Raw genomic sequence first — 144,179 nt, 5'->3', positions numbered from 1 at the left:
TCTTTCTCTTCGCTTTGTGTACGCCCCACTGAGAACCCAACAGAAGGTTTATTTTTCATGAAGCTTCTAATACAGCACTTGACCTCTGGTTCGGCCCCAACACGCACTCCCTCTGCTTGTGTGGTAAACAAAGATACATGTGTAAGATATTGATTCCAACTCTTTCATCTCACCTCTTCCAGCTGAAGTCTCTCCAACAGTTTAAATATATCTAATTCTCTTTCACTGGTAGCCAGAGATATTAACTCCATCTCTCTTCTAAAGGATCTCCCACTTAGGTTGAAAATCAATAAGGACCAGCGAGGCCGGGCGGGTATACAGGATTAGGCAGCTGATCTTGCTCGCACAAATAGCTTGCGAACACACGAATAGCTGTTCATTTGTCCGTCCTGATGACAACATCACATGCTCCATTAGTTACGTCTAAGCAGGTGTGTGTGTTGAGGTACCTGTAGTGCGTCGCATGCACTGTTAAAGCCTTAAAAAATGTGCCCTTGAAGGTTGAAAAAGTGTGAGGAAGTGTAAGCGGAGAGAGAAAATGAGGAAATAATCAGATTGGGAACAAAAGAGTGGATTATTTGGCCCTCGTGGTTCATCAGGATAAGCCCACAGGCTTCTGGTGAATATTGCATGAGAGTGTTAGATTAGAGCAAATGAAGGGAACGCAAAAGTTGTGCATGAAGATGCTGCAGATTTAATAGCATTTTTATAGAGCTGCAGCTTGAATTGGAATATACAGATAGAGGAAGGTTTGTTTTTAGGAAGCACCGTGCACATGCATGCGGGATTAGGCAGGTGGAAGTACAGGCAGTGCCGCTCCTCTTTCATTATCATCAACCTCCATCAGGTCACGCTTTCTGCTGAATCAGGATATTTGGGTGTGGTAAGTTGAGCTTGCGGGGAGGGGTGGGGGGGGGGAGACAGCATGACGAGGCCTGAGCTCATCTGCATGACAATACAGGATTCAATTTCCAAGTCGCCGCTTTACACGTGCTGTGCGAGAGCATCTCTTCATAAAGCGCTCCATCTCCACTGCAGCGTGACAGCATGGGAACATGGCTGGAATGCAGGATGACGAGGCGGTGTGGTGGAAACAGTCAGCTGTCATTAGTATGCAGCGCGGACCCGTCTTGTCTAGCTGGACCTTTGCAGAAAGTCTGTCCCCCAGAAACAGCAGATGAATTGTCTGTGGTGAAACGAGCGGCTGAGGGTAATGTGCGCCCTTTTCTTCACAAGGGGATTTCGCTCGTGTCATTGGATTTGCTCCACGCGCGGCAGACACAACAGTCTATGAGGAAGCAGTCGTGTGAGAAAGGGGTCAAAGTTTAACTCCCCTGTAATGTTGCCATGTGAAAAAGCAGAGACAGAGCGAGAACCTTATTAGACCCGTGCTCTGGCGGATTAGCTCTCAACTCCTGAGTGAGTTTTATCAGAGCGGGCCCTTCGAGCATGACCACAGTAATGAACCTATTAGCCATGAAATTGACTTTTCGGATAAATAAGGAACAGATGAGAGTTTAGGGGACCAATTTTGCATTTTGCAACCCTTTTGTTTGAAATTTATAATTACTTTTGAGCATTAGCACTTTTTTTGTCGTCGTCAAGTTTTCTACTTCGCTTCTGCTCACAAAAAACGCTGCGGAACATTAATTGGACCCATTTTCTGTGCGAAAGCGTCAACCTCACACTATGACCAGTGTTTAGCCCAAACTTAGTAAATAATAGACGTCTCATATTCAGGGCGGTGTATCGGCAAATGACTCAATCAGCAGCCGCAAACTTCCCTGAGTCCTGAAATAACACTTTAATCAACCGCTGTGATGACACTCTGAAAACTTTAGGACCTCAGGGTGCAAATGTCTGCCTTTAATTACTGCTCCAAGATGAACGGGATTCGTCTTCCTGCTGATGCACATGACTAACTCGGGCTGTATACGTTTGAGTCAGACAAGGAGAGAAAATGAGCCTCCTGCTCGAACCACTTGTAGGAAGATTTGGTATTATGTAGCACAGACAAATGATCCTCAAATTTCCAATTCAATTTTCTTTTCATCGCATTACCATTATCCTAGGTTGACATTTTACAGAGAGGTTCTGCCCCCGAGTCTGTATATCCTCTGTGTAACCCAACAGTGTGACATCACCTGGTGTACGACATATTCTCTCCCATCTCTGTGACCTCCCCTCGTCCACCTGTGCACTAACTGAATATAACACGAGCTGTAGTCAGACAGAATCAGTTTGATTGCTACTTTTTTTATTGGAGTGTCCTGACTGATACCTTTTTTTTTTAGCTCCCTGTTCCTATTTCTTCCAGACACTTGTGTTTCTGTGTACGTCTATCTGTCTGCCTCTCCCTCTTTCCCACATGACCATGAGTCAGGTTTTTCTCAGGGTTTTCTGTCTGTTAAAAGGAAGGGTTTCCTTGTTGCTGGTGCCAAGTGCTTGCTCATGGTGGATTAATATTGGGTCTCTTTTTTTTATTTATTTGGCTTTTTGCCTTTATTGAGTAGGACAGTCGATAGAGTCAGAAATAAGGGGAGAGAAAGTGGGGACAACATGCAGCGACGGGCTGAGGGTCAGAGTTGAACCCGAGGTCGCAATGTTGAGGGCTGTGCCTCAATACATGGGGTGTGCACTTTAACCACTGACCAAATCCAGACTTAATATTGGGTCTCTTTAAATTACATATCGAGTATGGTCTAGACCGGTGGTTCTCAACTGGTCTACCCTCGAAACCCACCACGACCTCCTTAATGACAAATCGCGACCCGAGTTTTTCAACCACTTATATTTTTTTAATGAAAAATGGTGCAGTTTGGACCTGAGATGGAACAAAACCATCACAGTATAATAGTCAAGCAAAATGAGCAGCAGGTTGCAGTGCATAAGAGGAAAATATTTCCTCTTCAAATCATTCAGTTAACATCCTATTTTCAATAGAATAAACTCAAAGTGCACAAGAGATGCTACTACTGTCGGGCTCATCAAGTTTCAAGAATGTAAATGTAACTGTAGCTGGGAATACGCAATCAGTGGATACATAGTGTGAATAAACTACACTACTGCACCCACATCATAGGAAACCCATGTCCTTCAAAATAAAAGCGCAGTCTTTTTGCCACAACTTTTTTTTTTTCCAAGCACACATCTGCGACTCACAGAAAACAGCTCCGCGACCCGCTTTTGGGTCCCGACCCACCAGTTGAGAACCACGAGTCTAGACTTCTCTTTATGTAAAGTGTCCTGAGTTAACTTTTGTTGATTTGGCTTTTTAAAAATACAAATTGATTGTGAGCGTGATAGGTTGTCTGTCTCTATGTGTCAGCCCTGTGATTGACTGGCGATCACTCCAGGTTGTACCCCGCCTCTCGCCCAGTGACAGCTGGGATTGGCTCCAGCCCCCTCCCGACCCTGAACAGGATCAGCAGTATAGATGGATCGAAGGTTGGATGGATCGATGATTGATTGAAGGATGCTAATAACACACTTGCTGTTCATTTCCAGTTTCAATATCACAGTAGAAAATGTTAGTTTCCTGTTCAGAAAAGGCAAAGGTAGGGAGATAGCTGTCTCACCCATCTGTTACTTGATTTGTTACGTCTCCAGACTCGAGCGCACAGCTGATAGGTTCATGTTTTCTTTACCTGACCTAACAGAAGTGCAAATTTCAAGCATCCAGTGAGGTCAAAGAGAGAACACTGTTCACCCCATGTTATGCAATCGTCTGATGCTTGCTTGCTGTCGGGACACGTCTCTGCTTTAGCGAGACATTTTTTAGCATCTGACTTTACATAAAGTTTTTATTCTGTCACAGTTCAGTGCTGCTCTGATGACACGTCATTAATGCTCTCTAGAGGAAACTTGAAAGTGTCATCTCTGCTAATGAGCACATCACAAAAACGTGTAACTACTCATGAACCCATGGAATTCATCCAGTTGAAATAAGCAACTTAAATTGAATTCTTTTTGGAGCACTAATACGAGCAAACGAATGTTAAGGATGAAACTTGTTTTTGCATGCCACCCGTCGACTGTTTAGCATTTAGATCAATATGATTAATACTGTTGCTTCCTTTCACATCTATGCACCTCATAGAAATTCCTACAATGAAGAGCATCAGGTCTTTCCTGAAACAGGTGTGTTGGGTGTTTCATTGGCTAAGGAGAAGAATACCAATGAACTTTCTCTGGTGTGAAAAGGGTCCAGACAATCTCAGTGTTTACAGAATCACCCACAACACTTCCCTATTTGCATGGATATCCTGTGACATCCAATCAACATATCCCATTGTGCTGGGTGTCAGACCCTGGTTGATTGATTGTAGTTCTGCTTTGCAGCCCTCTGCTCAGAGCTCAGCTCTGCAATGACAGAAAGGACACACAGATGAATAATGCATGTCTCTATCAACCCATCTTACAAGCACAATGCTGGGAGAGAAAGAGATGGAGAGATAGAGAGCAGGGGCAGATGGACAGGGGAAGTGAGAGAGATATTCCAGAGCTGATAAAAGGATGGGTCCTGTATGTAAAATTTAACGTCATGATGACACAATCTCACAAAGAAATGTGCAATAAAATCAGAGCAACCATTGACTTTCATTAAGTTACTACACTAATATATAATGAGTGCTCTTTTACGAAATTCCCTGTGAGACTGACATTAAAAAGCCTTTAATTCCATTCGTGACTGAGGTGACTCTAACCTGTAAAGGTGTCTTTTATTCTGGAAAGGTCTTCCTGTTGCTCTCAGAATGTACAAATTATAGGCCAGAGCCTTTACCTGCCATTTGCTCCTTCGGAAGGGGAACTGAATAACTCACCACCTGTTACGACAAAGTGTTAACACATTGAACAGAACTCAATGCCTCAGAGTACTCTACAAAGTGTCTAATAGATACTGAGGAATAATATCTTGTTAACCTGGCGAGGAGCCATGCATGGCTAAAGGTGGGAGGCCAACATATTGAATTTGTATCAGTAGCTCAGCTGCTCTTTATTTGGAAGGCGCTTAATCACACTGCAGCTCAATTATTACCCTTAAATAGACTAGGAAAAGAAGAATATACATATCTGTTACACTCTACGAGACTGTACTGTTTTTTATGTTTGTTTTAGGACAGCGGTTCACATTACAGAACATAAGGACCAAAAAAGCTTCATCTCCCCTGCAGTCCTCAGGTTAAGATTTTAGAACTAAATATATCTTGGGAGAGAAAATGTGCAAACAAGAAAAATGATGAGAAAAAACCCCCTCAATTTATAAGGTTTGCTAAGATAAGACGTCATCACAGGGCCCTTTGTTCGTTAGAGCACAGCAAACTCTGGCTGTAGGCGCCTTAAACAACACACTTTGCCGAGAGAGGTGCAAACAAAGCGTGATCCTTTCCAGAACATATAATCATTTCCTTTTTTTTTTGGCTTTTTATACCTCTATTGAGAGAGGGAGAGAGAGGACAGTGGATAGTGTCGGAAAGAGGGGAAGAGAAAGTGGCAAAGGGCCGAGGTATGGAGTTGAACCCGTGGTCGCTGGATCAATAGCCTCTGTATATGGGATGTGCGTTTGAACTGTTGGGCAAATCATGAGTGCTTTTTTTACAGGCAGAAATCAAATGCCAGACATGTATTTATCAGTATGTCTTGCTTATTTATTTGGTTTGTTGGGGAAGGTTATAAATACCACTTCAAAACTAACAGGGTACAGTTTCCAACGGACCCTGCTGTACATCTTTGAAATGATGACTCTCACTGTTCCCTTAGGGACAAAACACACAAAGTCTGGCTGGCAAATGCTCGTGAACGGAGGTCGGATCGATCATTTCTGATGCATTCGAGGAAGTCAGGAAATCTGAACGCTGAGCAGCTTTCGTGACACAGCGTCAGGGAATTTATCTCAAGTTGAATTTTAGATCCAGAACAGATTGTTAGCAGTTAGCATGCAGATGTCTGTTTATAGAGATTAATAAGAAGCTACATCATCGTCAGATGAAGCTGATGGGAGCCAGGATGTCATTACGACGGATTCCCTTCCGCCTGCTTTTGCTCTCCACACGGACTGTTTTTTCTGCATACGCCGCAGCATGCTGACACATGATTGGTCAATATTACTCGGACTTCAAGCGTAGTACAAACGGAAACCCTTACCATCCCTAAAATCCACGTCCCTGCCTACTCTTTATTTGTAAATTAGATTACTTAAAACTGGCAGCCTGTTGTCTTGTCTATATTGTGTTGATATCAACAATAAAAAATCTACATTTACTAAAAAAGTGTGGTAAATTCCATAGAATTTTACTCTGACGCTAAATCTGATGCAAAGGTGGTTTCATGTAAAATGGATAAGAGGGAAAAAGAGAATAATTCAGAGAGAGGACGGAAAACCGTGTGATCCGTCTTGTGCGTGTGTTCTTAATAATTAAGACATATTAAGATGCATGACTAGGAATATCAATACAATCAATGTTAGAGCAGGCATGCATATTCACAAGCTGACTGATGATTAACAATTTAGCATTTAACGTTTGCTTCAAATAACCAATTAGATTTTGTTGTCAAGAGGGAGCTGATGCTTTTTAAACACATCGTGAAACATTGAGAGGAAGAGTTTGTCTTGTTAATGTGCTTTTAAGGTCTGTTATTCATAATGCAGAGCGTATTTTCCTCTACCAGCATCTAAAGAAACCCTTTACATTGTGTAAATACACAGAATGACTCCTTTATTTAGCTGAAACACACTGACTACCCTGTGAAAGCCCAGACAATAATTACTCCTTTACAGGCTATTATGGGCCAGTTGCAGAGAAAGATTTGAATATGACCCAGTTTGAGGAGATTACTTGCGTTTTGCTGACGTCACTGTCTAAAACGCTGGGGGCCTGACAGCTTCAGCATGAAGGCAAGACGTCTGTTAAGATTTTAGGAGCCCGGTGCAGAATGCAGAGTTGTGGGAACATGCTGTTTGAAGTTTAAATCCTCCTCAGCCTCAGCTGCATATTAAATTAGAAGCTGCTGATTTTAATGGCCTGTTAATGCGTCCTTGTCAACTTTAACGCACCTGCAGTCTCATCCAGTGTGTAACTGTGACGGAGCAAACATCTAAATAGGGCATTAAAGTATCAACAGATCTAGTGACAACTGTTTCAGTAGCGCAGTAATATGCTGTATTAGACCTAATGTCCTGTTTATGCTCACAAGCCGTTAACTCGTTTTATTTCATTACACTGGTGATTTTATCTGCGTGTATACAAATAATGTAATAACCCTCTGTTGTAATAACTGTGGAAAACAATGGCTGAATTTAAAGTGGTTTTTTAAAACAAGTCACAGAGATTGTTAATATGATTTATTGCCCGGGGACAAACTCGGCCTGAGAAGACTCCCGGGAAAGCAAGCGGTTACAAGGCGGAAGTTGAACTGTTGAAATCAAAGCAAGAGTTTTATTAACTTTGTCTCGGGGTGGGCAGTTCATTTTTACTTACAGTTATGGCTACCGACCTTTGTGAGCACAGGATAATCAAGTTTGAATATTTTGCTACATCTAAATTCTTGTATCTCATGTAATTATTGCAAAGGTTGGCTAACTTAGCATAAATTTAGCTGTGGCGAAGTTTGTGTATTCAGGATTCATTATTGTCCTTAGAGGTGAACTTCTTTGGGATTACTGCTGTGTATGTGCGTGCAATTGTGGCCTGGGGGAGCTGTGTGAAGTCGAGTCCATAGACTGTATAAAAAGATGGACGACATGACAGCTCCCTGAAAGTGAAGCCATAACATATACAGCGCTCCCTGCTCACTGGCTGCAGGTCATAAAGCCCGCCTCCTCCATGTTAACAGATGGGACATGAGTCAAACTATAAAATCAAAATACACGGCAAATAAGTGTTTCTCAAACATGGTTTCTGTCATTATAGGTAGTTCTTATCATGCTGATTTGCGTCCATATGTTCATTTTTCTGAGTTATTTGATGCTGTAAAAAGGATGATTGACAGCTCTGTTGACAAATCCGGCATCTGCAGCCGATCTGTTCTGGATCAGCAGAGTGGAGGAGGAACGGCGAGAGGAGACGTAACTAAAACAATCACTACAGTCATTGAAGTGTCCATATCTGTGAACGTCTACTTCAGACCGACACAAGAAGCTGTTCTGCTGTTAACCGCAGTTGGGGTTCTGTGTTCTTTGCCCCTTTTTTCCCTGTAAGTTGAGCGTGTGTTTTGGTTAGCGGAAGTGGCTACAGCTGCTCCACCCGCCGATCTCTACTGACGTCACCATCGCAAGATGGCAGCGCCTATCACAGGGGCTATTTTGGCATCAATTTCATACAATGAGAGCAGATGGAGACGCGTCATCCATCAATATATTCAGTCATTTGTCTGGAGCAAGAATGATGTGAGCAGCCTGCTTCTCGTCTCTGCTGGAGGCTACTCCACTCGAGGCTACATTAGCCGCTCTTAGCATACTGCGCCTGAGTCCGAGCTGTTGGCGGGGGAGCTGCATAGAAAGCTTTGTTTCAATCAGGAGGGACCTCATTATGAGTGAAGAAGTATTTATCTTAAGTTTAGAGAAGAATGTGCAATGTGTTTGGCGATTAGACCCCAGTCTTCATGTGTTAAAGAGGGGCAGAGAGCAGTATAAACACAGATGGCATCTAGGCGGATGCAGATGGATGCAGGACCTCAAGAGGGTGGACATCTGAAGAACTCAACCCGGACACTGAAGAATTGGATTGGAGGTGACTGGAGTGGAGGAGGGTCGCAACAATCCCCTCTGCAGAGAGGAGAACAGATTTAAAGTTTGGCAGCAGCAGGATGATTAGAGGATTAAGTTTGTGGTAAAATCTGGTTGGCTTAATGCTACTTAATGCTGATCAGAGAAGAGAGAGAGAGAGAGAGAGAGAGACCGTTTTTGATTTCTTTCAGATTTTTCAAGGGTCCATCATGAGTCTGACAATGTTTGTAGAAGGACTGTGATAAACAGGTTTTAAATTGCCCATCTGTTGGACCAGCTTTCTTGGCTCAGAGCATGGAGGACATTAGTAGTGATTGTATTGATTCTACATTTCCGCTGCACATGAACATTCACAACATCCTCACATGCCATTGCCATCATCGTATTCAAGCCTCGCCCATAGCTCTGTGATGTGGCTGATTTTAATCTCTAATTATAAGATGATTACATTCATTTGATTCAGCTCAGTTTGCCTCCATGCCGCTCTTGTCAGAGAACGTGTCCGCTACAGTAACGGTGGTCTGCGCGCTGAGATATAAGACGGCTGTCCTTGTAAAGCACGTAGCTTGTTGATGGATTTCACGGCGTGTTCTTGTCCTTGCCCACTGAATCCTCCCGTTTCTGAATTCCCCTGAGGCGGCAATTAGCCCTCAGTCTGTCAGCGGCTAATGGCTTTCTAATTGAGTCTCCACAGGTACTGTACCTGTTTGTGGAGGTTAAATTGGAGCGAAATGGGCAGGACACAGAACTCGACCATGCTGTTGTTGTTGTTTTTTTCTCTTTGTCACCTCACAGCGAGCAGCAGGAACCGATGTCCTCAGTCAATAAGTGTCACCCTTCGCCTGGATCTGCTCTTCACCCCGCTGCTTCTCATCCAGCGGGCTGTTGTGTCATGCTGCTCAGCTCTGACCTCCACTTGACTGGAATTGGCTGCAAAGAGCGTAAAAGATTCATCATCACAACCGATAATACACCTACTATTGTACATTGTTTTCATCCTAACTTCCACGCCCTATTCACCAACAATAAAACGGTTTGTAGGGCACATAGTGTAGAAATAAAGTACACCACTCTGGATAGCTCATTTGCATTTGATTGCATCTCGCTGGATAGCCTGAATTTCTTTTTCCACAACCGCATTAAAACTTTCATTTCTATATTTCGCCAACATCCGTCCTTCTTTAATTTTCCTCCGAGCCTCTCGCTCCTCCACACAACACATTTCTCTGCACCCTGCATTTTGCCGAGCCTCTTACCAGCTCCAATCTTCTTTCCAATATCCCACTCTAAGGTCCATTTTCTACTTTCCATTATCATTCCCTCGCAGTGCCCTCTTTTTAGAGCGCGCTCGTCGTCTCCATCTATTCGTGGCCTTTTAAAAGCCTTTCTGACCAGACTGAAGGACACGGCAAACATCACCACCTGTAAGAGTTTCCCATTGATTCTTTTATTTTTGTTGTCTAAATCTGTCAGCCAAAACATTTATAGCCATCATATCTCATTTCATCAATAACGTCTCTTATTCAAATCAGCAGCTCTGCATTGATCAGAGTGTGGAGTGCATTAGTGCCTAAACATGGACTCTCAGTCGCACTCTGGTAAAGCAATAAAGGGCTATTGATCATGCTGCTCAGCTGCCTGTTATGGATGTGTGGCTTGTAGTTTCACAGTATAGGGTGACGTGTTGCTTCAGTAAGGTCATCAACGCCTGTTGCTGGTGCACTTTATTGCTTAGTGTGTTAAAATGTAAGAATAAACTAATCAATCTTTTCATTACAACTGAATTCTGTTTGCTTGAGTTGCATTGTTGGGGTCCATCATTCAACCATGCTCTGCTAAAAGCAAAACCTGGGACCGCCTGTTGAACTTGTTTTTCTTGCAGCCATTTGTAAGTGTGATTATGAGTGTAACAGCCAGAGGAATCTCAGATTCTACATAAAAATATAGTAACTGTAGGGGCTGTGTTGGATTTTAGTACAGGAAGTGTGCTGGTGTTCTGAGTAGTATTGACCAATCAGGTATCGGCAGGCTTTGGTTGCATGCATGAAAAACAGTCCCTGTGGAGAGCAAAAGCTGTGATGCTATCCTGCCTCTCAGCAGCGGTCATCTGAGGACCATTTCTATAACCAGATATTTGCCTGCAAGATCAGCTAACAATCCGTTCTGGATCAAAAAATTGTACTTGAGCAACAAACTCCCTTGACGCTGTGTCACGAAAGCCAAATCAGCATTTAGATTTCCCCGACTTCCTTGAATGCATCAGAAATCGATCGGACCTTCATTTAACAAACGAGCATTTTGTTTTCTTCTCCTCTTGAGGACGGACCTGACAAAGCTTCATTTTTATTTTTACCAAGAAATTCTGCTTCTTTTCCGAGTTCATACCGCTTCAGTAAGCTCACCGGGAACAGATGAACACACTGAACACGCTGTCGCATTTCAGATTGCTAGCTGGACTGTAAACAATGCTTTAAGTCCTTAATCGATAAATGAAGTTAATGCTTTAACTTCAGTTCAGGAGCAGGACCGTGCCTAAAACCACACCTACAATCATCTGACAAGCCTACTTATACCCAGTCATCCCACTCAACTCTGTTTGTCTCAGAGTCTTCGACCCACCGTCCCTGCCCTGCCTCTCATCCATTCAAACTCCTTCCACATCCCCTCCTATTCAACTTAGCGTATGCCTCTCTTATGTCTCTGTCCAATCCTAGGTACAGTCTGCGCCAAATCAGGGTGCATGCGTGAGACGGAGCCCCCGCTGTGAGTCTCCCCTTGCCCGGTCTTCAGTGCATCCTCCCCGACCAGCCTTACAGAAGACATCCCCAGCACTTTCAGGCCGCCCCTCAACATACAGAAAATTGTTGTGCTCCTCTGGCTAAACAAGGATGCCCGAAAAGCTCGCTGTCACTCCCAGAGACTATATTGTCTTCAGAGAGTGCTTGTTTCTAGCGTAGGAGGAACAAAATGTACAGCTTTTGATGTTCAAATAACATATACTAATATTTGATTATCAGCAGATGCAGAGTTGATCAGATGCATGTATTTACAAAGCAGTAGTACTCATGCTTTTTTGGTTAAATATGTATCTGGCACATTAAACATGAATCCTGGCTGCGTACAGACACCAGCTTGAACAGAACATAAAAAAGAAACAACAGCCAAGTTTATTTTTTGACTTCAAGTTACTCGTGGAATTATTTTTAATTTTAGCGAAAGCTGATTTGATCTGCAGAGTGCAGCTTTAGTTATTTACCGATGAAAGCAGTGAGCTTTAGCTAAAAATGAGACGCGACTCCTTTGTTGTTTGTACACTGTTAGAGTCTGAGCTTCGTCTTAGCAAATCCAAGTAGTTTGTCAACCTGGACGTCAGAGTTCAGCTTCATCTGCATCACTTTGCCCCAGTATTCTTTCATATTCACACTCATTTATGAGCAAAGTGCTTGCAGGCTTTTGTAAATGAGGTGGACAAACTAAGTGCAGCACGTTGTAGAAAGGTTGCGTGTTTGGTCGGCTGATCTTTTTGTTTTAGATTATTTTTGGGGGCTTTTTCCTTTATTTATAGGACAGCTGAAGAGAGACAGGAAATGTGGGGAGGAGAGAGAGGGGGATGACATGCACCAAATGACCGAATGGTCGAGCCTGCGATCAGTGCACTGAGGACTGTAGCTTCTGTACCTGCTCTACCAACTGAGCTAAACCAGCGCCCCGCAGATTGATCTTTTATAATACGCCTGCATCTGTCCTGATATGATCCTCTGGTTTAACTCAGGACGTCCCTAATAATTCATGAGCCTCATGGACTCTTCACATTTCTGCTCTCGGCCTCTTATCAGAGGTCATTCTGTACAAGTTTCTAAGGATGGGACAAAGTATGATTCAGGTGTTTTTGCTCCAGTGTTGCGCACTCGCCGTCCTCGTGCTGACATTTGATGTCCGGGTTAACGCGGCTAATTGCCCACTCGCTTGTCTGGCACGGGGCTATTTGTCTCCTTCTGTAACATCTATTAATTATGAATAAAATGAGATCTCGTAGTGTCACCGCTCATATTTCACCTCCTACTCGCAGCATTCTGTCTGCTGCGCCGCTGCCTCCTTTCTATTACATCGTGTGAAACTCATGCAGAACCTGCTCCCCTGTACAAAGACGACGCTTTGACTATCTGAAACAGTTTGAAACACAGTGTTTCCTGCGCAGCTCTTCGGCCATTATGCACATGTGATCATTCTGTATCCCTTGAAGAGGTTTTTGAAATGAAATTCACAAATACAACCGCCTGCTTCTGTATCTCTGTCCCACTCATTTTGCTCTGAGCGGTGGAGCAGAAAATAAGAGTGCACTGTATTGTACTGCGTGTGTGCGTGTGTGTGTGTGCGGGGGTGTATGTACTTGTGCGAGCTCGGAGTGGGTGTTGTTTAAGAGATATGTGAGATTATGTGCATGTGAATTATGCAGCGTTTTGGTTCAGAGACATCCAGTTTACTAATCAGTCGTGGACAATGTAATTACACTGATTAGAAACTGGGCTGCTTTTCAGGTTAAGTGACATTTTTCTTTCTTGTTTTTAATGATGTTGCACAAAGTGTGTGTGTGTGTTTTCTGTGTGTGTGTTAACGGGGATGCAGAGGTGCCTGAGTGCGTTTGTTTGGCGCGAGGTGAGAGTGAAGGAGGAGGATGTGAATCCATGATTAATGCAGCGTTGCCCTTGTATCTTTCAGAGAGGAGAGAGGACGGAGGTGAGCCTAACAGCATTAGCATTCTGCCTGTGCTCCTGCAGGAGTCTGCTTTGCCCCTTTACAGATGCTCTGCTGCCTTTCAGATTACTGAATAGACACTTCACAGACTCTCCAGTCTGGATGCACAACCAACCAGCTGTTTTCCAAACTGTTTGAGGTCCAGTGCGTACTTGTCAATCCACTTAAATATGCTTATGCAGTCTTTCTGGTGTTAAAGCTGTACCTCTAAGCTGTGGCAGCTGTCATTCCGATGCTGTCAGTGAAAACACGCTTCTCCTTCGCAGCCTTAATGTGGCGTGTTGACTTTTAGAGGAAGTAAAACAGTGTTTCCTTCAAGTGGCTGATTTTGAGCTGACTTCAAACTCATCACATATTTAAATCCTTTATGCCGTGCTGCGCTGCCAGAACCATTCAGGGTGTTATTGGGAGAAGTGACAGAAGGCACTGTAGGAAAACTGGTATGCAGAGGAAGGAGCTCCAGCACATAGAAGAGCTGCTGCTGGCCTGACGATGCAACTTTTGACATTTCTGGTTCTGTGCTGCATTATAATTTAGAATATGAGCACAGCTTCCCCAACAACAAACTTCATCCCAAACTTTATTTCTGTGCATCTCTGAGCGGGGTAACTATAAATGTTCCCTGCAGATGAAGGTGTCCTAATTTACTTTATTTTGCCCTCACAAGTGACACAGATCTGATTGTGAGCAGCAAAAACCTAAAAGCAGCTTCTTTATGAGACGACAGATTTTCTTATGACCTCAAACACAGAGGCAGTAAGTCTTTAAATTCATTAAAAAAATAGTATAACCCCATTTAAAGCCTCTCAGGACAAACAGACAGAGGAGTTTATTGGAGGTTAAAGCTCCTGTGAGGGACTAATTTAGTGTCTATCTTGGTGACCCCTGTAGACAAAGCCATACCTCTTAACTCTTTGGCGCTCCTGTGCTTTCAGACTAAAAGCCTTGTCCTGTATTAAACTGTTTAAAATGTGAACAAAGGCACTTCAGTTCAGCGTGTTGTATATCAGGTCGTCTGACACCGAGCCGTTAGCAGCGCTGACGGGGATAAATATAATGATATAAATTAAACTTCTCGCTGATGGGCTCGTCTGCATTTGTAGGTCATATACAGGCATTAGCATTATATTCAGTCTGTTTGATAACCAGCTAAAAATTCCTCACAGGAGCCTTAAGTGTGTTTTCCTTCATACCAGGCTAAAGGATCGACATCACTTGATTTAGATCAAGTTCATACAGAAAATGACAATTGTGAGGAAGTAAAGTTTATTTGTTATAGCACCTTATCACAGAGCGATGTTACAAAAAATAACAACAATAATGATCAAAAAATGAACAAAAAACACAGAATAGAAAATACAATTGTACAAACTTATGTTACACGGTTTTTAAAAGCATCATTTGAAATCACAAATCCTAAATGAGACAGAAGAGCGTTCCACAGTGTCGGAGCGAGAGATCCGAAGGCACGGTCACCTTTTGTCCTCAGTGACACACGGGGAACAACAAGTAGAACCTTGTCAGAGGACCTGAGGGATCTATCGGGTGTATACAGATGCAGCAGGCCGGTAATGTATTTGTGTGCTTGGTTGTGCAGGGCTTTGTAGACAAACACCCAGTCTGCAATACTGCAAATGCAAAGGCTTTCATCAGTGGGCCATAGGCTCAATCACCATTGTGTTACCTCATTCGCCGATAGATAGTGACTTAACAGACATTTATTAACATGAAAATCTTTAACATTATAACTTATTTTCCTTCCAGGCAAAAAGGTCAACATCAGTTTGACTGATTGGTGTACATCCCAGTAAATTCACAATGCTACCTAACTGATCACATAACATGTGCAGGTGAGAGGCTGCTTCTTAAACCTGAAAAATGAGAGTGGGCAGCTGATCAGCATCACATTCATTAGAGCTGCATGTTAAACCCAAAAGACCCAAAATAAACAGACACGTGAGAAATATTAATTTCTCCGCTCCCCCCACAAATGAAAAATCGAACTCTGTGTGTTTTGAATCAATAAGTTATCTTCATGAATCAAACTAATTTGATAAAAGCTTGTACTTACAAGTTACGTAGTTGACTTGAGTTGTTCTTCTTGTCTGAAAGACTTTGGTGTACATTCACTAATAAGAAAGCAAAGTGTCGGTATAATGTAATGGATTTTATGTCTCATATTACAGAGTCTTATAATGGCGCCGTGTGAGCGTCTCCCACAAGCAACATTTGTGTCAGAAGAAGTGATTGTTTGTCGTGCTGGTGTTAGTGTAGCAGTTTAAGCATGTCTGATCCACAGTGCTCCGATGATCACAGCCGGGTTGTAACGATCGATCCTTTGCTCGTCGGCCTCCTCCACCGGGCCGAGGAGATGTTTGCACACACAGCTTGTTTGGGTAGTTATTTCTGCTCCGCCTCAGGCCGCTTATTGAACTGAACCTACAGTAATAACTTTTCCTCTGTGTCTCAGACAGGAGCTGCTGATGGTCCCTGGCTCCCTTTTTGTGCCACAGGCTGTTTTTTGCACTTTATAGTAGCCATCATTCATGAATGAAAATGAGTCAATGTAACTTGTTTCATGTATTTTTATTACAAGTGAAATAAAGGTTTACCTGAGATAACACATGCACTGGTGACTATTACCAGACTATTTAAAGACGTCTGCCCGTGAAACTTTCACATGTCCCTCACAGCTGTAGATTTCCTGTGTGTCATGAGGTAGGACATGCAGGTATAAAAAGTATGCTGCGGTCTCCACAACTGGCAAACAGTTTCGCCGTTGGCCCTCACAGCCAGAAGCTCCAGAATCTCTTCATCTTTCCAATTTGCAGACATCTTTGTTATTGTCTTTTTGTAAATGATTTTTCCTCAACCTTGGATCTTTTTATTCATCCTATTATGCGCCGCTCTCCTGGTTACGCACAGGTCACATGATACAAACGTCATCACTCTGCCCACTCGATCACGGTGAGTGTTCTTGCGGACATTTTACCAGGAGGCTAGCAGGAAAAAGTCTGCTTAAAGTCAGGGTGAAAAATTTGGCATGCAACCCACCCGGACAAAGTGTGAAAGAGGCTTTACTTTGTTAAACCAAGTCCTGACAGATCAATCAGGCTGATATTATCTGATATTGGCTTACTACAAATATCAGTGTTGGTATATGTATGTCAATAATAAACAAAAAACTTGCGGTACAGAAACAGTCACCACTGCAAAGTAAGTCATCCACAGGCACTGTATCTAAAGCGATGTCATCATTAGTGGTGTCATGATTTCAAATCATAAATCAAGAATCGAAGTCTAAGAGCTTTATCTGTGATTGTTCATAACAAAAACAGAAATAGTGGTTTTCTTATCATTAGTTTTTCTCTTTAACCCCGCCTCTTTGGGTTCATTCAAACGACAAAAAAACTCTTTAGAGACGACACAGTTTAGCCCTCTGGAAGCAGCTGCACTTTTGGAGACGCCCTGGTCACTGGTGGAACTTGAGAGTCCTGCTGCTTCCCTGATTTCATCGCTGTGGAAACATTTTGCCTTCACTGTCTTATAGTCACGTTATAATGACAAATTATTCCAGTTTTGGTCCTTAAAAAGATGATATTCCCACTTAGGTATTTACATGCCTCATGAAAATGAAGTCCTCTAATATTCCCGTTTAGATGCAGCTGTAAAGATTAACCACAGCTAGGGATGCAGGATATTATCGGCATCGGCATCATTTTTCTGTCGATATTTTCCACCGATAAAACAACGCTTTAATTCTGCCTAGATGCTCGATGATCCCCTAACAAAGAAAAGAAAATGTTACAAACAAATAAATCTGGCATTTTGTACATAACCTAAGTTTAAGTACTTTTCTTATATTGCCCGGTGAATGTGCACATTTTAAAAAGCACAGTATCATGTTATTTCTGCATCTGCCAGTGGGCCACTACAATAAGAGTAGGCATGATATCAATTCCACTACAGGGGAGGCTTGATGTTCTTTGCAAATAGGTGGGAAAAAACGTGCCTAATATATCGGTATCGCAATCAGCTAAAAGGGTTGGAAAATATCGCATATCTGCAAAAAATCCAATATCGTGCATCCCTAACAACAGCCTTGAACAGAACTGAATGTTGCAAACTGTGGCAAAAACCCAAAGTGAGACTTTTATTTCCTATGCACCGTACATGTCCAGAAAATGCTTTAAAAACCTGAAAAATATCAACATATTCCCCTACACTTAGGCCTCATTTAAGATGCTCAAACAGGATTTTTCAGCTCTCAGTTTGCATCTCTGTTTTAGCTTATTGTAATTGACATGATTACTGTTATAAACGTGTTCATTTCTAGCTTGGCAGGGTACTACAGGATACCCAAACACCCTGCAGTCAAAAGAGTCAAACAAATTAAAACAAACAGCTGGCGTCGACAGAACCTCCCCCAACAACTCCACCTTCTTTGCTGTAGATCTGCTCGAGCCTCCGTAGAGCGTAACTGCTGGAGTCACAATTTCAGCATTAAAGGAACTTTTGTAGCTCACAAGTGCACTGAACATATTATTAAACTATCATCAGTTGCATTTTAAGATTAGAGATGTTTTTCTGTGAATATCAGTAAAACTATTTTTTTTAAAAAGCCACTTTTATGACAGTTGGAAATAAAATTATCTGAAGTTCAAATCAGTATCCCCCGCTGGCTGCTGACCCAAAGCATCCTGCGTACCTCTGATAGTGACTCACTATAGTTATTAATGCAGGACTCTTGTGTTCAGCCACATGTAAATCGGTGTGCGCACACTTCTCAACCCACACTCATCTGTTTACATCTCCTACCTCTGACACCATCATCCATATTTATCTCATGTTTTATATCTGCATAATGCTGCGGATGCTTTGTGCCTCTATTGTGGGATTTATAAACATTGTTAGTCAAAACAATGTGACAGCCAGCTTAAGACAAAACCATATGTTAAGCTAGGTAATCTTCATAAGTTATCATATATTACCATGTTATTATCTGAAGCCTCAGAGCAGCAGAGATGTAAGGAAATTTAAAGTCAAATGTCTGCGATTAAAGGCCTTGAATTTCAGCCTGTTCTTGAAAGTTGGTCTGTCTGAGCAGAATTTGTGCTTCTGCCTCTTTTGCACGCAGACCGAGTATTTCTGTTGCCCTCTGCTTCAGTGCTCTGTGGAAGTGTGTGACAGTGTCTCTGTAAACAACGCTGTGGAGTTATGCACCACAGACTCGCAGACTCTTTTCCTTTTTTTGCAAAGCTTTGACTTGTGCTAAAAATACCTTTGTGCAGAGCTTCACCAATAAGGCTCTCTGATTACAATATATATTGCCTTTGCTTTCTCTTATTGCTCGTATAGAAAAACACAACAGAATTTAATTATATATTTTTAAATGTAATTGAAACAATCTCTCAAAAGAAGCAGGTATGTGTTTTATTATTGTTGCTAGGAGAAGCGGGCCTCTGCGCATCCATCATATGTTATAGCAGGCAGGAGTTAGTCATGGTAGTGAGTGTAAGGACATCTTTAAGCGAAGTGGCAGTGGAGTTAAAAATACAAGCAAGTGGAGAGGTCACACGGGTCAGCCATTAGTGAATGAGCTTCTCCTGTTATTGGTCCTTGCTGTGCCTCTCATGACTCAGAGCTCTTCCAGCACCTGCACACCAAAGCGAGCTGTGTGTTTGATGCAGGTATTTGATGCTCCTGTGTTCGATTGCGGCTTTAATCGTGTTACCGATGGTCCACAAGTCAGGTCCTCCACCCGTCTTTGGTGCCTGACACGCTGCTCTTTAGATAATGTTTCCCTTCTAAAGAGGCTTTAAGTGATCGTTTGTTAAATGTCCCTGTCACCTTCACACACAGGGCTGGTGCATGCCTTACACACCTGCGCCTTTACTCATCCAGCTGTTCTGCTGTACTGAATTCTCTGCAGCCATTTGACATGAATTATGATTATTTGTGGTGATAAAATATGTGCAAAAAACGGTAACAATGATTAATCCTTAATAAGGTACAACATTAATCATAAGGGCAATAATACCAATCCTCTCAAAAATTGGATCATTTTTCTTGCAGAGTGAGAGCAAGAGCCAGACAGATTGGCAATCTTCAGGCTCATACAGATAGCGATGTTTGGAAGTAGGGTGCCAAGGCGTGGAAATATTCCCACCAGTTAATAAACTCTATTCTGCAAGAGAAGATATTTACCAACCAAATTCATCATCTGTGGAGCTTTAACGTAAAATCCTCAGCCAGACTTAGTAGTGAGAACATGCTTAGTATTTTGTATTTTAGAGCTGGTGCGCATAATGGGTTTTATTTCTATATAAAAATATTCACTATGGTGGAGGACAGTAGACAAGTGTGTGCCGTGTCATAACTAGATTCCAAACTCCCAAACAAGACGGTTGTAGGAGCTGTGTCTTGTTTTGGGGTAATAGGTCACATGATAGGTCAGGGTAGGTGTTTTTATAGGTCATGGGAAATGGGACGTTAGTTGGGCATAGGTGGAGGGAACAAACAGTCCTTACCTTAATTTACCATAGATCTTAAGCTCTTTATTTAATGGTTAGCATCATCTATCAAGGCAACATCAGCCAAAGTCATTTTTCATTCTGGGCATTTCTTATTGGATACACTTTAAAGACCTTCTCATACACCTATGCAAGTGACTAATGTTTAATTATTGGAACTTTGAATAGTCACTACAACGGTGTAACCATATCGGTTTGGGAATTTAATTTAATAATTAAAATTGAACATGTCAGCAGAATGTGTTTTTTTGGTGTTATATTAAAGAGTCCATACAGTAGATGGCAGACAGCACGGCCCCTGCAGCATTGAAACTGAGCTCTGCTGCAACAAGGTTATAGCTTAACGTATTTTGGCCACTTATAAAGAGGCCTTCCTAATTATCCCTTTAAAGGAGTCATATCATCTCATATTTTGAATTAGTTTCACATTTTTTGGGTGTTTATTGTTCACAGTGAAAACGTGAAAACTGCATAATTTCCGTGTTTTTCCGGAGGGACATGTTTAAAAAGGTCACCTCTGAAATGGGCCGTTCAGAACAGCTGCAGGTTTCTACCCTTGCTCATTCACCTCAGGCTGCCTTCTTGCACTATCTTGTAGTCAAGTCGTCCTCAAGTTTTCAACTTACCATTCTGATACCTCCTGGGTATTCTGGCTCGTACATATAAGGCCGGATATCCGATCCTAGAGCAGCCATGTTTTCTACAACTTTGGAGTGCAGTGCGGCTGCTCCCCAACATGGGATCGCACACATGGGGGAGGGGCTATGCCAATATATATAAATGTGTCCACTTTAAAATTAAGTTAGCAAAAGAATAGTTTCTTAAAGACGTGTTTGTATGGTTTGTTGGATCATCAGAAATTGTATATTTATCACATTGATTCTTCATGGCACATTTCAGACTCCTCATGTTCTCTCAGACTGTGTTGTGCTTTGAAAATGTCACTGTGTTTCTACTTCCAGGGTCCACAGTTGTTGTTGGCCAGAGTTAAGCTCGGGGTATCGTTCTTTGCTCCTACATCCTGGACTCTAAATGATTTCCCCTCCTGTCAGGGTGTGAAATGATTGTGTTACAGATGATTCATTATCAGCCTGTGTAAGGACAGGGCACATAAAATGATGTTTGTAGTGCTCCATCCATCCTTATATGTGTTACTGTGTACACAGATTCTATGGATAACTACAGCTACTGTGTAAGTTGTACTCAGCTCATAACGTGCTTCTTCTTCTGTGAATATTTGCTGGTGTTCCCTCTTCAGGGCGTCACACGGCACCTCCTAGTTACCTGATTAACCCCGGCCATTTGTGCATCTCTCTGCACGCTGCCTGAACTCACCTAATCAGGGCCATTGGGGTTCTCAATGATATCTATATTTCCTTGAGCTCAGAGCTATAAAACTGCCATCCACTGTAATGTAAGTACATTACAGTCCCCAATCTTCCCAATGCGATTTCATTTCTCCAGGATGCACGGTGTGTAAGTCCTGTAGGACCCAGATCTACCTTATTTTTCACGGAGCAAACAGTGCATTACTGGTCCTTCTACTGTGCCCCAGGTTTGAGTCTGCTGTCGTCATTAATTCTGGGCTGAGCGGAGTGTCGCTACGACCCATTACAAACCCACACCTCCATCTTGGCCCTGTGGTGATGCATTACTCCACAGGTCTCATTAATAACCTCGCTGCATATAGCTTTGTGGAGGAAGAGACCAGGAAAGTGGGCCACAGCAGACGACGGAGCCTACAGTTGCTGGTCCATATAGGCACAGAGCAGCAACAGCCATTAGCTCGTTAGACCGCCTGCTTAGAGTAATCACCGGGATGATCCCATAGATGGGTAAAATAACATCCGTTTTATACCAGCGTTTTGCACCGATGCTTGCTCGTATTTAATGGAGTGTAAAAAGGTTCTGAGGTACTGCTCTACATTACCTTTTAGGAGAGAAACTGGTGCAAGAGAAGTTGGGAGTCTGTAGTATAAATAACACTGCATCAAGGAGTTTGCAGGAGCAGAAACAAATGCTGTGTAACTATTTTGTAGAGAAAGTGTCCAATTGTTTTTTTTTTTTAGAAAGTAGATAGTGTTCTTCTCCTGGTTGTTTCTTGGATCATTTGTATTTTTTTTTACCATTAAAGAAATATTTACATCTTACTGTATTTTGTTTCCAATGAAGAGCAAAACCCAGAGGATGAAATAAGTAATGAAGTTGGCGACATTTGAGGAACATTTAACGTTTTATTTTAGAGTAATAGACCCATAGCCTGCTGCAAGACTGTAGCAATACTACAGTCATTCAAAACATTCAGTTATACTTCTGTCAGACACCCACTGAAGGATATAGAAGCATATTGCATTCATTCTTGAACTAAAAAGTAGGCTCTGAACGTTGAAGGTATTCCCCAACACCTGCCTTGATATTCGGGTGACATTGCCTTTTATCTTTGGCTGTCATAGCTTGATCCATGACATGACATGATGGTAAATGGTAAATGGACTGTACTTATATGGTGCTTTTCTAGTTTTCTGACCAATCAAAGCAATTTTACACATGTCACATTCACACTCACATTCACACACGGATGGCAAAGGCCTAAGTCCCAATCTCCAATCACGAGATCTATGCCCATTCATACCTGATGGCTTTGCCTTCTGGAGCCATTTGGGGTTCAGTGTCTTGCTCAAGGACACTTCGACATGTGACTGTAGCAGTCAGGGATCGAACCACCAACGATTGAGAGACGACCGACTCTACCACTGAGCCACAGCCACACCCAATCTGGTTCATGATATAGTTCTGCATATATTATGTAATATGTAGATCAATAATAATTCCGTAAGGGTTTTTATACATCCCCAATTATCTACAACCGATCTAGTTCATTAGTAACTCACAATTTAACTATTACGCATTTCTCACCAAATGTTCTCATTTTTATTTATATATTAATATCAATAACATAACTTGAAAGTACTTAGTGTGTCCCAATATACTGTCCAACATGTCACCTAAAAGAAACTCCTCCTCTAAGAGTATTTCTAATCCAATGAACACATGATTTTAATCTCAATTTAAAGTAAATATTTCCTTTGAGTATTTTCCCAGTCGTGTTTCATTTTGACTCATTTTGACAAGAAGCATCTGACAGTGTTTCTCAGCAGCACAGTCTCCCTCACAGGTCATGTCATCCTGTCTGCTGGCTGCTATTTTTAGGCTGCTGTGTAGCTCTACAAAGCTGTTCGCATGTGCAGTTATTAACATTTATATTGTGATTAATTTCCTGTAGTGGCTGAGATGATTGTTGTTGGCACAAACACAAAGCTGTTCATGCTGTAGATGTAATTATGATATTCTTTGTATCGTAATTAGATCTTAACAGCTGAGCTGGGTCATTTCCAAGATCCAAATACCAAAACAGTACCTGCTCTGGAGTGTTATTATTCCTGTTGTGATGCTCCACTCACACATAATATATTCCGCTCGCTGTCACATCCTGTGCAGTCAGAAAGTAGGACAGTAATATGATTTCCATTGGTTTGGCTGCACTCCAGCACATTGGATTTCCATCCACTGTTAATAGAGATAAAACCTTTTTATATTTCACCATTTGGCTCTAATAGATAACAAATCCATCTATCCTGTAACTTATTTAATTACTTTTCCAAGAACAAAAATATGATGTACATGTCCTGAAAACGTTCTGAAAATACGCCAACCTGTGTGGGCATCCACCATTCAAACTGAAGAGCTTCATCAAATCCTACCGTCCAAAATTTAGTCTGCAGCAAATTATTCCAAATCCAACCCAAACAATTTTGTCCTTGGCAGTGATTTTCAATGCTGTTTAAATTAGCAGTGAATAAACACTGCTTTTGGTTCAACATAATCTGTTACACTCACACACATCAGTGATTCTGTGGTTGACAAAGGAGGTTTGTAATCAGTTTTGTCTATTTCTTTTGAGTTTTTCAAGGTCAGAGAAACAGCATGCAGCTCTGTGTTTTATATAAAAATAAAGCATTAAACTTCCCTTCACATCGTATTTGTTTTGGCTGGCGGTCTCTCCACAATTTTGTTTCCCATTTCCTTTTCTCATTACCTTTATCGCTGCCTGCATCACTTGGAAACTTTTACTTGTTTCAACTCAGTCTGTATTTGTTCAGATGAATCCTGTCAGTTGTTCTAAATGATGCTGAGAGTTTTCTTTGTGCTAATCACCAGCATGTGTCATTGCCATCAGAGTGACTGGGAACCTCCATAGCAAAGCAATTTGGCACCACAACCCCCAGAATGAACAGCGTGTTGATGGGCATTGCCAGGAGTCCTCATGGCTTCATCACACTGTCACTTAGAGCGATGCAAAAAAAGGCTTCCTCATTAATTCTAATTATTGTGACAGGGACAGCTTGTATCACTTTATTTTGATGCTCTCAACATCTTTAGTATTTACATATGAAGTTTACCACTAGAAATTCTTAATAGTTTTATATAATGAGTTATTGATTCCATACATACAGGTATAGGACAGCAAGCTTCCTGTTTATCCTGAGAGCTGAAATAATAACTGTCACTGTCAGAGTAAAGCTACAGCTAGCGAAGTAATTAAGCTAACATTAGCTCCATGACTTTACGTTTTTTTCCAGCTAACTGTTTTAAAACACAAACATGTTAATAATGACCTGAAAGCACTTGTAAGCTTGTAAATATGATATTATGCTAAAAGACTAAAGCTAATGCTACATGTTGTAGGCCAAAAGGCAGCATCCTTTCAAGCTAATCAACCGTAGCTAGAAGACGTGGACAAAAATAAGCAGGATGGGGCGCTGGTTTGGCTCGGTCGGTAGAGCAGGCACCCCATGTACAGAGGCTACAGTCCTCGTCGCACTGATCGCAGGTTCGACTCCCGGTCTGCCGATCATTTGTGCATGTCAGCCCTCACGCTCTGCTCCCCACATTTCCTGTCTCTCTTCAGCTTTCCTATCGAATAAAGGCAAAAAGCCAAAAAAATAATCTTAAAAAAAAATAAGCAGGATTGTATTTCAGTGTAAAGACCAAAATGTATTTTAAATATGATTGGAAAAAATGTCGAACTCTTCCAGTATTGTATAGTAACATGGCTACATTTGACGGTTAGCTTACATTTCGTCATATTTTAAAAAAAAATGTACTTTTATAAGAGAAAAGGGCTTTGATGGTGTGGTTGGGCAAATGTAATGCTACCATGGGTACGTTTTTTGGGGGGATTAACTTCCCAAAATGTTATAAAGAACAGCTCAGCTGTTAAACTTTAATATCCATAAGAAGTTAGCTAGTTTGGGGCTGAATTCCGAGTCCCACATACAAAGGCTCAGTCGGTCCTCGAAGTGGTCCTTTGCTGCGTGTCTTCCCCACTCTCTTCCCCTGTTTTTGACTCTATCCACTATCTCCTCTCAATAAAGGCATAAAAGGCCAAAAAAATAATCTAAAATAAATGAAGTTAGCTAGTTTGCCCGACAAGCTAACATTTGCGGCTAACATAAGCGAAAATAAACAAGGTTGTATTGATTTCAAACACTTTTGGAAAAGCTAAAATTAGACACTAATCCCCAAAACCTTTAAAAATATGTGGCTCAGATCAGATTTGTTCACACTACTTTGGCGTGTAGAAAAATCCATGTCTTGACAGGACTGTGTGCTAGTTTCGGTTGTCAAACTACAGTGCTGTAAATAAGTGTTCTATACCTTTAAGGTAGCTGAAATCTCAGCAGTGTTTTCAGTTAAATGCTTATTTCTAAATAACATGAAGATGATTTGTTTTAAGAACGATGGTTAGAGAAGAGCAGGCACAGAAATACTCTTTCCAGCTGATCGTGGTGGTTTTCAGAAAATTTCCCACTGTGCTTTTTTTTTGTGGACTTTTAAGTGAGTTGTTGCAGTTTGAGAGGATCTTCAGTCCCTGGTGAAGAAACTGCAGCCTGACATTAAAGCATTAACCGAGGTGACAAATGTGTGAGTTATTTGCTTGGGAGACTTAAAGAGTGTGGATTTAAACTTATGACTTGCAGACATGGGAGTTTACTTTTTGCCCTCCTTTTTACCCCTAACTGTCACATTCAAAACTCAGAGGACACTCCACCAGTCGGCTCTGTTGCTCAAGTTTAACTTCTGAAGTACAGACATCTGGGGAGACTTCCTCAGCTATTCTGATGTGAGCTTTTGCCTCTGCCAGTCTCTGAAGTGCCACCACTTATAGCTGATAGTTGGATCATCACCTATTGTAAGTGTGAAAGTCCAGACATGCCGCTCCATCTGTTGGGAGGGAACAGTGATTATATGATGGTGCGAGGGTTTTTATCACTGCTTAAGCTTGCCAAATATCCTTGTGTTCAAAGACGAACCGTCAGGCTGGAAGGATAATGTGCCCGTATGAGATGAGTATTGTATTTGCCTTTCACAAAAAGGACTCATATCATCACGCTCCTCCAAAACAAAGCAAAACGTGACCACTTAAAAACCAATTTCTAGAAGTAATAGTGGCCTGTTTGTTTGATGTTCATATGTCATTGGTAAGAATCAGATATCAAGCGAGGGCGCCGAAACAGTCTCCTCTTCTGTCACTGATCCCTCCAACTTTTCCCGTCTCTCTCTTCCCCAGAGTGTAACTGTCATCCGTGGACCCAGCTTAGTATCATAGCTGAGACGATCTTTTTTCCCAGGAGCGAGTCAGGCTGCTGTTTCATCTTTCACCCTCCTCCTGCACAGCCCTGAACTGGACAACCTTTAGGACGATTGGTAGCAGGGGAGAGGTAATCACATTTCACATTTCTAAGTGTCCTGTGTCTTGCTAAGTGAGTACAATTGTGAGTTGTTTTCTCTTTGATCAGCCATTAGTTATTGTAGCATTGCATTTCATTGTTCTTTATTGTGTGTGAATTGGAACATCAAAAGGAACAAGGTATTCAGTATTTATGAGAACAAATCAGTATAAGAATAGACGCAATAACAATGTTTCAAAATCATTCAACCTTTAAGGTCTTGATGCTTTTATTTTCATAGTTGCAATCTTTTCAAAGAGATCACAGATTACTGCACTACTGATTATTGCACTGCTTAAATGTGCTGTTGGTTATTTTTTGGTCATTTTTTTATTTATAAGAAGAAGCTGGACCGACTCTGACATGTTATAAGTTTGAAACAGACTGTATCAAAAGATGGACGACATGAGAGCTCCCTGAAAGTGACGCCAAAACATCTCTAGCGCCCCCTGCTGACTTGCTGCAGTATGGGTCATAAAGCCCGCCTCCTCCATGTTAACAGATGTGACATGAGTCAAACTCTAAAATCAAAATACATGCCAAAAAATGTTTCTCAAACAAGGTTTCTGTCCATTTAATTACTTATTTGATGCTGTAAAAAGGATGCTTGACAGCTCTGGTGACAAATTCGGCTCCTGCAGCCGGTCTGTTCTGGATTAGCGGAGTGAAGGAGGAATGGAGAGAAGAGACGTAACTAAAACAATTACTACAGTCATTGACGTCTGCTTCAGAACAACACAAGAAGCTGTTCTGCTGTTAAACATGCCGACGTGTGTTTTGGTTAGCAGAAGTGGCTCCAGTGGCCTATCTCTACTGCCCAACTCTGGCCCTAAATGACGTCACCATCGCAAGATGGAAGCGCCTATCACGGGGGCTATTTTGGCTTCAATTTCGTACAATGAGAGCAGATGGAGATGTGTTGTCCATCTATTTATACAGTCATCGGTTGGAAACAGGTGCCTTGCGTAGATTTGGTTTGTAGTCAAAGTGTAAGAAAATTCATTTACAATGTTTAATAGAGCAAATGGTTTAAGAAATGCTTTTTCTTCAGTGTTGTATAAAGACTCTACCTTCTGGTGTTTCCTGACCTTGATAAAAGAAGCAGCACATTCAGTTGCACATTGATAAAAGCGTGGAAATCCCTCTTTAAGATGAATGTGGCTTGCAGCCGCTGGTCATGCTCCAGCCTTGAACAAGAAAAGAAGAACTTTTAATTTTCTCACGCTTAGCACCATGACGTTACTAACTGTGTAACAGTGTATCATAAAGACAGTGCACAGTGGCAGAGAGATGTCTTGCAATGTATGCGATCCACAGGCTGCCTCTGACTGGGCCTGAGAGTGAAATAAATATATAAATCACAGAATCAATTTCCTTCAGAAGTCACAACATTCATCACACTCCATCTCTGACCTCGGACGCCGAAGTGAGTGAGCTCACTTTCATGATCGTGACAGGTGTGTGCGACCTGTCCTTATTCATCCCCTGTCTTTTGAGACTGTATTATACTGTGTGCGATCAGTTGTGAGTCTGTCACCCTGTGCACTCTCAGTGATATAAAGGTGGTTTTTGAAGCATTGTGCACAGGGAGGTGTTAGGAACAACAGAGCTGAATGAGATAAGGACATTGTGGTTTAAGAGGAGGCAGAAGTTCTCTTGGATTTTGCTGCCCTAAGACATAACAGTGGCCAAAGTAGATGTACGTTTAATTTCACGGACATTTAGTCTGATTGCTTTGTGCAGTGTATAGTGGAGAAGATGTTAAATCCTTGCTGTTCTGCAGAGCAAAAACCTGATCCTACTGGGGGTTTTTTTTCGGTGCAGTTGCTTTGTCTGCATTTTGCACGCTTTAGGTCACTTCAAGGAGTGGCGTCAATTCCACTTTTATCCCGGGTGTTGAAATGACACCAGAGCACTCAATCACCTTTGATGAACTTGCAGTTTGTTTGCAAGAAATCAATCTGAAAAAACTGATCTGGCAAATGGCTTAGTGCCTCTGTAAGTGCATCACGTCACACCTGCTTCGAAACAACATAGTAACACAGCAGCAGAGCGTTAATGACATACATGTGGCGGTGAATAATGCCGCAATTCGCACATACTATTAAATTAGCAAGGATGTCATCTTCACCACTTTATGACATCGGAAAGGTCTTTAGGGGAAGACTGAAATATCCAGCGTGTGCAGCTTCACCTCCCAGATAGTACAAGCAGCAGCCTCTAAATGGGCTCTGGTAGAATCCTGCAGAGACCACATGTCAAGCTGCATCTTTGACACAATCCAGCAGCAGATCTCTTGGTATTTCCCTCACACTTTCACATTTTCACAAAGCTGCAGGAAAAAAAAATGCGGTGCTAGTCTCCCGGCACACGGTGCTCCAGAAATACCTGCAGGTGATAACTAGCTGAGATTTTGTAGCAGGTGTCCTGTCACCCTTACCATTATGTATGCATCATACCTGTGGGTGGAGGTGGTAATTAACTGTTGCTTTGCCATTTTTAGATGGTTGCCATGACAGCTCTCTGTGTGTCTCTTTCTTCTCACCTTTATTTTCTGTCACCTTCTTCCTGTGTCTCTTCTGTTTCTTTCCCCCTCCGGCTATGTGTTATCGCACTTTCTGTTGTCTTTATTTATTATATTAAGCGTGCAGTTTTTTCATAACGTGTAGTAGGAATGCAGACACAGAGCCCTTTCACCTAACACACCTGCTGCATGTGTGTGTTTGTGCTCATGAGGGTGGTCCTGGCAGGCTGACAGTGCCATCCATCATGGTCAGATCAGGTCACACACTCTGCCCGGTGCGCTGTGGCCTGCAGGTACCAGCAGCTGCAGCTCAGCGTCTCAGCTGTCATCCATCTACAGAGCGCCCGGGTGACGCGTGCTGTCCACTTCAGTCTGCTGCAGTTTACACGACGTATCTGCGACTAAAAGGACTGGTGTGTTTGTGCGGTGAGCCTGCAAGTAAATTCAATTTTGCTGCTTTATTGACGCTGATATCCACTTCTGTGGCGGGTGATTTACAGCCCTGTCAGTCAGCATTTTTTACTGAGTTTGTGCCTCAGTCTGAATTCACCAGGTTTTGACACAGTTATTCTTTAAGGCTTCAAACCAGTTGCAGTTATCGTGTTCACCTGGTTTAACTTTATGTTCCCGTCTCTTGTAAACAATTTGTAAATTAATCACTTAGTTCATTAACAGAAACTTAAGTAGCATCTATTATAATTCTTATCATACAGACGTGTTAAACATTCTCTCGTCCCAGCTTCTTCAGTGTGTGCTGCTCTTCTCTGTTTAATATCACTGTTTATTTTGTGGCTGAAGACAAAAAAGGGTTTTGAACATGTTATTTTTCTCTTAATTTTCTTACTTTTTTATTAAATAAAAGCCCCTGTTTATTAGAGATGCACGATAATATCGACACGTTATCGGTATCGGCCGATATTGGCTTAAATTGGCGTGTTGGCCGATATCCGCCGATATGATTAACTGATAAAATAATGGGCTGCTGCATACTTGATTAAATGCCCGACCTCGGCGCAATGTCCCCGGAGCGAAGAAGAGCCACAGCGTGATGACATCACGTGTGTCTACCTGCAGCATGATAGAGTTAGAAGCTAAATGTCCGTGGTGTGGAAGTTTTTCAAAGTGTCCGAAATAGACAGCAAAACTGCTGTTTGCAATGACTGCTCAGCTTCGGTGATGCGAGGAGGAGCCAAGGCAAAGTCTTTCAACACTACAAACTTGATTAACCATCTCAAGACCCGTCACCCCGACCGTTGTAACAAATGTGATAAGAGTATCACCATTATACTGTACACTAATTCCAATACAGAAGAGAGTTGATGATCTCTGCAATTAGGTGTGCGGGAAAAAAATATCGGTATCGGTAATCGGCTAAATGAGTTGTAAGATATCGGCATATCGGATATTGGCAAAAAATCCAATATCGTGCATCCCTACTATTTATGTATTATTTGATTAAATAATCAGCCAATGATGTCATAAAAGCAATAGTTAATGGCAGCACAAATATCAATTTCACATCTGTCATAAGTCATGTTCTTTATTTGCACAGCTTATGTGGGAAACACTATGAAAGTTAAACTGTTAAGATATAAATTAACAACAAGTTGCATTACTATAAATAATAGTTTTTGTAACACTGACTGAAAAGAAGGAAATACTCAAATGCACAACTCAGAAAAGGAGGGAGAGCGGGGTTCTGTACGAGATCAGGCAAACAAATCCGACAGGGGAAAATCCCAGCAGAGTCAGGACCACTATCTGATGTCAAAAAACAAACAAACTAGAGAACACTAGACATAACTGCTGGAACGCTTGTCACAAGGAGAAAAGGTGAAGTAGGACTGAAAGGGGGAAAGCACACTTCATACAGTAGAGCAGGCAATGTCATAAGAAACAGGTGGAACTCATCGAGGGAGAGGACAATAAAAACAGGCAGGAAGTGATGCTTCTAAACAAGAGGACAAGATAAGTGTTAAAAACCTGGGCTTTTGTCATTTCTCGATTTTATGCCTCCGTGTTTCCTCTCTCCTTCGATCTCCCTCCTGTGACCCAGCAAGCAATCTCAGCCGTCTTGAAATGCTTCTCAAGGAGAGAGAAGCGAGGAGAGGGAAGGCTTGCAGAAGAATAAAGTGTAGCCTTTGCTAAAGTCAATTGCACATCCATGACATGTAAAAGAGCCGTAACGCAGTATGAATTTACAAAGCACATGTATACAAAACTATTAGTTGTTCTGAACACTGATTTGCTAACTGACAGAGATTATAAAATATGCAGTAGTTTGCCTATAACTAAAAAAGACGGCGGATGATGCAGCTGGGCCACATGAAGCATTTAAATTAAACGTCACATATAGGATCTCTCATTTGGTTAAACGCATGTGTCCTCGACTCCTCTGTCCGTGCATCCCCTCAGCGCCTCCTGGCAGATGTACAAACTGACAAATGAAAAGATGCTTTAGAATTAAAGTTGTAATCTCGAAGATCCCAGTTTTGTTCTCTTTGGCGGCACCTGTGGCGATAAACGGTAAATGCAGGAGCACACTTCCCAGATATCCAGACAGTGTCACATGTGTGACGTCCACGGTTGGCTCCGGTTGTAACTCTTGATTTTCCTCGCTGACGGTCGCTTTTCTTTTTAGACTGTTTGCTTCATCTGAGCGTTGAATTTGTTTCTTTTTCTTTGGATTTTCACTTATTTTTGAAGTTGTATCTGTAGTCATCCATCTTTTCTTTGTTTGTTCAGCCATAGTAGATTACTGTTTACTCGCAACACTTGCAGAGACTGGAAAAGCAGCCGCTTAGCTCCGCCTACCCTCTCTGGCAGACCAACCACTGCTGGCTGATGGAAAACGCGTCACTAACTGGGCGCCGCTTGGGATTTTTTCCGTGAAAGTCGCCCCAGACACCCAGTCTGTAAAAGTGCAAATGCGTCAGTGGGCCATCGGCTCAATCACCATTGTGTTACCTCATTCGGCGATAGATAGCGACTAAACAGACATTTATTTACATGAAAACCATCAAGATTATCACCTTAGAAAGTCATAAACTAAAGAATCAGGGTGGGATATGTGTCTTTGGGGAGATGGTTATTGGTCATGTCCACACTGCTCATATTTCAGTTTGTGGTTTTGTTGTCGTGCACAGTAAAGTGTACTAAGCTGCTGTCGTTTGACCTGACAGCAACAAGCATCAAGTGCGTACTCACAAACAGCTCCTCCTGCTAATGGCTGAAAAAGTTCAGAACTGTAGTGCATGTGTGAAAGCTACTCAACAGAATCTATAACAAACACACACAATAGCTTTTGCACTTTGCTGTTACATTGTAAAGGTGGTGCTCGTAATTTGTCCGTCCCCTGTATGTAACGAGTACAATTTGTCACATTAAATGATGATACCCCCTCCCTGCTCCACCGCCACTGTTCCCTGACAAATGGAGATATAATATGAAGCGGCTGCCCGGTGAAATATTCAATAACCTAGACAGCAAATATTAATGTTGGAAGTGTAAGTGTGTTATCATCAGAAGGTGAGCGTAAGTTTAAGAGGGAGATGGCGTTTGAGTGATGATATCTGAGGTCTGTAAAATCTCTTCTTTGAGTGTGTTAGTGCTGGAGATGGAGAGCAGACATGCCAACGTTAACATGCTACAGTATATCAGTCACGATTCACCCTTCCTCCTCAGTCCAGCTCGATGTCAGAGGATAATGTAACAGCGGACTGATTGTATGGCTGCACAGGACATAAGCCTGTGGTGTTATAAATCTATAGGACCATTACACAGATGGAGCTACAGCCGGTCTTAATGTGACCGGGCTTTGAGGGCATGAATGTCTCTGAGGTGATCGACTTGGTCATCATGAATGTTTTACTGCATTTGGCACGCAGCACCTCTAGAGCTCCACAAAAAGCCACCTCACAACACGAAGACTATCAATTCTGCTCCTAAAAAGCTATATGCAGTATTTTTAGTTCTAGGGCTGACAAAGTAACACAGGCCTGAGAAGCATATTAAAGTTGTTTGTGAGTTAACACTTCAATAAGTACAAACAGGGTGATGCAGACAAAGTAAGTCTACCTGTGATGCAATGCTTCTCACGAAATCATTGATATCTGCGATTAATTAACCACAAAGCCTGTGATTCCATCCATTCATTATCTATACCGCTGATCTTGTTCAGGGTCACATGGGGGCTGGAGACGATCCCAGCTGTCATTGGGCGAGAGACGTTGTACACCCTGGACTGATCGCCAGCCAATCACAGGGCTGACGCATAGAGACAGACGACCTTTCACACTCGCACCTTTTTTTGTTCAGTAGCTGCCATGTCATGTGACCCGGTGTGCTCAAATCAATGTCAGATGTTAATACTCACCTGGACAAATAAGACACACCTCATTACATTGGATTTAATCGCTGCTAATATTTTATATAAATATGGGGTTTCTTTTCAGTAGCTTCCATGTCATGTTACCCAGTGTCCACAATGTCAGCTGTTAATACTAACCTGGTTTTATTGGCAATTCAGAGTCACCAATGAACCTAACGAGCATGTCCTTGGACTGTGGGAGGAACCCAAGGGAACCCAAGCATGCACAGAGAGAACATGCAAACTCCACACATAAAGGCCTCCTATATCAGAACCGCGATTCAAACCAGGAACCTTCTAGCTGTGAGGAGACAGCGCTAACCACTGTAATACCGAGCAGCCCAGGCTTGTTATTATTTAAATAGATTTTTTTAATCGCTTCACTAATGTTAACAATTTCTTACATTTTCTATAAGAAAATAGACAATAATCTGACGGTAGCAAAAAAAACATTCCCTTCAGTAGCTACAGTTTCTCATTCAGGAAGATGTCCTGCCTTTCTTTTATTATAACTGAAAGTATTTGAATTATGAACAATTGTGATTCTATTTTCCATTAATAAACTTAATTTCATGAGAAAACAATCCTCAGTCCTAGTTTATCAGTAACCTAGAAACAAAACAATGTGGATTGAAACAACAATCAGTTTCCATTTATACGTATCGTTATTATAAATAAACTTAAGTAAAACAAAAAACTACCCAAAAGTGAAAACCTCTTTATCAAAGTCTTTAAGACTGGGTCTGTTAAATCACTGCATTTACTTTTTTTTGTACGTTTTAAAGTCTAAAATTACAAATTGAAAACACTTAATAGTGAACAGACTGCAGCCGTTGTTCTGGAGGACCCATGTTGGATGTAATAAACTCTCGTGATGGGCAGACCAGATATCAGAGATTTGGTCATAGCACTCACAGGCTCAGAGCAGCAGCCTATTAGGTTTTCATTGATGTCTCCAAAGATTCAATAAACGATAAGGTGCCCAGATCCAAAGCAGCGCTCGCTTACCTTCTTCTGTGTCCTTGGCACTCGTGGTTGCATATTCATGGAGTGAAGCACATGTCGACTGCCAGGTCACAGATTTCAACTTTTACTTTGAAAATGATGTCTGTGATGTGGAGAAAGTTCACACAGCACTAGGATGAACATGGATTGAGTTAGACAGCATAATGTGAGTCCATAACAATAATATATAAGTTATATATAAGTTATTGGAAATTCTGACCTTGTTTTTACTGAGTCATCATTCCCTTTAATATATCTGGGTGTGTTGGGTCATTAAAGGCTAATGTGACAAATCAATGAGACCTGCTTTATGACTGTATTGGATTTTTAGCACAGCTGGCATTTCGGCTCTTTGGAGGGTAACATCAGCCGGCCTGCAACTTTGGCTCAAACTTAAACAACTGAACAACTATTTCAAGTTTTGCACCGATATCGATGGCATCCATTGTGTTTGACGCAGATATCGATGGTACCATCCATGGTGTTTGGCGCAGATATTGACGGTACCATCCATGATGTTTGGAACTGGTATTTATGGTACCATCCATGATGTTTGGAACTGGTATTCGTGGTACCATACATGGTGTTTGATGCAGATATCGATGGTACCATCCATGGTGTTTGGAACTGGTATTCATGGTACCATCCATGGTGTTTGACGCAATTATCGATGGTACTATCCATGGTGTTTGACGCAGATATTGATGGTACCATCCATGATGTTTGGAACTGGTATTCGTGGTACCATACATGGTGTTTGATGCAGATATCGATGGTACCATCCATGGTGTTTGGAACTGGTATTCATGGTACCATCCATGGTGTTTGACGCAGATATCGATGGTTCCATCCATGGTGTTTGACGCAGATATTGATGGTACCATCCATGATGTTTGGAACTGGTATTCGTGGTACCATACATGGTGTTTGATGCAGATATCGATGGTACCATCCATGATGTTTGGAACTGGTATTCGTGGTACCATACATGGTGTTTGATGCAGATATCGATGGTACCATCCATGGTGTTTGGAACTGGTATTCATGGTACCATCCATGGTGTTTGACGCAGATATCGATGGTTCCATCCATGGTGTTTGACGCAGATATTGATGGTACCATCCATGATGTTTGGAACTGGTATTCGTGGTACCATACATGGTGTTTGATGCAGATATCGATGGTACCATCCATGGTGTTTGGAACTGGTATTCATGGTACCATCCATGGTGTTTGACGCAATTATCGATGGTACTATCCATGGTGTTTGACGCAGATATTGATGGTACCATCCATGATGTTTGGAACTGGTATTCGTGGTACCATACATGGTGTTTGATGCAGATATCGATGGTACCATCCATGGTGTTTGGAACTGGTATTCATGGTACCATCCATGGTGTTTGACGCAGATATCGATGGTTCCATCCATGGTGTTTGACGCAGATATTGATGGTACCATCCATGATGTTTGGAACTGGTATTCGTGGTACCATACATGGTGTTTGATGCAGATATCGATGGTACCATCCATGGTGTTTGGAACTGGTATTCATGGTACCATCCATGGTGTTTGACGCAGATATCGATGGTTCCATCCATGGTGTTTGACGCAGATATTGATGGTACCATCCATGATGTTTGGAACTGGTATTCGTGGTACCATACATGGTGTTTGATGCAGATATCGATGGTACCATCCATGGTGTTTGGAACTGGTATTCATGGTACCATCCATGGTGTTTGACGCAATTATCGATGGTACTATCCATGGTGTTTGACGCAGATATTGATGGTACCATCCATGGTGTTTGATGCAGATATTGATGGTACCATCCATGGTGTTTGATGCAGATATCGATGGTACCATCCATGGTGTTTGGAACTGGTATTCATGGTACCATCCATGGTGTTTGGCACTGGTATTCATGGTACCATCCATGGTGTTTGATGCAGATATCGATGGTACCATCCATGGTGTTTGGCACTGGTATTCATGGTACCATCCATGGTGTTTGGCACTGGTATTTATGGTGTTTGGCACTGGTATTTATGGTGTTTGGCACTGGTATTCATGGTACCATCCATGGTGTTTGGCACTGGTATTTATGGTGTTTGGCACTGGTATTCATGGTACCATCCATGGTGTTTAATGCAGATATCGATGGTACCATCCATGGTGTTTGGCACTGGTATTCATGGTACCATCCATGGTGCTTGGCACTGGTATTCATGGTACCATCCATGGTGTTTGATGCATATATACATATATAGATATAAAACTAAGATAGCAAACATTCTAAACATTATATCAGTTAAAATGATACACTCTGCATGACCCATATTATGTTGCTAGTTGTGCTTAACTCTCAAATAAAAGTACGCATGTAAGGATCATACCAGTCGCACCCCAATCAGCTGTTCTTCTGCAGTAGATGTCATGTTAGAACCGGTGGCTTCTCTGTTCAGGTTAATTATTTGGCTTCCTAATTTCGATGTTTTTATTGGTCCCCTGATATCACTGCAGCTCACTTCAGGCAAACAGCTCAGACTCACAGAGGCTCGTGAGCGCATAAGAAGGCAATAACATGAAATAAAAGCTTCAGCTAATGAAAACAATCTAATTATCTTTGATTCAAATTCAAATATGTCAACAATCAATGAATAATTTCCTGTTGAGATAGCCCATGTTTTATGATGCCTTATTGAACAAAATATATTTATGACTTAGATCACTGGAGCATAATGTGAGTGGAGTCAGGTGTCTGTCTCCGCCTGTCTCTCTCTCTGTCTCTCTGTCATGTCTCCATGTCTCATTAGCGGAGCGCTCTCGGGTTATTGATCTCTGCGAGACGTTAATTACGTTATCAAAGCTTGCGTTGTATCTTTGGATATAGTAAACACAGGAAATGAGGATCTGAGGCTGATTCTGTTTACAGTTTTCAGTCATGCACTGGCTCGAGTCTCCGTCTGAACCCTGAGATTATTTCCTCTGAAAATATTTATCGCATCTCATTTTATGACCAATTTGACCGCAGGATTTTGCTTTCTAATATCCTCTCTTTTATTTTAAATGTGTTAAGTATTCAATAAGCTCAATCTCAGAGGCTTATATGGTACCAAACAGTTTTTGTATTCATGCATCATCCTTAGATTTTAAACAATATCCCGCCCTGGAGCAGACATCACATTCAACTTGAACAAACCAAAATATTTTGTAATGAGATATTCAGAAAATCTTTATCTGGATCGATTACTCCTGTCTGACACCCGATCTGCTTAATAAGGTCAGTGCATCCCTCTCAGTTTCCCAGAACCTGAGGTGATGTCTTCAAATAGTTTTTGTCCGACCAGCGGACCAAAACAAAAATATGTTCAATTTATACTCATATGAATGCGACAGAAAAAAGCAAATAACCTTTAGGAGCTGGAAAAAAACAAATGTGTGGCCTTTTGTAATGATGTTAAAAACCATCCAACTTAATGGCTTTGAATTTCTTTTGTCCCCCTTTTTTTAAACTATATTTTATTGGTGGATGTTTATAATGTAGCATACAAGATTAAGTGGTCCAGTATTTCCATTTTTCATTTTAAACAGAACAACAACAAACAACAAACAAAAAAGATAAACAGCAACAACAGGCGAACACAATATAACCCAAAACCCAAATAAACCCACCTGCCCATCCAGCCGAGCAGCCTATATGATCAACTGAGTGAACGTCTACAGTACAGTCTAACTGTAGGACAGATAAGGGCCAGCTTAATGAATGGAATTGACCAGACTGGTATGTCTCACTCAGGAGGTAAGACAGACACATTTTTTCAAAGGAAATAAAATGTTACATCCTCTAAGTGAATACTGTATTTGTTCAAGGCTCAAGATAAACATCAGATCCTTTCGCCAGGCAGACCGCCGAGATGGTGCGGTAGGAGATTTCTGGTGCCACCCACAGAGCCGTCCACATGATGTAAAACAAAACATGACTCATCAGACCAGGCCACCTTCTTTCATTGCTCCGTGGTCCAGTTCTGATGCTCACGCGCCCATTGTAGGCGCTTTCTGCGTTGGGGTCAGCATGGGCACCCTGACCAGTCTGCTGCTACCCAGCCCCATGCACAATAAACTGTGATGCACCGTGTTGTGACACCTTTCTACACCCCACAAGAGCTGCAGTTTTGGAGATGCTCTGACCCAGTCGTCTAGCCATCACAATTTGGCCCTTGTCAAAGTTGCCCATTTTTCCTGCTTCCAACACATCAACTTTGAAGACAAAGGGTTCACTTGCTGCCTGACATATCCCTCCCACTGCTGCCATTGTAAGATAAACCATGTTATTCACTCGACCTGTCAGTGGTCATAAAGTTCTGGCTGATCAGCGTTATCTATTATGGATGGACATCATTAAGTTACAGTTAAAATAGTGAATATTGTAAACACTGAGCCTGCTAAACGTCAGTGTATTAGGACGGTAATGTCGTTGTTTATAACATATAAGAAGATTATCTGAATGTTTGCAGATTTTTTTGTTTTCTTTCTTTTTATGGTCAAATAATTGAACAGTTTGCAAATCCCTTCAGCCCTACTTTAAATGATATTAAAAAGTTACGTCACAGTTATGAAACAACCGGCTCTGTTTGACAATAAAAGCAGTCACCTGGAAGTGACTCAGCCGGACTTATCTGTGTGTCTACATTAAAAACGGTGTAATCCAGCCGCAGCTACAGTCGGAGCACTCGTGTGGATTGCTTTGCCGTGCACCGGTCGCGTCCTCGGCTTCTCTGGAGCTTACAGCTTTGTTTGACTCCACTGTGATTCCTGTTGTTCAGCTGTCAGAGCAAAGTGCAAATTCTATCAGCGGGGGTTTATTCAATTCAGTTCTCCGTCGCCTGAAACCTGTGGACCAAGAAAATGGAATGATTTTCCCCCTTTCACCGTGCTCACACACCATCCAATTAGAGGGCTGAAACACAAGGGAGGGAGCGACTGAAAGGCAGAGATGTTGGCGGTGTGAATGGACAAAAGAAGTTGGTGAAGGAAAGAGACAAAAGAGAAGGGAACATGGTCCCTCTGAATAAGGGCGGCAATTATTATTTTCATTGTTAATTAATTTGCCAGTTGTTCATTAATTAATCACTAGGTCCAGGAAATGTCAGGAAATAGTGAAGTCCAAAAAGGTGTCTTGGTTTTGTCTTTACTGTTTAACAGCTAATTGATTACACGACTAATCATCGCAGCTCTACTTTCACACCATCGTACTGGCTCATATGTCCTCTTTTAAACCGAGTAATGTGTTGCTCATCACTGTTTTTAATCTGAGATTCTGTTCTCGTTTAAGTTTGGAGTCCGAGTAGTTTTGTCCGCTTGTGTTTCAGTCTTTGGTTATATGCGATAGAAAACAGGCTGTTCAAAGAGCTAAAGAGACCATCGCCTGACAACAATTTAATAATCTCTATAAACAGATCTCTGCATATAAGTGCAGGTAACCAAAATCCAGTATTAATGTCATCTCTCCACTCTAAGTCTATTCTGCGTCCTAAGCGAGAATGGAGAGAACACATTGTCAAAAGACCAACAAAGTAGATAGGCTCTGAGATTGACTGTTTTTTGACCCAATCACTTTAAATTCTGTTTCTAATTCAATCAATGTTTTCTATATTATGTTATTTTTTTTAAAATTATTCTCTATATATCGTCTACAGCTAAGTACACATCAGCACATAATACTTTGTTGCAGATCATATCTGTGTATAAGAAGCCAAAAAGTGAAATAATAAGTAAAAAGAAATTCGACTATGTTGCCATATGTCATAAATTTACAAAGAAATAGTTCTGATACATTTTTTAAGACTCTCTAGTATCTACTGCAATCATTGTTACAAGGTCCAATATTGGTCCGGCTATAATCTATACATTTATTACAAACTGTGGTGAAGTACAACCACAACTCGTTGCTGAACGGCACCTTTTTTTGTTTGTTTATTCTTTGTCTTCTTGGTTAGATTTTTAGATGTTTTCTCACTTCACTGTGGCAGATAGCTGTTCACCAGTGAGTCTGGTTCTGCTCGAGGTTTCTACCCGCTTTTCCTTGCCACTGTTCCTATGTTCTTGCTCATGTTGGATTGATCTATATAATACAACAAATATTACGTCTTGTCTAGTCCTGCTCTTTATGTTAAGTGTCACGGGGTAACGTATGTTGTGATTTGGTGCAATATAAATAAAAATGAATAGATTGATTCATAATTTACAGCATCAGATGTCAGATCTTTAGCTGGCACATTTGGGGCGGCTGTGCCTCGGAGGTAAAGTTGTTCATCCTTCAATCGGAAGGTCGGAGGTTCGATCCTCGGTTCCCTCAGTCTATATGTCGAAGTATCGTTGGGCAAGATACTGAACCCCAAATTGCGCCTGGTGGCAATGCTAACGGTTGACATAGTCAACTCATTGACAGTTGGGCACTTTAGGCCATCAGCGTGTGAATGTGTGTGTGAATGGGTGAATGTGACATGTAGGTAAAAAGCAGATTTGAGTGGTCGCAAAGACTAGAAAAGCCCGATATAAGCACAGTCCATTTACCATTTACATCGTGTTTAATGAGCAGCAGAGTTTCCAATGAGTCTATTCTTTCAACTACATGCAGGCTGCACCTTGACGTACTGTATATGCACAGTTCATATACACATATAGCTAAAGTTTCACATTTATGACATGACTAGAGGAAACACATTCAGCTACAGTTAGTATAGTACTGCGTGTGTTGAAGATGTAAAGAGGGTTTTTTTTAGGTCTGAGCTGATTCTGGAAATCAAAGCGTCCTCCTCACTGCACTGCACCAGAATCTGCTTCATCTGTGTGATCCACACTCCACCAACATCCTGTCACTATGAAGAGCACTCTGCATCCACAGCCCACTCCTGAGAGAAGGTTAAATTCAGCGAGCAGAGATTCCTCTCTGATTGTTCAGTATCGCCCTCCTTGCAGCTGAGAGGGGCAGAAACACTGCACCTTTGCGCTCCTGCAGCAGGTTATAAATCACGGGGTGAGCGAGTTTCTACCTGACTGATAGAACGAGACAAGATAAAACTCCCTGCACTTTGCCGCTCTCCTGATGGGCTGAGCAGCAGTGAAAAACTGAGGGAAGTTCTTCAGGTTAAGAGTCGAGCTGTCCGTCATGCTCAACACAGATCTCAGTGTTCAGCAGCAGGATTATGAATCTATAACCACTGAAGCGTTATTGTTGTCCACAAACAAGAGTATATTTCAAAAAAGGAAAGAGAGCAACAAAAGCCGTGGTTACGGACATACAAAGAGTGAAAAATGAACCTTCTGTCTTCCCCTTTGGAACGTTTGACACTCCACTGAACCTGCAGAAGTCAAAGCTCTCTTATAATGTCACAGCTCCGGCGAGCCGCCGCTGACGCTACAGGAGGAGACGTCTCCTATTTAATTTCCCTTTTCCTATAGTGACATAATATCTGCGAGACAAGTGACAAATGAGCATGCGCGTGCAAAGAGAGTCTGTAAGTGCTGGATGCTACAATTCTTCAAGTGAATGATAATATTAAGAATGAAGGCAGGTAGTGAATGAATCACCCTCCAGCTCCGTACAGAAAAGTGTGCAACAAATGTGGTAACCATTGTAAAAGTATCCATAACGAAATTGCTTTGAGAGCCGACTGCCAGACACAAACACAAACACTTTGCTCACACAAAGACAGCGAGAGCCTGCTTTCTCTCCGTGAATTACAGAAGCTAATTGCCCCTAATGAAGAAGCCTTGATTAAGGTGCAGCTTCTGATTTAAGAGGAAGCCAGCAGAGATGATCCCTGTCTCACTTTCTCTCTGTTCTAATTGTTCATTTTAGTATTCATTTCCTCTTTAATTGTTCCTGTCAAAAGACCTTATGCATAAATGCATGCCATTTGTGCAACATTACACCTTGCTCTGCACATTGCAACCCCGGTGACCTTAAATGAATAAGGTGATTATTTGTGCAGCAGTGACGTCGACAATACGCACCCTGGTGCGGCTTACATTTATCATTGTGTTCTTTATTCTCAGTGAAACCTCATCGCAGCATCAATTACACATCAAACGTGAGCAGCTGATTGTTCCCACAGACGTGTTCCTTCAGTGTCCACACTGTAAAGTTAATAAATAGGGAACTCAGCTTCCATATTATGTAACCGGCCCCATGACAGTGACACATTGTTTTAATTTACAAAACTGTGACAAGATTTGAAAAATGCTTTTAATATCTGCCTGCAATAACTGCTCTACTCTTTAGCTCAGCGGTTAAGAGTAAAATAGTGTTTAGCCGGGAGCACAATCAACGTGACTTCCCCTTTCCTCAAACACTCCATAAAGTATTCAACTCGGATCGTTTTGGAGTGGCCTGTTGTGGACATGCTATAATTAGATTCCTGTGCTTGAGAGGTTTGCAGTGTTGATCATTATTATTTCATAAGGCACGCACTGCCTTTCAGACTAACTGTTTTCTATTTTTAGACAAAGAGGGCCCTCAGAGATTTATAATCATGAAATAATGACTCTTAATGTTACCTTCTGAGCGATGATTTCACTATAGTGAGGTAAGATGCTAATCATTGACTCTACAGAAACATGTCATAGTTTCTCAAACCTCAGGTACAGCATCATGAACGCTGTCTCTCTGCCGACCTTATGATATAATCATTTTATCATTTACAAAGAGGATTGAAATGTTTGTATTATAAGGACAGCATCAAGTTTTCTACTGAACAAATGGAGTGACAGCGCCCTCTGGCTCACATGATGAGAATGATGTCTTAAAATATTTTTCATAATTTCTGTATACTCATGCAAGCCTCAGCCTGTAAGTAAACATATACTCTTGTACATATAAGAGGATCCCTGCATGTTTTGTGAGAATGACCCTTGCACACGCCGTCTCCAGTTTATGATAATGTCTTCCTTCATTTTCATTTCCTTTCAGATCCTTTTTCACGTGGGTTTCGGTGAGTATCAAATTCAATTAAAACCTTCATTGTCGTCCTCATTCAGCTCACGTGTAAATAATCCTGCTTCGGCACAATCCCTCCTTGGGAGGCTTTGTGAGCATCCGTGCAAGATGTTTTTGATGTGGCAGAGAAACAGAAGAATAAAAAGCACACTTTACCTGTGTTGTTACCTGGAGACAACAGGCTTTACTAGCTGGGGCGTTTAGATCAGTGGATACAGAGAGCTCTTGAGAGAAAATGTGCCTGGCATAGCGTGTAATTTAGGGACACACACTTGTTTACATGAGGGAGATAAGAATTCAATTCTAAGAAGAGAAGAAAAACACACATACGCACGTACTCAAACACAAAGCCAAACATCCCACAGGTGGTGATTACAGTTTATGAAATAAAGAAGCAAACACTTGGATGAGATGCAAGTTTAAAAAATTATTTATAATATGATACAAGGATATTTTGTGCAAGAGGTTGTTGGGGCTGTGAAACCTGTACATTATGAACAAAGCACTTAAAATTCAGTGGCAACCTGAAAGCAGAACATGGCTACTGGGCCATGATTGTGTCAAACAGATAACTATCAAGATACAAGCAGTATTATACAAAAAGTTTCCATCAGTATACAATGGCTGTATAGGATTAGATTACATATTTATATAAAGTGCATAAGAAACAAACACTTACAGTGAAGGCCTGAAGTGCTGTGTGACTGAGTGTAAACCCACCACCACATGCTGCAGCCGCCTCGTCATATGGCCGGGTGGTCGGGGGAAACATCACTGTAAAGACTTGGCAGGGAAGTATGTCAAACGTTTGGCCATAGTTCATCTGCAGAATATATACTGTATGAAAAATGTATGAAAGGGTTACTCATCTGTGCAATATATTGAATGGTACAAATATAATCTATGTGAACGGTTGTGTGAAAAAGCTCTGAAATTCCCCTTTTTACAATTATAAATAGACACTCGTTGTTTACTGCTCCGTCTACTCTGAAGCATAGCACCACAGGCTCTCATTCTCCAACAGTGAATATGAAATGACCTGAAATAACTGACAAGGTTCGTTCTCATTTCAGGGGAATAAGACATCTTTGACGTTAAAGGTATAAGAAAATATATGCACTGTTAGTGACTAGATTACATGGTTTGTTTATAGTTCATAATTCTGTTTTTTTCCTCTAATAATGTTTCAAGGTTACAAAAAAAAAGCGAGTGAATTCAGCATCACAGTCGAGTCTTGAGAATACAGGAGAGCAAAGAGGCATCAAGCGGTCCATCAGACTCTGTCCGGCACCTCTCCATGCCAAAACACCAACAGCTGAGGATTCTGGGGGATTATCTAGGACTGCTGGGAACCCTGTTAAAAGAGGACATGAGCTGTATGTTATGTATGTATATGTAATGGATATTGTTGTTGTTGTAGCTCAGTGACGTTGGTCCTTACTGAGTTGGTTCTTTTGCGCTTCCAGCAGTCTGGGTTGAGTCGTTTCTGCTCCTCAGCCAGAGCCTTGGCCTCCATGGTGTACATCCTCCTCTCCTCATTCTTCATCTTCTTCCACTTGTCACCCAGGATGACACTGATGGCTCTAGAAGTTAGAGATAAGACCTTTTTGACTCTTTTGTCTTAAGAGGATCTGTCTAAATTTGTTGCTTTTATTTAGTTTTTGAGGAAAATTAGACAAAGTGAAAAAAAATGGTGGTCTTTATAATTAAAACAATTTCATTTTAAAGGTTTTGGCACCGGTCCCTTGAGCTAGGACATGTCTTAAACTACAAACTCTTACATGTCATGCGCTTTGAATCTGTAGCTCTTGGCTTGACACTCTCGCCTGGTCCACTTAATAACATTCAACACAAAAAGTGTTTACACAGGAGCCAATCCAGTAATTACCCGTATTGGAACATTCTCTCTCAGGGCAGACCGTGGAGTAAAAAGGCAGCCAAATGAATGATAGTTTGAATAATAGCACTGGATCTCATTGACTTCTGCGTACCTGTTGTCCTTCCCAGGATACATCTGTGTGTACTCCACTCTGTACTTCTTGGCAAAGAGCATGAAGGCATTCATTGGCCGCTTGCATTTTATGGGCGTGGCACCACTGGCTGTCCCTGAGGTGTGGCTCCTGTTTGATTTATTTGTGGAGGATTGTGGGGAGCTGGAGCGCTCCAGTTTATCACAGTCTGGACTGACGGCACCCCCACTGGACAGGGAGGTCCTGCGCTGACGAGCCATGCTGCTGAGAACGTACACCGCTGAGGAGTCTAGTGGGGTGAAGTCGTAACTGTAGGAGAAAGGCAAGAACGTCAATAGTTTGTTGATCTAATCTGCTGTTTTCTTTCTGCAACTAAGTTCTTTCTAGTGTGTGTCTGACAAATTCACCTTGTCATGTAATACTATGAAATTAAATGTGAGGGGATGCATCTTTGGAGCGTTTGTTCATGCTCAACACAAATGTCATCTGGATGACTCGTACTGAAGATCATGTTTTTTGAAAGTATATGCAAACAATGTATCAAAAGACAACATGAAAGGGGGGCTTCATTATTTCTATTATTACCAAAAATCTGCAGCTCCACTCTGGCGTAAAAATATCTGGCAATGTGAGGCTGAGAAAGTAATAAACAGTGGATTTCTTTACTGAAACAGCTTCCTGTTGATGCTTTAAACAGCATTATGAGAGTGATAAACCAAATTAGAAAAGTTGCAGCCTAGACTGATGAACAATGATGAATAAAACCTCATTGTAATGTTTAATAAACTGCCACTACAACCCAATTTCCCCTCAGGGATTAAGTCCATCTATCTATCTATTGCTTTGAAGCTCCCTGAAGTTGAGACAAGCTGCAGATAGAGGTGATAAGACTCTTTATCACATTGTAATTTGATGCGTTGTTAATAAAATATTGTTAATACCTACTTTTAAGTCTTTTTAATACCCAAAGCAAGATTCCAGTACTTCTACTAATGTACCTTCTGAAAGTGTCAAAGACGACTGAGTCATCGCAGTTAATAGCATCTGGGTGGTTTGGTGGCAGACACACATCGCCCAACTGCATCTCATAGCACGGGATCCCATGGTGCACCACAGTAAGGCTCGGATAAAAGGAAGACCACCCTGAGAAACACAGATGGTAAGTTACAGGTTATTTTGATCAAAACACTTTCTATTTAAACAAAAAACAAACCAGCTGAAAATGAATGATCAAAGAATAGTTTTAAAGATCTTACTATACCTTTATTTTTGACCAAAAATGGGTGATCCAGTCGGCATTCCGCTGTTAAAAGGCCATCATCGGGTGAGCCGGGGTCAAAGGTCAGTTTAAGAACCGCCTTGCCAAAAGATACCGTCTCCTCATGGCTCACCAACTTCAGCCCCTCTGAACCGTATCTCTGTTAATGAAGCAAGAGGCCAATAAAAGGAAGCGTTACTCATCAGCAAGATGTTGAACTCACCACATGGGTGTACAAACAACCTAATGTAATGTAATGCTAAATGGAACTATCACTACAAATCTACAAGGATGTAATGCATTTCAAATCTCATTCATCCACCCAGGTACTCACTTCCTGTATCTCTACTGTTAGCCTGCATGCCCCCTTGTGGACATTATGAGCCATTACATGTCTTTTTACATCACACCAAACTGGACTCATGCACCCATTTAGCCAGCAATGCATCCAACCATAATGTGTACACAGCATTTCAGAGTATAGCTGATTATTTAGAAATATTTAAAAACACACTACACTCAAAAGAATATGTTTTCTACCTTCAGAGAGGAGGAGGACGGCATCATGGTTTCCTCATCTGAGTCATCGTCAGAATCCCCGAGTTCATCGGCCTCTTGCCACTCCACGTTAGGACCTCGATGGAAGCGCAGGCGGGTTCCTGAATGTCAATGAAACACTGTTACATGATGCATGAGCAGATGTGTTGATACTGATCAGAGAATGCTGAAAATTGGATGCAGTACTGCTGTCTTGACACCCGAGGTCAGAATTTCTTTACAAATGTTGTAATTAATGCTCATGATGATAAAGGGAAGAAGCTTCATATCTACAGCTTTTGTCCAAAACAGATGACGTGAGTGTGGATGTGGAAGTGTCTGTTGTGTGTGTACAGCATGTACGCACCTTTAAGGAAGCAATGCCAGGCTGTGGAGGGCCAAGAGTGAGACCAGGCCATGTCTTCATCATCAGAAAACGATGAGGACATCGAGAAAACACCAGACTCAGACTCACTGCTGGCCTGTTGTGATAAAAGACATCTTACATCAGTAAATTAAACCATTTCAGTTAAGATTATTATACAGTTACAGGGAAATATTCACTGGGTTTATATGAATGGATGATTCTTGATATTGGAAGAGAAAGGTTACCCTGACACGCCTGCGCTCCCTGAGGTGGCCTCTGAACGTGGTGGGCGCGCTACTGGCTAACGGGGGCCGAGCGTAGGAATGTAAACTGTTACTGTTGCCAAAGATGTGGACTGGGGATGATCTGGAAAAGATTGAAATGTCATTCACATTATATATACTGTACATCACCGTCATCAGTGCAAATATAGTGATATGTGAATGTCATCCTGATATTTGCCTTTAAAATCTGCCTTTATAATATTTCGGTTCGATTTATTCAGGGGCCTGTGATGAATACAAAATGGTACCATATGCTAATTCAATACAATTGGGACAGGACTGACCCTAACTTTAGTGCCATGGGAATTTCAAAATAAAAGCATCTGTTAGCAATGGGGATATGTTCAATATTTTCACAATGGATCATGGATTATTGAATTAATGCATTATAACATGTCTGTTGGTGTAACTATATACGTTGTCAACTTCTCGTTGCCTTAGTTTCACATGCATTTGTTCTCTTTAGACTAAACTGACTTTCATGCTACTTAATATCTGTACAAACCTCTTATGTGGGGCGTTCTTCAACAGGGGGCTCTGAGGACTGGTGGCAATGTTAGCCAGCTCAGTGAGCCAATTGGTGCGGGGGGAGCAGCTGAGCTCCTGGTGAGAGACTCCTGCTCCGACCTGAAATAACCCCGGAGACCGCTGGTCCTCTTCCACCTCCTGCAACTCTGGCATATCATCTGGGGACAGGTTGACAGTAGCATTCACAATTACTAAATTCAACAAAACTCAGTTTTCTTAAATGTAGGAGATGCTTTCTTGCTGATTTAGCATTTTACCATAATCCATGTGGCACCCAGGTGAGGAAGGGAGGTCCTCGTTACACTTGAGTGGATCAAAAGACTCGTCCATTCTCACAATGTTCTGCTGTTTCCTCTTTCTGTTAACGGGTGAGTTCACTCAGCTTTCATCATCATATTCTGCCACATCATCTGGTTTTAGGCCAAAAAAAAGTATAAAACATTAGCTTTCAAAAACAAGGGTGAAGCTGCTGCATTCAGTTTTTTGCAATAACCATTCAGAATGAATGAAAATTGTTTTTAATGCATACCTATGACTGAATTGTTGTGGTAGACAGAGTGGGAATATGATTTCACTAAGACAATGAAGTTATCCATGGAATACAAAAAAACATAATAATGCACATAAGCTGTGAATTATGTCACACCACAGCAAATAGAAAATACAACATGAGGTATTTAATCATTGCTCGGAGATGTGATGTATTACATAAACATAATGGATAGGGGAGACAGTCTTTCGGGGATCCTTTGTCTCTGAATCGACACATTATACCTCGGTGACTAGTCATGTGACCAGCTGCGTGGAGGCCTTGTTTATAAACTTAATAGGGTTTGGCGCATGCGTACCAGAGCTCATTCATTCATAACTGCGTAGCAAAAGTGTTAAATAGTAGAATTTCGTTTGGAAAAGTGACCTATAGGGGCTCGAAAACACGGTGTTTAAAAATATGTCAAAGAGTATGAATGACAGAATATGATATTTTTACTCATTTGAAAATATGTTCTCATAGGAGGCAAGTAAATTAGAAGAAAAAACGTTGAAAAACATAAATGAAGCACTGAACATCAAATGAACCAGTTAAAAAGGAAGAACTAACGATCGTTTGCGTTCTGACAACCGATCAACGTTCGCTGCGCGCTTTGACAAACCGTTGCTTCGACTTCGTAAACGCGGATATACGAATAACATACCCTTAATAAAACGTTTCGAAAGTACTATCGTGTACAAAAGGACAATTTGAAGGCCAGGCCTACTGTTCTCCCACACCATAAAAGCAGTTGAAGTGTCTTCATTTCAACCCAGAGGCTTTCGGGTCTAACACTGTAAACAAAAGAATGTCAACAAGTTGAGGCATGACGCAACCTCTTTGCCCCTTTTAAAATGAATGACACGAAAACCACTAGAAGCCTTTAAACGACATTTTCATGCGAATCAGCGCAGATTTTACGAGATGAAAGACTTGCTGTGATACACAAAACTGCAGTCGGATGGGTAAGTTATCATCAAAACAACAAGCCTCGCAGTGAAAAAAACACTGTCGAGCAAAATCTGTCTTTTGATATCAAACCAACGCGTGACATCCCAAATAAAACAACAGATTAGAAGCGCAAAGTCACGGATCAAAAAACGCACAAGTTAAAAATTAGTTTAAACTATTGTTTTATTCGAAAAAAAGTATTTAACTTCCCACTTACCAAACCTGTCGCCATCAAGAAACTCTCTGGCATTCACTCGAGGGGTGGGAATGAATCGTTTCTGAGAATGTCTCCTATTGGCGGGAAAGAACGTCAAAAACAAGAATCCGTGCATGCTATTGGTTTATATTGTCGAGAAAAATAAAGAGGGCGGGGCCTAGTTTGTTGATTATCTTATCATTGGATGAAAGTGCATGCCTGTTACTACCCAGTAACAGCTGATTGGCAATAGCAGGAACAATGCATGGTTATTTTTTTTATTAGCAATGTTGCTACTACAGCAAGAAATAGTTACTCACGTAGCTTTGTAGATTATTTAAATTTGTCCGTGTTATTGAAGCATTGCTTTAACCTTCTTATACAAAATCTAGCGGAAGAACAAATGAATGACTGCGAATGAATGGGCAACTGAAAAATGAATGAATAGCTTTGAAAGTGTGCAATTCCTGTTCTGTAAGAAATGTGACAAGTAAATATAAAAAGGTTCTTTATTGACATGAAAAGTGAAACATACAGTACTTTCAGCCAGTTTAAGTGTTTGCCTTCAAAAACGACCAGTACTACTTGCACAAAGGGGGGAAATAAATCCAGAACAGTAAACCAGCTTTATCCAGCTTACAGAAATACAGATTACTTCATTATTATTTTAAACAGAGAAAGAGAAGAGATCGATAGAAGACCCACTTTAGATTCCTGTTGCAAGGGAACATCAGAATATGTGTTTCCAAACAGAATAAGTTGTTGGCAGAGGTAGGCAGCAATAATGGATGTCATAATCATAACATATGTTTCACCGACACAAAAACAATATGACTTAGATTTTACATTAAATCACAGGAAAAGCAATTATCTCAAGACATTGCCAATAATGACTAAAGTCTAGTGGGGTAACTTATCAAATTAAAGGTGGGCCTATATAATAACAGTAAATACTCATTTTGAAATTGTACAGCAATGTGTTGTATATTCTTACAAAACTATCAGCTATCTTTCTGAAGTTTTCTTTTTTCTTTTTTGCAAAAGCATAGTATTAGGCTAACAGCCACAAACACTTACCAACAATGATGTACAGTTTCTGAACATGAACTCATCGGGTTAAATCCTATGATAAACAAAAATATAGTTAGCAAAAATGTTAAAGTACTGCCAAGTCTACATTCTGATGAGATCAAAATCTGAAAGATGTTATTCAAACACAGAATCAAATCGACTTCCTTTGCAAATTGTCTCTCCTCACTCACGTTGGCACTCTTGTAGCAGTGCACCTCAGGGTGAGAGTGTGGGTGCTCTTGCCAAAAAAAGACAAGAGAATGTGAAATATTTGTTCACAATAATCCATCAATAATTAGCTTTGGCATCTGATTTTGACAATTTTTAGAAATTTACAAACAATATAATACTGTAGGTGTTACTATAACACTGCAGAAAAAAGTGAGAGTAAACAAAGGTGTTCAATAGACAAACGATTAATGTTTCAGACACTTAAAAGTAAAACGTACACTTACATTTTTAAAGTGAGAAATCTAATTTTACCAAGCTTTAAAGAACTCTGCTTCGGCTTATAACACGTGGCAAACTCTCCTAAAATGTACCTTGTCTCATAATGGGGCTGACTTATTTATCTGACACACAAATGCTGTAGTGGATATTCACATTTCTTGTTAGAAAAGCTGTTTGAGTGATAAGGGGGAAATTTTGTTTTCATCCATCAATTCATGGTCCATTGGAGCCATCTCATGCACTTTGTTGCTCAATCGGAGTGCTACTTCCAAACAGGGTCACCAGCTGCTCCTCATAGTTAGCAATGTTTCTCTTCATGATGTCCATGCACGGGCCCAGCAATCTCTCGAAGGCTTTTACGTCCAACACTGACAAAAAAAGAGTCAGAGTTCAAGGAGTATAAAATATTAAATGGTATATAGTAGGGAATTTACATGCAGGACGGATATACAATTGATCATAAAATGGCAAAAATTGTACCCAGGCATTTGACGCTCCCCACAGCGTAGGCAGACGCAGCTCTTGGCTTGTTTGTGACGAGCGCCAACTCCCCAAAATATTGGCCCCGAGAGCATGTGGCGATATCCAACTCCTCCTCCTCCTGGTCTTTTTTCGTCTGGGAATAAAGAAAAGCACAATAAGACACGGAAGGTACCGGAAAACACAACAAAACAAGTCAGAAGGCTTAAAAATGAAGAGTAGACTGGGCACACTTACCCTGCTTCTTGTCATGGTGATTCTAACTTGGCCAGACTCAACAATGTAGAAGCAATCTGCTAAATCACCCTGTAATAAAAAGAAATAATGTCATTGTAATTTAAGTGTTGATTTATGCTTAATTCAATAAGAAAATAAAAAGACTAGAAAACAGATTCATCACCTGAGCAATAATCTGCTGTGTATCACCGAACACCTTGGTGGATAGTACATCTACTACCTTCATTCTCTCTGAGAGCTGTGGATGACAGGACATGTGTTTGATTATGGTGTTAAAGCATTCTGCACTTTCTCAGAGATGGAAAGCAAAGCTAATATTAACCTCTAATGACGTAAGCAGTGGTAACGTTTCAATGAACGCCTCATACAGCTTCCTCTTCTTGGCATTGTTCTTCACGATGATCCTCCTGAATGTCAGACGATCCTGAAACAAAGAGTTAAAGAAGAGAGAAACATTCAGGTTTACAGACAGAGTAATCCTGTCCACCTGTATTGTTGTATTAATGTTTATATTAGAGCCTGATAAATATATCTATTGACTGATTTTGGCACTAGAATTGCACTACAATGTATGAAAATGTTACCTTGATAATGTCATACAGATAAAAATTGTTTTTTTCCAGCTCAAAAATTGACAACATTGACTGCAAAATTGTAACTTGAGGTAAAACCCTATATCGGACTCTACTTGTCATATCGGTGACAAACTGTTGCACAATCTATATTTAAAAATGTTTATTTTTGGGGCGCTGGTTTAGCTCAGTTGGTAGAGCAGGTTCCGTATACAGAGGCTACAGCCCTCCATGCACTGATCCCAGGCTTGCATGTCACCCCCACTACTCTCCCCACATTTCCTGTCTCTCTTCAGCTGTCCTATAAATAAAGGCAAAAACAAAAAAAAACGTATCTTAAATAAAAAAAGTCTATTTTCATTTGAGCCAAAAGCCGAAAAATCACACAATTCCAGCCGCTGTATTGCTAATAAGTGAGTTTGAACCCCTAAAACCATAACCCATATTGGTTGAGTGCTAGTATATGTATTTGTAAAAAGTAATGTATGTAAGTCTAACTATATCAAAGCTTTTTACATTTACATACACTTTCCCATAAAGTCTGTTTTCCCTCTTTTAAAGTCAGAAGAATCAGAATCTGGGTTTATTGCCAAGTAGGTTTACACATACAAGGCATTTGTTTTGGTGATTTTGGTGCAGAACAATTAACTTAGAACTAACTAAAATAAAAATAGGTAAAAGACTTCAATATAATAAGAATAAAAATATAAAAAGCAATACATATAATACAAAATATGTACAACAGGTGTCATTAAAAACTGTACAGATGTGCAGGAATTTGGTGAGAGCAAAAAGCTTACAGTACCAAATTAAAGATAGTGCAGTGTACAGACAATATAAAAGTCCAGTGTGCGTTAATGTAATACTTATTACTATTCCTTTACTTTTCCTACAGTCTGGCCCCCTTTCACCGAACATTTCGCAGTAGGGGTCGCTGTAAACCAGATTTTAAGTAACAAATAGTTCCCAGAAAATTGTGACCCTACTCAGAATTCAGAAGTAGCAGCACCCATGTGCTCATGTCATCCTGCGGCCTTCAGTGATAAATCTCTCAGCTGTTTGTCTTTTAGCTGAATGTCGTACAGTTTAGACCAATAAAATAGCCAGCAATATATTAGATAACAACATGGAGAGGTAGATGGTTTCATACTATACTGAAGGAAACGTAGGCAGCTGCTGAGGTCGCTCTCTAGCTGGAGAAGAAATGTTTTCCCACCCATCAAGCAACAAGCAAACATGGCTCCAACCTTGTTATAAAGCTTTTAGCAGAGTCAGCTCCAGCCAAAGAGGTAATTGTAAACAACTTTAATCCTACGCTTAAATCTGACTGTAATCAAAGCTCCTGCTATAGACTACTGTTTTCTCAGAGGCCCTTCAGCAGGGGATAGTTGGTTGAACAGGACCAGCTGCTTGTTCACAAACTCAAACACACACCAGCAGTTCAAGAGGGGATACAGCTGTAACCTGCCCAGTCTGCACACAGATGACATAACAAAGCTGTTACCCACAGTTTAAGGACACGACCCTCACTGAGTCATTAATAAACAAGCTGCTGCACAGACAGAGAAGCAACTGAATATCGCTGCAGCTATTCAAGCTGAAATGTATTAAATAGTTTGATTTTCTTTAACAAAAACACCACTCGTTTTGATAATCTATGAGCGCTGGAGTACTCACCTACTCTAGCTCATCTGAGGTGCACCCTTACAAAAACAGACAACTCTAACCCTGTGTGTCTGAACTGATCTGACAGCTCAGCTCTCTGAAGGGGACACAAGCATTTTCTAATAGGCCTGTTTCTGCTATATTTCTTTCATATTCAGTTTGCACGTTTTGAGCTTCAATATTCTATTTTTGTTTCTATAAAATGTTATCTTAGCCAGACATGATCTCACCTATGCTACCAGGTACCAACACAGCCACACACACACACACACACACCACCTGGATATTTACTGTAAATCATCATAACTGGCAGCACAGCGTGTTGAACAACCTGAGCAGGGAGCCAACTGTGCTCTTACATGAGGCTTTAATGGTTTACTCACTAGGCACCAAAGGGCTCCAGGCGAGGTGGCAATTATTGTGGCTGCCCTGGGGGTGTTGTACATCAATGCCAGTTCTCCAAAGCTGCCTCGGTTGTCATAGCAGCCTACAAGCTTGTCCGCGCCATCAACCTTCACGAAAATGTTAAACATCCCACTGGAGGAAGAATCAGAGAAATCCTTAGTCAACATGACACATTGTTTTTACAGATTATTTTGACTGTATATACATTTCCAAAGGGCTTTTATATGCAGTAACAATGATCTGATCGTTCACATATGTGACAGTGACATGAAATATCACCTTTCAATCACATAAAAGTTGTCCCCATCATCATCTTGATCAATGATGTGCTCCCCTTCGGTGCAGAACTTCTCAAAAATGGCATCCAGCACCTGAGACATCTGTTCCTGTGATGGTGAGAAATATCAAACACATTTATATAAAAACCATATGATAAACACTCACACAGAATTCAGCCAGTGTGTACTAACAAACAAGCATCTTTAAAATCCTGCAGAGTGCACTGAGCTGTGGCAAAAAGCTGCTGGCCTCCAGCCACGTCTTCCTTTGTGTGATTTTAAAGATGGCCGAGCAGAAATCAGACGAGTACAAAGTGCCTGTAGAATAATTCACTCACTGGATCCAAATTCTTGAACAGAAGAATGTCCCTACATGCTTCCTGTAGTCTCTGTCTCTGCTCATCAGTTTTTGGGTGGGTGACCTGCAAATAGAATAACAGCTTTGTTTTAGTACATACAGAAGTGTTTATATTGTTAAAGTTTGATTCATAATCAGAGATAGAATTGATACTGCTTGCAAACATCAACCTCAATAGACAGACAAGATTATTTCTGGTATAAATCACAGTTTACCCATGGCTCTTTTTCCTCCTCATCTTCATCAGGATTGAATGCTTCAGCACACACTGCATGATGGAGATCCAAAAATTAATGAACTTCACACTCACTACCAGACAAGAACTTACCAATCTATCGAATTTCTGCCATACCATGTGTGAAAGACAGAGCCTTTGGAAAGAACTTTGTTTCTCTAATGTTAAAGAATAAAGCTTCATGTTCAATCTAAACAGAAACATAGCCTTCATCCACAACGAAAGCCAAGTCCCAGGGATGCAATAAATCTTTTAATAAACAATCTTTTGTCGTATGTAGTGTAAGGCTTTAGGGAGATGCGAAGAACATGGTGACACTCTAGCAACATTTCATTCCTGTATGTTAAAGGCAAGAAACAGTAGTTATATCTGACTTTTCTTTAATATTGAGTCGCAAAAATGTTTTATATTTTAATTTAAAATGTCGAAAAATTGCTGACATAATAGTGTCCTGTAGTTGATGTAGGTGATATAGGCCTATATTTCCCGCCTGAAGTGATAAAAGGTGACGTATGCTTTAAGTTCCACTTAATTCTTGCTCACACTTTCCATCCAGACAGCCAAACAGGCAGATATCAGTCCTCAAACAGCTGTAATTATTGTGAACATATAACCTTAACATTACAGCTGTGAGGAACTTTAAGTTTGTGTTGATTTTGCGACCCCTGTGGACAAAGTCGTACCTCTTATCTCTGCTGATTTTCTACTGTACGTGCTTAAGTGGTGGTTTTTAACAAAAAAAATCTCATCCTGCTTTCTTTAACAGTCATACAGTATCACTTACTTTACATTTTTACCCTGGAAAATGTAAACAAAGGCAGTTCATCACTTCGTCTGACACCTACCCCCTGTCAGCGGTCTCAGGCCTTAAAAATAACTATATAGAGATAATCAATCTTGTCGCTGATGGTCTTTTTGTTTTTGTAGGTCATATAAAGTCATCAGAATTAATTTCAGTCTGTTTCATAACCAGTGCAAAACTCCTCACTAGAGCTTTAACATTAGGTTATTGTTAGTAGTAGTACTTGATCTTCCACCCACGTCACTTACTGACATTAAACAGGCTCCAGACAGCCTGGAGTGGTTCGACAAACTCAAATAAATCAGTACTGTTAAAATAAGCTGGAGACAGATGAAAAAATGTTTCAATAAAGCGTGTAAAGGTGCTTATTTAATGTGTTGCCTCAGTAAAAGTCTGATATGTTTCCAGCACTGACAGCAGCCAGAGTTTCCTCTTGACAGAACAGGCTTTAACTCACCTGATGCTCGTCTGATGAATCTGTTTATAACCGGGGCTGCAAAAGAAAAACAATATATCATCATATCAACATGTTACATTTCATCACCATAGAGGTAATCTCTCTTACAGTAGGGGTGTCTGAATTATTGCTTCTACATCTATAGTACATGTGTAGCAGCACCCAGCCCTGAGCTCATTAAGGATCCATATTCATTTAGGTGACACCTGAATACGGACAGCTGCTTTGAAGTGCGTTAGCCTCTTTGAATCAAATTTAAATGAGAAACAAAGTAGTGCCAAAGTGCCAAGCGCCAAAACAAAAGCAGGCAATGAAATATACATTAGTCTCATCCATTAAAACGCTGCTAGCTAGTGTTAGCAAAGGGGGTTAATTGGAATATCATAAATGCAAGGCACAAAAATACAACAGCAGTTGGTTTAAAGCTGTGTTTTTCTCTTCATGAGAGCATTGCAGCTAACCCTGCAGACCCAGCACTCATTGGGATGCAGTGTCAGAGCTCTGCTTGCTGCACATGATGGCAAAACTGCACCGGCCATTGTGTAAAAGATGACCACGTCCAGAAGGTACAGGGCGGTATAATCACTATTTTGCACTGCTAACATCACAGCACAGCTTTCTACCTTTAGCTGCTTTGTGATATTTTTGCTACATAATGAGGTTAGGCCCAGCAGGCCTGCACGTGAAACTGAAAATATTCAAATGACCTAGAGGTGGAGAGTATATCTGAAAAACACACAGACCCCCTTTTCCCCCCTGCAGCTGCTGTTTTTCACAAAATGAATATGCACAGATGAAGACGAGGGCGCGTTCATGGACATCATTCAGCCTCGGTGACCATATTTGGCAAATGACAGAGACATGGTGGATGCAAGGTGCAGCTCCGGAGCATCACTGCGCCCAGTGTGCTCCTTATTCTCTCCCACGTTAGCACACAGAGACACACGCTCATATTTCTACATCTTTTCAGACGTACAGTAATCCATACGCCTACCTATGAATTCCTCGTCATCGTCGTCCTCCTCCTCTCCGTTTTCCGAGTCGATCTGCATGGCTTCGTCAATGAAATTGACCGCTTTTCCAGGTCTCGGGGCCGAATTTTGGTCATTGCCAAACGAGGCCTCTTTGCTCTCTCTCTCCTTCAGCTGGGTGAAGTACTGCAACGCAAACTCGAGCAAATCCCTGGGCTGATTCCTCAACACTTCCACGGTAAAGCTCTGTAACAGCTCCGTCAGTCCTTCAGGAATTTCTATACTCATTCCTGATATCAGTCTATGGATGTGGACTAAACCGGTTTGCTGCGAATTTGAAAGAATCAAAAGCTAACAGCTGAGAGTGAGACAAATAAGCCGAAATGAGCAGACGGGTGTGAGAATCCAGGCCACCCAGTCAACAAGCCCTCCACAGCGGATCCTGTCGCTTTTCTTCAATGAAAATGGCTCTGGGTTTTTGGTCCGAGCATCTTCTGCTGCTTCTGCTACAGGAAACCCACGCATGTGACCCAGGAAACCATGGCAACCACCTATCCAGGGATTGCGTATGAGCAGCACAAGCTGCAGTCTGTCGCGAGATACAAACGATGGCAGAGAGACCCTCCGGTGTTTCAGACAGACACAGATTTACACTGAGAGAGATGAGAGGGGGAAACTGATGTCCATGTTATGTCTGCGGTCCACGAGTAAGTGTATAATTTAGTATTTTACAGCCATATTCCTCTTATATCTTTGTTTATTCACAAGGCCTGAAATCACCTAAAAAAAAATTGAAAAAAATAATAATAGAAATTGGCATTTATAGATAATAGAAATATCTTATTAGCATAAAAAGCTATAACAACTCTCAAGATACAAATGGACTATAATAACAAAATGGGAAATATATTTGTGATTATCCATCATTTACAGAAACAAAACAGTGAAAAACTGTTTTTCTTAATTTGAATTATTACTTACATTCATAACCTAATGAATAGCTTTAAGACAAAGACTCATTATAGAGTGACTGTCCCTTTAATAGCAGCAGCAGTTAGACCATATTTCTTCTTCCATAGGGAGTGAAATTATGAATTAAATCAATTAATAAATCTGAAATGTCATGGGACAGTTTGGAACATTATGACTCCAGGTAAATAACTTCAGGACCTGAAGAAAAAACAAAATAAAAAAATCTTGTCCTTATAAGATTTGACAAATGTTGTAATTATTCAGGATATGAAAATACTGAAATATGTTTCTGACATAAATCACAGCAGAAGAAAATATAATTTGTTAGAATCACATGTGCCCTTTAACCTGTCAAAGTGGGAACTTTCACTTTCACTTTGCAGTTCTCAACTTTAAACACAACACAGTCAATAAGGGAGGAAGAGAAAACTGCATGTTCAAAACACACATTTAGCTAGAGAAGAAATACTAGAGTTGATTAGATGAGCTGAGACTGCTGAGACATGTGCAAAAAAAACTCCTTTTTGGTGCCATATTGTGGATATTATCATGTTGGAATTTGATGTTAGAGAGCAAACAGACACTAGGGAATAATTCTACAGGTTAGCAGAAGGGAGTCACTTGAGGTAAAGAAAAAAAACTACCACAAGAGCACAACCGTTATCTGCCATGTTTCCAGACCCCTCCCCCTGCTGTGGCCCACATCTGTCAGTGTTTGTTAAGAAGGAACAACATTTTTTCACCCATGCAAACACTGCTGCTCGCTCTTCAACTGGCCAGTCAAGACTCCGGGCTGGGAGCTGATCACCAAGTGGGGGTTTTATTTGGATGTGCACCATACAACCCCCCATGATGGTGTCTACTGTAAGAGGACAGTTGTTAGCGGAGAAGATGCAGCTCTGCTCTCTGAACCGTAGATCCTGAATATTGTTACAGCTTAGTGCTGCTCAGCACACTACAGGAGCTCACAGCTGTGGTATTAGTACACTACAAGGTGCACGTACTACAAGAGTCAATCTACAGTATTTGAATATAAGATGACAGATATGAATACACACTCAGTTTAGTAGGTAGCTAAAGCTAACGCAATGGTACTGCAAGAAATCCTGAATCACAAATACATGAATAATCAGTTTGTTTCTTCATATGTAGCCAGCCTTTCTTGACATGTATACGTTCTGCCACCTGCAGCTAAAGACAAGCAGTGTGAGGTCAAGCTAAAATGCAACTTAAACTACAGTAACTTTTAAAAGATATTTTAGTGGTGACACTGTCATTTAGTCACCAAAGCCACAGGAAAGCATAAAACGCGTGAGACTAGCCCAGGGTTCTATAAGTGTAATATCTATAATAAGTATCAAAATCCTTTTCGGTAGCAGTGCAACTTCTCCAAATTTATATTTGGTTTTAAAAAATCAGATGTTTGAATCCACTCATCTTGTGTGCCACAGCTCGGCCCATTCTTAATACAGCCAAAGGAAATGTGTTGACAGGGGAACGTACACAGACACATCTACCACATCATCCTTAGTGTTTCCTTATTTTTCAGTAGTTGCTATAAAACAATAAAAATACACATATGACTGCGAAGACAGTGAAGAGGATTGTTCTTCACTAGACCTACAGCCTTTTTATGATTGCCTCTTTAACGAATGTTTGAAGTGCTTTGTTTAAGCTTCTTATGGTTCAAATGTTTGAACTGAGCTGAGTATTTGTGTCACATATTTCCTTCTTGCTACTCACAGTCTTTATGCCCAGGTAAGATAAATAACTAGTGTGGGTTAAAAAAGATTATTTACTCTATTCACCGTCACTGAAAAACAAAAAGTATGTATGATGACTGCTCTAAAGACACAGCATTCTGTCAGATACTTTATGCTTTGTACCGATTTCTTAAAACTAAACTGGTCATGTATTTGGCCTTTTGCTATGTAATGAATGAATGAATAGAAATGTTTTCCAGGCTGTTTTTAAGCTGCGTTACTGTTAGCTAGTTGTCCCTTATAAACTGGGTGTAGTTGCTGCCTTGCATTTACACATCTGACGTGTGCCTTTCATATCCTCAACATGTGGGTGACAATGCCCCCTGCTGGGCATGGATTAGTAATGCATTTTTATTGATGCATTTAAAATAAAATGTGTGAAATAGTTTCGCAAGTATGCGATCTCTGATTTCTTATTGTGTTTTGTAATGGATGCTTTGAAGTGAAATAAACTGTTTCCTGCTGAGGTTCCTAAACGCTGTAGAAATCAGCCCTTATAATAATATTATCAGATCTCACAGTTCTTAACAAACTACAAACACATGTGGCTGATAGCATGTCAAACATGCAGTTGTCACTGAAGCATTACCAACTGATGCTGATATTGATATTATATTAATGTAATCACTTTGTTTTGCGGCACTGATGACAGATGAATGGACTTTGTATTTCTACTATAAAAGCTGATTTTTGGACTTTATGAAGCCTTCTGGTCTGTGATCAGTTTCTTCACAGTGAGTGATTGAGCCCGTATTCCTGCTACTCGATCATGTGGAGGGATTGTCCTTCCAACACATTCATTCTAACCCGTACTTGTATTGGCACACTTATTTGCCTGGCAAACAGTAAAAACAGTCAAACACTGACATCCAACAGTTCTATCAGTTTTTAGTACACAGTGACTCTGACCTGGATTGACTGTCTCTCCATTGAACAAGGTATTGATTTTGTTTCCCTTCCTATAAATAAAAGAAAGAGTACTATTGAACTGTAGCGAGCTCAGTAAAACTGCTCATTGAAGACATACAGTTGCTCTGGCCTTACATGTAGACCTCTGGATGCAGTGAAGACAGCCAATGCTCAGCGTTGTCCTCCTGATAACATGTTTGGTATTTTTCCTTGAGTTTGCAATGCTGAGAAACAGAAAAACACATGATAAAAATGTACTGACAATTCCTTTAAACTAAAATTGCATACATGCTTTTGTCTAAGTGATCATCAGGTGCAGAGCGATTTGTGCCGCAGTGAATCAGCAGGTAGGGGAGACAGTACTAGCATGGTACCATGGGTAATACTGATCAGCATTCACAGTACAAATACATCCAGGCTAAATGTGTTCACAGTTTACACAGTAAATAGAGTAATGGAGGTCCTTAATTATTACTCTATTGCAGTTTGAGGACGTAGTTGTGTCTAAAACTTTGATATGCTAGAAATGTGATGGCATTGGATTCAAGGTTTTACCTCAATGATACATGTGAAACGACTGTCCAAGCTGTGCAGGGCATTGAATCCCATGTATCTGAAGTTCACTTTAAGCCTCAAGGCTGAGGTGGTTTAACAGAAGCTCAAGCTTCTTTTCTCAGTTTTGGCATATTAATTAGTTTTACAGTATTTTTACATTCAGAACATTTTGATTTGGCCTGTTTAAGTTTTTTGGTCGACACTGCTTTGTACCCGTCACGGCTGCCAATGAACCTCACTTGCATTTGCACAAATGCAAATTTTACTTGGTTAAAAGCCTTTTCCATTAAGCATCTATCCCATGTTTTTTGTCATTCAGACACAACACTGCAGGCGGTTGTCTACTTAACCAACACAGCATGAGGCTTTTTTCCTCTTTCAATCTCACTCAGAACAACGTACCTCTGATAGCACCACACAGACACAGTATGTCCATTTTCCAGGAAACATTTATTCGATCGAGAGACAGGATCGCATCTTTCCATAAACAGGTCAGTTAAATATTAACAAATTTACAGTCATGAGGAATGTGATAAAAAAAAACAAAAAACAAAAACAAACAATGCTCGCATTAAAAAACCCCAACCCAGGGACCCCACCCAGGATAACGTCGACCACGGTGGAGCCGGGACGAGACTCGAATCCGTTCCCAGCTCCGTTGTTACACGCTCGTTATTAAGTGCTTCACAGTTCGTCTTTGTCTGTTTTTGTCTGTAAGGGAACAAAATCAAAGTTAGTAAGAGCAAATATCCCAGCATTTGAACGTTTAACTCTACACGTGTAAAGTGTTCTCACCGATTCTTCATCATCATCCTCATCATCTACTACTTCCTCTTTATCTTCAGAGTCGTCCTCCTCCTCCTCTGCCGGCTCTTCTGGCTCCTCCTCTGGCTCTTCTTCAATCTGTTACACAGTCACATCGTTTTTAACATAAGACATCTACAATCTTCAACCATCACTGAAATAACACACTTGAAATAGACCATCTAAAGGGTGCTAAACGTGTTTGCAAAGGCCACACTACAAGAAAGGAAGTGGAACTATTTCTAACACATAAATAGTTTAATGTTAGAGTAACGAATGTGTTCACTGAAACTGAAACATTCTCTATGCAAATGTGTCCTGACTAATAGGTGTGTGGCAGCTGGTGGTGACTCGCCTGCTCGTCCAGAGCTACGTTCATGCTGAGTCGGAGCATGCGCTCTATCCTGTCTCCATAAGCCTTTGTGTCAGCCAGCTGGTAGCCTGAGCGCAGCGTGGCTGTCTCAAACAGAACCACAGCCAGATCTGATGCAGTCTGGTCCTCAGCATCACCCTGAAGGACAAGAAGGAGAAGAAACTGTTTAGTATCTCTTCTGATTGCTTGTATTTAAAAAATATAAATGTATGAAATGACAGGAGTCCGACTTACATTGACTCTGTTCAGCATCTGTTTGATGAGGGGATGTTTGGGGTTGATTTCTAATGTTTTCTTCTGGCTGGCGTAATAACTGAAGAGGAGAGAAAATGGGAAATTGCCATAGAGGATCAGTAAACAGTCAGACAGCCCACAACATGATCTGAATTAGCATTTTACAAACGTGATAAGCGTTATCATTGCTGAAAATGACAGGATCATTACTCACTTTGTGGAAATGTCTTTTCCTGTCTGGTAAGCCTGTGCCTTCATGATTCTCTCCATGTTTCCTGACCAGCCGTACTGACTGGCAACCAGAGCGCAGGGGGAGTTGGTGAGCCTCTGAGAGAGGATGGCCTTCTCAATCTGCGGGAGAGACGGCAGCAAGTCAAATAACGTAACTGACGGAATAGACAACTTAGCAGCCGCAGCATAATTTTATCACTTAAGTGGCTGCTGTTTATTTTCCCATGTCATGCATATTTCAAAAATAATCAGCTCTCTACCTTGTCCTTCAGGGCCTTGTCCTTCAGCCAAGTGGTGAGAGGTTCGTACTCCTTCTCCAGGGTCTCCCTCTTCTCCTTTGCTTTCTCACTCTCGTCAAATTTGACGCCCTCCTTTGCAACGTTCTGGAAGCGTTTTCCATCAAACTCGGGCAGAGCCTGGATGCAGTACTCGTCCACGGGCTCTGTCAGGTAGATCACCTCGTAGCCCTTCTTCAGCAGCTTCTCAACGAAGGGAGAAGACTCAGCCTGCAGAGGGAAAACAGAGCAGATGATTAATGCTAGGCTATAAATGATATATTAAATAGCTTGTATGACAGTTGCTTTAAACATTATTAAACATTTAAAAGACTAAACAAAACATCCACTCACCTCCTTCCTGCTGGTTCCAGCCATGAAGTAGATCTTGTCCTGCTTCTCCTTCATGCGCTCCACATACTCCTCCAGGCTGGCCAGGATTGTTTCGCTGTTGGAGGTCTGGAAGCGGAGCAGTTTGGCCAGACGGGTCCTGTTGGAGTGATCCTCGATGACGCCCAGCTTGATGTTGGTTCCAAACTCCTTCCAGAACTTCTCGTTGTACTGATCCTCTGCGATCTTCTTGATCATGTCCAAAGTCTTACGCACCAGCTTCTTGCGGATAACCTGAGCAGAGGGAATATAGGTATTACATCTTCAGTTCTTTCCCTGTAAGTTTAAAATTCCTTATTCCTACCCTTTAACATATACTTTGTCCTCTCTTCCCTTTCTTTTATGTAAAGCATTTCAGCTCACTCAGATACTTTATAGACTAAATGATGAATAAATGTCAAACTATAAAAACTCATGTGACGGACACAATAACAAATGGTTTGTGTTTTATAAATGCTGGATGTGAAGCCCACCTTGAGCAGTTTGTGCTGCTGCAGAGTCTCTCTGGACACGTTCAGGGGAAGGTCATCAGAGTCAACCTAGCAAAAAAAATAAAAAGGATATTAATCCTAGTGCAGGAAAAGAACGAGCAGTTCATATGAGAACATTAGTCTGTCTCCACTAGAGTTAGAAGAGGTCACTCACCACTCCCCTGATGAAGTTCAGGTACTTGGGCATCATGTCGTTGAAGTCGTCTGTGATGAAAACTCTCCTCACAAACAGCTGTGAATGAAAGTCATTGCTTTAGATCGGGTTGACTCCTTAATATATTTCTAAAAGCACAAAAATCCCCGAAAAAGGCTTCCGAATCCTGCTCGCAGAACTCACCTTGATGAAGTCGTTCTTCTTGGAGCCGTACTCGTCAAACATTCCGCGGGGAGCTGAAGTGGGCACGAACAGGATGGACTTGAAGGTAACCTCACCCTCAGCCATGAAGTGGATGTGGGCCAGAGGGTCGTCTGTGTCCTGTTAAAGACGGACACGTGGTTGGAAATGATGAGATTAAATTCTTCAAGGAAGCAACACAATCTACAAGGCTGTCTGTCAAAGCGTGACTGTCCAGGTGCCTACCTTAGAGAAGGTCTTGTAGAAAGCTGTGTACTCGTCCTCTTCGACCTCCTTAGCTGGTCTCTGCCAGATGGGCTTGATGTCATTCATCAGCTCCCAGTCCCACACGGTCTTCTCAACCTACAACAAATAAGATACAAAAATGTTTAATTATATTCATGTTAAAACAATAACTCCAAATCTAATGAGGTATTTTTAAAAAGCTCAACTTAGTACTGGTATATTTCTTACTCCCCATAAATTGACATTGTTAAATTCTCAGGCTAAACCAAAGTTGAAAGTCCGAATGTTCCAAGTTAATTTTTACCTAAATCTTTAACAGACTGAGCTCTCTAATTAGTGAAAGATTATATATTTATCTGTATATATTTTAGTCTAGGAAAAAAAATGTTTTAAAACAACATTACTTAACTGTTAATTGTTTTATGTTGGTCATTATCTCCCACCTCTGAATGAAGCTCCTACCTTCTTTGTCTTAGGCTTGTCTTTGTCCTCCTCCTCTTCCTCTACCTCCACGTCGTCTTCAGCAGCCTCCTTCTCTGGTTCCTCTGTCGCCTCAGCATCTTCCTCGATTGGCTCTTCAACTGTCTCAGTCTGGAAGAAATGATGCAACAGCCATTTGTTAGTTTCAGTATTCTTCAGTTTCATAGTATACCTGCAGTAGGATCAAGGATGAGTCAAAGTGTGGAAGGGAGCATCTTGAGTTCTCACCTTGCTGGCCCAAACGTAGATGGGGAAGTTGATGAACTGAGAGTATTTCCTGACAAGGTTCTTGATGGTCTCCAGCTCCAGGTAGTCAGAGGCCTCTTCTTTCATGACCAATCTGAGGGGAGAGAAAAGATGGAGAGGATTTTAATTCAAACTCAATACTATTTTAGCAGTAGTTTATCATTAAGAATAATAAGTAGCTAAAATTGCAATCAAGGTGAATAAAAACTAATGTGAACCCACGTGATGGTGGTTCCTCTGCCCAGTGTGTCTCCGCGGGGGTCTTCGATGACAGAGAACTGGTTAGAGTCCGACTCCCAGATGTGCTGGGTGCCATTGTTGTGTTTAGATGTCACGATGACTTTGTCGGCAACAAGGAAAGCAGAGTAGAAACCCACACCGAACTGGCCAATCAGTTCTGAGGTTGACTGGTCCTCAGCCTGCATCTCTGTCATCTTGTTTAAGAACTCGCTGGTGCCGGACTTGGCGATGGTGCCCAAGTTCCTCACCAGCTCGTCTTTGGTCATTCCAACACCGGTGTCAGTGATGTGCAGCATGTTCTTCTCCTTATCAGACTAGAGAGAGACATTACAGTGAAGTTACCAACAGAGCAACAACTATTAACATTACTAATAAAGACTGCCAAATTCTGCATACTTTTATTTTGATGGTCAGCTCTTCATTGGCGGCCATTGCGTCCTCATTGGTCAGAGACAACAAGCGGATCTTGTCCAGAGCATCTGAGGAGTTGGAAATCAGCTCCCTGAGGAAGATCTGAAAGAGAACACACATAAGAATACGATGAGAAGGAAAGACATTAAAATGTCTCAATGCTGACAGCTGAATGATGTATAAGACTCTGCCATGTCCCTGGTAATCATGATGATACTGAAATGTTGAAGTTGCCGCGGGACACAGTCCAAACAGCAGATCCACTGACTCACTCCCTCCCCCAGATCTCAAACAGCAAGTGCTTGGATGACACCCGCACATGTACATGAAGTTACCTAGTTTCTTCAGTAAGAGGCAGCTAATATTTCATGTTCATTATTTAAATACAGAGTGGCTGAATCTTTTTGGAAAACTGGATGACATAACATTTTGCAGCTACTGTTAGATACTTCTATTGTAAGGCATTGCATTAGATGATAATTAGATATAAATGTGCCAGGGGTTGTTTGTTAAAGGAGGGAAAAGCTGTCTGAAGTAATATAAATATACAATATAAAAATTATAATACTTCATTATGACACTTATTTTTATTGCCATTATTTAGCACAGGACTTATGAAAGAATTGTGACCTCTGTGTTCTTTGCTTAAATCTGACCTGCACACCAAACATGTAAATCCAAAGAAATGTATATGATATAACATCTCAATGCTGTAACTCCTGCTCACCTCCTTGTTCTTGTAGAGAGAGTTAATAATCAGCTTCATCATTCTGTTGACTTCAGCCTGGAAAACATGTTTTTCAGACTTTTCTCTGAGTTCCTTGATCTGAGCTGCATTCAATCCATCCAGCTGGATGGCTTCCTCCTCTCTGAGGACAGACATATGCACACGCAGGTGAGGTCAGGCCAGGGGGTGCACAACAACAAATCACAGGTGTTAACAAACATGTAAATCTGTTCTCCTCTCAGGGGATCATCCAAGACACACAGGATTCCCTGCTCGTAATGAGGGAGGTGTGGTAAACCTTGCAAAGCTTTGCCACCACTGCAATTCAAGTGCTGCTATGAGCGTTTGTGTGCATAAGCTCGGTTATGTTGACCTTGTGCAAGGTTTAGTCGACCTCCCCTTATAGTAACAAACAGTGAGCACGACACACAGGCAAATTTAATTATAAGTGACACCCACCTCTGCACCACCTCATCATCTGTTCTGGAGCCATCTCTGCTTTTTCCAAGATCCTCCACTACTGTCCCATCGACGTCAACTTCATCCTCCGCCTTTACAGCAGCTGCCAAGTGACAAAAAGTGGTTCAATGTTAAATAATCGTACTAACCATTTGCTGCAGGAGAATATCAAGAAATCTACATCCTTTAAGACCATTTCATTTAAGAATGGAGCTCAGTAAAGATGTGATCAAATCACGTTAGGTGTAACCTTAGGCAGGCTGCCTTTTTCTTAGCGAGAATAAGGACTTAAATGCATGCAACACAGACGACTTTTCAATTAAGATGTTAGCTAGCACAAGACAGCTTTAACGTGCTGTTGAGTTCTAGCAGAAACTTCATGAAAGGCATACTGGGAAAAAAATGATTTGCTCCAAGAAATGTGCTAACGCCAAATTAACCATATTGTCTATCATTAAGAAATGTCCAAATGAAGCTTTGAAACTGCGAATGTATGAAGGCTGTAGTCATGAATGAGCAGGGACTAAGCACAAACGCTAGCTTACTGGCTAATGTTAGCTTAAATGTTGAGTAATAAAAGAGAAAAGAGATAGCAGCTCTTTCCGTTACTCACCAAAGGCTAAGAGTGCGAAGAGAAGACCTACAAACCAAACTCGTTTCATTTTGAGAAGACGTGTGTCTTTTGCTCCTGAGACAAAAGCCGGGATATCAGTGCAGGCAGCACTGCCTTTACAAGAGAGACTGACAAGCTACCTCTGCCACCAAAAGAGCCCACTCTCTTTAACCCGTGACAACCGACCAATGGCTGCGCACCACGCACAACCTTCGACCAATCACAGCAGAGTCTTCAGTACATGTTGTCCTATCAGATTCTTCAACATAAGTCAATACCCGAAAATCGTGGCCCGACACCATTGGCTAGGAATGAATAATCAGCACATCACTTCCTAAAATTTACCTCTCAATGTGGAAATCTCGGTCATCACTTGAGTTAAAGTTTGATTTTCTTACGCAATATCACGGCCAAGTGACACACTAAAGCTAAGATGCCAGTGGAAAGCTAGCACGTTCTTTTTAATGCTCTAAAATCAATGTCTGTAGCAATAAATCACTGTCAGTGTCAGGCTATGTTAGTCTATGATTTCATGGTTATCTACGTATGTGTGGGGTATAGTATTTTTTACAAACCTGCCCTGACCCTTCCCTAAAGGTTGCATTTATTGTAGTTAGATATCCTGCTGCACACTGGAAGATAAGACATAGTATCTGCGCTACTGATCTTTGCCCACAAGGGGGTCCTGTTCAGTAAGTGAGTTAAAAATGCAAATGAGTAGTTTGTTTGTTTTTTCCAAACAAACAGTCTGATCAACCCGTGAAAAACTGAAGTTCTGGAAACACTTTTATTATTACACAAACTATTATTTAGTATTAATGTGTACATTATTGTGCTGCTTGTTCAGCCTGTCTGATGGGTGTGTATCCAGTCATTTGGGCGTAGGAGAAAGCCACAGGTGTCAAATAACAGTTGTAGTTACAGGCCGTTGTAAAGAGGTGGGGTTTAAGGGAGATATGTCATGTAATAGTACAGGTCATGTAATAATATGAACGTATATATTTAATACACTGAATATTCTTTGGTATCTTAAATTACACTTTTTTTACCAGTGTGTTCACGATGGCTGGCACTCAATTTCAGCTCTAATAAAAACGTTGTAATCATTCATTAACAGAGTATTACATTTCCTCAATACCGGATTTTGGAAGCCATTTCCACAAGAAAAGAAAAAATACAGGGGAAAAAAGAAATGAAAGTAACAGTAATTATGGTAAATAAGAATTGTAAGATTCTGAGTAAAGATTTGATTTACTGAGTCGCAAAAAATATTGATACAGTAAGTCAAAATCTAGATTGAGAATATGATAATGTAAAAAATATCATAAAATTGTAAATAATTTATGACATGATGATTTAGTTTCGCACAATTTCAACCTATAGCAGAAAATGATTGAATGGAAAGTAGGAAGCAGCTGAACTGTGGACGCATCGGCCCCTGATTGGCTGGTTGGCTGGGCCCTTCCCAAACGCGGAAGTGACGTATAAACCGCCCAACCAGGGACTCTCTCGGTATTTACAGAGGAACCTGTCAACTTCATGCAATCGTGTGGGAGCCTGCCGCGACCTACAAACGGGCTGCCACCCAAATACCGGTGTCATGGCGCCCTTGTCTCTGCCCCTGTCGTCTCTTTTGAAGCACAGGGATTGTCTGCAAAAGGCGAATGTATTCTTTAATACAGTAAAGGGCTTACGTCACCGGCCGATCAGATCTCGATTATGGAAACGGAATTTCGGTGCAGTAACACATGGAGTCGATCAACTACTGTCAAACCAGCCCAGAGCCAAAAACTACGCAGCATCTGTTTGTAGGAGCTCTTCAAGCGGCCCGGACATGACAGAGAGGCTGTGGTCTATTTACAATGAGACCAAGAGGCAGACTGAAGGTATGGACAGTGTTAAAACGGCAAAGTAAATGTTCAATCATTGAGATATAGCACTGCGTTAGTACAAAATTGTTGTTGCTTTATGACCCTGTTGTGACAGTAGATAGCAGACAGTACTGCACCATTTCCACAGCCTCGCAAAAGCAGCAACACATATATGGTGGGAATGATGTATCATACTTTGTTTTGAACATAAATGAGGTGGACTAAACAACATAAACACCAGAGAAATGTCAGCTGATCCAATACAGTATCTCTAACAATAAGGCTACCTTTTGTGAATCTCATAACACTCACATTTAGTGACTTTTAGTAGATTCAAATCTATGATTTTGTACAGGTTTCAGTGTTGCTGTGGTGACATTGTATTAAATCTAAGGTCATATCTGGTATTTTGATCTACCCCTAATCATTAGTTCAACACCAATAAATCCACAGGGTTCAACGAACAAGGTTGCACCCAGGTATTTTCAGTATATTTTAAAATAGGGTGAACACAATATAAACACCTGTAAAAAATAATGTATCTCAATGAAAAAGCCCTGCAATCATATTGAGTAAAGCATCCTAATATCCATTATATGTCAACAGTGGGTTGAATAAACTTTGAGGTGGTTGTGTTAAATACCTTAAACAAGTGTCAGTACCTTAAACCATAACACTTCACTACATGACATGTAGGAATTTGTGGATACCAGTTAGTGGGAGTATATTTCTACAAAATAACCACCAGAGAAAAAGTTTTATCTCTGATGTCTGCCAGGGTCTGTACAGATGTAAATGTAAAAAAGACCCCATGTTTTATAGTAGTTATTGTTAGCAGTGGGCAAACACAGGCCTGTTTCCAAAGCAACAGGCCTCTGTTTGCCCTCTGCTACCAGTAACTACATCATGAATACTTCTTTTCATTAAAGAAGTCTTTCTTTCTTCAGAGTCGACAAGAAAACTGCAGAATAACCTCAGATGTTTCTCTCTCCTCAGATTTGATCCCAGTCATTTCCACCAACTCAGTCGACCCCGACACCATTTTTGCCAACAATGAGATGAGCCTGCGGGACATCGAGATCTACGGCTTCGACTACGACTACACCCTGGCCTTCTACTCCCGCCACCTCCACACCCTCATCTTCAACATAGCACGGGACATCCTCATCAACAAGCACAGGGTGGGTGCAGCGTGTGACTCCTTCTGGAGCTTTGAAACATATTTTGTTCCTAATAAAGACAACATTTATGATCTTTGCTGAACAGGACAAAATACAATTATGTGTTGCCTTTTATTTTTGACCTATTAAAATATGCCTTAAAAAAGGTTTGATCCCACTGGAAAAACACTGGCACTGTGCCGTCTAATAAGGCATTTAATACCTCGAACATTCCAGGAGAGATTCCAAAAGATTAGTAGCAGAAACGTGTGTTTTTGACTGAATGTGTTGGTGAGATTTATTAATAATTGATCGTAATCATTTCACATTTATGGTTGAAAAAGGGCTAAAACTGTGTTGTACAATCAAGCATATTTTTTACCCACATAGTTAGCTTTTGGTTAGTTGTATACTTTTCCAAAGAGATCAGTGGTTCAAAGGTTTTTTTGTTGTCCCTTAATAACCCAATCACTATTATTTAATTGTCTTTTATATCAGTATCCAGAGGCTCTGCGAAAGTACGAGTATATTCCTAACTTTGCTGTGAGAGGACTTCACTATGACGTTCAGAAGGTAAGTAGGTCCCTTCTTGTCTCACTCAAAAGCAGCTGCACTTTAGGCTCAGTGTGAAGATCATTTTTGTGTCAATACTGAATGATTTGTAACAGGCACTGCTGATGAAGATAGATGCCTTCCACTACATCCAGTTGGGAACTGTGTACAGGTACCTGCGCACTCTGTTACTACTCCTGCTGACACATTCACACAGCCTAAAAATGTAAAATATATAGTTGGTGCAATCACTGAACATTTCTAGTTAGTTATTATACAGCTTTTCTGTCCATTCTCACCACTGCACGTGCTAAAAACATGGTATGAACTGTCTAATGATTTGACATTTTATGTCTCTTCTTCAGGGGTCTTCATCCAGTTCCCGATGAGGAAGTAATCGCCATGTATGAAGGTTGTCATGTTCCTCTAGAGAACATGAGCGACTTCTACGGGAAGGTGATGATCATTCTCTTTTTTCTCAGACTTTTAGATAGAAGCACAAAATTGAAACAACTGAATATAATGACTTTAATGATTCTGTCCTGCAGAGTTCACATGGCCACACAATGAAACAGTTCATGGACATTTTCTCCCTGCCTGAGATGACCCTCCTGTCCTGTGTCAATGACTTCTTCATGAGGCACAACATCGACTATGAGCCCGTCCATCTCTACAAAGACGTAAAGGTGAGCTAACTTAAATGATTGTACCTTCTTTAATCAGTGTTTTGGGAAATTTAATATAGAATATTTGCATTCTCCTTTCCCCCGTTATTGTCTCTTCCACGTGTGTAAAGATCATAAACATTCATGTATTTACATGTTTGCCGTGTGCTGTGAAACTTTAGCCATTTAGTGCTGTCTTAATTTTAGCTCTGAAAACCGGTGTCTAAATTTAGTCAACAAGCGGGCCTGCAGCCATCTGCGTGTGTTCTCTGGTGGCTCTGCTACTTCAGAGGGAGAGGGGCGGGAAATCAGCGCTGTCTTCTTTCTTTTGAGGGCAGCTGTCATGCTGGTCCCGTCTATTCTGTGTGACACTGCAGCGTTTTTTGACAGATTGCTGTCATTAAAAGCCCTCACACACGCTCACTGTTCCACGAGTGCCTCTCATTTCTTTTCAAGGACATCCTGCTCCATCTTTTTTTTTTACTGCCAAGCCTGATTTGATATTCAGAGCTAACCTTCTCCTTTTATGCTTAATTTTTCTCTAACTTTTTATACATCAAATAATTATGTATATGATAAACCTCCTTTCAATTTGCCCTTAAACGAGCAACTTTGCAAAGGAGAAGCCTATTTGCTCATTCACTGATTCAAAAGCACACGTTCCCCTGTTGGAAATGTGCTGCAAACTTTGTCTCTGTGTCACCAAAGTCGCTGAACTCCAGGGCTTTGCTTTCTTCTTATTGCATTTGTATTCAGACATGTGCTTTCCTTTGTGCTTCCAAGTCAACCGTTTACACACAGAGCAAAGTGTTGCTACTGGAGATGAATGCTAACATTGTGTCAATGATGTGATGACTTCTCGGCTGAGGGCTGTTTATGTTTCCCTCTTCACAGGAGGCCATTAGAGACGTTCACGTTAAGGGTATCATGTACCGCGCTGTGGAGGCAGATATCGGTAATGTTCTCTGATTTATTTTACTTTGTTTCAGCTAATATACAAGATATTATACGGCCACATCTTCAGAAATAATGAGGCTGTGATATACAAATAAAAAAGCAGTTTATCTTTGTGCAAATAATAGCATCACCCCCCTCCCCCCCTTCACCCTCTTTTCTCTCTGTTTTCTCATTTTCCAGAGAAATACATTTGCTACGGTGAGCAGAGCCACGCCGTGCTGAAGAAGCTGTCAGAGCACGGAAAAAAGATGTTCCTCATTACCAACAGCCCGTTTGACTTTGTGTAAGTGCGAGCAAGCTGTTGTTTGCATGATTAATTAAAAACGTCATGTTTTACTGCGCTAATATGTCATCGCTGTTACTGTATAAAGCCCTAACATTTATAGACGGGTAATCAACACAACAAAGGGCTTTGTGTCCACAAGTGTTTGTAATTCATAGTAAATCATTGACAATGAACCTCTATTGAATTCAGGCTCAAAATGACATGAAGCCAACCAACCTCATGAGGCTTCCAAGTTACAGCATAGTGCTTGATTTAGTTAAAGCTCCTGTGAGGAGTTTTTAGCTGGTTATGAAGCAGACTGAAATTAACACTGATGCCTCTATTTGAGCTACAAAAGCAAACAAGACCATCAGCAACAAGATTGATTATGCCTGCCGGGGGGAAAGGTGTCAGGCGAGGCGATTAACTTTGCGCTGCCAAATCAGCCCTTTCTATATCTTCCATGGCAAAGGTTCACAGAGAGTGATATGTTTGAATGTTAAAAGGAAGAAAAATTTGATTTTTTGGTTAAAGAACATTTCTTACACATGTACAGGACAAGACCAGCAAAGAGATAAGAGGTACCGCTTTATCCACAGGGGTCGCCAAAATCAATGCAAACCAAACAGGAGCTTTAAGTCGAGTCAATTCATATATAAAGCACACGTTGGGTTAAGTGCAGGAATGCTCAAATACGGGAACAGACAAAAATAATGAGGAAATAAAACCAGTCTTGCGAAAGTCATGACACAAACAACACCGCGCAAATACATAGATACAAATACAAAGCGGCGTGTGGTGTGGTTTGTCTTTATGGTGACAGTTAAAGTTGTAATCTTGAAGATCTCAGTTTCTCTTTGGCGACACACGGTAAACGGTAATTGTGGGAGCATACTTCCCAGATATCCAGTGTTGCATGTGTGACGTCCACGGTTGGCTCCGGTTGTAACTCTTGATTTTCCTCGCTGAAGGTTGCTTTCCTCTTTAGACAGTTTACCTTCATCTGAGCGTCCAATTTGTTTCTTTTCTTTGGATTCTCACTTATTTTTGAAGTTGTATCTGTAGTCATCGATCTTTTCTTTGTTTGTTCAGCCATAGTCGATTACTGTTTACTCGTAACACTTGCAGAGACCCGAAAAGCAGCCGCTTAGCTCCGCCTACCCTCTCTGGCAGACCAACCACTGCTGGGCGATGGAAAACGCGTCACTAACTGGGCGCCGCTTGTGATTCTTTCTGTGAAAGTTGCCACAGACACCCAGTCTGTAATACTGCAAATGTAGAGGCTTTCATCAGTGGGCCATAGGCTCAGTCACCATTGTGTTACCTCATTCAACGATAGATAGTGACGTAAAAGACATTTATTTAAATGAAAATCTTCCAGATTTTTACTTTAATGTCCACCAGGATTTGTATTCGTCTTTATCTGTAATCTACCTCCTTCCCCCCTCTAATTTTACTCACTTAAAATGTGATATTTTGGTCTATTTTGTAAACATGACATCATTTGCTTGCTGTCTCACCTGGATGAAGGGCTCCTAACGAGATGTCTTGCAGTTTAGCCCTGTTTAAGGTGTACGGGGAGTCTTTATCTGATTTAATAGTCTTTGGAGAGAGAGTGTGTGTGTGTTGAATACATTTTAATACCCCATGAGGCAAATCTGTGACTTGGGATATTAGGCTATATAAATTTGCAGGTCTTTAACACCCTTTAGCTTGAGAGGTTGGGGAGCTTCCACATATTAGGCTGCAGACAGTCTCTCTTTTGCTTTTTTTGTTGCAGTTTTTTATCTTGTACCTGCACCCAACTGGGACTGGATGAACACACTAATCACCTTTGTAATACTAGCATGTATTAGCCAGGTTATAACTAACTAGGTCACAAGTCACAAGAACGTAGGACTTTATGAACGTGTTATCGCCGATGTAGTGATGTGCCCTGAAGATGTTGCTGACTCAGGAATGTTTTCAATCTTTGTCCCTCTCAGAGACCGGGGAATGAGCTACATCGTGGGGAAGGACTGGAGGGACCTGTTTGATGTTGTGATCGTTCAGGCCGACAAACCTGGCTTCTTCAATGACCGGAGGAAGTAAGTGTGTCTGCAGGTCACACTGTCCATGCTGTGCCTCTTTCATTCAGCATGCAGCACTTATAAATAGACCTGTGAGGTTGTTTGTGAGGTGTACATTTGTTTAGGAGCTGACAGTATTATAAGTAGATAAGTTATGTCTTTGTGTATTTTTCCACAGACCTTTCAGGCGGGTGACTGACAAAGGTGCTCTGCTGTGGGACCGCATTCACAGGTTGGAAAAAGGGCAGATCTACAAACAGGTGTTGTGCCAGAGAATCACAATGACATGCCAGATTAAAATTCATGACAGACGTCTCTTGGATAAATCTTACATGATTGATTTATTTAATGTGTGTTGTAGGGAAACCTTTATGAGTTCCTGAGACTCACTGGCTGGAGGGGATCCAAAGTCTTGTACTTCGGTGATCACATCTACAGTGACTTGGCAGTAAGTACCGCCTTGGCATATTGTCAACAAAGAACTCATTATAACTCCTCTGTAATATGAAAGATAATGATTTTATGAACAAAAATAGGAGAACACTGCTTTGACCATGCTCCATTTAAGATAAGAGCGTTTCTCCGAGTTTATCTTTAATGCAACAGCCTCCTGAAGCTCCTGAAATACCTGTGTGTAGGATGCTATTCTTACTGCATGAAACCACAGTTACTGTAGCTCTGCATTGGGGTTGGTTGACAGGTAATTTAATGAGTGTCAGTGTCTCCTGGTAAATCACACCTACAGCAGTGAGTGTCTCTACTTTTATACCTGTAACCTAGAAACAGCTGACCCTTATCGGCTCCAAACAAACTAATGAGAATCTATGTTTTTTTTATCGTGTCACAATGAGTTATAACAACTCTTGATACGTGAGCGTGTTTGATAAGCTGTAAATGATGATAATGAAAGACAGAGTTTACATCTCTGGCATAATGCCTCGCTGGTGGCGGGCAGCCGGCTGTCAAACATGTCGTCTTGCTTATTATTTATAAAGATGGAACATGGCGTGTGTGGTTTAGAGCGACCACGGGCTACAGTCAGCCTCTCTCATTACTGCCAGGAAGACACAGAGCAGAAGTTTTTCTGAGTTGCCAGGGAGTTAGAGGGGAGAGAGGAAGAGAGGGAGGGTGGAGTGGTGTTTATATATTTATGCTTTATGCGGGTTTTATTACAGAATCCAAACACAAAGCATCTAATTCAGCATAGTGGTGCTGTTTGTACTGGTCACCTAATGGGTCAACCAGAGGGGTTATACGGCCTCAGTCTATTTTCTTTTATCTTTATTGTTTAACTGCATTGATTGTGTATTGGCTGTGTGCATTTTCAAAATCATCTGAGGCCTCCTCTTAGTTTGACATTGCAGTTTGTGCTATTGATGTGTTGTGTTTGCAAGTCAGACAAGTTGTTTATGTCCACCATTGAGAGTTCGGTTTATCATCAGCAATGTACTTAAATTATTGGTTTCGGTTTGTACTACGCTTGTAGTCCGAGTAATATTCACCAATCACGTATCAGCAGGCTGCGGCGTATGCAGAAAAAACAGTCCGTGAGGAGAGCAAAAGCAGGCTGAACGTAATGCTCCGTAATGACATCCCTGCTCCCATCAGCGGCTATCTGATGACGATTTAGCTTCTTATTAATCTCTATAAACAGACGTCTGCATGCTAACAGCTAACAATCTGCTCTAGATCTAAAATTCAACTTGAGATGAATTCCCTTGACACTGTGTCACGAAAGCCGTTCAGCGTTCAGATTTCCCAACTTCCTCGAATGCATCAGAAATGATCGATCCGACCTCCGTTCAACAAACGAGCATTTTGAAAGTAGTTTTCTTCTTTTCTTGATGACAGACCTGACAAAGCTTCATTTTTACTTTTTACTAATCTGCATCATGATGACTTAAGACCCGTTAACTTTAGTAAATCACAAGAAAAACGTTTCTTTTTCTGTAAAAATGCAGCACGCGGAAAATGAAGTCTTGACTGCACGTTGTTTATCGGTAACCGCTAGCTACACGCCTGATATGTTAACCGTTGTCCCCAAAGGCTATATCGTCGTCAGACTACAGCCGATGGGATCTGAGATTGGCAGTCACTTAATAATGGTTAAATCCAGCGTGGGAAAAACATGTCACACAAAAACAAAATGAAAGCCCAAAACATTTATTCCAATGTAGTCCCAAGATGTTGGAAGACAAAGAAAAGAACCCAGAGACGTTTAACATACAAACAAACAACACAATCCTGAAGTCCTTAAACATATCAGTATGGAAGAACTCACACATGAAAAACACGAATAAAGTAAAAAAAAAAGTCCATAAAAAAGTCTGAACCAGACTGTGTAGCAGAAGGCTGCTGTACACCATAGCACCAGGATAAAAAGGGATTTTTTTGCTACAGTTTTGGCTCATAACATGAACAAAAACTGGCCCTGTTCTTCTGTATTTGAATCATTGTTATCTGAGAACTCCAGTTTTGAACACTCACACAAACAAGGGAATTCTTGTCTTTTTGCTTTGCAGGATCTGACTCTGAAACATGGCTGGAGGACGGGCGCCATCATCCCCGAGCTGAGGAAGGAGATCAAGATCATGAACACGGAGCAGTACATGCACATGATGGCCTGGTTACAGGCGTTGACTGCACTCATCGAGCAGATGCAGGTCGGGGCAGTTATAAAGTCTATTCCCTTTTTTACCTCCATCATTACAGTTATTGTGCTTAAAATTCTATGCACTGCTGCCTAACAGGTACACAGGGATCCAGCTTCTCAGGCCGTGGTGGATGAGTGGATCAGAGAAAGAGATGCCATGAGGTAACAGAGATAATACTTTAGTAATCATATAATGAGGTTCTTGTAGAATTGATCCACGATTATCTTGATGGTATAAATGTGTTTTCATGGCAGGCCACAGACGAAGGACATCTTCAACGGTCAGTTCGGGAGCCTCTTCCGGACGTACCACAACCCCACTTACTTCTCCCGCCGGCTCTCTCGCTTTGCAGACATCTACATGCCCTCCATCAGCTGCCTGCTCAACTACGACTTCCAGCACATCTTCTTCCCTCGCCGCACCCCCCTGCAGCACGAGTCCCCCTTTTGGCCTGAGCACAGTCCCGCCAGTATCAGCAGCATCGCCTCGCAGCTCCACAGCACCAAAGCAGAGTCCGATTAGAGAGAGAGAGAGGTCAAACATACCAACTAGGGTCTCCATTAGTGGCTTAAATTTAGGTTTATTTTAAAGTTTTGAGACATGGCATTGTAGAAGATTCTTGTCATATTTTAAGAAATGTGTAAATCATGTAAGATGTTATTTATTAAGCTTTAAACTAGTTAGTTAGACTTTAAGATGTAGAGCTTTTCAGGCAATGACTCATGACATAATGAGCATTTTCATTCAAACATGGACATGTTGTATTTTATATTTCTACCACACAGAATTAGGACATTGAATGCACTGATTGTTTACGGTTTGCAAATATGTGTGTGTGCCCAGGAGGGTGTTTTTGTGTGTGTGAGAGAGGAGGGGTAAAGGGAAATGATACACAGATAATGTATTTACACCGTGGAAACAATAGGGGGCAGACACGCATCAAGTCTTTCTTTGATCTCTGTTGTAAGGATTGCACACCATGTTTAAGACTCATTTAATCTTACATCTATTGAACTATGAGACTGTAAGTGAAACAGGGAAACTCAGATGTCACGTTTGCATTTCTTTGTTGCCTTAATCTCGCATTTCTCCAATGTACTGTATATATTTTTGTAACAGGCTAATATAATAATGAAGCTTTTCAATGTTTGCCATGCGGCAGCGTAGCTCATCTCAGTTTCAACTGCACAGTATAACACACTCCACATATTCCTGTCTTTCTATTTGACTGTTTGAACCGTTTCCACACATCGCAGCCTGTACGTCTCGCTCCCGCAGTGAGAAATGTTTAATATTTGTCAGGGAAAAAAATAGAGCATCACAGCTATATTTAGCAGAGAATGTCTGTATTTGATCTGTGAAGGCAGCAGTGGGTTTGGTGGGTTTGACACTTTTTTGCAGAGAGTGTGTGAAATGTTTTCACACATGCCAGAATGAGAGCTGGAAAAGATTATATTTGTCATGAGCTGGATCTTTGAGATTTTCATATAATACGAAGGACATTCTTAAATACTGGTGGCCATAACTAAGGTTTGTTTCTGTTTTAGTTTGAAATGTTTCTTGATGATGTCTCTTTTTATTTCACGGTTTATTAAATGTGAAATGGCTTAAAGACTTGTCAAGTCCTTCTGTCTTTTTAAATTAACTTGATGTGGTTGGATAATTGTTCTGTCATTAGATTTAATTAGCAGATATTTCTCTTTTTGTCTTTCTTATTATAAACCATAAAAGGAAAAATACTGAACAATTTGAAAGTTAATTTTTGGGGACTACTTTCCTCCTTAATATCCCTCCACTTTCCAATTGCCATTATAACAGTAGGCCTCGGTTTATTATAATTAATCCCTCCAAATCGTGTTAGGGACTAATTTCCCATATTGCACTGGGGGCTTTCTCTATCAGGCAGGTGCACGATCTGAGATCTTGGAAAATAAGAAAAGCCCTGTGGTTTATGGAGGATCAGAAATGATAAGATCGATGACGCCGTGTCCTGGGCTGAGCAGCCTGTCTGCGGGTTCAGTATCAGGCCTCACAGTTCTTCACTTGGAGCTGGACTTCATTTTGGCACCATGGACAGAAACAGCACGCCGTGGAGCTCCGGCTCTCACCCTCCGTCCATCCTCGCCGCCGCGGTGGTGGGGACCGTGGCGCCCACCATCTTCCCCCGGGTGGGCTACAGCGTGCTGTCCTTCCTCATGTTCATCAACACGGTGTTAACAGTGTTTAATAACAGCCTGGTCATAACCGTGATGATAAAGAACCCCTCTCTCCTGCAGCCCATGAACGTGTTCATCCTCAGTCTCGCGGTGTCTGACCTCATGATCGGCCTGTGCGGCTCTCTGGTCGTCACCATCACCAACTACCAAGGCTCCTTCTTCATAGGTCACGCGGCCTGCGTCTTTCAAGGATTTGCGGTCAATTATTTTGGTAAGTGAAAAATAATTTTTTCGTCTGTTTTTGGAGGTCAATCCACTGCAAGATTGTTTCTCTTAAAAATGTATGCTAGTTTTTGTTTTTTGTTTTTTATTTAACCTTTTATTTTTTACAAGTAATCAAATTAAGTCACGGGGTCTCGTTCTCAAGAGAGACTTGGTCAAGAAAGCAGCTGCAAAACATCACAAAGTTACACATAGAGAGGACCATCAATACACTCACAAAGTAGAGCGTAACTCATTAATAAAATAAACTATGTACAGGAACAAACCCCCATAGATTCTTTCTTTAGGTTTAGTATAATCAGTCTACATTGACAGCCTAATATGTAAATGTTCAAGGCCTTTGTTTGATGCTTTTTGATAATGTCTTCCTGCTGTTAACCTATCTTTTAAATGTAATATTCCTATCTTGAAAAATGTGTAATTCTAAGTTATTTAGTGAACTTGGAATCAATTTAACTGTAATTCAACGTACACACTGTTGCTTGTTCCAAAGCTTTCAAAAGCATGAGTCATCTCAGCGGATGAATTTTTCTCCCTACACTAAAGACAAGCTCTCTAAATCTCCCCTCCAGGTCTGGTGTCTCTCTGGACTCTGACCCTGCTCGCCTACGAGCGCTACAACGTAGTGTGTAAACCCAGAGCCGGCCTGAAGTTAAGCATGCGGAGAAGCATCATCGGGCTGCTGTTCGTATGGATCTTCTGCTTGTTCTGGGCCGTGGCCCCGTTATTCGGCTGGAGCTCGTACGGACCCGAGGGAGTCCAGACCTCCTGCTCTCTGGCCTGGGAGGAGAGATCGTGGAGCAACTACAGCTACCTCATCCTCTACACCCTCCTCTGCTTCATCTATCCTGTCGCAGTCATCATCTACTGCTACTGCAAAGTGCTGAAGTCCATGAACAGGGTGCGTTTATGATGCCGTCTACACTTTTATTACTCCCATTCAGATTTAATATCCATACCTGCACCCTCATCTGTTTGTATATCATCATCTAAAGGCTATAATAGCTTTTAATGGGCGTCGTATTTGTTTTCCTTTTGCAGCTGAACAGGAGCGTGGAGCTGCAGGGTGGGCGTTCCAGCCAGAAGGAGAACGAACACGCCATCACTATGGTCCTGGCCATGGTCATTGCTTTCTTTGTGTGCTGGCTGCCCTACACAGTGCTGTCCGTGGTGGTGGTCGTGGATCCAGAGCTCTACATCCCACCTATTGTTGCCACCATGCCCATGTACTTCGCCAAGACCAGCCCTGTCTATAACCCCATCATCTACTTTCTCTCCAACAAGCAGGTAAGAGGCTGCTGTGAAATTAAGACGCAAAAGCAGATTGTGCAGGCCCAGATAGTATTCTTTGTAATATTATATGAAGAGACCCAACGTTAATCCACCATAACTAAGCACTTACTTTTAAAGGGCCAGTTCGCTGATTTTCAACCTCAGTCCTATCACGCTATTATGGGGGGCTAATGCCATTGTGGTGCAATGCAATTGCACTCTGTGTCTTTGGAGGACGCTATCTGCTTCTCCATTGGGCCCTGGAAAACCTCCGCCAGATAATAAGTTTATAGCAGCAATGCCAAAAATAATGGAAAAAATATAAATTAAATAAAAATATATATTAACAACTATAGTGATGATATAGGTATGACTAATATGAGTAATACTTGTAGCAGTTGGGGTCAATCAGTACAACAGCAGCAGGCGTTCTGCAGCAACAATCCACAGGAGCCTACGAGACAAGGGAGCTCTCAAACTCCCTGGAAGATAAAGTTAGTGACATGCTCTCATGGGACATGAATGCATACAGATAGAGAGAGAGAGAGAGAGAGAGGAGGGGACAGGAGCGTGTTGTGTCAGATCCCCTGGCAGTCTAAGCCTATAGCAGCATAACTAGGGGCTGGTCCAAGCCTGAGCCAGCCCTAACTATAAGCCTTATCATGGAGGTATGTTTTAAGCCGACTCTTAAAAGTAGAGAGGGTGTCTGCCTCCTGGACCCTAGAGACTTTAGCTAACACAAGCAGGCCTGCAACCTGGGGGGACAATGTTCTAGAGGGTTAAGAGGGCACTATGAGCTCTTAAAAGCTCCTTTCCAACTGGTCAAAAAACCTGCAGTAGACCAGGGTAATTATCGCCTCGGCTCCGATCTGCAATGATGCGAACGCAAAACCCGGATGGACATCTCCGCCCTCTTTCCAGTGCGATGCTATGACGGGCATTGCAGTTCCTGGCGCTGTCTCGTAAATAAAGAAAAACAACTGAATTTGGCAGCGAGGTGAGAGAGCTTCTTCTGATCCGAGGGGAAGAAGAAGTAAGGCGACAGGTTTCTGGCACAGTTACTTTTTCCGGCGTGTTTGTGACGTCACACAACGATGCAGCAGAAAAGAGACTGAAAGGAGTATACTCCACTGGCAATGGGAAAAGAGACAATCAGCTTTTTTTAGCGGGTTTCCCGGGTCTGAAGAACCTGCGTCAATGCCATAATTTTGATGGGAAAGGGGTTTAACATATGATGGTGCCTGACCATTACAAGCCATTAAAATCCCTCTTACTCTGTTGGTAAGAGGGATTTTATGTTGTATTCTATTCTCCTCTAAGTGGGACTCAGTATATAAAGCTAATATAAAAACAAATTTTGAATGACATGTAAAATGTTGTGTTTTTATGCCCTACAGTTCCGTGATGCCGCTCTGGAGGTCCTCTCCTGCGGCAGCTACATTCCCCACGTGCCCACCGCCACCATCAGCATCAACATGCGGCCCTTGAGCAGGAGGAGCCGGCTGACTTCCTTAAGCAGGAGCGTCAACATGCACAGCAAGGTGTTGCCCCTGTGACAAAAACAAGAAGCTGTCATGCACGGCTGTCAGTGTTTATCGGTGCCTCGTCAAGGACACAGACCCGCACGCCTCCAGGTCTCCGAGAGAGACGTGCACTGTAGCCCAGAGAACGCAATTGGCTCAGAGACTGATAGCTGATATTCTGAAGGTGGACACGACAAATGGAAGATCTGTTAATGCAAAACAATCCAATACTGCTGAAAAAGTGTAAAGATTGTGTAAGATGTTCACTCGGCCCATGTGTTTGTTTTGGTATTTTGTTGAATTGCATTATTCTGTTCCTGTAGTTGTTGTTCATCCCATTTTTCTAGAACAATAAAAGTATTCAGTGAGGTGGTTTTATTTATGTGGTTTCTTTAGATCAATAAACTTTTTCACATTGATGTTTGCAGCTGTGTGTACTGACTGAAATGAATGAAGAAATGTACTTTCCACTTGTATACATTTTAAACAACAGCCAGACTGCAGAGAGCCGTCCATGTTTTACAGATGTCAGCAGATGTGACTTCTTTTCTTATCGTTGTTTGCGCACACGTGTCTTTTTTAAACAATTTCCTGCTCACATTGATATCTTACCTGGGCCACATTCTAAAATAGATGACAGTGACCCCAAAACATCAGATATGAGCCCCAAATCGGAGCATGAAGGCCTGCAATGTGAATGCATCCTGCTCATTACTGTATGTTTCACAAATACTGGACAGCTCCTCCATATATGATTTATAAATAAATCAATGTCAACAATAGCCGGCTCCGTCACGTCATCAACACAGACAGTGTGCACAAGTCATTTCATTTCTTATGGATCATGTCTCAGTCCTGTCTTCTGTATCCACTCACACCTCCCAGAATAAAGGACACATAACACTTGATTGCTACAGTGCATGAGGACACGATTTCACTTGTAAGCACCTGTGTGAATGCAGATTTACTCGGTACAATGATTCATCATTATAATCTGCTGTCCCTCGGGGTTGTGCACACATAAGACTGTCATCGTGGCTCAAAAGGAGGTTCTGCAATACCCAGAAAATCATTGGAAATCAGGGTGCACATGTTGAAGCTTTCATTTGTTTTGGCCGGCCTTCTTGATTGTATTATCTTGTTTTTTTTTCATCTCCGCAGACAGTTCGGGGGGGGGGATTAGACAGTTCAGAGAAGGATGACATAATGACAAAGTCGCTCAGCCGAATTCAAACCCCGAGGCCAGACGGGGTCACCAGGAATCAAGATTACTATGCATCAGTGAATAAAGGAGAAGGAAAAGAGAATCTGAATGTTGATGTTTGGTCAGCGCTAGCAGCTGTGATTACGAGATCATGCTGGAGCTTTGATTGGATTTGCTGCTCCAAAGTTTGTGACTGGATCAAAGAGGGAGATTTATTGATTTGAATTACATAACTGTATCTGATTGTCATGTTTTTAAAAAGCAGTATTTTTCTGGGGATTATTGATTTGATTTGATCTGTTTAATGAAAATGAGGGAGTAAGAGGAGGTAGAGCGAGCGCACAGCCTGATCTGGCGAGGGTGAGTGCTCGACCCGGAGAGGTCACCTCACCCTGGCTCTGCCTTCCCCGTCTTCTTTCTAACACACCTCTCTCTACAAACTGTCCTCTCCATTTTTCTCTTTTGTGCTGAACACATTATTGTAGTATCGGCATTGTGAATACCCGGAGCTCGCATGGCGGAGCCTGGGCCTGTTGTAAGTTGGCAATGCTACTTGGGTTGCGGTGACTGCTGAGGTTCATGTGGTGGGTTTGGGTAAGGATTGGGACGAGGGCACAAGGAGGGGTTTCTTCACTGAGCGAACAAACCTTTGCTGTAATGTCTATAAATGGAATTATTTTTATTTTTCAATAAAACTGACAAGAATATTATAATGTCTTATTAGTCAAGATACTCCATGTGTACTTATTCCTCTCTCTTTCTCTCTGTTATTGTTCACTAACCCTCCAAGTGTGATCAGCTGATCCTTCCCTCCAATCCGAACACCCCTGATACGAGGACTATGAACATCAATACAGCTTCTTGACCTTGTTCGAGCACTATTCTATAAAATTATTATTCTGTTATAAATCTGCACTAAAGACCTTAATGTTGTGCCCAAATTCTTCAAAGTGATTTCCATTAGTCTACATGCACCAGGTTAGCAGTGGATCCCCATACTGATGTTTTCGAATGTCGTTTTTATGCGTTTGGATGAGAATTACTGTTTTATTTCTTATGTTGTCTCGTTTCCCTCCTAATTTTTTTGAGATGCTGTTTTTATTTGTAACTACTTTCGTGTCTTTCAGTTCTATTTTTACCAAGTTTTGGCGAGCTCATTTTCTTATTTTATTTTGTCCTGAAACATCTCGAGTTATTTAGGAGACTTTATTAATCCCAGAGGGGAAATTCAATGTTTTCACTCTGTTAGCACAAACATAGGCCCGGAATACACACATGCACAAACGGGAACCAATGGACATGAGTGAGGGGGCTGCACGTGGACACGCGCCACGAGCAGTTGGGGGATTCGACGCGTTGCTCAAAGACACCTCGACAGAACCCAGATAAAGGAAGTGGCACCTCTCCAGCTACCAGCCCCAACGCCACGCTTTGTCTGCAACGAGGCTTGAGTCCCTGCAGACTGAGCTACCGTCTTATTTGTGAGCATAATGATATTTTTTTAATCTTTCAAAATAGTTTCTTCTCCAGAACTTTCTGCTTTGTATTTGGACAGACTTTTGATCAGTCTAATATGTATGATGGTCAGGGGGAAAATGTTTTGTGATGATCTAATCCCAGATTTGGCAGAGTCCATAAGCTTGCACATTTGAGGCAAAGAGCATTTCACACTTTATCTCCAAACAGGATTACACAGTGTCATGCTTTAATCCAGCAGCGCGGCACTCTTTATTTCCTCAGCCAATTCAGAAACTCCTGACTCATCCATCTGGCGCGCTAAATGCAAAGCTTTTAACCTTTGTGGGGTCCTGTATGAGATGAAAAGGACAGCTGTTCACTTTATACACATATGCATCACAGAGCCATACCATCATCATTATTACATTTGGCTTTTTTTTAAACTTCAGATCAGGTTGAGAGAACGGTGATGTAACCACTTTTCAATTAACAGCCGTTCCCTTTCTTCCTGTTCTGTGAATACGCAGCACAGTGTTTAATGAATGTGAACAGCGAGGACTCCCGGGTGACCTGCTGCTGCTGGGGAGTGATAATGAAAAGGGCGGATACTTTGGTACAACTCGTCCGAGCTACAGGTCTAACCATTCAGCGGAGAATCGTGAGCGAAGAAGCTTCCTGAATGTTTGAGAGACTGAAAGTACAGATTTTAACATGCTCACTCTTTGAACCTGGAGATGCCTACACCTGCATGGGACTCTGGGAACAACACCACCTCGGAGGACTACACCGACATCGCCTTTGTCGGGGCAAACTGCCTGATTCTGTTGATCACCTCTCTCGTCGGGGTTGCAGCGAATACCTTTGTCATACTGGCAGTTTACAACCAAAAATCCCTGCAGACTTGGAACAACGCGCTGGTGGTGAATCTTGCAGTTATAGACATCCTGAGGTGTTCGATCGACTGCCCTCTCCTCCTCAGCATCGTCGTCGCCGTGCATCAGAGACGACATGTGGACGAGCTGATCTGTGATGCTCAAGTGGCCTCTTTCTCCTTCAGCTGCTGCATCCAGCTGCTGATGCTGGCCTGCATCAGCGCGGAGAGGCACCAGGCCATCGCGCAGCCCTTCAAAACCAGCCAGAGAAGAAGACGAATCATGGTTCTGATTCCTCTCACATGGGCTTTGGCTATCCTGATGGCTGTCTTTTGTCTGACATTTGTGAAGGACTCACCGGTGCACGTGAGATGCAAAGGCGCGCGCAGAGAAACGCTCACCTCTTATGACACCTTCGGACTCTACGTGGTGTTCCCGCTTTGGGCAGCTTGCTTTGGGGTGATCATTGGATTCTATACTCGCATTTTCTTCCTCGTGAGATCACACAATCGCAAAATATTTGACAAAGGCATCTTTCTTCCGGAAAAAGAGAAAAAGGAAGAGAAGCAGAAGCAGGAAGAAATCACAACGGTGCAAAATGGAAACGGAAACCCCGAGCAGAGTCAGAACCTGAGCAGAAGCGTTGCCGAGATGGAACAAGTGACACAAGCTGAACCAAATTCATCGAAAAGGGATTCAGCAGCTGCTCTGCTGACCTCAACCAAAGCTCCACAGCGCGTCTACGTCCGTTCAGAGACTAAGAAGGAATTAAAAAACACAGTGGCGGTAACTGACTTAGAAACAGAACAACCTCGACCTCCTGATGTTCAGGTGACAGTGTACACGGAGGAGAAACCTTTTAAAACACAGCAGCCCGACTCGGTTAGCACAAAAGCCGAAGCCAACCCATCAAAAGGAGATGCTGTTACTGGTGTTAAGAACTCGACTACAAAACCTCAGAAGTTGTCGAGCAATTTCGACACAGAAAAGCAGACCAAAGAGAGAGGGGAAATTGACAAAGCGACCTCTGAATTGAAAGAAAGCAGCCCTGATTTCCCAAAACCGGCACAGTCAGAGAATCCTGTTTTACTGATTGAACAAAAACAACCAAAGAAAAGCACTGAAGGAGAACAACCTGCTGTCACTACGGTAGATCAAGAGTCCTCATTACCTCCGGTCTCGATTAATGTCCCTGAAACAGAAGCTGCAAAACAAACGATGACGGCAGAAGGTGCTGTTTGCATGATGCCGTCAAGAGCGGGGAAAGAGAGAGCGAACAAGAGGAAGGAAAGCAAAATGGCCAAGCGAGCCGGCTACATCATTATAACCTTCCTCTTGTTCTGGCTGCCATTGATCACAACCATCCTGGTGAATTTTGTGGTTCACAAAAACAAGAAACCGCCGGTAAGTATTTGGAGAGGTGAGGATGCAACGGTTTTTAAAAATGCAATAAATGTGTAACAACATTTTTGTGCATAGCAACGTAGCATGTGGAATAACTTGATTTAATAACGTTGCATAAGAAGTCAACTCACTTCTAGGTCAAAAAATGTTAATGATTCTAAAATATGTGATAATGTATTTTCAAGATGTTTAAATATATATTACAAAGTGAGAACATGCATATGAATAAACATCAAACAATGTATGACCTCATGTGGGTCCCCAAACCCAAGGTTGAAAGCCTCTCTTCCATACACTCATATTTTCTAACTCTTAGTAACTTTCCATCATTTTTCAGACAGTAATCGTCCAGCACGTGGAGGTTCTGTCGGTGTCTGTCGCCTGCATCACGTCCCTGAGTGACCCGATAATCTACGCCGCGGTGAACCCTCAGTTCCGCACAGAGTTCTACAGGATTAAAAACAGAGTTGAATCCATATTCAATAAGAAATGATCAGATCTCCTCTGCTGTCTACCTCTAACTCGCACTGGACCAATTGACCGTATTCTATATTCACTGTGTAACTGAATATTAACAGGGTTAACATTTGTCCAGTCTTTGTTCAAATATTAACTAAAATGATCCCCAGATGTAAAAGAGTGAACTTCTATTTGGGTATATGAGGCCTATTATTTTATACGCTGCTGCGATATGTGAGATTTAATGCTGGCTGACTTCTCAGCAGTGTCTAAACACCGCAGAGCAGAGGCGCTGCATGCTGCGAGAAGCAGCAACGAGCTCAGCAGGGGGGGACGTTCTCTGTCAAACAATCACCGAGGCCTGCTTGTCTGTCGGTCTCCAGAGACCCAGCACTCAGGACCCACCGCTGGGCTGGTCAGGTCCTCACACGTCCTCCAGCAGCACCTCATTATTATCCAATCCTCCTGTTAGTGACCCGGTTATGAAACTCAGCTAATTGTGTTCTAGTGAAAGGGGAATAAAGACAAGACATGGCTCGTTTAATGGATGTTTGAGTAGAGCTACAGTATTTATTCTATCCACTGCACCAAATGCACAATGTGAAATTATTTCTCCCTCTTCCTCGCCCCTTTATATACGTTCTTCATGACAAGAGTTGTATTTTATTAAAAGCAAAGTGTTTACATCATTACATACCAGCCTCCTGTGTCCTTCCAGCAATCTCATTTTCACTGACAAACCTCCATAAAGAAGCAGAGACATACTTTTTTTTAATAAAACAGAAGTCTGCAATGACAGCATGCAAATCCTTAATTCAACCAGGTAACAGACAGAAAGAGTATGCCAACAACTGTCAACTAAATCTAGAAATAAGAGGAGCCAACTTCAAATGCAGCTGAGAAAGTTCTAACCGAGATATTTACAATATGAAAAATGTACAAAATGGCCTTTTAACACAGTGAAATCTACCAAGTCTCGCTTAGGGATATTATAATTCAAGAGGAACGCGATGGAGGTGATGCTTACACTCTGTCATGTGGCTGTCCAGGTCAATATAATGAGTCCACATTAGGGTTAGTATTAGTTAACATTCACTCATATTTCTAACTAATATGTACCCTGTATAGTTCTCAATATCAGGTGTTAATTAATGACAGTGGCTTTCACATCAGAATGTCAAGTATGTATGTAACACAGATTTTGTCATTTTCACTTGCACATTTCACAAACATGTCAGGATGCGGCGTATATTTTACTCATCGAGCGATGACATCAACCAGTTAATGAGTCAGTTTATGAATATTCACAACAGTTATTCATTCCAGCAGACGTACGATCTCTGAATTTACAACAGTGAGGGGGACTATTAGAAACCGGTGAATTCAGGGGTTTCAAAATAATCTGTGGTGGATGTGCAGTGAATGTTTTCAAATGTGTAAGTCGAATGTTTAATATTCACAAAGACGGCCCTCTGTTCATGAATATGTGTGCTTTGTCATCAGAGGCCATCGGGAATGACCTTTGTAACATCTGCCTTTCCTCCTTGGAATCAGAAGACAACAAATACGACTACATTACATATTCAAAAATAAAGTTTTTCTCAGTATTTTTAGGCAACAACGATAACCAATGCAATCCGACACTTCCCTCGCTCTGCTGTGCTTTAAAGGAGCAGGATCTGCTGGTTCGCTCTTTACTTCCAAGGCAGCCGTCCACATCACTCTAATACCATGCAGAGTTTGACATCAGATGAGATCACTACTTCAAAAAACCTCCGACTTCTGCTAATCTTATAATCCCTCTAGATTATGGCAGGTTGATGCTCGGTGGTCCATCTCCTCAGCATCTGGTGCTTTCTTGAGACCAGTTAGCTAATCGGATAGGCGTGACATCTACAAGGCAGATACTCGGACAATGTTGCTCTGAGAGTATGCGGTGGTGGTGGTGGAGCCGTGCCCGTCTGATGAGGTCACCACGGGGGCAGAGAGGCTGACCATGGAGGGGGTGATGTAAGCCTCGTCACATTTCAAGGGCACGGTCTCGTCGAGTTTGGCATTCAGGCTGGAGCGGCTGTAAAAGAAAACAGGGGATGAAAGAGGGCGAGAGGCTTGACCTTGTGGATGTTTTACACAAAGACACAGTTATTCCAAACGTTCTTACACTATAGGGAAGACACTTTTAAGATAAAGCTTCATTCTCTGTAGAGGAAACACTTAAAGGAGCTTTGGCTCTTGATGCTCATTAAGTGACATTTCTATTTTCAGAGTGAACAGAGTCTATAGACGAGGACTGTGTGCCTGTCACCACAGCCTGAGACTGACTGTACTGTGTAAGTTAACTACATGAACACATTACATCCTTCACTGGCTGTTTGGGTACAGTTTGTGCCGTCGTGTTGCATGAGAAATTTCACACGAGAAACTATCATCACATATAATGCATGTACAGCCGTGGAAGAGAATTTGCAATTCTCACTCCTGTGTGAAATTTTTCACACCCAGATTAACAAGATCACCCAGTTTATGAAATAACACTTTCCCCCCTCTTACCCCGTCGTGTTATCAGATAGTTCAGCCTCTACAGCAACACCTCTTCCCAGATGCAGCTTCCTAGTTCCTCTGGATAATCCACAGAACAAGCTGCTCAGCTGTTTTCACAGAGAAGGGACTATTTCTTTTGTAGAAAGTAGTTCCACTGAAAACTGTTTTATCTCGCAGGGAAACTGGAGGCTTATGTTGGTGTTTTTCAATTTTTCTTTGAGCACCAAAAACAAAATCCATTGTATTGATTTGGAAGCAATTATCTGAGAGACATATCTTCAATCCAGTGCAAATAAAAACATCACTATAAGCCGGCAGATAGCAGCCGACGAAGAGGTGAGTGAAATAGGATTTTTCATAAATTGGATAAACCGGCCCAAAAAGATTTTTGCAGGTTGTGTGAGAACAAGCTACACTCACGAAACCAATCAAGTCCAAAAATCACACATGCTCTGAACTTTCATTTTGTTTCTTTCCAATAAAAAACATGCAGCTCAAAAGTTAAAGTGATAAACATTTCAACAAATGTCTCTTAAGTCACTATTTATCGCCGAATGAGGTAACACAATGGTGATTGAGCCTATGGTGCACTTTGCATTTGCAGTATATAGTATTATTACGGACTGGGTGTCTGTGGCAACAGTCACGGAAAAAATCATAAGCGGCGCCCAGTTAGTGACGCGTTTTAACTCGCCCAGCAGTGGTTGGTCTGCCGGAGAGGGTAGGCGGAGCTAAGCGGCTGCTTTTCCGGTCTCTGCAAGTGTTGCGAGTAAACAGTAATCTACTATGGCTGAACAAACAAAGAAAAGATGGATGACTACAGATACAGCTTCAAAAATAAGTGAAAATCCAAAGAAAGAGAAACAAATTTGACTCTCAGATGAAGCAAACAGTCTGAAAAGGAAAGCGACCGTCAGCGAGGAAAATCAAGAGTTACAACCGGAGCCAACCGTGGACGTTAAATTGGAAAGTGTCCTCCAAAAGTTACCGATTATCACCAAAGGTGCTGCCATAGAGAACGCAACTGAAATATTTGAGATTGAATCTTTAAACTTGTCATTAAATAATTGAAACAACTGTTTGAAGCTTCCTGATGATGCATGTTTCGATTATACAATAAACGCAGATTTGGAGATTTGATCGAATCCACACGAGAGCTTTTAGTTTAAAAGCCAAACATGCAGATACATGAACTTCCCATCCATTCATTTCCCACCACAGAATCAATCACCGTTATCTTTTCTTTTCATACAGAAAAAGTTAGTATTGTGGAGAGAGATGTAGGGACAGAACAAAAGAGCAGCACTACCTGTTGGCGACCGGCCTCTCTCTGATCTGTATGGTGCTGAGCTCCTGGTTGTTGGTGCTGGGCAGGCTGAAGCTGCTCTTCTTCCTGTGGCGTCGGGAGCAGCACGAGCTGAGGCCGTGCGGAGACGAGGACAGCGAGGACGCACGCGAGCCCGACTTGTTCATCACGGAGATGTCCATGCAGTTGGCCTGGAACGTCTGCTCGTCCACAAACTCGTGGTTCTGCAGGGGAAGATGGCGGGAACTCAGATTTCAATGGCGCTCGTGAATCACTCTATTACATCAATGATTGGCTCTGCTAAATAATGACTAAAGATGTTTCACAGTAAAGACTAAACAGACTGAACAGAATCAGCAGCAAAATTGTTTAATAATTGGAAGATGAATCATCGAGGGAATAGAAATATATTGGCCCAGATGTCCATATTAAGTGCCATCTGTGAAAACATTCACAACTGTTATCCCTGTGACAAATGAGCAGGACTTGAAGGTCAGATTAAAGTGCGTTTCAGCCTCCGCCAGCAGGTGGCAGCGTCACCCCGCAGGATGTGCTTTGAATCATTGCCTCATCTCTTATACCTTCCTTCTGTCACTCTGCCATCTATAATGCACGCCATGAGCAGCCTAATGTAAACATGTGCGCTGCCATCTGAATGGCATGAAGCCTTTATGGAGCTTTTCCCACACGACATGCGGGGCCCTTTTACTGGGGGGAGGATGATCCATGAGGAGGAACACTGATTTACTGCCTGTGTGTCTCTGTACAGAGCTGTAAGTGTAAAACTCATGTCACAGCAAAGCATTAAAGAGGCTCTCACATCTCTGAATTATAGATTGTTGAAAATTAAGTATGCTGGTTTGTTTGGAGGGAGTAATGTTCCTGGCTGGCGGAGTCATGTTATCTGTAGCATGTTTCTGGACCCATTTACAGCTATTTTTAACCGGGGCTGCATATAAAATGATTGTACAGTTTGTGCACGGATGAAAAAGCTCACTTTGTTTCTATTTGCAGCACACTGTACCCCGGCTGGCACAACCGATGGTACAGCGCAGATGCAATTGCACATGAAAGGAACTATTTTTTCCAGTGAGCTATTTTAATCTGTTACAAAGTAAGAATGAAAGACACCAGAGTGATTGTGAGTCTTCCAGTGGACACAGCTTTCAAGTTTTATGGGGGAAACAAAGGATTTTACCGTGGTCTTCTCCAGGCAGTGCAGCAGGTGATGATGCTGGCTCTCAAAAGGAGGGCTCGGGGCCTTCCCCACCAGGGCCTGTCCTGCCTCCTTGGAGGCCTTGGAACACAAAGTGAAAGAAAACAACAGTGTAGATGAGCAGGCTCAGACTGCGCATGGAAACAGAGTCTCAGGCAAACAGCTAGTGATGTAGGCAAAGCATTGACGGTTTAAATGCTGATCTGTAGCACGGCAGCCAATCTACTGAGAACCTATTAAGATGGGGGTGTTTTAGAGGTGCATAGAGACAGTAGCTGATTACGACATGTTTCACTGATAGAATTGGTTTTGCCATTTCTTTCGCTGATTTAGTGAGAAGGACCAGAAAAGTCAAATTAGAAACTGAGCTCATTTCAGTGCAACAGCAGTGGCACACCTAGACACAGATCGAACAGATTGCACCAAACACAGCACAGATTCTGCACCACAACAACACTACACACTTTGATGAGGCTCTGCACGGCTCTGGGATGGAAGGTATGTTGTGTTAGTCTGCACTACAACCTGGATGCTCGAGAAATAACACACACAGAACACACACACGGCAGATCAGAAACAGAGTTCAGAGGAGATGCAGGCTGTGCAGACAGTCTCCACAGGCGACCTACTGTCCAGTAAGCCTTTGGTTCCCCTCTTCCCCTCCAAACCCTGTTGGACAGACATGCAGAGCTTGGTCATGAGTCAGTGGGACTGTAATGGCCGTGCTCCACCAGAAGGCGAGTGTGCCTGCCTGGCCCCTCCTGCTGTATGGACGGAGATAAAATGTGTCGACGAAGCATGTTAATGCCGGCGCTGAGAGGTGTGATGTAAGAGAGAGGACGATCACACTGAAGCACTGGAATGACAGCAGCCCCTGTGTTACAGCATGAGAAGCCCCCCTCCCTCTTTCCCTCCCCGCCCTCCCCTGAGTGAGGTGGCATGGCCCCCCGAGCAGAGCGGCATGCAAGCGTCAGCGAGGCCCCGGTCAGTCAGCCCCCGGAGCCGCCGCTTGGTCCCCGTTACCTCCTCCAGCGAGTCGATCAGGAGCCCGTTTTGTTTGTAGCGCATATAGGCATTAGTGCCTCGAATCTTCACAGCACGGATTCTAGCAAGTCGAGTTTTCTGTTTGAACAAACAGACCTCTGTTTTAGCCTCTGACGGTTTGTCTGTCACACTAATTGGCTGTGTCTCCCTCTGGCAGCCACAGTATTTAGCAGGGAGAGGCTGTGCTTAAATGTACCATTACAGAAAATTCTGCCTTAGCAAACACTTTCAGGAAGAAATGAACATATTGCTATTGAAAAGCTGCTGACACTAAACTCTGAAGATCATTTGTTCAGTCATTGTCATTTCCTCTCTTATTTCTCCCTCACAGAAATATACTCAAGAGATTTTACCCCGCCCCCCAAATACACAGAAACACAATAAAAGATTAATATTCTGCAGGATAGTGTTGGCCCTGTCATTCTGTTACGTGTGGATAAGAAAAGGACAGATAGGAGCGGAAAAAAAAGACAGAGAGAGAAAGAGGAAGAGAGCGGAAAAAGGGAGGGTGAGTCAGTACCCTCTGGGCTCGTCGTTTCTCTGCCCGCTGGCTTTGGTGGTAGATGCGGCTGAAGTTTGACACTATGACAGGGACAGGCAAGGCAATGACCAGCACCCCACTCAGAGAGCATATGGACCCAAACACCTTCCCCACGATTGTTTTTGGCACCATGTCACCGTACCTGCAACACAGAGAAAACAGACAGCAGTGAGCACACGGCGCGGAAAAAACAAGACAGGAACACATTCCTTTAAAAGAGTCGTTTCATCATGTTAAGCTGTTGTGTGATTAATGTTATTTTTACTCGTCTTGAAATAGTTACAGTGACCTTGGATGATTTCACAACTTGAAACAATAAGTCACACATTTGAGGCGGGTGAGGAATAAATAGAACTTTTGTGAAGTCTCTTCTTGCTGGCCTACTTTCAATATGCCATCATGATGCTCCTCTTTTTAAACCCCGTTTCATATATAATTACACACCTGCTGGCACCGGCTAATGCTTTCACGTCGTGACCAAACGCGCTACATATCCCCTGTGACCTCTGTTAGCCAAACAGCTTGTGAAAGATACAGCGAGTGGTATCACATCGAGTAAAAGCAAAAGGGGACGGGAACAGCGTGACGCCGAACCCTGGAGGAATCGTTAAAGTCTGCGGGCCACTTGTGTGTTTTGTTCTTCTTTTCACATCAGAATGGACCTTAAATATTGCAGATATAAAACAGTGAAACAGCATTACAGCAGACTGTGTTTGGAAATCATGCACGGAGACAGATCTGATCTGTGTATGTAAGCACAGGCATGTAGTTTCTCAACATCTTTAAATGTTGAACAGGCTACATTCAGCGTGAATAGATTAATGGTTGTGCTTGTGTCAGATGGGGACTGAATCATCCCCATTAAAGAGATTAATGCGCCTGTCTTCTATCAGGCAGTCGGACCTGTCGGCGTTCAAGGTAAAGCTGAAATCAAACTGTCTGCAGGATCTCACTTTCTTTACATTAGCCGACACATCCGCAGCCAGTTACCAGAGCTGGAAATGACTTCCTTTAGTTCGGATTCAAAGATTTGTATTAGCACTTGCATTATCATTCAAATGCACTTTATTAAGTCCATCATTCATAGCCACGTGACATTAAGCTTTGTCAACTCTCAGCAGCCAAGTTATCATAGCATGATTGTTTCTGAGGCTTTGTCATCTTGTGAGAAGCTTTTAATGAGAACTGAACAGATAACATACTGATCTGAAACAATCGTTTCAGTTACCAGTTAAAAAGCTACAAGCTAATGAATCTTTCAGTGACAGTGTGATTCACTTTAAAGAGTCAGACTGAGATCACTTCTACCACTTACCAGTCCTTACTACCAAGTAGACCTGCACGAGGTGAGGAAAATCTGCAGCGTGCAATAACATTGTTTTTGGTGTCAAAACGACACGAGATAAACAAATATTGAAGTGTGCGTACAAGCTAGAAAGTTACAGTTCTAATGTCTTTCTGCTGCACAGAAGCTGTGATTGTAGGCTGCCGTAAATTAACACCATAGATGAATATATGAAAAGATGGACGACACGACAGCCAAAACCTCTCTATCGCCCCCTACTGACCGGCTGCAGTATAGCTCATAAAGCCCGCCTCCTCCATGTTAACAGATGGGACATGAGTCAAACTACAAAATCAAAATACAGGTGAAATAAATGTTTCTCAAACATGGTTTCTGTCATTATAGTTAGTTCTTATCATGCTGATTTACGTCCAAGTGTTCATTTTTCTGACAAGTTTATTTTTAATTAGTTATTTGATGCTGTAAAAAGGATGATTGACAGCTCTGTTGACAAATACGGCTCCTGCAGCCGATCTGTTCTGGATTAGCAGAGTAGAGGAGGAACGGCGAGAGGAGACGTAACTAAAACAATCACTACAGTCACTGAAGTTTACATATCTGTGAACGTCTGCTTCAGACCAACACAAAGAAGCTGTTCTGCTGTTAAACACGCCGACATGCGGGATCCTTGCTGTTTTTTTGGTAAGTTAACGGTGTGTTTTGGTTGGCGGAAGTGGCTACGCTGCTGATCTCTACTGCACAGTTCTGTCTCCAATCACAAGATGGCTGCGCCTATCACAGGAGCTATTTTAGCACCAATTTCGTACAATGAGAGCAGTTGGAGACGCGTTGTCCATGTATATATACAGTCATTGGCTGACATCAAATAATCCGATGGTAGCTGACAGTCAGCTGAGGCTTGATCAGATTAGACAAATGGTTTGAATGTATACAGGTCCTGCAGGTAGGTCCAATGTTTGCATGCGGAGGGTGAATGCACGGCATGTGCACACATTTTATTCCTGTTTATGGGGATTCAGGCAGTTGTTCTGGGTGTTTATTGCGCTTAAATTATGATAAAGATAGCAATTTAATTTGCAGCCCTACTGGCAAGGCAAAAGTTTAGTGGTAAACAACACAGAGCCGTTGTGTTGCCACACAGTGAGGTGAATATCATTTAACATCATTAGATAATTAGGGGGGAGGCTCTATTTTCTCCCAGGCAATTAATAGTGCCCGGCCCAAACCTGCAAATTATAACCACAAATCACTTGAACATAACCTGCATGTTTATGAACAGCCCTCTGCAGATACTCGAGGCAACAGGCAGCACTTGGGTTTAACAAGAGGAGCGAAAATGAATGAGTCAGGGCATTTTTGTTTTCCTTGTCTTCTAAACATCCTTCTATGAGCTGCTGAGGAGCAGCTATCCACGGTGTTGCAGGTGGGTGAGATGAATGATCGAGAGCCTAATGCGCAAATGACCTGAGAAGACCATTAGCTCCTGAGAGGAAGATGAATGCAGGTAGGAAAGGACATCAGCATTGCTCAGTGGCTGTGACAGCCGCGCGTCTCTCAAGTGAGGCGGGCTAATGTGAATGTATCGCTACACGGGAGGTTGACTATTTCATAAATGAAGTTGTCTAATGCCCACGGCCGTCTGCTTGAGTCATTAGCCTCAGGTTTCCATCACGTTGGGCCCCAACAGCCGGGCTTCCACAGAGCCTGGGCGGAAAGATGTAAAAGTGGACATTTTAATATCACGCTTGATGGGACTTCATGTACAACAGTTTGCTTTCAAGTTGAGTAATCTCACACAGATGTCATTAGTTTTACAGTTCATTACAGGTCAGTCATTTTCCTCTGTAATCACAGACGCAGCCTGACAGCAGGTGTCAATTATAGATTCCGGATGTTCTGTTGAAAGCCTATTAAGAGATCCACATAAAAAATGCACCGCAGCATAAACGCGACTGCTCACGTGTGTTTTATTCCAACGGGTTGGAGAGTCAAGATGCTGCTGGATGTGAAAATGAGTCCGAACAGATGACTGGGGAATAAAAAGTATTGCAGTTCTTTGAGGGAGCATCGTCTTTTGAAAGCAAAGCATAGTAGTGAGCAGGTAAGGAAAAAGGGAGGGAGCAAGCGCTCTCTGGAGAAAGGCACTAACAGTGATGGATTGTTCATAAGGGGGAGGCTGGGATACACAAAGCTCTGCCTCCTGGATGACGGCAGAGGGAGGAATTAGCAGCAGCCAGAGATTAAAGTAATGTTCCTGCTTTGTTCTTGTTGTCTCCAGCTAACAGGTAGCCAGGTTTGCTACCCCGAGCTGACACGGGTGAGACACGAAGATGGATGGCCAGATCCTTATCCACCCTGCAGAGGAGGAAGAGGAGTGTCGGAATGACTGAGTATCAATTCCCCAGTTCCACCCACCTGAAACCGTACTGCGCTCGCACTCGCAGCGCTCTTAAAAACAGCGCATTGTGTAGAATTGTCCTACAGTGAGATGACAGCATTGCAGATGAAGCCCGGCGTGAAGAGGAAGAAAGAGAGAGAGAGGAACGGGGGTTTTGTCTCAGACGGTGTAGGAGAAATGTCAGGCTTAAAGGAATATTTGAATTCCAGAAGCGGGGGATGAATGTCCCCGCCCGGTTTGGATAATAGACCAATCAAACATTCATGAGTCCCTGTGTCAACCTGTGTGGCAGAGTTTGTGCGCTTGACCTTAAGAGTGGTGCGCTATTCCATCAGGGGGTGCTCGCAGACAGATTTCTGTACATGACCTCATCGCCTCACAGCGAGCGCCGACACCCGAAGACATGGACACGCCTGGACACACAGGACCACACAGACACACATAAGCAGTCACAAGAACATACACTCGTTTGAGTGCGCGTGTGTGTCTGTGAAAAGGCCTTTAATTTGACATCTAGTTAAACCAATCCTCCTTCCTAAAAAAGCAATCTTGTTCCTTGATTGTCTTCCAGAACCCCGCGTCTGAAATCTGACTGCCATCTGGTAAGTGGGAAGCGAGAAGAAAAAAAACAAACAAGATATCTGGATGACTTTACAGACACGTCATTTGTTTATTTCTCTTCTCAGAGAAAGGGCAGCTCTTCCGTAAATGAAAGCAAACAAAATGAAATCTTTCAGCTACAATGAGCCTAAATTGTAGAAATGTGACCTTTTCTGGTCATTTGTGCCGCTGTGTGTGCTCACACAAACAAACCGACATATCAAAGTGTTGGGAGGGAAAAGGCTGCACTTATGTAGAAAAAACCTTCAAGTTTCTGATGTAATCATCAAGGTCTAAAGTAAGACCTGCTGTCCCACAGACTGACACGCCGGTGGAGATCACTGCCAACAGCTTAGCACTGCTGACAATTAGGATCCAAGGAGGATGTGGCAGATCTTTCAGCGCAGAGGGCTTTGTAACAGCGTTCAAATCCAATCATCCACTGGCACCTCTGTCATGCTACTTCCAGCTTCCACTTCCTGTGTTTTTTTTTTTACCGTGAAACTCACTCGCCTCCTGTAGTGAAATACAACAATAAAAGCAGAGGGAATGAAAGGCTCTCAAACGGCCTCAAAGCCTTTAATTCCACTGATGTTAGCGCTCAAGGTCAAGGTGTTAAAATGAAAAATAAAAAGAAGCCGGAGCTTCTTGGCTGTGTGCTGCCGTCTTATTAAACCCGTCATGGTAAAGACACTGAATCTCATCAAACTGCACTTTGATCTACTCCACTTTGATATTTCAATAATAAGCACTGGAATGAAACTAATTTGATTAATACATTAAGCATTTTGATTCATCGTCTGATTAGAATCAAGCACACTGTCCTATCTCATGCACTATCTATCCCCGTTGTTTCACGGCAATAAAAACCGAGGGGTCTGCAATCTGAAGATCTGAATATGAAATTAAATTCACTCTGACCTTCTTCCACGACACTGGTTTAACTTTACATGTCAGCGTTTATCTCTTATTGTTTTCAGGCAGGGCAAATTCTAATCTACATCACTGGCATCTGTTGTGTGTGTTGAGCGAGCAGCAACCTCTGCAGCTGAGAAATTAAGACGTGTGCGCGCCAAGAACTGCAGTTCCTCGAGTGGCCACTTGAGGCTTGCTCCAAAAGCGAGTAAATCTCCATTAGGCCCCATATTAAGATGCCAAACTTTACAGCTGCATTAAACATGTTTACAGCCTGGTACAATGTACAGTTTGGATGTCTATAGATAATTTCACATCTGTACAGGGGGTAAATACTCATCCATTTAAATTAGCGTATTGGTCTGAATACAAGGTATATACAGGTTTTTTTCCCTTGACATACATCTAAAAAAGTGGGGTAGCTTATATTCGGGGTCTAGACTTTTAAAGGCCAATATACTGCATGTTCACAATAGCAGACAGCAGGTGCCACTTATCTGTAAAGTGAGTGTCCCCTCATGACTGAGGCCATCGCTCACAGTGCCAGGGGGATGTAAGATGGAGAGACACAGTGATCGTCCAAAATAAATGGCTTCTGAGGCGGAGTAATGATGTCAATTTTAAGAGAAGTGTTGTCAGAGAGTGTAATGTCCGAAAATAGTGAGCTTACAAAGATCAGGGGCCGACCGTAATGCTGCATAGCCCTCCACACCTTGGTTAAGCTCATGGGATTCCTGCCTTCCCCGGCCTGGAAAAACCTCAAACTGCTGCATCTTAAAAATGCTAACAGTCTTACCTAAAAGATGGTAAGAGAGAAAATTGTACCGTCGTCCTTAAAGTACCAATACGGTATATGAAGACTTAAAGTTCAGCATAGTTTGGGGCGTGGTGCTTTTGAGATGTAGAGAGACAGGAAATGTGGGGAGTAGAGAGTAGGGGATGACGGGCACAGCTCAGCAGACTGGGAGTCCAACCTGCGATCAGTGCGTCGAGGACTGGGGCGCCTGCTCTACCAGCTGAGCTAAACCAGCGCCCCCCTTTGACTGACTCTGGCTGTCTGGTAAGTGTCGCTTCCGCCTCTTCGCTCACTGAACTGAACCTCTCAGATCTGCCTGTGTGTGTGACTTTTCATGCTAATAGACAAATAACATGTCTTCTTGTTTATAAGAGGCCTTTCAAGAGATCTGAGCTCCACTTGTTTTGGTGAGGGAATAACTGCTAATGTTGTGCTGGTATGTTGGCAGTAATCAGCAGGTATCGGTGTCTGCACTCACCGTACCTGGCTTGTTAGCTCGTTCAGTGTTTGTCATACATTGATGTATTGGTGGCAACCCATGAATGAGAGACAGGATAGTTGTTGGCTTTTACTGTGGGCCGTTATGATGAGAAAGCTGGTTGATTTACCTGGTACAAGAAGTTTACTCACCGCTTTACATGATGGTTAATTAAATGAAGATTAATTTGCTCGCTAAGGAATTAGACAGACTGTTTATCTTTGATAACTTGGTGTTTGCCAACCCTTTGCTCCTCGTCAGCGCCACTCTCTCATCCAAATAAGGTCACTTCTGGCTCAGGAATACCAACCAATATGCCGAACGTAACACTTTGAAAAGGCAGTCAAAAAGGCAATGGGTGATGTTACGTTGGCTAAGTATACCGTCTATGGTGTCAAGAGAACTTTTGCTCTTTGAGACGCTTAAACAAGACATTTATTTGATGAGAAAAATACTAAATTGAGGGAAAAACGTCAAGGTCGAGAACCTGTAGTCTGACTGAGCATTACCATTTTTTTATCATTTCAAAAAGATGAGATGGGTGAATTCCAAACATGCTCGCTGCCTCCTCAGCATGTCTTTGATAATTCCTTGAATGCATGATTTCCTGTTTGACCTTCACCAACCGTCCCATTGCACACCGAGCTCCCTATCAGCGCTTCCAGGGGTAATTTCACATGCTCGGTTTCACAGTTCAATGGTTTCTACAGCACAGACGAGCCCTCCAAAGCTGTGAGACCAAAACCTGCCAATTAACCTGGAAGAAGACTCTGTCACCTACTGTACCCATCAAAAGTTTGAAACGACAGAGCGAGGCATTAGAACCGGGCGGGGACGACGGCACAGTGGCAAGGTCGGGAAGTTTCACATTTCCTTAAACTGCTGACATTTCCTGCAGGCGTGATGTGAAATGTAAAGCTGCGGCAGAGGATCAAAGAATGTCAGAGTGGACACAACATTAAAATCTTATCTGAGGATTTGACACAGAAGCGATGAAGCCTTACACTGACCAAACGAGAAAGGCTCCATTTTTTACAAGCCGTGACAAGGAGCAAATGGAGCAATGCTCCACGACAATACGGCTCTCTGTACCTTCTCCGCAAGGCTGAAAGAGCACAATATTCATCCTTGCTGACAGTTAAATAATAGATGTACCAAAAAAAATGCAATTTTCCCTCCTGAACTCCATCATGCTCGTACAACTATGAATTCGGAATCTCAAGAAAATTGATTATACTGCCTGCATGTCATAGAGGCATACTAACATGAGTGACAAGAAGAGATTCATTTTCTGGAGTGTATTTGTGAAGACGGCGAAATTTATGGAGCGCTGCAGCAGAGGTCTTGAGGGTGGTTTTGTCTGAGGCCTCATAAAAAATTTAGTTCGTAAAAACAAGAAAGGAAAGGCTATAGAATCGTTCTCTCTGTGCCAACGGGCATCGTGAATCTGACCGCCGAGCGAGAGAGGAGAAATGAAGCAAACTGAGATTGCAGATAAACAAGTGTAAGACGGCTGTATGAAGGGAAACTGTGCATGTGTACTGTGTGTTTCAAATTTATATTAATGAACCAAATGTAAATCTCTTTTGTATTTTGGTCAGCATGTTCAAATATTAAGCACACTCTGATTTCTCTCCACTGCGAACAGACTGTAAAGTAAAATCTTTGTTATGCTGTGGAGACTGGCAGCATCGCTCGTGGCTAACATCCTGCAAGGATCTTTTCAGTGCAGTGGCACAGCTACAGCTTGCACCACTGCAATGCAATCCTCGGGGAGATATTGCACGAGGTTTCAGGAGTCAGAAGCACAATAAATGAACATGATCTCCAACATGATCCCTAAACTCCACAATCATTCCCGATGTTCTGCGCTGCGTCTCTCTGGCTTCAGCCTTGGAGCACAACATCCAAAACGCTGCCTCTCCTGGGTTTGGACACCAAAGACTGATGGGATTAGGGGTGTGTGGGCTGATAGGACTCTGCTCTGATGCTATCCCTCAGATATACATCATTATAGAGAGGGGGGGGAATCCCACAGGCGCCGGGATTAGCCCGATTTTCACTGCAGGTGATAAGGGAGGGAAGGAGAGGCTGGCAGAACTACACAACATAATGGGGAGATAGGGAAGCAGAGATAGGAGGGAGCCGGAGGACCGCACTGCCTGCTGTAATGCGTGTGGTAGGAGAAACAGAGCACTCGAGTATGAGTAACTGCGAACAATAGCCACAGGGAAGGACAACTTTGAGATAGGTGAACATCTCCGACTCAGCGGGCAAACACGCTCTGACTACATTGCTCCGAAAAGGATGTTGGAAATGCAGTAAAATGAAGTGTGGAACAGATGTGGGAGATTGTTTTGTATGCTTTCCACAATCCAGCAGAGATCCAGTCTCTGCAGAATTGTGTGCAGAGCTGAAGGTTAGCATGTGAAGTTCAAGGAAACAGGCATGGCGCGCGGGGCTACATGCCAGCCGGTGTTAATGCATCGTAAATGAAGACTTTGTGATGAGGCAGTGTCAGTGTAGCTTTGATCCTACAGCTGAACGTTCACCCTGGAGTCTCAGGCGCTACACAGACCCAGTAAAGGCCAGCGAAAGTCGTCCCTCGTCGCCATGCAGACACAGATAAACCATATAGAATAATCCCTCACGTATAGCTCTGGCAAAGGCACCTCGGCTCTCTCGCTCACATATCAAACATGTATTCCCTCAGCCCTCCAAATCCCAGCTTAACCCCAACCCCGCGAAACCAGGCGGCTAGTTATCACCGCCGCTCTGACATTAGCATGCACGCCCTCCCTCATTTGGGAGATCTTCTTAAGAGTCAGGGATGATAAAAAGCTTTCCTCTCTACTGCTCTTCCATTCCTGACTTTGACTCACCCTTCCTCTGCCTGGACCTGCCTGCCTCTAACTAGGAGTCGAAGATGAAATGCTTCATTCTCTTTCTCTTCTCCCTCCTCCTTTTCTATTATCATGCAGTGCTAGCACAGCCCTGCTTGACATTTTTCTTTTCTCCGGCTCTTCTCCAGTCTCTCAGTCTACACCTGCTGACACTTGAGAAACAACTGCTGTCCTATGCAAAAAAGCGGACCGATTTCACTGCTATTATATGCCAAGTCACCTCGATACTCCAGCTCCTCACAGTCATGATTACAACCCACTCCTTGTGGCAATTTCTTTGAATTATTAGATGAATGGCTGTTTTGTATAGAAGCTTTACGAGGGTTTGCCACCACGTGGATCCATAAAACAGCCTGCTATCCTGCAAGCACACATATGGAAGCATATCGTATGTGAGGTCTGGATGTTGCAGGTGTTTGATCAGCCAGGACCCGATGAAACCAATGTAAACAGACTCAAGCTGCTCTGATTGTAACTTGTCATGCTTTGTTTACATTTCTGCCCGTCCTATACGATGCAGAAAGCCTGGGGCTAAAAATATACTCCCTCCACATCACTATTATGCTTTGATAATGCAATTACACTGCTTCCTGGCTGAATGGGGAGGGCAAAGGAACATGAAAGAGGGGCTGGGAGCTCAGCGGGGTGCCACAGCTATGGATTATAAGAGAAATGTGATAATAAAATGAAATCATCAGACACTCAAGCGATTATGCTAATGAGCTCATTCCGTATTCATCACGGGCTAATCGGCATGTGGGCGAGAGAGCGGTGGCATTTTCTTGAACACAGAAACCTTTGATCCAGCAGGCAGCGAGTTCCCTCACCTCTGGTGTTCGTCCTTGACGGGGTTGAAGGTGGATCAAATTAGGAAACGACTGATTAGGGGGAACAAAAGTGGAAATAAAAGTAGTAAAATTAGCATTAGCTGTGTTAATAGTATCAGCTTTATTATGGTTTTAATGTATTCTGCGATGTGAAATCCCCATCTGACATCTGAAACAGCACAATCAGGATTCAGCTCACAACAGACCAAACTGGCCTCTTTCTGGCACAACATCTACATGAGGACGTGTTTAAATAGGCGGCCGGAGATTTCAAAGTGACCCCCGTGACCTTTGTTGCGCGGTCAGGTGATGGAGAAGAGGAACAACGTGAAAGGTCTCGTGGATTAGTGCCTGTGTGTTGGGAAGGGGAACTGGTCCAGGAGCCTCATCACACTGACAGCAGATTAGTGCTCGGCGGCGCCAGAGCAGACGGTGAAAGATTAACTTTGATGTGCGATTCCACACAGAGCAGCCGCTGGATATCAGCTCCCTCCACCAAATGGCCCCTTAACTGGGAGATTGCAGCGTGTGCATTCGCAAGCTAGAGTATCTAAAAATCAGCTTTTTTCCACCAGATTTTTGGTCTGGAGAATTTGTGTTCACACCCACAATAAATGTGCGCCAAAAGGTTGTAAATTAAATGTGCCGGTTCTGGCCCGATGCCATTTGTTTTGTTTGTTTGCTTCAACTTTACATACACTCCGTCAGCCTCGGCAGCTCGACTTGGCTTATAAAATAGAAGTTTGGTGTCTTCAGTGGCTTTGGAGGAACTTTTTAAGTCTAAGAAAATAACCCCTGATGATGTCAGAGTGATGACACAAAGCCTGAGTTACAAACTAGAAGTGGAGTTTCAGAAGTCGGGGTTTACCAGTCAGGGAGGGTTTAACGAAAGACGCTTTTTCAAGTTGTGCTTTGAGATTCGTAAATCCAGTGCTGCCATACGAGGGGCTCAAAGTCAGGATGTCTCGGCCTTTGCACTTTCAATGTTGTCTTTTTGTATTTGTCTCACAACTTTAAGGAAATACATGAATAAATCACTGGAGTATCTCTTGAACCCAGGGAATGAAAGCGGCCAAGAGCTACTTGCGTTACATCACTGGTGGCGCCCCGTGTTGATTCTTTTGTCGACTGAAACGTTGGTACCACGGATGAGGCACACACACTTGTCCTTCGCCACCTCGCTCTCCCACTCCCCATAGAAATAGTGTGTTGTTTTTTCTTGGCGTGGCCACCTTCACTTTCCATCATAAATCTGGCTAAACATGCTAATAGCACTGAACTCCTCACTTTAGCTCAACTAGCATACAGCATTACTGACCAGACCGGTCGATGGAGGTTGCTGCAACATTGCTGTGATTGGTTAGGTTCAGACGTTGACAAACTTGCCAGGAGCAGCAACGTTTTTTATTGATAGCTGATAAGCCTATCCTATTATTTTGTACTGGAGGGGACATCTGTGTATTTGATTGAATTGTGGGAAGTGGGAAGAGGCTTTCAAGGTGCGTTTACTGTCGTCAGATATTTTGTGAACCTCTTGGCGAGCTACTAAAATCCAGGCCGCGAGCTACCTGTTGGAGACCTGCTTTAACCTATTGGCCCTTTGATCTATCGGCTGTTAATGTCATTAAAATAATTGAAAATGCCCATCCCCATCTATCAGACCTGAAGTCTGACATCTTGACCAGCAGTTTTAAACCAAAAGGTCATTTAATTTCCAATTATAGCAGACAAAGATGAGCGCACTTCCCTTCATCAAAATGAATGTTGTGTTGTTAAAACGACGGGGCTTTCATCTCAACAGATCCGTCTCTGTGAAGGCTGAGCCGACTCAGTCTGCTGATGAAGACCTCGTGGACTGAAAGCTACAGAAAAGCTCGTATATGGACCTTATATTGGGATTGTTTAGGCAAAACACCTTTTCCATAGCGCAGGAGAAAACATGATTAAGAGACTGAACTGTTAAAGCCCTACTTCTTTAGTCTCTGAGCATCTCACTGTTAGAACAAAAGCAAAGGCTTAAGACTTAATGCCCAGCAGGCCAAATATATCTCTAGAACTGGAGAGCAGAGGAGAGTGTCTGGATAATACGTATTGGATGGGTAACATCGATTTTTTTCTCCAGCAGAACTTCTAGATTCTGTTTGAGTTGCAACTTTAAATCGTCTATTTCAGCTTTTTACACCAAACAGCTGCAGCCCTTTATCTTCAAGTCTGACTCCTGCACAAACAGAACTACAGTCACATGCAGGGTAGTTAACGCCTCACATGGGATACTGTATGTACACACACATTATTAGTCATTCCAACGAAATAGGCTATTTAAATTCCTTAGCGACTGTCTTTGAAAAAAACATCAAGGTACAAATTCCACCCGTTTATAAAAAACAGCTGCAAGTTCAAAGGAGCTCTTCAGAAATCTCGGAGTGAAACTGAGGGGAATAGCGGAGGTTGGGATGAGACAGAAAGAGCGGTGAAGCGTAAAAATGTACTGAGCGCTCTCTCAGAGAGTGTGGACAGCAGCCAGACCGGCGACAGCAGCGCGCCCAGATAACAGCGAGTACCAGGAACCGGCGAGGAACCTGTGGGGAAGAGCCGCATCTCCTCTAACAGCTGCTGACTGGCCCCCGGGGCAAAGTAGAGCTGCTACTAGCTGCAGCCGTATCCGCCATCTCCCCACCTGCAACCGCGCTGCTTCGTGCGCACGGGGGACATCATTACTTTTTCCATTTCACTCCACGACACTTCTCCTGTCAAATCAAGAAAGGACACGGAAAATAATAACTGAGGGCCATGGGCGCGACAACAACAACACCACTGAAAGGTCATTTTACCCATGAAAATTGGTCCTGCGTCCGCACAATCTATCAGTGATCAACAGGTTTTATTGCTATGTCTGTTTTCGCAGCAGGAGTGGCTGGAGCCTGAATTAAAGTGACCCTGGGCCGGTGGGAGAAATTATGTGTACTTAATGACACAACGCCCATTATTTAGAACTTCAGCATCTTTGTCAACACAGAGGACGGGCCCGCTGATGAATAATGATGTTAACGCGGCGAGGACAGGCGGAGCTTTGGCTCCAGCTCAGGCGCCACATTCGAACGTACCGTTAACAATCGGGACTGAATGAAGGTTATTCATTTTAATCACACTACAGCACGCCCCCCCTCCCACTATCCCAGGGGGTTGCTATATTTAAGCACTTTTTCATTCCTTCTCCTTTTTTTGGTCTTGGCTGGTGGCAAGGCAATCGCTTTGTGGGACGTCTGCCCTTGAAGAATCAGACAACAGAAGGAGATATTTATACATACTGTAGATGTGGAGTGAGAGCAAGCTGTATCAAATTCAGCGCTTTCCTCTTTGCCTGTGTAGTGTTAAGAAATCAAATCACAGGCACGTTTTCCCCCCCCCACCGCCTGCCTTCTAGGTTTCATGTCTCTCTCTCTTTGTAACGTTTCTCCTCCAAAACAGAAACAGAAGTGATGTTGGTTTTGTACCTGTACTCTAAGATTAGCTACTTTGTCCTGGGGGAGAGGGGAAAGAGTTGAAACGTTCCCCTCCCATTGCTTCCATTCGTTCGCCTGTTTTCTAATTGGACTTCTCCATCTGTTGAGGTCTACAAATTGTCTTGTGGGGACGCTGCAGCTAAAACATCCTATCAAACACACAAATGCACCGGGGACAGTCTTCTTGGAGCGCTGCCATACCAGGCACTGAAAGAGTAGCCTGTATATGCGTGTGTGGGGGTGGGGGTGTGTGCGCCTGTGTGATGTATAATCAGAGGTCCAGCAGCCTGAAGATAAGTAGATATACAGTAGACGCTGAACTCTGCTTTCAAGCTGACAGGATTGGCTACTTGGAAAATTAATCTATCCACCACACGGCGGATCTGTCAGCAGCGAGTGACATACTTTAATAAGAATGATTTCACAAGACGACAACGTTGATGGCTGCCTAAAACACAGTGTCAGTGGTATTGAGTGTATGTCACATGCGCTTCTGATGAATGTCTCTCCTCCGCAGTCCCCACAGATGTTGAGTAAACAGACAGGATTTTTATATTCTGAAAAATGGCAAACTTTTTCGGATTCTCTTCCATTTCTCGCTTAGAGTCGTTAATGACATGGGAAATTGCGTTCCTCGAGCTTGTCACTCTTTACATCCCATTGACTGGGAGTTGAATACTCGGGAGCGAGCAGTGGGACGTGTGACAGTGTATTTGTGGTGATGATTACAGCCCATTAACTTTGATGGATGCCATTTCGTAGAAAAGACGATGGGAGTTGGAACAAACGGCGACGCGGCTTGTTTTTCTGTCACCAACATGTGTACACAAAATTGTGCAGAAGAGCTTGAAGGAGCAAACTGCAGCAATGTCCATGCAAAATTGATTTTTGGATCGGAATGAGACCACTTCACCTTTGGAGGTAATTGAATGTCACATTAGAGAAGCTGATGCTGGATCCGTCTCCCCTGTGACCTCCAGAGGACAGCCAGGACCAGAAGATCCAACATCACCACATGTGCTCGCAGCAGATACACCAGGAATGTAAATGATGTGGTGTGTGTGTGTGTGTGTGTGTGTGTGTGTGTGTGTGTGTGTGTGTGTGTTTGTGCGTGTGTGTTGCCATGCATGTGAGAGTGAGCTGGCCCTGAAATTGATTGCCGTGTCCGGCTTTGTTAATGCTAACTGTCTGGGTGCCTTTCTTCTGTGCTCAACTCGCTCGCTTGTCTTTGCCTTCAGGCCTGAATGTGTGGCTTAGGCAAAATGAGACACACTCCATTTGTGTGTGGCCGTTATGTAAAGATAAGGCCAGGCATGCCAGAAATCTAACTCTTAAGCTCCTCCGCAGGGATTACGGACAATTGGCTAAGGGGAAAAATACAAATAATAATCAACTGTTTACGGTTTTTCCTCTAATACCTTGAAAAAGAAGCTAAAATCCCCACATGGAAATGCAATCCTTAAGCAGTTGAGACACTCTCTGTGTAGGAAACGTGCAGAGAGGCATGCAGGCGAGGAAATTCTCCAGGTGGCAGCTGAACCCACACTTCAATGACACCCAGACAAACACATCAATCAACAGTAGCTCTCACCTATCAGCTTCTAAAGAAAGGTTGTAATTGTTGCTATTTTAAAGTCAATGAAAGCCAACCAGAGCCGAGGCAGGATACAGGAGAGGCTTATTGTCATTCTTCCTTTTTTAATTTCGACTTCAATCTGCTTACCTGGTGTGGCCTTGTTAGTCGTTAGCCTTACTTACCCCTTTGAACCTGCATTCACTGAAGGCTTAACAAATAAACCTTTTCTCAACAGACAAAGAAAGTGTCCAATGTTTACAGCTTCACAACAGCTCGGAAGGATCAGCTGCACTCGTGATCAAATGTTCTGCAATCTAAATCTCTAAACTAACACTAGAGGCCAAATAAGAAGTCAAATATTCGCTGTTGAAATGAAGTGTGGTGGAAATACAAACCAGCCTGAAATTAAAATACTCAAGTTCAGTATATTTAGTTACTTTCCAGCTTAAGGTGCTGCCATGTGAAATAAAGATGTAACACCTAATGTGAAGCAACAGACGACGCAGCAGATTGTCCTGATTTCTGTGATAAGACACCTGTGATATAAAAAGGATTAGCCGGTCTTTGTAATTTAATACTAGTTGAAGTTATCTTAACAGGCTGTTGCTATTTGTGACAAAACTAGCTGCTCTGAGAAGATGACGTTTAAAGAATGATAAAGTTAATTTTTTGGACTGACTTTCTTGCTAATGCATTCAGTTGTTGATAAGATATTTCACATAAATCTGCAAAGGTCGACCTCATGTTGGCACCATAGACTGTTTAAAAAGATGGACGACATGACAGCTCCCTTAAAGTGAAGCCAAAACCTCTCTATCGCCCCCTGCTGACTGGCTGCAGTATAGGTCATAAAGCCCGCCTCCTCCATGTTAACAGATGGGACATGAGTCAAACTAGAAAATCAAAATACAAGTCAAACATGGTTTCGTCATTATAGTTAGTTCTAATCAGGCTGATTTACATCCAAGTGTTCATTTTTCTGACAAGTTTATTTTTAACTAGTTATTTGATGCTATAAAAAGGATGATTGACAGCTGTTGACAAATCCGGCTCCTGCAGCCGATCTGTTCCAGATTAGCAGAGTGGAGGAGGAACGGAGAGAGGAGACGTAACTAAAACAATCACTACAGTCAGTGAAGTTTATATATTTGTGAAAGTCTGCTTCAGACCAACACAGAGAAGCTGTTCTGCTGTTAAACACACTGCCTTTCCTCCTTGCTGTTTTTTTCGGTCATTGAAGTGTGTGTTTTAGTTAGCGGAAGTGGCTACGGCGGCTCCACCCACCGATCTCTACTGCGTAATAACAAATGGCATCACCATAGCAAGATGGCAGCGCCTATCATGGGAGCTATTATGGCATCAATTTTGTAAAATGAGAGCAGATGGAGACATCTATCTATATATACAGTCATTGGTGTGCACCAAAGGAAAAGTAAGGAGATCACTAAAGTCAGCAGACTTCATCCTTTGAAAACAACAAATGTCAGTATTAAATCCATTCAGTAGTTGTTATTTTCTGTCTTGTGCCAACAGCCAGCAGACATTGTCGTACATGGAGCCAGACCGCAACTCTGTTTGTGCAGAAACCAGGGAAAATACTCTGGTTTATCTCTGCGGGGTAGTAAATTACCCTGAAAAACAGACAAAAGACAGACCCTGATGTGTGCTGCCTTCAACCTGTCATGTGACCGCCCTGAATTTATCGTGGGTGGGCCCGATAAAAGCATCATCACCATTTCCCTTTGAGAAGATTTAATGCTCCGTGCTTGTTGGGACCGAGGCAGTGAAGTGTTGATTTAACACAGTGGTAACTCTTTAAGACCGTCGTTTGTGTTAATTCAATTGCATTATATTGTTATATGTGATTGAAATTTTGACTATCAAGCGAACAAGAGCCAACAACTTTACAACACACATGAAAAAAATTACACTGAGACTAAAAATCAAAGCAATCTTTACAGTGTGGTAGTTATTGAGGGGTATTGCATTGGAATGCTTTTTATTGTGCAGGTTTTATTGAGTCCAGCGCCTATATGGCCTGCGGCGTCTAACAGTAACTGTAATATTAGCAGCTGGAAGTTCATCTTGAAGCAGAAGAACAGCAGATATCTTCATGTTTATGTTTAAAAACACATTGCATCGGATGAGCTGAAATGATCGGCTGAAGGAGGCTTGAGATCTGGACTTGACATAAAAAATGGCACTCTGTGATCGCCACTTATTATGTCATCAATCCACCTGAGGCAGCTTGGAGACAGATAAAGAAGAGGCTGATATTGAGGCAGTAGTAGTGACTTTGATACACCTGCACATGAAATATTAGTTTGAGGTGAAAGAGAGAAATATCGCCCCACATGCAGCACATGCCCTGTTTAGTTTCTGTTTGACCAAACGGCCTACATTAGGTGATATATTTGGCTATTTATAGAAGCTGGGGCAGGCAGGAAACAGCTGCCATGCGTCAGGGTGACAGGCTGACATCCCTCATCTCAGCAGGACCTCCCTGCCAGGCAGACGGGAGGAAGCTCTTTATACCTTAACTGAAATGGGACATAGCTTCTTATCATTCATTCTGCATACAGGAACTAATAATCTATGGAGCCCGTGGCAAAGACTCGACAATGAAACCGGGTTAACAGTGGAGAGTATGGGCAGCTCTCTCGTTCACATGCACAGATCTGTATTCTGCCTTTAAAGCGCACGCTGTGAATCTCATTCAAGTGGGATCAGTATTGATCACGAGGAGCTTTTATTGTGGTATCCTGGCGCCGTAAACTGGCACATGATTCCTCAGCTCCGACTGCAAAAAAAAAAAAACGAGACGCTTCATGAGCAGTGAAGCCGAGCTTTAAGCTGACAAATGGGCTGAATCAATATTCATGACTTTGCCATGAAGCTGCTCACGTTCAGATATTATGAATGGGCTGTAAACCAAGTTTCAATTAATGTGTGGGCATCAAAGTTTCCCTGCTCTCCGAGAATCTGATGACAAGCTAGGCCTTCTGTTTGTCTCCGCTGGAGGGAAACGTGTATTGATTTCAACGCTCACACAGGATACGAGAAACATTACACATTCCTATACGTTAGAAAGTGTGTCATCATGAAATAAATATATGCTACACAGCAGTTAAGTGCAGGTACTTTAAAAACTAGGCTAACTGTCAGGTTAATGGATTTCTCTCATTTCAGCCCAGTTCGCGTTTTGCTGAGAGGCTTTAAAAACAGCACAAGTTTCTTTTTAAAGCCGCATCTGCAGCGATATCCCATCACTCTTCAGACGAGGTGTCAGACCAGCAGAAGTTACATCGCTCTTTGAATTCTTTTCTGTTTTGTTCACAGAGCAGACTGATGATTGCTGTTAGCGATAATCTCTGAATCTCTGCTGATCACAGATGTTGGCTTGTTGGCTGAGGGGCATTTTTTGATAAAGAGAAAAATGTCAGGGGGAGGGATACTCACGCTCTGGCATTATAAAAGCTGGCACCATTTCAAGACATTGTGTTTGCTATGCTGTCCCATGCGCTTCAGAGGAATAATCGGTTCAAAGAGCAATATAACCCTCCCTAAACTCCTCACAGCGACGGACGGGTCTATCATCACCTTCCTCACAACTTTGGGTTCCTACAGCTGTGCGTTTGCGGTCAGGAAGGGGGCATAGTTTGGGTTGGGTCTGTGAAATGCGGCATAATGAATCCAACTCCCCTGATTAAGATAGTGACAGGACATCTAAAAATAAAAGAACAACTGCGTCTCCCTCATCCGGCACTCCTTACATGCCAGTGCAGGGAGTGTTGTAATGTTCAGAGCTGCCATTAAAAATGTTGCAGCTCTTCCTGACAACAAACTGCAGCCTGCTCTCTTTATGCTGATTAGCTCAAGTGTTACACTAAAGTAACAAGTGCAAGGCCAGTGACTCGCATATGTTTAGTCTACAATTTATTAGAGAATTTTCTCACAATGCTAATGTGACCGTGCGGGAATTACTGGAATCATTTCATTCCTCTGTTGTTTCCACACTATGTTGGGTTTTAATTAGTTGTCTGACCTTGCAGTAAAAACCCTCACCACGGAAAATTCAAACAAGCGAGTGGTGGATGTCTCACAGAGGAAACTTTCAGCAGCTGTTTAATATCTGCAGTAAAAATGTTGCATTGAATGTGAGATCTAAATGAAGGACGTGAAGTGACACAATGGGACACAGAAAAACTGTCTGAATAATCTAAGGTCTTTTAGAATTAGAGTGTAGGACAGACGACACATCCCCAACATTAGGTCAATGTGCGCTTTTGTGGGCAACACTGGAAGCGTGGAGTGTGCGGGACGGCTGCAGGACGTTTTTATTTTAAATGCATGAAAACAGATGAGAGTCCTCACACTGCCGGCGTGACACGTGCGTCTTGCGAGACTCACCTACTAGCTCGCTCTCCGTCTCGGCTCATACGGTTGTTTTCTCTGTGTGTTAATCAAGGTCCCGTTTCTAATGTAAATAATATCGTTTTCTGTTAAGACCAACCCACGGAAACCTTGAAAACAAAGACCTGAAACTACCCCTGGATATGCGCGCTGCAGACGTAGGTGAGGACAGCGGACGAGAAGCGGAGGAGCAGCCCCGCCTACTCCCCCAAACAAAGTATCCAGAGTCATGTAGACAGAGAGTCGCGTCAGTGGAGGTCCAATATGCTCCATGATCCGCCATTGCGATGCCTCAACTCTCTCTCTCTATGGCTCTGAAAGTACTGTTGCTCACTCAGTCAGTCAGTCAGTCATATACAGAGCCATGTGTAGGGCTGACCCTGGCGGTCAGCCAAAAACAGAATACAACGCTTTTGCAAGGCTACAGTTAAAGAATGTCTAAGGTTAGGGACAATAACAAAATGCCCTTTTGGGAAATATGAAGCAACAGCAGCAGCTGGTTAGCTTAGCTTAAAGACACAGGACAAGAGGGAGAAGCTAGCCGAAGGAAACAAAATGTTCCTACCAGCACCTCTAAAGCTCACGGATTACTGTAACATTTTATATCTTGTTTGGTATTCTGTTTAAAAGCTTTATCGTGAAAATCTAAAAAAACGACTTGTGTTTTAAAGGGCTTCATGGCTGAATGCAGTGTAGACAGGACTCCATGAAGAGAAATTATGACCAAATGAAGACCTTCACCACACAGACACATTAGCATCTTAAATAGAAAAACTAAAACTTAAGTTTTAAGTTAAAGTAATAATCTCAAAGATTTTTATTTAAATAAACGTCTGTTAAGTTACTATCTATCACCCAAGATGCAACACAATGGTGATTGAGCCTACGGTATTATAACAGACTGGGTGTCCGTGCCGATATTCGCATGAAAAAATCCCAAGCAGCGCCCAGTTAGTGACACATCAGCCAGCAGTGGTTGGCCTGCCAGAGAGGGTAGGTGGAGCTAAGCAGCAAAGAAAAGATCAATGACTACAGATACAACTTCAAAAATAAGTGAAAATCCAAAGAAAAAGAAACAAATTCGACGCTCAGATGAAGGCAAACAGTCTGAAAAGGAAAGCGACCGTCAGCGAGGAAAATCAAGAGTTACAACCGGAGCTAACTGTGGACGTCACACATGCAACACTGTCTGGATATCTGGGAAGTGTGCTCCCGCAGTTACAGTTTACCGCCATAGGTGCCGCTAAAGAGAGTGAAACAGAGATATTCGAGATTAGACCTTTAAGATAAGTGAAATCATTTTTTGGGTATTTTTGTCGTGATGAGAATATATTAAGACGTCGCTTTCAAGGATGATAACGCTCACCTCCTTTATCAGGACAAATGGCCTTCTGTTCAGGATATTTTGGTATATTTCGACCTTTCATTTTTAAAGGTCAAAATGTATCAATACTGATGATACAGGCCCTGGTAATATTTCAGATCTGATTAAATTCAATGCATTCTTGTGTTGTAGTGCATCCTAAGTGCGACTCTCGGCTTATAGAAGAGGCTCTGTAAACAACTTAAACTGTAAGCTGTTGTAAACAGAGGTATAGTGATATATAATTAGTTATAGTAGGGCTTAGTGTTTAGAATAACATGCTGTACATAAAGCCTGATGATCCATAAATCTTCTTTTTTTGTCGAAAACATTTAATGTATTCCTGACATTATGACTACAAGAACTTAATTCTGATCACAGAGTAAATTAGAAGACTAAACCAAAGAGAACCCACTCTGAATACTGCTGTAAGTCTCCACATAGTGATGAGCAGGCATTATGTGTGTCTGCATACCAATCTCCATGACCAGACAAGCCATTTCCATCTGTATGTAAATGCTGAGTATGTAAATAAGCCGTGCAGCACTATAGGAGGAGATAGCTGTTGGGCTCGGGTGTATCATTTTCACACTGTTTGATCTCATTGCACACACTACATCTGATATCTTTTACAACATATCAACTTTCAAGATAGGACATCGTCACAAAATATGCAACATTTCCTCGTTGCGTTCATTCAGTCGGGCTGGGTCGGGGTTTGTTAGATTGGATGGAAGCGGAGCCAGGCGGAGCAAACGCTTTCTAACAACAATGAAATCGAGGTGATGTTTTCTCACATATCTCCTTATTTCCTAATGCAGTGATGCTGCATTCATTCAGAGTAACTTTAATCTTGTTCTGGAAAATTCCATTAATCTTGGTTGTTGCTTGCAATACAAAGTGGAAGATAAAAATGCTGAGCAGTGTAGAAAAACACTGATGCCATATTTTATGTCCTCACACTACGTTACCCAAGTGCGGAACATGCTAGTCTATTCCCCTGCTTAATGCAGCACATTCAGAGGGAATTAATGGAAACCCCCCCCCGCGTGAAATGAGCGTTATTGGCGCTGCCTCGAACAAGGGTTGTCAAAGAAATCGAATCAAAAGGAGGGACAGCCATTTTGTCCTTGCCATATAGATTATTTATCAATCTGACCATCCGCAGTGACGCATGCCTGCTTTAAGAGTCAGTTCACACACACAGTATCCTCACATCAACCTAGCAGCTGGCCATAATCTGTTTCTCACTTCAGGGTTCACTGACCACAAATACATTTCCTTTTCCTCATTGTATTATCCAGTAAAAATATATATAGCGTCATTAAAATGTAATTTGGGTGCAAATGGAAGCGTTTGAAGTTTCTGAAGTACATAAATATGATGTCATAAATCTGTAGTGTGTGAATGCCTATAAAATGTTAATCAATCATTCGACTCACACCTCCACAACACCCTTTTAAATCTCTAGCTGCCAGTGTGAAACTGTTTCAGTGAGATGAAAACAAAGACAATAAAGAAAATGCCGGGGCCTTGCGTATTTTCAATTTAACAAACTAGATGTTTTTTTATCCTTCACACAGATTCTTTCACAATGATCTTAATCTCCTCTGAAGAAGGCTGCCTGTTCCTGCCCCTCGCTCTCACTCCTCCATTTCACAGTCATTTGCATGGGCAGGCAGGAACTCGCACTGAACACATTTCAGTGCCAGGTTCCCCTCATTAAGTCACCTGTCACTTCAGGACCATTATACCAGCCTCGTATTTGCATCACCTCTCCTCACCAATAAAGCACCTGGAGGGGCACTGCGAGCCTGCAGGCTAATGGCAGCCTACACATCTCACAGCGGCCGCTTCTGCTTCACACAGTAATACATCACATCTCTCATAATGGATTGCTGATTTTCATAATGTGCATAACATACACAATGCCAAGTGGTGTAATGTATTCTACTGAACACAAAAATTACACCCATTGCGGTACATAATCAAACACCAAATGTTCTCGCTGACTGTCATGCTGAGGAAAAAAAGAGTGAAAATCCTGTGAGATGCCTGCCAGGGGCACGTTAACTTACCCGACCACATGAGTACTATATCATCAAGAATGCATTTGTTATCTCTTGGGTACAGATACAGTAAGAGGCCCTCCAGATTGCTCCTGTATAGTTCAATTACATCTGACATGCATTGAGGGGTTTGGACTTCAAAAGGCTTTGATCTGCACCATATTGAACCATGAAGACAACGCCGTCTATTGTGCTCTGTGATTGCCATGGGGTGGTGGTGTCAGAAGTCAAGAGCACGATAATGGTTATACTTGTGCTGGTTTATGGGCCCTACAGTGACCCTCATGTCTGTTAACCTTGCCTCCTCTGTCTTATAAATCCTAACCGGAGAGGTTTATAGGGCTCACTTGTCAAGCCTTTTCCAGGCGTATTTGGTGGGTGGAGCTGAAGCGCAGACGAACGACATGGTGATAAATCCTGCATCTGTTGAGTGAGTACAGTGTACAGCTGTGTATGTAGCACCGTGGGACAATGCACTAAGTAGACGTCAGGACAAATCAGTAATTAGGACGATCATTCCTCTCGGAGGCAGCGCCAAAACAGCGATATTGATAAAAGGATTGATAGCAAAGTGTGTGCGTTAGTGTCGTAAGCGGGGGTCTCTTACGTCCATCAAAGGTAATGTGTGTTTGTGTCCAGCGGAACGTGTGTGTGTCTCTATGCCAGACTAAACCCTGTCCTCCCCACTCCTCTTCCCTTGTGGGTTGCGCTTGACTTCCACCGTTTTCACAGCTGCTCTCAGCAGTGCACTCCATTACACCTTAAATCACTTAAAAGATCTGAAGCACCAAAAACTCCCTCTGCAGCTAATTCACCCTGACTGCGAGGATCATCTAGAGAAAACAAGAGCAAGAAAACACCGCAACATCTGATTCCAGCCTAATAAAGTGCAATGTGATCTTTAAATTGAAATCTATTGCTGCCTTAAACGGACTTTATTAAATCAAGTTACTAAATGATACGCCCAGATCTTGGTGCAGTGTTCAAAGATGGTGCAAAACACAATAACGCAATAAAAACTGCACATTTTACACCCAGTCACTCAATCCCTAAACCTCTTGGCAGCAGCATTCTGACAGAGGCAGACTTCTCTTTGTTGGTATCCAAAAGCAACCACAGAGATTAGCCTCAATAAATAAGGAGGGATAAGTGGGTCTTGTCCTGTGTTTGGTGGCACAGAGCTGTAGACACACAGAGGTGTGACACGCAGCTGCACAGAGCTATTGATTCTCCGCTGGTCTCCAGGCACCCTTCCTTTTCATTCGGGCTGCCTGCCAAGTGCCTCTGAACAGGAGCCCCTGCTCTCCCAATGTCTGCACGTCTGCTTAAGCACAATCAATGGGCCATCAGCAGGGGAGAGAACGCATGCCTCTGTCTTTACTTCCACAGGGTGTGAGGCAGGGAAATTGAAAATATATGTAGTGGAAACGCATCATGACACCATGCAGGCAAAAAAAAAAGCACCATTGACTATCAGTAAGAAATCAAATGCTTTCAAACGCTTCAAATGGAGGTTCCAGCCAGTAGCACCGACTAGTCTTTAAAGAGCTTATTTGCAGCCGAAGGAAAAGACTGCCACATTCATATAACTATTTGTCAGACGGGGATCATTTTTTTCGGCATGCTGAGACTGAAACAAACCATCAGAATACCTCATTCTCTCCATCAGATAAGCATGTGAAGGTTACCAGAGGAGAACACTCCAGTGTGTTCAGTGCACAATGACAGTCACAATTCAGCTCTACTGCTTGTTTGAGATGTGGTTTTTAAGAGCACACCTGAAGACAATGATGGATCATGAGCAGGAGTCGACTTTGTCTCTCAGTGATGGGTATTCAGCCTCCCCGGCGGTGGTCCACTCTGCAGCATTCTGCACCACTGCAAGGCTTCAGTTTAGGTTGCAAATCTGTCAGCCCGGCTGTCATGGCTCACAATGGAGTGACAGAAACGTCCCCATTACCAAGGACGTTTCAGTTTTGTTCTCGTACAGCAGAACATCTTTTTCAAATCCATCTTAAGCAACACAAAAAGGGGATTCCGGGCTGAATGCAGCGATATCTTTATTGCTCCCCAAAGATAAATAATGTACCCTCTTACACAACTCATCTTTCATCTGTGCTTTAAATCCGATTGGAATGCATGGCCAATGCAGCGTTCGGTTTGTGGTGCGGCCTCAATCACTGGATCGTGCATATCACTAATTATGCTCTCATTGGTGATTTCGAGGGTGAGTGCTAGTTCGACTGGTATTGAGTGACTGCAGGGGGAAGCTTTGTTTGCCATTAAGAAGACAAGAAATCCACTAACTCGGTGTCATCCGCAGCGTGACGCCAAGGAGAGAGGCTGTCGTTGTGAGAATAAATAATATTAACAACAATAATTACAGTGATAATATTAAAAACATATGTTGCCTGCAGAGCTGAAACAGGTGCAGAGAGGCTGCATCAATGCAGATATGAGGGAAGACGAAAACAAGGAGGAAGGATATAAACACATGAAAAGTCAAGCTTACTATTCCATGTCTTTGTATGAAGCAGGAACATTCCTGTTCAAACAACATTAATGCAGGAAAGTGTGGATTTAAACTCTATATTCACTGAACAGTGCAACATCTCAAGCTCATAAAGCCATACACACACACACATGCAGACACACAGGCGACCACACACACTACACCCGGCCAGGGGCCATTTGTTTTGCAATGTTTGATGTGTGGTGTTGTGACTTTGATATTAAAAGCCAACATTATTTCAACAGGACCTCATTTGTGTGTCATCACTGTAGTGGAGGGCGCGAGGGCTAACATTACCTGTTTAACCTCGTGTGTGCAGCAGAGACTACAGAGCCCAGCAGACTGAGAGAAAATATTACAACAACGCTTTCATCGTTTCCCACTGAAACTGGCTTTTGCAGCCACTTTCTCTCTATCCATTCGACATATACTGTATGTAAACCAAATATCAGCTAGATGTCTCACTGACACAACTTTTCAGCACCTTGGAAAGCGCTCTGGCCCAGAATGATTAGCTGGAAATAAAAGCGGTAATAATAACAATACTAATAATAACCCACGTCAAGCAGCTGAGCGGCTGAGTGGGCTCATCAATACAAATTAATTTGATGTAATCGTCTTAACCGTGTTTAATTATTTTATGCTACATCAGCACAAAGTACAGCTGAGGTTGCTCATGAGCATGAAATTAGCATTCAAATATTTACTGTAGCTCGTTAAAGGACGAGAGGAAAGAGAGACAGAGGGGAGAGGAAAGGTGTGTGTGTGCAGTCTGTACATTTTTATGTAAAACAGTCTAATAATTGCCCTCGTGCCTCAGTTAAGCCTGTATATTCACTGCCTTTCTTTTTTCTCTGGTCCTAAAAGGTCTCCTGCAAGGTGGGAATAAAAAAAACCTCTCCACTGTCACCTGATTGGTCAGAATGTCTCTGTTCATGGCCGTAACCTTTCCAAAACAGCGCATCAAATACAGCCCCTTGAAAACAGGCAGGGAGGAGGCCCAACCTCAAAGGCTGCTTGTGCGGTGCAGGCTCATTGATAGGCAGTGAACATGGCAGTGAGTGGTGCACACACGCCTCTATAAACCACATTGTTCCTGTCCTCATATTGGCTGAGCAGCGCTCGAGGCCGTTAATATGCCCAATAAACGCACACCTGTGGCCGCGCGACAATTAGCTCCAACAATGGCCGAAACATTGAGCTAATTAGCCTCTTTGTCCCTCGCTAAGCTAATTTAACAACTTAATAATTAGAAACATAAAACCCGCTTGATGAATACATGGTATTAATGTCATTTAGCAGTTGAGGACTCTGTTTTTCTCATGTTTCTGAGCATATTAATGTTTCACAAAAGTAATAAGCAAAGAAAGGCGGAAGATATTGTTGAAAGAACAGGTTTTAAAGGGTTTTATGTACTTATATGCAGCCACTTACCCCAGTGTTGTCATGGTGACAATGGTGTACCAAAACGCTGCAGGGATACTGGTGAACTTGCTGGCTGTGGAGCCTTTTTCTGCATAAAACATGACCGTCGCAAAGATAATGATGGCCATGGTGAGTGAGAAGAGGAGGAAGCCCAGCTCGGAGGCGCAGCTTTTCAAGGTGTAGCCCAGGATGCGCAGCCCCGCGGAGTGCCGGGAGAACTTGAAAATCCGAAAGACCCGGAAGACTCTGAGCGTGACGAAAGCACCGCTCACCTGGTCATTGTCAGTCATGACCAGGCCGATGTAGTAAGGCATGATGGCGACCACGTCAATGACGCTCATCACACTTTTCATGAACTTGTAGCGGCTGGGAGCTGCGATTAAACGCAGGAGATACTCAACAGTAAATATCATGACGCATGCGGTGTCCAAACAAAAGAAAGCCAGAGCATAGCGGTCTCCACAGGACATCTCCTTCGACCTGTTGGGCAGAGTCCCGCACGGAACCGTCTCCACCACGTTGGCCATCACTGATATGGCGATGAAGAAGCCTGTGACGTAGTAGAAGACCAGAGCTACGGTGCTGGTGTGAGGGTTTTCAAAAGCCCGCCACAGGAACTCCCGGTGCGTTAGGTTCACCGGCGTGACGTCATTGTTCATATCATTCTCCTCGTCGTCTTGAAGCCTCTCTGCATTTTCGCGCCTCCGGTCCTTGTACTCCTCATAACAGCAGTCCCCAATGATCTCAGGTATTATACCGAAGAAAGCCAGCTCCTCGTCGTAAGCAGATATGCATTCTTGGCGCGGATAGTGTAGTTTCCCCGTGCGGTAAAAATTGAGGATATGTCTGAAGATGTCAGGGTCACGATCAAAAAAGTACTCATTTGTCTCCTCGTGGAAGAAGAAGTCTCTCTCCGTGCTCCCCAGCAAAGTGTCCGGGTACCTCTCCAAAGTGGTCCGCCACGTCTGAAACTTGGTCCCGCTCACGTTCAGGATGATGAGTCCGTCCTGGGCTTTCCTCTTGTCTTGGGGAGGGATGGGCATGGGGGTGCTCGCCACCGGCATCCATCCTATGGCCGCCGCACGGGCGAAGGGGAGCCATGCCGCTACACCTGCTGCCATGCTGACCTGTAGTGTTTAATACAACCCTGGTCCGGTTCTCACAGTGCTATGGCTCAGAGATGAATCGCATCTGCAGGGAGGACAGACAGAGACACTGGTGGTTATGGTTCTGAAGCACCTATAAGCTAAACAGAATATGTTGAGAAAACACACAAACCCATTTAGTTCTACTGACACTGCGCATAGCACTGTTGAGTATCACTCTCGAGCCTTTTCCTCAGTTATGGAAGCCTACTTTGCGGCAGAATATGAATCGGATAACCGAAACGCGTCACCCGTCAATAAGCGAGGATAGATTTCTTTCAATGAAAATCTAAGTAACAAAAAAAACACCCACCTTAGTGAAGGTTGCTCTTTAAAATGCATCCACGGTGAGTTTAATTAAATCCTCGGAGGAGAGTACTTGCGATCCCGCCTCCCATGTATCTGTCACTGCAGCCACACGACAGAGGAAAAACAGCAGAATAACGTCGCATCAACAAGTTAAACAATTGAAGCGGCAGTTTCTCAGCACAGAGTGGTCATTCGTCCGAGCGCGATCTTTTCTCCTCTCTCTCTCCTCTCCATCCGCAAGGCAGCGGCGCTCAGTTGCATGCGTTTTTCTCTCCCGTTGCAGCTACTCCTCAATAAACTCCTGTTCCTCTCGTCGACTGCAAGACCACCCTCCCCCCCTCCTCACCACCACCGAGCCCGACTGTGGAGAGAGGAGAGAGAAAAAAAAAATCATATGCAGAGAGAGGAGTGGTCCTATCTGCACCCAGAGATTCCTCTGCTGCTTCACTGTGGGGGGACTAATCAATGCGTAACGGTGCTCTAAGTAGGCGGCATGTCCAAAAGCGAAAGTTAACGCGTATGTTTGTGTGTTTGCTCCCGCTACACACCGTGAACCCTCTAGACTTACCCCAAATGTAAAATATTTTACATATCATACCAGTTAATTAAAGGATGTTTTTGAGCTTTGTCTAACGATTTAAATGCATAAAAGTCCTTCGAAGTTTTTTTCTTATCCTTTTATTTTGAAAAATGCTTAATACCGGGATTTAAATCTAATACCCCTCAAGTTTGGGAGTTGATTTTACTGTTTGTCTTACGTATTAGACCTCTCAAAGGATATCCATGCGCGTGGTTTCTAGGCAAAATGTATTGATTGCAATATTTAGTCTTATTGGGATTTATATGAGAAATAAATAAGATTTAAGCTCTGCAACAAATCGTGATCAATAACGTTTCTTGGATTGCATTGTTCTGTTATGCTGTTCAACGGAGTTACACAGCTTAAAAGGTCAACATCATCTGGCTACACTGCCGAACTGACATTTTCCAAAATAACCATAATCAATGAAATGTCTCTTGTGCTCCATAACACAACACTGACATCTCCGAGGGGATTCGAGGCAGCTGCGTCCACTGAGAAGCATGTGTTGCAGCGTTGACCATATTTGGTATCAGATCTACGTATTAGGACATAAAGAGCACGTTCCCGCTCATTCTGGAGCAGCTTTTCCCCCGTTTCAACCTTTTTTTGTGTGTGTGTTTCAGCACCATGGACAGCAACCAGAGCTTTCAGCATCCCTGCAGACGTCACTTTGTCGTGCCTCTGTGTGCGTGCTGCTTACAGTACCCTGGCATGTTTCACACTGTACTCTGTGAGCTGTAAATCTTCTCTGGCTTCAGCTAAGCGCACAGGGGTTCAGAGTCATGCTTAAGTACACACAGCTGCTGAGCTTCGAGAAAATGGACTGTATCTTTGACCGTTTACTTTGACTCCCGGGCCCAAGCGAAATGAGGCGTAGATTCAAATTTAACCACAGCTCTTTCTCTTTTCTAAAGCACTGAGCAGCAATTTGCAACAAGTTAAGAGGAAGTGTGTTTCTCAAGGGAAATTTGACAGTAAAAGTTAAGAATTGTTCTAATACCAATATCGTGCACCCATCCAATACCATCTGCCTCCAAACATTAGCAGTTTTCAGACACCTTGTCTTGTGAAAACAACAGTGACATTTATGTTCTAGCAGAGAATTTAATGCCAGTCAAAGCTAGCAAAACACCAACAATCAGTATTAGTCCACTAATATTTTTGTATTGCGAGGGAAAACAAACAGTATCCTAACTTGTCCGGTAAACGTGTCTGCTGATGTACGCATTAGATGTGGCACCAGTCAGACCTGTTGTGGCCCTTTAGCTTTCCTGATCTTCAGCCAGAGCTCTTCATCCACACCCACCCACTGGTCCCCTCTGGCACAATGCAGAGTTTTTGTAAGATGAATGCACAGGACTGTCAGAAGTCCCATTAGTGTATGCTGAGCATGTCAGAGCACACTCCGTTTGAGCAGTCAGGCCCAGGGGCTATGTATTCATCAGGGCATTTAAATATTCCAGCGGTTGCCAAATGGCACCAAACGCAGGCATCCCAGCTGAGCGGGGTGCCAGTCTAGCTGCAGAGCTTGTCAGAGCACAGATAGCCACAGTGTTTTCACTTAAAAGGTAGTCAAAGTGGTTATTTAGCATTCACATATCCTGTAATTTAAGCAAAGCATAGCAATTTGTCAGAAATGTATTTCTAACAAAAAAATGGTGATATTTGCTACGTTAAAAAGGAGCACGGGTGTGAAAAAACATGGCAGCTCACATATTCATTTTCCTTTGCTTTGTAAAATCTCTAATTATTAAAAGATCTTACAATAATCGAAACCGCAGCTCCATCCTTTTCAATGAAACATCACATACAGACAGATACACCATAAAGGACTAGTCATGTCGCACAGTGGGGGTCTGCTGTAGGAAGGTCAGAATGACATCATCCAAGGTGCTGACATACTTTATGAGCAGGCTCCATTTCAAGAAGTTCCAAGGTCACTCAGATGATTGGTGTTGACACAGAGCCGTGCAGATGATTTAATTGCGTCGTCTGTGTGTTTATGGATTTACTCTTTGGATCGAGTAATTAGCATGTGTCCTTCCTTAACAAGGTTGAATAGCTCATCCGGCAGTTTTGTGGTACTTTGCATCGACATCAGTTCAAAAATTGAAACAATTAGAGCATGAATCTTTAAAAACAGTCTAAAATTATGTGTGTGTTTTTTAGAGGATTCCAGAGATAATAATTCTCATTTGGGCTCCTGTCCTGTCCAGCCAGATTGTGCAAGCTGACATTTTGAACTTGCACCACTCAAGTGATGCTGTAGCCTTTGGGATTAGGTTGTGTAACAGGATACATTTTGTAAACAGGTCCTTAAGTATGCTTAGTGTTGCAACGCAAAGGCATGCACCCAAAACAAAAACACACACACACACACGCACACTGACTGTCCTTTAGTCGGGTAGCATCAGACAGACACAAAGGCAGACACACATCCAGCCATCTTTCTTCCTTTAGATCCATTGATAGTAACAGCCTCTCTGCTGTAATACACTGTTGTAGCCCCATGTTTTCTTTATTCTATATTTAGTCAGGTCCAGCTGACTGATTGAGATGATTAAACAGATGAGTCCCCCTCACTGGAGACGTGCCAGGGCTTGTTAAGGAAGAAGCAAAGCGGCAGACGCCATTTGATTCGGGTCATCAATAGAGTAACTGAAAATATTTGGAACTGCTGAAGCGATTTTGTGAGTTTAAGCCAGAAATGACAAGTGAGCAGAACAGATCATATAAGGTGCTAATGTTTGCTTCAATGCCTGCGACGCGTTCAAAGACAATCATATAGGCCAACGCTCTGTCTGCACTAGTATGGGACCGAAATCTAGTTTGACCTCGTAATAAACTTTATTTTTATGGAGCATTTCAACGAGATGCAAAGTTCATGACAAGCGATAAAAGGGTAATAAATTAAAAGCCAATAGGATGAGCTGTAAAAATCCCAGTAAGGGAGAGAAAAAGGTTAGAGACGAATAAAAGAGGCAAATTACACGTAGTTGTACCCTATTTCAGGCCTGGAAACACCCTGGCATGTTTTATGACATGCCGCTAATGAAGTCATGAATTGTCCTCATGACCTCTGGGCACAATGACACGCTGATATCCTCAGGTGAACGGCCACACAGACACACAGCTCCAACCACGTCATCTCCCTCAGCTGCCTCCGCCTCCCCTCACCTCTAATGAGTTATTGACCCCCTGCGGATGTGTAAAATAGAGTAGGTCTTCTTGTTTCTTTATTGCACATAGCAGCTGGTGTGCTTGTGTCTGCATCTCTCTGCGTCCGTGCGCGCGTGTGTGTGTGTGTGTGCGTACGTATGCATGCCCTCATGTGTGAAGCTATTTATATGCGTGTGTTCAGAGAAGGGAGTCGCCGGGAGAGGGATTCTGATGTTTGTGCTCGAGGACTGTATGACTCGTTTTATCCCTGTCAGGATTGCTGGGATAATCTGTAATTTAACAACTGTCGGTTGTCAAAAAAGCTACAAATAGGCTGTATTGGTATGTGTGGTTCACAGTACTTACAATTCTACCTGTGTTTTTTTAAAGGGAAATTAAGTTTTGTTACTCTGCAGGCAAACGAGATGATCAAATATGTATAAGCCCACATACTTTACACCATAACAGGCTGGCGAAAACACATAATATGTGTTTAAATGAGGTCTAACTCATTAAAATAATTCCATAATTTCTATACGGTACATATTGGACGTGAAACAATGAGATGGAGTTCCACCCACTAGCGCGTTTTTAATTGTTTTTCACCCTGCTCCTTCACACTGTGTCTATAGGGAAAGTAGCTCTTGTCATGTGGTGAAGAGGTGTAGAAGGGATTAGAAGAGAAAGGGAGGTGTCTGTCACTGTGAGTGCTTGTGCCTATAGCTAAAGCACACACACTGCAGCATGTGTCTGGGGCTTTGAGATCTCCTCGAGTACAGTACATCACTGCGCGATCGGCGGTGAGTCCCTTAACTACCACTGCACACTGGCACATCAGCTGGAAAATGTAAAGTTTTGCCCTGAAGCTAAACTGAACCGACTATTCCCTCACCTCGGCTTGTCAGGTAAAAGTCTTTCCTTCGGCCTTGCAGAAAAATACAGATGTGCGTTTATCTCACGGTGTGTAATTAAAAACTAAAAGACAGCATGGCGCCCGACTGACAAAACCCTCATAGAAAAAATAATAGTTTTTTCCAAGGACGTTGCATTGTTTACCTGCCTCATCTGTTGAACACACTCGCAGAGGTGCCGAAACAGATGCTCCGTGAACATCCACACTTTTAACAGGTTCGCACTGTGTGCAGCCACAGCCAAAATAAAAATAAAGCTGTGGCAAGTGTTGAAACCTTTCCCTTCCAGCTGCTTCTGTGATGGCGAAAAAGAAAAAAAGAACACAGAAACTAGTCGTTAAGTTCAGCTCGGGATCAGACCAGACATTAACCAGCACATTCAGAGTTCATTGTCTATCATTGATGCTCATAAATTTGTATGACGGTTATGTCGGAGCTCATGGGATTGCATCCAAGATAGAAAAAATATTATCTAATCTGCTTCGGCATTGAAATCGTATTTGTTTGGCAGATGTGAGGTACTGTTCCACTGGATCGTGTTCAGACTTTCATTGCCTTTTCAGCTGATTGATACTTGAATGTCGCTGACTTTAATACGGTTGGCTCAGACGTAAATGTTCAATCTATTTTTTTTGGACCTGCTCTCTGTTGTTTTTTTAAGACCATCTGAACGGGGTGACTATAAATATCAGCAGGCTCAGGCCATCAGTGTTTTCCACAACACTCCCGAAACTTTCACTAATCCCTTAAAATACATTATACTTGTTTTTAGGCATGCAGGTTTTTTTTCTGCAGACTGACTGGGATAAGCTTTAATTCCTCGATGACCCTTACCGTCATTAGAAGCGACCGAGAGTTAAAGGGTCAGGAGGGGAAGGGACACAGAGGCAGGTCTGTTTGTTCGGGCTTTGACAGTGTGGGCTTCTCCTGACGTCATTTGTCGGTACTTGGCATAGGCCGGCCCGGCCAGTGACATTTGCTTTCTCACCATGTGGCCCCTGTACTTTGAGGCCAGATGGCAGATGATGCCTCCAAAGCAGACGACACACAAACACTCGTGTGAGCCTATCCACACACACAGTCAGGGACGCATTTACATAAGCACACACACACACACACACGCACATACACATACTGCTCACAATCAAGTTTCCCTTCACTCAGCAGAGAAAGGGGCAAAGCAACAGATCGATTTGTCACCCGAAATAATTTATAAAGTCCTGATGGAATGCCAGAAAGTAAACTTGGGGAAAAGTGGATGTATTATGATTGGAGCCGGGGAGATCGATGCTCTCCTCTCTCTGTGAGGCTCAGCTTGTTTGTTCAGGGTGAAATATCATCATGAAGGCACAGCACACGGCTCTCCCACCTCCTCTTTACCCGGGCTGCAAAATTTGTTTCTCTTCTTCTCTCTCGTCTCGTGTCCCCTCCTTTTCCGTTCTCGCTTGTATCCCTTCCTTAGCCTCATATGAAGGAATCGTCACTCATCTGTGGAACAACAAGTGAGCTTAGATTTGTCATTGAAACAGATATCTTGGGGTGTTGTCCAAAAGCCTTGGGAGACAATGACAGGAAAGCAGCCTGAGCGCTTTGTGGGGTGAATATAAGAGTGAACTATTAACCCTGCTCGGAGGAGGCAAATCAATTTGCTCCCTTTGAAGGTTTTATCAATCATAAGCATCGCAGCTTGAAGGAAGAGAAAATGACGGAGGGCTTTCTCTAAATACATCATATCAGTGCACAGCGATAAGCATCAACACTTTAATCTAAAGCTTCTTTCAGCCGCTTTTGTAAAATCATTTCTGCTTTACTAGAAGGCACACAAGCCACACAGTCACAGGATATTATATGGACAGAGAGGCGATGACAGGGGAATGCACATGGTGATCAATCCATTAGAGAGCCCAGTGCAAGCTGCTTCTCTTAGCATATTTCATTATTTCCACATTGGCTTCCCACTGCTTTGTTGTGTAACTCACCAGACTATAAATGAACAATTATTTTCTGTGGGGAATTGAGCCCGAGCTATTCCAAATTTGACCAAATGAAAGCACACTGCCTCACGTAGGGAGCTTATGTTCCCACCGGTGACAGTTAAAAGGAGAAGTGAGGCATTTCGGGGAATGTGCTACTTTGCTTTACTGCAGATAAGTCAAATGAGAAGATTGATATCGGATTTTTAAATGTAAGAAAGAGGTCGATTAGCCTAGCTTAGCATAGCATAAAGACCGGACACAGCGGGGAAAAGTTAGAAAAGCTAAGAAGCTAAAGAGTAAAGATAAGGTTATGAGTTGGATTATTTCCTGCCTGAGGGGAAAAACTTCTTACAGTCTCCTGGTTGCCTGGCAACTGCTCAAAGCCAAGATATTAAGAGCAAAAAACTTAATGTAAACAATTCATACAGATTAAAAAAAGATATATTATAGCTGTTTTATTGGGAGGGGTTGGTTGGCAGATTTCCTTTTACCATCTCAGAGAGCCGTGTTCGCAGCTTTCCTCTGTTTCCAGTCTTTGTGCTAAGCTAAGCTAACAAGCCAGAGGATGTAGCTCCATATTTAAAGAACGGCTATGACGTAGTGGTATCAGTGTTTCATTTAACACTCTCATGGCTTTCACAAAGCATTCCTAGAGGTTTCATAATAACATTAGCAGCTATTTTCAGTGCGGTGTATTAATGAAGAAACCTTGTAATCACTATCTGCAGTGATGAGCCGTGAATGTGAAAATACCAGTGTAGATAGGCTGTGTGTCATAAACTCAATAGAAATTCCATTGAGCACGCGATTGGCTTACCCTTTAAAGAAAATCTTTACATGGAACAGCTTGATACAAAGATAATGATGTATTTCAGTCTTGCAGAAAGAGCAATATAGCAAATGAACGGGTGCGCTGCAATGAATAACGAGATAACCTGCCTATTAAAGATAAAGGGGAGGTGTCGGGGTCATCAGCTCCAGAGCAGCTGCTATGGGACGCCACTTCGGTTAAAGCGGGGGTGGACCGTCCTTTGAGGGTTTTGTAATTAATCAAAGTCCCCCTTTTAAACTCAACTATTTCAAGTTCAATTTTATCTGCTCGTCTCCCACGTGCAAAGCCCTTGTGTGATGTGAGCCCATATCTTAATTACTCTCAGATCACTGATACCCCCGCACACACGCACTCCCGGTATCTCTTAAGGAGACAGAAAATCATTTTACAGCTGAGCAGATAAGTCCCCGTGCTCCTTTTAACAGCCCCCCCAGCCAAAGCACATCTGACAGTGTTGTAATGACAGACAGGCAGCGAAGGGCCTTGTTCCGATAATTCCTCAGCTACATACTCGTAATGAGCCCCCCACACCCGTGATGGATTTCAAATTGAGCCTCTGCAAAAATATTATAATTCCAAAGCAGCCATATATCGTTAATATGTAATTAATGGCAGTGGCTGCTGGAAGTGGCCTGCTGCTGTATACGTTTTTCAAGTTGAGTGAAGGATCATTATAGACTGTGTTTGGGCATTGGTATGTGCATTTGTGAGCGTTTACAGAAGATGTGTCCTGCTCTATTACTGACCTATACTCAGGCCTCTAATCACTGCGTCTAATTTGATCTACTTAATGCCGTGTTTGATCATATTTTGTTGCCTCCAACAAAACTTTACAGTCACACTCTGTGGTTCCCTCCGTGTTGAGAGCAGATCAGTCACCCTAAGCGTTCAAGATGCCAGGCAGCCTCTTTTCTCTACCTCTTTTTTCTTTGATTCTGCAGCTGTAATGAACTCAACTCCTTTTAAAATGATCAGAGGAGTGCTGTTAAAAGTTAATCCATCAAAGTTTTAATGTATGTTTGATGGGTAATTAAAGATTTGTGCACCCGCAGGAGCCGCTGCAGCAGCTGTGGAAGGTATAGTGTTTAAACTCATGAATCTCTAAATGGGAAAAAAAAAAAAGTTTGGACAGGGATTATTATTGAAATCCCACAAAAACACTGTCAGAGTTGGACTCCTGCTCACAGTGCACAGTGGAGTGCCTGGAGCTGCTTGTCAGATTTTATGATGGTAAGTAGACCATACAAGCTGTAGAATGACACAATCCAGCCTGGCTTTTGATGCTGAAATAATTATAAATGCTCCATTCTATAAATAAACCTGCCATATTAAAGTGCATTATTTTGATATGCTTAACCAGGGGTTTCTTTATCTTGCAGAAAATAAATGCCAGAGGGCAATGATGGGGCTTTGAGCATGGCTCACGGCCTACGCTGACAACACAAGCCTGTGGTTAAATTAAACAAGAGACTGAAATAAACACAAGGTGAATGACCCAGACTGAACTGCTGCTATTCAATAGATTTCGACTTTCTGATCTGCCTCAGCAGGCACTGCAGCATAAAAGCACTTCCGTTTGACTGTGCCTTGGTGTGCCTTCCGTCTGAATTAGAGTAGTAAAACCGCATTTTATGACAATTTAAGGCTCTCATTACGGTTGCGCTTACCGTCACGAGCATAAACATCGTTAGAGCAAATATTACTGCGTAAAGCAACACAAATATTCACCTGCAGTGGATTGGTTTTTCCCACTGGAGAATGAATCAGCACGTAGTTGTCTAATCACCTCCTTTCACTCTTTCGGCTTGTTACCGGCTAATCATGCTCATTTAAATAGCTCACATGTGTAATTACCTCCGCCGAGCAGTCCCAGGCCTAACAGGTCAGCTAGCTTAGAGGGCCAAGCCCATTACAGGGATGTTAAGTTATGATCACAGCTGTAGGCCAGCTGTAGTAATACAACCCTAGGGAACAAATGCCAGCACTTCTCATTGGGAAAATAAAGTGTTTGTTTAACATAGAACGAGGTATGTGGAGAGTGTAGCTTCGATTAGCATAAATGACCATAACTCATTTATGGCTCATCAGTGGCTGCTGTTTCCCAACGAGACCATTTCAGAGAGACTCTGCAGGCCCTAATGATGAAAACAGTGACTTATGCTGTTCTTCTAACAACATAAAAAGCCTAATCGTGTTGGTGAAAGCTAATGACGGTCATGATGAAGAAAAGCGCATGCAGTTGATTTTTATTGTTGTTTTTTTCAGGGCTGCAGGAGCAACAGAGAGAGAGCGTGGGGGGAGGGACAGACAGAGTCACATCTTGGAAGTGTCTGTACTTACCGCACAAAACAGGTTCTTATTTAGGATGCGGAGAGTGAAGTGACACTCAGAGGATTAGCCGCAGCGGTTTCCATAAAGCAAAAGCGCTCTCAGGACACCTTCAAGTCTTTCTCACTTTTCCTTTAACTCCCTGTTTTTTCCTCTTACTTTTATTTCACTCCATCGCCATGCACACTCCCAGGAGGTGAGAGAAATACGCCCAGAACTGTTGAAAGAGAGAAAGAAGAGGAAGAAAGGGGTGAACATTAATTCGCTAGGTGTTTCGGGAAGATGTGTGTGTGTGCTTGCTGCATGGGTTTGGGAATACACAGACAGACATCTGGGGATGTCATGGTTCCTGCAGGCTATAAAGCAATGTTAAAAAAGCAGCGCAGATCCGCAGCTGGATAGAACCAGTGTTATGGCTGCTTTATGGACTGTGCCCATCCAATCAGAGCTCTAATTAACAAGAGCAGTGAGGGAATGGTGTGAGCATCGCACCTCACAGCCCTCAAGATTATTTTGTTGTTTACCGGAGCCAGAAACCTCTGCACTGTGCGACTGCCGCAGCGCCATGTTGACACGGCTTTTTTATTATGAGCAAATACAGTTTTTTCCGGCGCCTTCTCTGCTTAAAAGAGGCTCGGCGAGGCGGACCCAGGAGGCTGTGCATTCTATTTCATTTCCATTTGAAAAACAGTGCAGTGGAAATGACAAATGTGTGAGGCCCATTGAGGAGCCTTCAGGGCAGTAATGTAAATAACAGAAATTAATCATCTTCTCCAAAGAGGGAGAAACACGCCTCACAGTCACAATAAAGGTCACAAATCCGGCCTACGCCTTCACATCCTCCAAACAAGAGATGACAGACTTCTGACACGCCACTAATGTTTGACTGTGTGGTCTGTGTGTTTTGCTGTGTGTGTTTACCGAGTGTGTGTTTTTCATGTTTGTGCAGCAGCGTGTGCAAGCTTCTCACCGTGAGTGCATTTCTGAACCTGCCTTTTGAGTTTCTTTGTTTATGAGAGCGAGATTGCGCACGTGTATCTGCATCCTCGTGCACACGCGCCTCTATTGTCTGTGTGAGTGTTTGGTCGCAGATTCACAGGATACCTTTTTCTCTGAGGCTGAACCATCTACTTTTAGCTGACAGCAAATAGTTGAGCAGAACCAATTTAATCTTGTTTTGCAGCCCAGGATGACATACGGAAGAATAAAGCAGTGAAGCTTGTCCTAACTCTCCTGGTGGAGGCAGCCACAACGGGCAGCTGTACACAGAGGAATAGATGGTAATTGCAATGTGTTGATTTGAACTTTATAGGCATCATGGGAAGGTAAGGTAGCACAATGCGGTATTAACATACACTATGCAGAGACTGACTGCAACCCGCTCATAGCTAGTCGAACAGCTTCCAGGGAAACTAATTTGCAGCTCGGGAAAATACTACCTGACAGATCGATTCACCAGTTGTACCCACAATTAATGGACGATTCACTCTCATGGAAAAAAGAATCCTCTGGGTAGCTTTGGCACAGGAGAAAAAGAGCACAAATGTTGCTCTCCCACATCTCATAAATGTCACAATTAAAACCAACCACAAGCTCTGTGTACATTACAATGCCTCTCGGGGGACAGCTTGACATTTGGACAATCATGTTGAGTTTCTCATCACGAAAGAAGTTGGATTTTATGTACCCTGAAGTGCTTGCGCATTGCAGCATTATTGGACTCATTTGGAGAGAAAAGAGGTAATTGCATTGGAAATAAAGCACAGCAGAATGTTGCACATATATTCATAGCAGCAAGAGCCACTGAAATAGGCTTTTCAATGACGGCGATCTATACATAGAGCTGGTCTGAGCTGAAGTGTTGCTGGTGGAGAGCACACACCAGCTGTCAGTGTAGGAAAGGGAAGAAAATAGCTTTCATCACTGAGGGGAAGGGACTGTTGGCCACAGGGAGCCGGAGACTGAATCAGTCATACATTTTCAAATAAATTCACATGGGTAAACTAAAATCTGACTGCAGGAATCCAGAGTGGTACGTAATGTAACTGAACTGCTCATCGTCCCCAGAGAATCCGCAGATGAACAGAGTAAAGCTACAAACAACAAATCCTTCCAGCTCCCAGAATTCTGCAGAGTCCAAACCAGATTAACTTAGCTTTGCACCAAGAAGTCGATTAAAATTTAAAGGAAAGGCCTCCCGATTGTTTTACATAACACCAGGATGGATGTGAGTGAACTAGTGCTGACTCTATCTAGACTTCCTCCGTGGTGAACGGCTGAGACTGGGTAGCTTAATCATTGCCCTGTTGCTTATGTTTTTGTTGATGGACAAAATTATGGGATTTGACTAAGAGGATTAAAATGACAGCAGTTAATGAGACACAGCTGGGACTGGATCACAACAGACAAAATTGTATCCCCCCCCCCCCCCCACCTCATTCAAGTAACAAATCCATAAACCCATAAACAGACAACACATGGGCATACACATCAGCACACAAGCACATATGTTCCACTTCTCTTCCTCTCTTTTTCTCTCAAATACACACCTGGGCCAAGAGACAAGCTGCCACTCACTTCCTTATAATGCTTATTACACAAGGTTTATTATCCCATTCAAATAAACCAGATTAATTCATGTCTTTTCTGCTGGATTTGAAGTATTTAGTCTAACGGGACACGCTGGTAATAATAGCATAATTGTAAGCTCTCCCTAACCCCTCCTCCTTTAAATGTTGTTTATAAGGAGAGGGACAATATGCACATGGAAATGAGGCTTCTGATGTTGCTAATGAATTTCAAGGTTGATCTACATCACATTACCAACTTCATCCACGTTATCATGTCTTATATTGGCTACTGTGGCAGGATAAACAGGAGTAGCTGCCATCTGTATGACAAAATATGACAACACCTTACCTATCTCTTCTTGTCATGAAATTAATAATGATACATAAAGCAGAATTGCTTTTTGCCACTTGGGGCTAGTAGAACAAGCTTCAATCACAACACAATTACAATAAAGTTACTGCAGCATCCAGCAGAGCGACATTAGCATACCTTGGAAGTTGTGTGTCCGTTTGACGTCTGACAGACGGCCAGCAGTTAGCGTTTAAGTACTTCCGGTCAAGACTTATTTTCTGTGCGCTGATCATTGTTTACAGTCTGACTAGCAACCTGACAGGGGCGGATTAGGGTAAATATGGTATTTACTCTCCATTAGGCTCCCTTTGGTTTCCCCCAAACTCATAGGGAAGTTTTAGCGTCGAAATGCTAATGATGTTTTACGTTTAGCTAGTGGTGAACTATTCCTACAGCTCGGTAAGTGATGAGTAGCCTACGTAACAAGTGGCGGCCGGAAGTAGCGGGCGTAAACAAATCGGCGGCAACTTGCGCAACAAAACGCGGAAGTTAGAAAAACTGCAGGTTTTGCAATGGCTACTTGAGACTTGCTCTAAAATATCACCCGCACAGCCGGTACAAAAAATACAGTTTTGGTTGCATTATATATAACAATTTACATTTTACAATTTACAATTTCATGACAACTGCTAGGAGGGACATCATTTAAATAACTTAGAGGTTTGAATTATAGGCTAAAGTTATGCTTAGGCCAAGGGCATGATAGCTTTGTAACAGGTTGGTGCAGCTACATGTTAAGGGGTCACCTCAGCTTCTTCCAGTCACTGAACACAACCTTTTGTCAGAGCTTTGGACACTTCTTTTTGGGTGAGTGAATTATTACTACTATTTAATTTATATGTTGAAGATAACTTGCAGGTATCTGTGTTTATGCACACCCTACTGTTCTGTTAGCTTAGCTTGTTACCAGGCTTATTAGTCAGTGAATAAATCAGCCATGGGCATAGAAGTTATAAAAGTCTTTGATAATTTACCGTTTGCCAACCCCTTTAGCTTAGCTTTAGCTTACAGTGACCAGCCACCCTGTCCAGGGCTGTCCCTTTTTACAAGCCTTGTGTAGACCTTTACCATGTTCATGTTATTCTGTTGTACAGGCTGTTGCTAGCCTATGAGGAATTAGTTGTGGCTTAGACAGAACTGTCAGTATGCTGAAGGTTAGCTATCATGCATACATTTTAGCCTAATTATTGCAGCTTTGAAAGCATGTTTATGATCAAAAAATAACATCAAAAGACTTGGTCAATCACTGTGATTTAAAACAGAGCTATCATTATTAAGTTAGTTTTCATCTTGGCCTTTAATGTTTATTTTAGGCACAGCATCATCTCATATCCTCTCTCTAAATGTCACCATGTGATATTTAAAGCAGTAACTATAGCATCATGTAGCCTATATGGGAGGGCGCTCGCTTAAATGATCATGTGATTGATTTCCTGTGATGATGTCATGATTTCCTATGAGGTTATCATCATTTCTGTCACCAGTTTTGTCATCTAATCTTTACAAGGCAAACTTTCCATCCTTTCACCTTTATCTTTGCACTCTTGAGTAATGGCGTGTCCCCTGTATGTATCTGATGGTGATATGGGATGTATGATGTCCATTAAATGTTAATGACATTCCAGGACATCTTGTCCTCGTGAGCAGCCTGCAGCAACCCCCCACACACACTAAAGACAACATGCTTAATTAAATTCATGGGGGCTAAGATGGGCCTACATGACACTAACGTGGCCTGAACTACATATAATGTAAAATTCATGTTAATAAAGAGGCATCTAGTTTAAAGATTCTAAATAATGTAAGCAACACATTATTAATCATGGATTACGAGTGCGTCTGCAAGACAGAGTGCCTGCAACGCATGCATTTTGGAGCAATCCTGATGATGTGTGTGCGCGTGGATGTGCGTGTGTGTCCATTTGTGTGGGCGTTTTAATCTATGTACACCTTGCGACAAGCCGATGATGCATTATATTACATTTTCTCATACAGCAGTCAAAAATGACATTCCCAGCATCAATTTGCTGCGGCACATTTATTGTGATTCCTCTCATTTTTCAATCCTACAGACAGCCCAGTGCTCAGTTGCTGCATTCAAAGGGGCTGACTGTATAATAATCAAACTTTGATAAAACTAGCTGTGGCTCTCGCAGGGATGCATGCATTAAAGCGAGCCCCGTTAGTCAGTCAAACACAAAAGGACAAAATGCAGAGAAGGATTGGAAATCAGAGGGAGATCACAGCAGCCAGGCTGTGGCTGTGAATATCACTAGAACATGGTGTGATGTGGGCTGAACAGAAGCAAGCAAGATCAGAGGCATAACCCGTCTGTCCGCAGCCTTCCTATGGTCAGGCCCGCATGACAGACACGACATCCCACTATGCAATGCTGCCTGCTTGTATTAGGATTCATCAATTAAGTCCAGCACTTGTTTAGGCTGTAAACAGTCAGTCTGCTCTAATATTTGGAAACACGTCCCTCTTACAAAGCTCAAAGGGCCATGGTATTATTTAGCTTGGCCTGATGCTGTGATGAATTAGTGAATTTGTGAGTGTGCTCTGAATTCCATTATGCTAATATTAACAGGCGGCCCATCTGCAAGGAGCATCAAATAGGATGTATTTCTGTTCAACCATGCTTTTTCTACCCGGTGGAACATAGATTTAACCACCTGTGCACATATTCTAATACAAGATGATTTTCCTAGAAGCACAGTGGCCGTGACTGAGGAGATATTCTGTAACAGGAATTGGCATACTCACTGAAATGTGAAAAGCAGTGCAGGTGGTGCCCAATGACCCACAGGCCCCTATCATCTCTGGGTTAAAAAGCTGATTGAGACCAATGACTTTGACTCTTACAGTAAGAGGGAACAAAAAGTTATGCCTCCATTTCAAATCAGCCTGAGTTTCAGCCCACACACAGGACATGCTTCATTGATCTGAGAAATTACAGGATACCACCCCTTCCAATTTCGCCATCACTGGACCAGACTGTTGCAGGCTTTTGAAACAATTACCCCAAGGGGACCAGAGTAACCTTGTTTATAGCTCATTGAGCATCCACAGTTCCAATTTAGCGCAGGTAATTACGACATCGTTATCTTCTCCTTAATCTTCACCAAAGGTGTTAGCTCCAACGGCTACCTCTGGCTCAGTCGTTTGCCTTTTTGGACATTGATCGAAACAAACGTGGCATCAGTATGCCCAAGCATTTTCTTGGACAGGCTTATGTTGGTTCTCCAGGTGTTGTTGACCCAGCGCAGCCTGCTCACCCAGAACACATCAGTCACACTAACACACATCTGTCGCGCCGGTCCAACCCACTCCATCACAGCCCTGGCTGCTCTCTCTCCTTGAATGTCCCGCCCCGCTTGAAGAGGACAAACAAATCTTGTGATTTGCCTCTAATCTGCAGTCTACCCTCAGCATGGGCTACCGTACACCCAGCACATCAAGGACAAGCACTCCACAGGGGGGCTATCCATTAGCACAGCATCCTGCTTCCACCATAGTGTTATAGGGACAGGGCAGAGGGATACGCTCCAATTAGAGATGGAGACATGGGGACTTTGCCCCTGACATGTCCCTGCTGCTCCACAAAAGAAGTGTGAGCACACCTTTCTCATACAGAAAGAAGGCTTTTCTTCCTGTCATTTCTCCTGCCTCAGGCTGTTGCTGTTCATTCACCACATGAAGCTAAACCAGTTTGCATCATGCTGTTTCTTTTCGTGTGTGCCGCTGCCTGGGTGTGTGTGTGTGAGAGCCTGTTAGTATGAATGGTTGGTCAAGCTTATGTGTGTTTATATCCATGGGAGAAAATGTGTTATCTTCTGTATGTGTGCTTGAGTTGGTCTTTAGCATGCGTCTCTCGTCCTGGGCTTCCATCAACAGAAATCCATCCCTCTTTATAGTGCAGCATGTTCAGCCTGCCCGTACTGGGTGGAGATAGGTTGGACCAGCTTCATGCTCCATGCATTTGCATGCTGCATGAACACAATCTGCTGATGCCCAATGGGAACTCCTTCCATCCATTTGCATTGTTTTTTTACGCCGCTACGTGAAGGGAACCAATTTGCGGCCATAGTCTGTCTGATTTTTAATCAGGGTTTGTGTACATGAGAGGTAGGAGACACAGAAGCAAGCATAGCAACAACACTCCTGTATGAATATTTCATCTTTGTTCTATATGAATAAAACACAACATGGTCCTGATTGAACCACAGGACGGCATACCTTTCAATGCTCCCGTGTGTATCTGTCCATTCGAAGGGAGAGAGATGAGCACTTAGATATGAATGAGCTTTTCCATTATAAGACGCCTCCCACTGAATCTAAACTTCACCAATAGCCTGAAAACGCAATTGCAGTCGTCCCCATAAACACAGGAAAAATCTAGTGTATTTGGTTGATTATGCACTGTATCAACTATGCATGAAGCAATTACATAGCAGGGCCTTGGGGCTCGGATGGAAAGCGAATGGATGAGTTCCTACAACGATCCCTCCCTCCACTCTCTCTACATGTCCATTCATTAATCCAGCCGGGCTGCCATTTGTTTGTGCAAACTCTTGTTTAGCTGTTTGTTTGCCTGTCCGCTCAGCCGTGGAAGTTTTTTATCTGCTTCAAGAAATGGCAGTGTCTCGTGACCCAACCTATTGGGATTCCCATCTGAGTCGAAGAGACAGCCTGCAGTGATAAATAAAGGTCAAAGGTAGAAGAAGAAGGCCCGGGGGACAAGGCTTGTGGTGACAGAAGAAGTGAGACGAGGAATAAACCAGTGGATCTGCAGAGGCTTAGATTGATTGGAATTTAGAGAGAGGGAGGAAAAAATTAAACTGGGGGAAAGAGAGGGGGGAGGAGGGGGAGGCTGGATCAGAGTAGACGGGGAGAGAGAGAGAGAGACACGAGAGCAGGAGTCAGCATGATAGGGGCCAGGCAGAGAATGAGATTTTTGCCCTGAGAGCACCAACTTCAAAAGCTTTTGGGGGCATGCCTTTACACAATTTTACTCTGAACATAATCCAGATTTCTCAGAGAGTGTGTGCGTGTAAGAGTGAGGATGGGGATGAGGAAGATGTAAAAGAGACATCACGCCCTCTCCCCACTGACCCCGCCTAAGAAGAGATTTAATAAGCCATCACCCATTTCACTAAATCCAACATGTCTGATTGCTTTGAAGGTTACACACAGCATTAGCATGTTGGAAATGAATCTGGAGAACTGATGGACTTTATGCAGGGTGTGTTTGTTTCCATCCTCTCAAATGCACTTTTGCTTGTTTGTTTCTGTGTTTTTGTGAGTGCCTGTGTGCCCGTCTGTCTCCCATTCTTCCATCTGTATTCTTTTAATCCCATTCTCTTCCTCTAATCCATCTTTCTCCCTCTCTTCCTCCCACACTCTCCTCCCCTCTCTGCCCTGTCCCTCCCCCCCTCTCCTATCTCCCTTTCTCTCTCTCTCTGGCTCTCTGGTTGCTTTCTTGCTTGATCGCTGCTGTCTGCAAAGCGAGGAGCTGCATCTTCCACGCGGTTGTGATTCACTTGGCAGCCGCTCCAGATAAACATGTTGTGGTGGACAGACGCCTGGGTCCCGGTCCGGAGGAGCAGGACGGGGGAGGACAGACTGACGTGGGTGGGCCCCGGCCCTGGTCCCAACGTCATCACGGGCAGCAGCGGGCAGCGCCAGCCACTTGGCCAGATGGTCCTGGAGTCGAGCTCTCGCCACTGTTCATCAAACACACCCGCTCGCTCTGTCTTGCCTCGCCATGGCCCCCAGCATCATGTCACAGTGGAACCAGAGAAAATTAGCACCTAATTATAGGCTCCTCTCTGTGAAGGATGGTGCTGGTTGGTGCGTGTCAGCTTGTGGAGGCTGGGTGGTTGACTCACTGTGGGGACCCGGGCCTACAGACCACGCAGAGGACATACAGAACACACACACGCAGGCCATGGAGGCGACACAAGTGGGTACACACACATATGCAGGGATACGCACACCAGTAAAAAGGCTCAACCTCTCTTCTTTCTGGATGATTTGTGCCTCAGCAGGGTCTGCCCCCCTCCCCCGCCTGTGCGGATGCCACAACAGAAACCACTTGTGTTCCATCGCTGATCCAACAGGATTAATTACACACACAATGGAAGCTGATGCCTCTGGTTTCTTAGCTCCGCAGGCTCCCTTGTGTAACGGATGTGTAGTTAATCTTCACTGGGAACAATGGAGATTTTGTGCTGGTTTATTCGGTTGAGATGCAGATACAGAGGAGCTTGACTATGCTGCCATCTTGTGATTGCATCTGGACAAGTACAGGATGGAAATGGGAGAACTGGAACAAAAACCTTGATTGCTTCGTCGCAACACTAATCAGTAATGTCGAAAGTTAATTTAGGGCTGGA

The 144,179-nt window shown here is 42.6% G+C and overlaps 6 protein-coding genes across 8 annotated transcripts; 3 read left to right on the top strand and 3 right to left on the bottom strand.

Moving 5' to 3' along the window:
* Nucleotides 1-44,122: 44,122 nt before the first annotated feature.
* Nucleotides 44,123-50,388, bottom strand: LOC138612961 (HMG box-containing protein 1-like). Its single transcript, XM_069686502.1, has 11 exons — nucleotides 50,349-50,388; nucleotides 48,909-49,061; nucleotides 48,629-48,809; nucleotides 48,085-48,205; nucleotides 47,840-47,954; nucleotides 47,476-47,594; nucleotides 46,939-47,095; nucleotides 46,676-46,820; nucleotides 45,699-45,986; nucleotides 45,149-45,290; nucleotides 44,123-45,061 (listed from the first exon to the last, which is right to left on the bottom strand). Exons 2-11 carry the CDS (start codon nucleotides 48,979-48,981, stop codon nucleotides 45,044-45,046), a joined length of 1,359 nt encoding a protein of 452 aa, XP_069542603.1. The 5' UTR covers nucleotides 48,982-49,061; nucleotides 50,349-50,388; the 3' UTR covers nucleotides 44,123-45,043.
* Nucleotides 50,389-50,824: 436 nt separating this feature from the next.
* On the bottom strand, nucleotides 50,825-69,191 carry hsp90b1 (heat shock protein 90, beta (grp94), member 1). Of its 2 annotated transcripts, XM_069686152.1 has the most exons (28): nucleotides 69,062-69,191; nucleotides 68,449-68,551; nucleotides 67,990-68,131; nucleotides 67,248-67,364; nucleotides 66,834-67,165; nucleotides 66,594-66,705; nucleotides 66,348-66,476; nucleotides 65,886-66,002; nucleotides 65,643-65,780; nucleotides 65,460-65,537; nucleotides 65,288-65,353; nucleotides 64,779-65,048; nucleotides 64,410-64,655; nucleotides 64,133-64,269; nucleotides 63,919-63,997; nucleotides 63,663-63,822; nucleotides 63,303-63,379; nucleotides 58,332-58,635; nucleotides 57,338-57,373; nucleotides 56,059-56,111; nucleotides 55,824-55,907; nucleotides 55,487-55,593; nucleotides 55,186-55,339; nucleotides 52,888-52,989; nucleotides 52,729-52,803; nucleotides 52,566-52,634; nucleotides 52,329-52,464; nucleotides 50,825-52,216 (listed from the first exon to the last, which is right to left on the bottom strand). In XM_069686152.1, exons 1-28 carry the CDS (start codon nucleotides 69,108-69,110, stop codon nucleotides 52,083-52,085), a joined length of 3,606 nt encoding a protein of 1,201 aa, XP_069542253.1. In that variant the 5' UTR covers nucleotides 69,111-69,191; the 3' UTR covers nucleotides 50,825-52,082. The 2 variants fall into 2 exon arrangements, with proteins under 2 accessions (XP_069542253.1, XP_069542254.1); XM_069686153.1 differs by lacking the exons at nucleotides 50,825-52,216; nucleotides 52,329-52,464; nucleotides 52,566-52,634; ... (6 more) ...; nucleotides 57,338-57,373; nucleotides 58,332-58,635 and adding an exon at nucleotides 62,939-63,218 and having other exon boundaries at nucleotides 63,303-63,410; nucleotides 63,667-63,822.
* A 1,432-nt stretch (nucleotides 69,192-70,623) lies between these two features.
* On the top strand, nucleotides 70,624-80,866 carry nt5dc3 (5'-nucleotidase domain containing 3). The gene is made up of 14 exons (XM_069686270.1): nucleotides 70,624-70,947; nucleotides 71,929-72,113; nucleotides 72,591-72,665; nucleotides 72,761-72,816; nucleotides 73,010-73,100; nucleotides 73,193-73,330; nucleotides 74,204-74,264; nucleotides 74,447-74,549; nucleotides 76,517-76,618; nucleotides 76,779-76,860; nucleotides 76,962-77,048; nucleotides 79,123-79,263; nucleotides 79,351-79,415; nucleotides 79,509-80,866. Exons 1-14 carry the CDS (start codon nucleotides 70,662-70,664, stop codon nucleotides 79,774-79,776), a joined length of 1,740 nt encoding a protein of 579 aa, XP_069542371.1. The 5' UTR covers nucleotides 70,624-70,661; the 3' UTR covers nucleotides 79,777-80,866.
* A 365-nt stretch (nucleotides 80,867-81,231) lies between these two features.
* parietopsin lies at nucleotides 81,232-84,520 on the top strand. Its single transcript, XM_069687226.1, is given in 5 exon segments — nucleotides 81,232-81,285; nucleotides 81,288-81,681; nucleotides 82,265-82,593; nucleotides 82,734-82,979; nucleotides 84,362-84,520. Coding segments are annotated over 5 exon segments (1,182 nt in total).
* Nucleotides 84,521-87,883: 3,363 nt separating this feature from the next.
* On the top strand, nucleotides 87,884-89,918 carry LOC138612667 (D(2) dopamine receptor-like). Its single transcript, XM_069686042.1, has 2 exons — nucleotides 87,884-89,429; nucleotides 89,767-89,918. Exons 1-2 carry the CDS (start codon nucleotides 87,884-87,886, stop codon nucleotides 89,916-89,918), a joined length of 1,698 nt encoding a protein of 565 aa, XP_069542143.1.
* Nucleotides 89,919-90,451: 533 nt separating this feature from the next.
* LOC138612881 (A-type voltage-gated potassium channel KCND2-like) lies at nucleotides 90,452-124,737 on the bottom strand. Of its 2 annotated transcripts, XM_069686387.1 has the most exons (6): nucleotides 123,626-124,737; nucleotides 96,512-96,674; nucleotides 95,971-96,069; nucleotides 94,930-95,028; nucleotides 93,735-93,955; nucleotides 90,452-91,955 (listed from the first exon to the last, which is right to left on the bottom strand). In XM_069686387.1, exons 1-6 carry the CDS (start codon nucleotides 124,735-124,737, stop codon nucleotides 91,778-91,780), a joined length of 1,872 nt encoding a protein of 623 aa, XP_069542488.1. In that variant the 3' UTR covers nucleotides 90,452-91,777. The 2 variants fall into 2 exon arrangements, with proteins under 2 accessions (XP_069542488.1, XP_069542489.1); XM_069686388.1 differs by lacking the exon at nucleotides 95,971-96,069.
* Nucleotides 124,738-144,179: the final 19,442 nt, after the last annotated feature.

Source organism: Semicossyphus pulcher, unplaced genomic scaffold (assembly GCF_022749685.1).
Source record: "Semicossyphus pulcher isolate SPU_LCO1_2020_fin unplaced genomic scaffold, fSemPul1.0.p SCAF_8, whole genome shotgun sequence".
Lineage (NCBI taxonomy): Eukaryota > Metazoa > Chordata > Actinopteri > Labriformes > Labridae > Semicossyphus > Semicossyphus pulcher.
Note: the sequence above shows the minus strand (reverse complement) of the source record. Positions and strands in the feature narration are given on the sequence as shown.

Excerpts from the sequence above, each read along its gene's own strand:
- LOC138612961 (XM_069686502.1), bottom strand. The coding sequence starts at position 48,981 with ATGGACGAGTCTTTTGATCCACTCAAGTGTAACGAGGACCTCCCTTCC. Across the intron at positions 46,821-46,938 it reads ATTTTTGGTCAAAAATAAAG|GGTGGTCTTCCTTTTATCCG; the intron begins GTATAGTAAGAT and ends TGTGTTTCTCAG. Across the intron at positions 45,987-46,675 it reads GTCTTTGACACTTTCAGAAG|TTACGACTTCACCCCACTAG; the intron begins GTACATTAGTAG and ends TTTCTCCTACAG.
- hsp90b1 (XM_069686152.1), bottom strand. The coding sequence starts at position 69,110 with ATGAAACGAGTTTGGTTTGTAGGTCTTCTCTTCGCACTCTTAGCCTTT. Across the intron at positions 63,998-64,132 it reads GGAAAAGACATTTCCACAAA|TTATTACGCCAGCCAGAAGA; the intron begins GTGAGTAATGAT and ends TCTCCTCTTCAG. Across the intron at positions 56,112-57,337 it reads ATTCATCAGACGAGCATCAG|TGTGTGCTGAAGCATTCAAT; the intron begins GTGAGTTAAAGC and ends TCCATCATGCAG.
- nt5dc3 (XM_069686270.1), top strand. The coding sequence starts at position 70,662 with ATGGCGCCCTTGTCTCTGCCCCTGTCGTCTCTTTTGAAGCACAGGGAT. Across the intron at positions 72,114-72,590 it reads TCCTCATCAACAAGCACAGG|TATCCAGAGGCTCTGCGAAA; the intron begins GTGGGTGCAGCG and ends CTTTTATATCAG. Across the intron at positions 76,861-76,961 it reads AAGGGCAGATCTACAAACAG|GGAAACCTTTATGAGTTCCT; the intron begins GTGTTGTGCCAG and ends TGTGTGTTGTAG.
- LOC138612667 (XM_069686042.1), top strand. The coding sequence starts at position 87,884 with ATGCCTACACCTGCATGGGACTCTGGGAACAACACCACCTCGGAGGAC. Across the intron at positions 89,430-89,766 it reads AAACAAGAAACCGCCGGTAA|TAATCGTCCAGCACGTGGAG; the intron begins GTATTTGGAGAG and ends TTTTTCAGACAG.
- LOC138612881 (XM_069686387.1), bottom strand. The coding sequence starts at position 124,737 with ATGGCAGCAGGTGTAGCGGCATGGCTCCCCTTCGCCCGTGCGGCGGCC. Across the intron at positions 96,675-123,625 it reads GTCACCATGACAACACTGGG|GTACGGTGACATGGTGCCAA; the intron begins GTAAGTGGCTGC and ends TCTGTGTTGCAG. Across the intron at positions 96,070-96,511 it reads AGAAACGACGAGCCCAGAGG|AAAACTCGACTTGCTAGAAT; the intron begins GTACTGACTCAC and ends TTGTTCAAACAG.